Source organism: Hydractinia symbiolongicarpus, chromosome 3 (genome assembly GCF_029227915.1).
Source record: "Hydractinia symbiolongicarpus strain clone_291-10 chromosome 3, HSymV2.1, whole genome shotgun sequence".
Classification (NCBI taxonomy): Eukaryota; Metazoa; Cnidaria; class Hydrozoa; order Anthoathecata; family Hydractiniidae; genus Hydractinia; species Hydractinia symbiolongicarpus.
This window is the reverse complement of record NC_079877.1, coordinates 11,164,317-11,287,164: the sequence shown is the minus strand read 5'-3', so window position 1 is coordinate 11,287,164 and position 122,848 is coordinate 11,164,317. Positions and strand designations below refer to the sequence as shown.

Here is a 122,848-nt window from a genome sequence, read left to right as displayed (position 1 = left end):
GCTTAATTTTTGCCATTTTGCGACATTTTAACGACGTTTTACATGTAAATTCTGTTTAAGTAAGGTTGCTACTTTGAAGGTTTGACCGTGAAAAGTCCACTTTGTTCTCCATCGGATAGCAACGAAGGAGAACATTCTGACCGCAAGAATACATGATAGCAGCCTCACAAAGGTTCCTTTAGAAGTTATTTTACTCACCAAAAACGCCTATACTTTTTACGGTGTATGTGGCTTATCAGCACCCTCGTTGATAAAATTACACAGGGCAGGATAAAAGTTTTTTGTTGCTTCTGAAAAAAGGGACTCTAATGAAAGCACTATTTTGTGCAGTTCTAGCTTGATAGCTGTAGTACAAGTGAGAGTAGTTTTACGACTATTAACTTATAAAATGCAAGAATTTAAAAATAAGCTAAATTTGTTCTGCCCAGATTGCGAAAACGGCCTGTTTACAACCGGGACAGCCGGATTATGTACACATGATCCGATTATGTTTTTTTTGCACTGGTTATGTAGTGGTGACCGGATTATGAACGCTGATATAATGGCTGGCCAGGCAGGCTGTGATTGGCATTTTCTTCGAACTTTTGTGAATTAAACATTCTCTGGAAGATAGAACACCCCTAAAAACTAGAGATGGCGGAAGAAAAAGTCTCGACGTAATTCTTAGTTTAAAACTAATCTTGTAGTAAATACATTTCAGCATAATATACTTTGAAGTAACAAAATTTCACGGAACCTAAATTATTCTTTTTGAGGGAATTAAGTTTGGTGAAAAGTTATTAAACTTGCGAATCCCAAAATTTAGTATTTGCCGCGAAATTTCGTTTCATTTGAGAGCAACAACAACTTTGCCACCAGGGCTATTCGCTTGTCAGAAGTGATGACGAATGATATAAAAGCGGTCGGCCCCGATTATATTTGTTCTATAAGTCTGGAATAATATTTGACTGTCATACATAAGCCGGCCTTCCCCGATTATGTTCGTTCTATAAAAAATGAGAAATAATATTACACTGTCGTATATAAACTGGCCTGCCCTGATTATATGTCCCTTCTTTTATAAGTGCCAAATAATATTTTTTGAGTAATAAGCCGGCCTGTCCTGATTATGTTGCCCTGATTATGTATTTTCTGCCCTGTTCTTAATCGGTGCAAGCTGCCGTACTTAATCAGGCCAATGTTCATTATCCGGGCAGAACAAATTCACGTGGGCTGCAGCGACATTTAAGCACATTAAACGAGACAAACAAAGCTCCATATTACAAAGCTTCATATTAACATAACAAAAGAATCTCGATTAACATTTTTTATCGCATTCAAATCTTTAGAGACAACAAGGACACCAAGACAAAAAAAGTTTTGCTCGATGGGTGTTTTTTTTGTCTTGGTGGTACCAAACACACTGGTTGTGTTATATCAGATCCGGGTTGGATGACCGAGCAGAAGTCCCCCGCGAAGTAAAGAGTGGAAAATTTTTTTGCCATACACAACACAAACACTATATACCCGCGGTCCACTAAATGTGCGCCCCTTCGGTGGGGCGCAAAAAGCAAAAGGAAACCCTGGGAACAAAGTTAATGATGCTGATTGCAAATAAGGCGCAGTTTTACGAACAATACACGGACGGAAAATCGTGGAGATCTCACACAAAATAGATTTTGTCATGTACGCATTACTTTCTTATAAGAAACCTGGCGAAGGGCCTAGTTCTACAATAAGAACGCAAGCCTTGCCGGAAAAAACAACAAACTAAAAACAGCTTAAAACTAAAAAAAAACTCGATTCTAAATTTTGACATAATAAAACTATAGGAGGATAGACAGATCTTCTAATCCCCTGGAAGCCAAGGTGAGTATTGCTGTACACCGTGTAGTGTTATTGCTGAGATTAGAAACATGTGTTTCTACCATAAATATTTTAAATGATTATATTAACCTCTTGTTGTTAGACATTGAAATATAAACAACGTTTGATATGTGAACAAAACACAGACTGTGCATCAAGCATGTACCATACATTGTGTATTTTATCATTATTTTTTATATTTATGCAAAGATAAATTATGAATTGAATGGTCAAAACATTAACTCCAATTTAGCAAAGAATAAATTTAGTACAATCTGTCACCCTCGTTCTGACGAAAACAGGTGTTCAGTTATATAAAAGGACAACATAGGCCAGGACACAATACAGGAAATAGATGAAACACGCCTGTCTTTTCAGAAATTCATTTAAAGGGTGATTGCAAACTACCTTGGTTATGGTACTACAAAAAATCCAAGGATGTACATGGTGCTCTTTGTGGTGCCAATGTGAAAAAATGGTGACAAAATAGTTTATAACAAAGAGGCAAAATGGCAATGCTCGAAGTGTGTTCCGATGAAAGCAAAACAATATTTACCAACTGAAGGTATTTAAATTTTAGAATATTAAAATAGAGAATAATAAAGACTGTGTCCCCCTGGGGTTTATTATTTTGCGGAAAAGCAACATTGTAATGATCTGATTATCGCTCCCCTTGAATAAGGGCCCACCTAATAAAGGGGGGGGGGGGCGCTTATTCGAAAACTACCTTGAAAAACTGAGCGCTTATTTGAATATTTTACTTTCTTATGTTGAAAACCCTAGAAAGACTAAAGTTTGTTTTGTTACATCTTTGGTTCAATTTTATTTTTCAGGAGAAAAAATTACCGTTGTCTTTAATTTGCACAAAATTAGGAAAAATTTATAAGAGCTCAGCATTTTTTAAAATGTATAGGATCATGCACTTTTAACAAAAAAACATTTCTATTTATAGGTCCGGTCTTGTGTGTGAAAATGATATAATAACACCCTCACGAAGTACTATTATTATATTGAACATGTGTGTATAGAGTTAGCTGGCGACCTATACCAAGATATTTCGAAACTTAGTAGCTCGAATTTTATTTCTTAAAGTTTAGGTTTATCCCCTATAATAATATAGGCAACCTCCTTTTTTTTGTGTGTAACAGACAAGGTGGATATCTTCCTTTTCCTCCAAGGCCGCTGAAAAGGTTATGTCTTATTTTTAGATGTTGCAGCACGACGTCAATGCATTTAGACTGTCGTCAATAGCATTTTTAAAATTTAAGAAACCTGTGCATTTTAAGTTGTGGCCAAATAACTTGAAAACGGGTGAAATTAACTGACATCTTCTCCTACATGGGTAATTAAAGACCACCCGGAACTAAAATTGGATATATTTCTTAAAACTTGGTCAACTCACCCATCTCGGAATGGACGAGTGGATGACGTCATCAAGGAACATTTGAACACCAATAAAGGCGGAGTCACAGCGTTATCAAGTCCCTTATCGTTCATCATCAACTTGTCGCTAAAGACAGCCACCATACCAACTGAATGGAAGTTAGCGAAAGTCATCCCACTCCACAAGGGTGAGAAAATGGACGAAATGTCAAATTATCAACCGATCTCCATCCTACCAGTCATATCAAAATAATGGAAAGAGCTGTTTATGTTCAACTTGTGAACTATCTTGAAGAAAGTGATTTTTTATCACCTAACCAATACGGATACAGGGAAAAACGATCTACCGAATTAGCCACACTTTATCTGACAGAGGAAATCACGAAAGAGATGGACAAAGGGAATTTACAGGTGCGCTTTACGTTGACCTGTCGAAGGCTTTCGATACTTTAGGCCACTCCATTCTCCTGTCAAAACTTTGAAGTTATGGAGTAAAAGGTTTGTCGCTAAACTGGTTTGCAGACTATTTGTTTAACCGCGCCCACATTTGTAAAGTACATGGTCAATGGTCTAAGCCCAACCCCATTGTTTGTGGTGTACCACAGATTCTTGGACCTTGTCTCTTTTTAATTTACTTCAATGATTTCCAAAATTGTTTGAAGCATTCTAGAGTACTAAACTTTGCGGACGATACCATGTAATACATTGGATGAAAAGCAAGCCAGCAACTTGGGATCGCCTTCAACGCTGAATTTTAAAAACGTATACAAGTACTTCATTGAAAACGAACTTGTATTAAATCTGAAGGCTGGAAAAACCGAATCGATGATATTTGGCACTCGTAAAAATTTAAATAAAAAAAGATTAACATTGAACTTGGAAATCAACGGAAAACTAATTAACGCAACCACCAAATATCGATATCTTGGGACTGTTCTTGACCAGACTTTGTCCATGAACTATCCCTTTTTAAGTCTTCACAAGAAAATATCTGCCCAGCTTCGTTTACTACTCTCATTGAAATCCAACTTAACGAACAATGCCATTACTGAAATCTACGTCGGAATGCTGCTGCCAACGCTTTTTACTGCTGTACTACAAACCTGAATCTTACCAACGGCCAGCAAAATAAGCTTTAATCGCTTGATAGAAGAATTGCGAAAGTGACAGAGAAACGTCAAGTACCGATTATGAATGAGATAAAAAACATGCTGTCATGCTCGTCAGAAAATGCTTGGACAAAGCGGTGTGTAGCAATTTTGAAGATTTCTTTGAGATAGGATCGCATAGTAGAAACACCCGAAACAACAATTACTTACTGACAATACCTAGAGTGAGACTTGAAATAAATAGATTTGGTTTTAAATTTATGGGATCAAAGATTTATAATAACTTGCCAATCGAAATTCGAAAATCAGATACTTTACCAAGTTTCGTAAGAAACACTAAACGCTATTTTAACCTATAAGGTTTGGATAAATCTACCTTTTTCATAGGAATAATATTGTTTAACTTAGCGAGAAAGGTCTAATGACTTTCAACGAAATTATTCCTTGTCCTAGCTGGATTGCATAGTGATTTCTTAAAGACGTTTAATAGGCCCAGGGGACTTAATGTTTGACTTAGCGTAAACATTATAATGACGTAATTGGATTAAATGTTGACTTAACAAGGTGTGTATTACTTGAGTATGGAGAGGATGATAGCGGAAGTTGCAACAAACAAAAACGCGTATTAGACATTCTCTAAACGTAAATATATACAAAAATTTCTGTTGTCTTATATTTACGACCGAGAAATTATGCTTTCTCTACGTATTTTCATGGCTCTGCCAGCACTTGTGTGTATATACTGGGTAGTTTTTGTTTCACCTTCTTTATCAATCCTCTGAGAGAGAGAGAGAGTTCATTTTCGGATCGTTCGCAATACTGTTGTAAAATCGCCTTTGTATTTTACTTCTTCCGTAATACCGAAAATACAAAATGAGACAGAACTACAGGATGGAATGTGTTTGGTGTTGATGCTCTGATGTTGATCAGACATGGATACTACTTATATTATTCATATTTTTGCAAAGAAAACTGAAACAACAACTTTTGTCCAGAACTATCGTCTGTGAGTAATCTGCGATTCCAGGGAAATAGCGCAGGTTGTAAGAAAGAAAACGACGATCCGAATTTACTGTCACTCCAAAAAACCTCGTACAATCAAGACAAACAAACAAAAAAACAAACAAACAAACAAACAAACAAACAAACAAACAAACAAACAAACAAACAAACAAACAAACAAACAAACAAACAAGATTTTGTGGCATTACGTCGTCTTTTTCTCCCTTCCCTTTAGAGTCCCCAGAAAGCCCGATCCAAATAACTTAAAATAATTGTTTAAAAAATAAAAATTGACAGGTCTGTTGTAAGAATTATCGTTATCCTAGCTAATTAATTTGTCTATAATTACTATTTGTGATAACTTAATGCTTCGTATTCCATTTTTTCCGTGTGTGTAATTCCATTACAACAGGGAACTCGAAACAAACAGCAGTATGTAATGGTTCCTATACTTCCCCTCTTAATAAAATACTTTTTTTCTTATAGATGAGTTGCGGCGTGACGTAATGTTTTGATCTTGTATCGAGATGGGGTACAGGCAAGAAATATAAACGACAGACCGCGACGATGAAAACACTGCTCGGCCATAAAGTCAAAACTTTCCTGTATACAATTCTGCCAAGTTAAATAAATGTAAAAAGTACTTGTAATATTCTGTTCAAGTATTCCTTTAAAGTTTGCTTAGTGGACACTCGAGGACTCTGGTAGTTATTTGCCATTTATTGTGTCTATTGATAAGTAACTAAAATTAACTTCTCAGGTACGAAAATGCTTCGAGATATTATTTTATTCATGCACATGCTTGCCGGAAACTGCTACAATATAATGCGTTTGGTAAATCGAGACACGTAAAGTTAGCCAAGTATAATTCTCGCAAAAAATGAAAAAAATATATACAGGGCATACGTCAAACATTTCGGACTAGATTTTTTTTACTTTTAGTTGCAAAGAGAAAGTTTCGGGTCGCATGCAGAGAAATGTTTAGTGCAAAAGGAAGTCATTCTCGACCCCAATCTTTGAGATAAAACTGGAAAGTAACTCTGGACTTGTCTGATCACGTGATAAAAAAATCCTACTATATGGTGGCTACATCTTGATACCTTGAATGGCATTTTAACTTTTTTCGACATAATTCATTAACTTATTGACGCGCCAATTAGAAAAAGAACCCCAAAGTTCATAGCGTTAATTTAGTGAATTTTTAGTTTGGAAAGATACTGTTTTCTCTCTAATTAACGGAAACTACTAAAGGTGGACACCTCAATCTCGTCCCCAGGACTTCCTGGTGTCAAGTTTGGTGGAGACCTCTGACGGACGGATTTTATGTCGAACTCTCATAAAAAACTTTCTAAAAAGCGGACTAAGATTTGGCGCACACACCAATTAACGGACGTATTTTTATACACGAAAGGAGTATTTTTAGAACTTTTTTCTTTCCAATTAGCAGACACCCTATTATTGCTGTCTCTTTTTGCCTGGAAACAATTCTCCCAAACAGTTCCAAAAACCCATGAAAGAGGAAGAAAGTATAACTCTTTACCGTACAGATTTTTTGCACCAACGATATCTGCTAATTAGAAAGGTGTACGTTTTTTTACGGATTGGAACAAAATAAAAAATTTCACAGGGCCTCTTCAAACCACAAAAAAAATATCAAATGAAAAAAAATTGTAGGACGTTAACAGGTGTGGATTCGGAAACACATTGGGCGTTAAGGGGTGTGGCTTCGGAAACACATTGGGCGTTAAGGGGTGTGGATTCGGAAACACATTGGGCGTTAAGGGGTGTGGCTTCGGAAACACATTGGGCGTTAAGGGGTGTTTGTAGCACAGGGGTAAAATGTTTGAATTATGATCAATATACGAACCTCACTCCAATGAGGAAAATCACTAACATAATAAAAATACGAAAAATATGAGATAGAGCTTTTATAAAAAGAGGTGACAACCTTCTTTAAATTTTTCAGACAAGCACCAGTAATCAAGGACCAAGATATATGCATGTCCGTTTACCTTTTGTTGATGGACAGGATCCGACCTGAATATGTTAACCTGTTCTACAAACATACGATAATATACTTGTGGCTCGGGAGAGAATGCAAATTTATCTTCAATTTTGACTTGTATATCCTTTCTCAAATGTATTCGGTAGTTTGATAGTTTTAAAACATTATTAAAATCCTTAAAACCGTTTAAGGAGAGACGAAAAAACACTATTTTGTGGCAGTGATAAAGTAGATTTTAAGCGATAGAGCAAAAATTAAGGAACTTCTATATCCTGAAATCTAATAAAATAACTACTCTAACGACACACAAATAACAAATGTTTCATAAATAAATATCCATATTCCTACCTAACAACATTTTTAAAAAAGTTTTATGCCTGTGTGGGTAAAAAAGAAGCAAGTTTGAGATGTACTTACTAATAAACATTACAAATAAGATCTTTAACTCAAGATAACCAAAAATATTTTACATAAAATCGTAGTGGAACCTTAATTAATACTTCGTGGAACTATATAGACGCAGCCAATAATAATGTTTTCCTCGTATTCTGGTTCGCTCTTTCACAACATACATCCAACTTCGAACGATGAAGTTTGTTGTAATGAGATAGCGCAAAATTTGATAAATACACAGATCGGAAACTTTTAACAACAAATCGAACGAGTCTTTATTTTTATTATCTCTACTCATGAATTAGTTTAGAAAGTGCAGTGATAAAAATAAAAATATCTTCGTCTTTAACTTCTTTTTGCTTTTGATTATTTTTGATAAAACAGTGTAATCATCGAAGCGACATCACAATAAGATCATTAATATAATATTAAAGATATAAAAACAGTGTATATTTTTTACCTATCTTTATTATTTAAAGTCATTTTTCACTTGATCTGATGTTAATTACTGTATTTCCTCTAATTAGCGCCGCCCTCAAATTAAAGCCGCCCTCCAATAAACGCCACACCTGAAGTTTAAAGTTCGTAATAAGCGCCGCCCTCTAATTAGCGCTGCACTCGATTATTTAAACTCTACTCTCTTCTTATCAACAAAATCTTATACATTTAGTGTAAGATAAGAAAATTTCTTTTTCTTTTTCTACAGTTCTTCATGAAGGACTTTTGAAAGTCTTCTATTCATCGTGGAGCATTTAAAGTTTGTTTGAACTACAAGTCCAAGCTCTCTCTACCTCTTTCCTGTTACATTTGCTATCACTGAATTAGAATCGTCTGCTTGGAGATTTTGGCTTGTCAAAAATTAAGATTTTGAAAATCTTGTTGCAAATGCCAATGAAGTCCTTTTAAGCTTTAGTCGTCCTAATAAAAGAGCGGCTTTTCACCGTCGCTAAAAATGTACGAGTTGTTAAGGAATTTAGCCATAACAACAAACTATATGTTTTTTTCCTCTTTCTTACGAGGATAAGGAACTACATACCATAAAATATTTTTAAAAAACAGGAGTAATTTATGTAGAATAATTTAGGTTAATTAAAACCCATTTTCGGATTAATTTAATTACACTATATTCGTTTGGAATTATGCTAATCATATTTCTGCATTATATCAGACACAGATCTACAAGGTAAGGAGGCAACATTCTCTTCCAGACTTTTTTATGTTTTGTATTATTTTTCCTTTCCTTGATCAATTATTCCTCTGCACTCGTAAAGCATTGTATCTATTTTATTTCTTAGAAACATTCCCTTTAAAAAAATTGAAAAAAATTCCTGACACCAATTCCATAAAATCAGATTAGTCTCATAACATTTTTTTATACAATATAATGCATCAATGGAGCCAGTCCCACCCTTTCATATCAGCGCTTTTCAAGTGTACATAATAGTAAATAATTCTTAAATATGCGCCACATGCGGGTGACGGATTTTAAACAAATTTTGAATCTTCAACTAAACCAAAATCAATATCAATTTATATGTTATCCTGTGATGGCAATTATTCATATTTGTATCGCAAATCTTTCGCTTTATAGTTTAACGAACGCTCGAAAAGGCCTTAAATCGTAAAAATGTATTATTGATAATCGCTGTAAAAAAGTTTTGGTCGATCTAAATTTAATACTTATTGAATTTCCGCGCCGGAAGGCGTAGGAAATCCTTTAAAACCGTCGTTTTTTTTTATTTTGGAGCATTTTTTGAGAAAAAATCGACCCTGGATTTCACGTTCCTCTGAGAGGAGGTAGTAGTGGTATAACTGACTAATTAACTAACCCTGTCCCAAATGGTCAATTGCAACGTCATAGATTTAAACTTCGTACCCAAGCTCCCTAAGTACTGGGAAGTCATCTAAATGACGTTTCAGGCCAAAATTGGTATTTGTTTTCGACAAAATTTGGCACAGTTAACAAAAAAAGTATGCTGCACATGATGGTGACATCAAAGTTTTGGTTTTTTGCCACCTTAAATGTCATTTTAGGCCAAAATTGGTCCAAAAATTAAAAGTACTTTTTTTTCAACAAAATTTGGCACAGTAAACAAATAAAGTATGCTGAAAATGATGGTGAGATCAAAATTTTGATTTTTTGTCACCTAAATGTCATTTGAATCCAAAATTTGTCCAAAAATTTAAACTACTTTATTTTAGACAAAAATTGGCACAGTTAACAAATAAAGTATGCTGAAAATGATGATGATACAAAAGTTTTATTTTTTGTCACCTAAATGTCATTTGAGGCCAAAATTTGTCCAAAAATTAAAACTACTTTATTTTCGACAAATAAAGTAGTTTAATAAAACAACTATGCTGAAAATGATGGTCACATCAAAATTTTGATTTTTTGTCAACTAAATGCCGTTTAAGACCATAAACGTTTCAATCGCAAGACTTTCAACCATGAATGATAGGCTGTATTTTTTGTTAGCAATTTCTTTTAAAATGTGAGTTTATTATGACACGTTTCGTTTTGTTTGCGTTTGTTGTAAGATATAATGTCACTTGTGTGGTTTATCTTCAGAGCTTCATTCACCAAACCTCTTCGAATGTTTGGCACGATAACACAACGACTTAGCAAGTTGTCATCAAATATTTTGGTAGCGAGCGGAAATTCTTAGATTCGTTGTCCAACTTTTTACTTGGGATCTGAAATTAAAAAACAAAGAACATTAAAGAGTAAAGTAAAGTAGATAGATTTTTTAATCCCTTTCCTAAATTACTCAAGCTATACTGGAAAAATCTTACAATACGACAAAAAACATTTATCCTTATAACATAGAAAGTGAACTCTTTGATCCCTCTAGTTCGTCGTCTGTAGCTATTTCTAAAGAAAGAAGAGAATGAGAGCTTTTATTGCAAATATCAAGGTTTTAGAATATGTTGGGAAAATATTCTATGTGCACGCCTGATGTAAAAACTAATTTTTACAATAAGCATCCTTTGTATTCATTCCACTACCAATGTCCAAAATATAAAATTTGATAAACCAGGTTGTTGGAAGGAACCAAGCCTAAAATTTCGTTACCTGCACCAATTGCCAATTTCTCACTGTTAAAAGCAGATTCTTACATAGATTAGGTTAATATTATATAAATGTATTTTTGAGCTGGATTTCCTTATTTCATTTTCAAAAATCTTAATCTAAAAGGAGGTTTTTATATTTAATGCCAGATATCGTATCCTGTGAATCACTAAGGCTTGTTATCGCCTTTTACTTTAAGTTAACTCTTTTTTCCCCCTTATTTCAATTACCTGTGAGAGCTGTCTCCTAGAACAAGTCTACCATATGAATAAAAACATTATCCCTTTTAACCCTATTCGGTTCGGGGGGGGAAGGGTGGGGGGCGGTTGGGGTACTTACTGAGTTTTAATAATTATCTATTAAACACCTGCATGCTAATTTTTTAGATTCCATACCTGTCAGAGGCTTTGATATTGGCCATTACTCGAAACCACCCCTAAAAATCTCTATGAAATCCTTATAATTGGGAAAATATAATAACTCTTGTTAAGATTATCCTTGGAACTTGAAACTTACAACACAACTTTGTTTCATCAAGAAGAATCAATATGCATAATTCGAAAACGCGACTAATCCAATTTCCCGATTTTATTGGGTTTTACCCGAAAATCGCAAAAAACCGGATTTTCAGGCAATTTTTGTCAATTTTTTATGCGATCCATGTAAAAACCGGAGGATATGTTAAATAACTTTCATTTAGCTTTCAGAAACTTCAAACAGAATGTAAAAATTCGATCTAGAACAAAAGTAATTAAATTTTAAGCAGATAGTGGCATTTTTAAAAAAATTTTACGCTTCTGATGACGTCACAGAAATTGAGTTGACGCAAGCAAAAATTTATTGCTGCCATTTTGTTCCTTTTATGACGTACTATAAGTGTGGCACATTTGATTTCTTTTGAACAACCCTATGAAAAGTTATTGAGGGGGGGGGGGGGGGGGGCGGATTCCGCCCCCGTCTTCCCCCCCCCCGGTTACAGTATGTTCGAAAACCCTCGGACCGAATAGGGTTAAATTTCACAGGACACAGACCTAAATACTCAAGTAAAGGAATTATTTTCGCAGCTAGGTACAAGAATAATTTATTTGGAAATGAATTAAAAAAAAAGTTTTTTTTTCTTCTAAACACAAAAGTTCGTTTCTCTTTTTTACTGCAATAAAGTGTTTCAATATCATTATCTCTTCTATGGTATACATATTTACGTTTTTAGCATATTTTTGAGATTCAATGTATCATACTAAACTGCACGAATCCACATGATTGTTCATTCAAAACATCAGAGTGAACGAAAAAAAAGAGAGTAGTAAAAAGATGAAATAGTATCGCTAAACAAAGCAAGGCAAAGACGAATTTACACGTGTAAAAAAGGCAATTCTCTAACAAATTCTCTAATAATTCTCTAGCAAAAGGTACTGAAAAAGAACTAGCTAAAGTGCCAAAAAAGTAAACATAAAAAAATGATTTTAATTGAAGTTGGTTTTGAATTTTGTTTAGTGTGTACATGTACTAGATAAAATTTGATTTTCTATTTTTAAAAAATGACGTCATTCTTTTCTGTTATTTTGCCATGATGTTCATGCAATTTCGTCTGCAGAAGCCAGCCATGTATAAGCACGAGTTAAAGTTAAGCTTAGACATAACTGAACCAGATACGACTTTTGTGAAACAACTGCTAAAGAGTTTGTTTGTGTATACCAACAAAAACGTTATATTTTTATGATTTCTTGTCTATTTTTAGAAACAATTATGATTATTGACAACTATGACCACTCCCTGTCCGATTTATTTCCCTCTATAAAAGAGAGTATGAATAGTGATCATTATAGTGACGTCATCACAGATTTATTTGAACATGGAAATGAACTTTTTAATCACACGGAATGCATTTCGACAGATTTAACATGGACAAAAATTGACTTACCCGAGGGTATAGATTCTTGTAGTGAACATGATACTGGGGAATATAATAAATCAAAAAGCAACTCCATTCAACAGTCTACCAACAAGTCGTGTTGTCAAAATTTTGAAGTGAAACATTCTGAAACGGTAGACTGGAAGTTCTACAATCTTAAGAATTACAAAAAAAAGATGAAGTCGCGGAAGGTAGGCAGTAAATACAATGACTCATATCTTGAAAGTCATCGTCTACGTTTAAATGAACGCCAGAAGAAAAGAGTTGAAAGACTGAACACTACGTATAATGTGTTGAATGATATACTGCCGATCGCAGTGGACGATGAATATATAGTCAGACCGCATTCCAAGTTGGGTATATTAAAAAGAGCAATTGCATACATCAATCAACTATCGAGTTGTCTTGAAGAATAAGTTTAGATTTACTACGCCCTCATAAACAATATCTAAAGCACTAGAATGGTAAAATCATAGAAGACTGTTCAGAAATCCTTAGCACTGAGGCTTAGCGTATTTGTTTATTAATATTTATAATATTTTATATAACTAGTCGTTAGCCCGTGGAAAAATCCACGGGTTCGCCCGTCGCAGCTAAGCTACCATTTTGCGTGACAGACAGACGGACGGACAGACAGACGTATACGGGTATTATAATATAGATATTTTTTATTATTTAAAGTTCCACTATCGGCATTTGTATATATTTTATATAGGAGAAAAACAGACAAATTTTTGTCGTGTTTAAATTTGAATTTTGTGCATTTTATATTTGAAATTATTTTTGTAACAAAGAACACGATTTTTGCACTGTTCTTGTTTTTTCCAAAATTTTAAAGAATGAATCCCTTTTAACTAATGTTTCATCTCATGAGGCTTTGTCAATTGACCAAGGACATACCATCATCCACATTTTTCTACCTCTTCTTTTATCTTATACCGTATTTACTCTACTTTTCTGCTGTTGAATTAGCGTTTCAACTTTAGAACTAAAGACCGGATTACTAGGGAGGCGGGGATATTAGAAGCGTGGAATTAGTTTTTCAAAGCATGGAAATTGAAGCAAAATTCAAATTGAAACAAAAAAAACAAGTTTTTTTTAAGGAAAACCTTCAAAATAGAGGTTGTTTTATGAAACAAAAAAGCTTTATCGAGGTTTGAAAAAAAAGGCAAAAAATTATGATGCATAAAAAGCATAAAACACAAACAAATTTAGAAGAAATCTGTTTCGTGCAATAGAAAAAGTAAATATGGTAAAACACAGCCATATGTAGTGGCGTTATTATAGTTAAAGAATATGTCGTTTCTTATATTTCCTAGAGAATATGAACATATGGTTCTGGATCATGAAATATGTAATAGAGAATAATTCAATTTAAAAACAGATGACACATTTATTCAAGTTTGCACGAAAGGCATGTATACGCCAATTGCCGAACCGGCGAAGAAGAATTATCTCCAGGGACCGTGGCCCCTCACCCAAATTGTTCTACAATTTTTATTTGAGAGAAGTGCTTGTTTTAGAAACCTGCTCAGAAAATGTTACTCTATTGAATTCGTCAGAATTAGAAATGCTATTGTCATGGGTGGGTATAATTTTTTACGCCGAATGTAGTATATTAGATAAGCGACGAAACGGACCAACCCCGTTTTTCCGAAAAGCTGAAGTGATAATTAGGAATGCAGCAAATAAGTCATTTAAAAACATAAAGCCGTTTTAACGTCCCTTCCGTATGCATGTTAGCGAAATAAAAAATAAAAAAATGAATATATACAAAAAAAAAATATTGTCTGTCATTTCGAGTAAATATGGTGTACCACTGGCGACATGAATTATCAATTTCAGTCGATAGTAATTAACATAAACCTGTCACTTTTGTCTAACTTTAAGTCGCCAAATATCAAAGGGAAAAAATCAGCAAAATTATATTGTTGTGGCATTAACATATTAGACAACACAGCGTCATTTAATTCCATATTATTAAAAAGTATTTTCATAACAAATATTATAGTTCCGAACGTGCCCAGCTTTTAATTATGCTAACACAAAAAATGATGATTAAATCTAGACAAATTATATTTTTCTTTATGCACAAACAATCATCAAATAGAAATAATAATAGAACAAAGAGAGCAATGAGGATGTATACATCTTTCGTCTTTTAATGACAGTACCAAAAGTTCCTCGTCGTGTAAGGAAGCATGGCTATAAAATCTAAAATATAAAACACGTAAAAATATTCAAATTAAACGCCCAGGGCGTTAATAATTGTTTGAAACAAGTAAAAGGCTGTTTATTCGAGAATAACTTCTATTTTAAAAATTCTTTACAGTTATTAGCCTAGGTAACTAAGCTTTCCTCGAGGATATTAAACAATCGGCACAAAGTTGGCGTGGTCACGCCTTACCCTCTTAAATGATTTAGGAATTGACTATATTTGTGCAGTGGAGTAAGGCCATTCGCACTTTAAACAAAGGATTTACCGATATTGACCACATGAGCAAAGAACAATAATATTAACCAATCAAAATGCGCGGTCGGTATTATGACCGCAGAAAAATTGTTTGACACCTAGCGTAATCTTTCCCGCCTTATAGCGCTTTCGATTTTCTGGTGGTAGGAAAATTATGCTGGATCTCCTTGCTACACAGTTATAAAAGAAACTACTTTTTTGAAAAAACATCCACCCTGATAAGAATCGTAACACTTTCCTTTAAAAAGGACCCTGAAAGAGAAAGGCGCTTATGCACGTTTAAGGGCGGCATTAATGTGAGGAAAGGTCTTGACAAAGCGGAGCAAAATGGACATAAAGACCCTTATTATTTATGTTTATCAAAATTGCGTACTATTCCTGTTCGATTCGAAGTCTATTGAATTCACAAAAGGGAATTTTATAACAAAAATCGATTAAACAAGGAAAAAAAGGATTTTAACTGTCATAGCTTTACATAATTTTAAAATATTTACTTAAAACAAAAACAATTAGAAAGATGCATCAATAAAAAATACCGAGTATATATCCGACAACAGTATATACAAAAAATAGTCATAAAGTGTTAAAAAATATGGCAAGGGCAAACAGAAGACATATTTTGTCTTATCATCAAAGCCCCTTAAAGCGAGCAAAAATTTACTTTATTAACGAAAGGTGTAAAAAGAAAGATAAAGCAATTTTGAATTAGCAGAGGTATTTAATGTCTTGATTTAGAAAAAAATTTAACTGAGCTCATACATGTTCCACATTTTAATTCAACCACCTATCGGCATTGAAAATTATTCTTACAGCGTGTTTCTGTTTAAAATATATTTGTTTATGTTTATTTCTACTTGTCGATGTACATGCTATATTTCAATATGTGGTGTGATTATGTATGAAAGAGAAATACAATGATTTTAGACATTAAACATTTAAGTACGGTTTAGCTTTATACAATAATACGCTATTTTTAAATACTTTATGCTAAACTTTATTCGAAACAATTTTTGTCAAGTAATATACCAGGGAGTTTCACAGAGCTTTAATGGTTAATTTGACTATTATTAAAGAAAAGTTACTGTCATACATGGTTTATGGAAATGCGTGTGTTTTGTCTTACTTGGGTTTAATGAAAGTTTATTTGCCTTAAACCAGTCACTTACATGTTTTAGTTCATAGTTTACTGTTTCATAAAGAGTTTTTACGTCTTTGTGTGAGAAAAAAAGAATCGTATCGTCTGCAAACACAACAAGACGTATGTTATACGTAAACAACCTCGCGAATAAAGTTTACAAAAAGCTGTCAATCAGATTGTGATTTCTGTTACGAAGTTAGACACGACATATTATGCTATTCAGATAGGCTATAATATTTGTTACGCACTATACAGCTATTTTTTCAAAATTGATTTGTGATATCTTTTTGAACGGAAAACTCCTCGAATGTGAAGTCCAGAAGAGGAATGCAGAAAGTTGATGGTTGATAAGTCTTCGTTTCTCTCTTACGTAATGTTGTGGAAATTTTGCAGACTACTTTCCAGGCATTTGGGAGACCTTAAGTCTGCCTACATTCACTTTTGTAAACTTTGATGGAGACACTTTTACTTTACCAGTTAGTTAAAAAATGATTTTGAACACTTATCTTATATAACAGCAAAAAAAAAAAGTAAAAATAGTTACCAAGATGAGATTCGAGCACACGACTACTCCCATTTCGGTGCTCAGAGAGGCAAAAATTTCCATTCTTGTGGGACACATTTGCGTTTTAATACAAGCTCACGAGCTTGTATTAAAATTTAAAACGATTGTGGTGTTAAAAATGTCGTCACGTAGATCAAAGAGAGTAACGGCGTTAAAATTGGTCCCTGTGGCATTCCACAACTAATTAGTTTTTGAAAAAGGTTGTTTAAGAGGAATACATTGTTTTCGTTTTGATAAGTAATCACCATTTCAGTGTTATTCTGTCGAGACCGTAATGTTGTAATTTTGAAATAAGTATTTCGAGATTAACTGTATCAAAAGCTTTAGATAGATCCACAAATTCTCCATGCGTAAGAAGATACCTATCGAGTGTGGTGGAAATTTTCATTAGAAGTTGTAGTATTGTATCATTTTAAAACTAAATTTTTAATAAACAGAATTTTGTTGGAAAAAACGTATCCATAAAGTCTTCAAAAGTTCAGAGAAACACGGTAAAATGGAGATTGGTCTATAATTGGACTTAATTGTTTTCTCTCCTATTTTGAAGAGAAAGATTACTAGCACTGTTTTTAATTTGCCTGGAAATTTAACGAATTTTATTGAGAGACTGAAAATGTAAAATAGAGCCGATCCAATAGTATTGATCGAAAAAGGGGAATAAATGACAACATAAAATAAGGTTGTAATCAAACCAGCAATAAGGCAACACAACACCATCATAATGTTTTTTTATAGATTGAAAGTTATTAAAGCAATAATTAAAATGTTCATTCTTCTTTCTTCATATTTAGCACCAAAATAAAGTTTTCTGCAGTTATAAAGTTTTCTGCCATTAAAAAATAACCAAATCAAAATCTTCTTTCTTCATAAATATAATAAAAAATTCAAAGATATAATGAAATGGAACCATGGATAAAATGCCTTCATACAAATCATTGAAAAACCTCGTGTTAATAATACATTCCACACATCGTGTTACAAACATTAAAATTATGGGCACAGTTGGGATTATTAGTTAAGTAAGGAACATTCTTGCATAAAAATTTTAACCTACTTTTGGAAAATTTGTAAAAATATGTTACGTTTGATTCGATTCATCATGTTTCAGAAATAATGTACAAAGCATGAATTACAGACAATTAAATTTAAGCAATGAGAAGAACAAGGATATGTATAAAGCTAATCTGTTTTACTTTAAAATGTTAGCAAGACAACTATTAATTTTAACAGATACATTGCCAGCATCGCCATAACAATGACCTTATCAATTCTGTATATATATCAAGAGAAAGTTTAAAAGGTTTTTAAAATGACCTTTGAAAAAAACAAACCTGAGAGCCTTCACTACAATGAATAAACCTTTAGACGTCCTCTCGGAAGTTACAATGGGAAGAATAATTGTAATCAGAAGTGTAGAGCTTGTCGTAGTGAGTGCCTACATTATATTTCCCAATACCGTTAAAAAACATGAAGGGAATGAATTTACCAATGCTCTGCAGATAAAACTTGTTTAGGTTTAATAGGTTTCGATTTAGAAATCCATTTGACGAGAAAGATTAAAAGTTAAAGGTTTGCTTTTTACAAATATAAGATGTCTCGTCATTAGTGCTAGAAGTACCACATTGATTAACTAACGTTTGGGTTAATGCAAAAGGAACAACTTCAAGATGATACACACGTTTACTTTTCTTTCCTAGCTTAAAATATTGAGCAGAACCCTTTAACGTACCTTTATTCAAACTTAAAGAAACTGAAGGGATTAGGTTTAAATTGCCCAGAATGTTTGTCATTATCGCAAGGCAGATGAGGAAAAATCTTCTAATTTAAAACCGTCTTGAATCATAGCTGACCACAATCAGGATAAAAGGTTGAATATTTCTCTTCAACTGATATAAAGGCTTATAAGAATAGCTTTATTCTGTATAGTGTATGTGTATGGAGTGGCGCCGTAGATTAGTGGTTATAGCTCTCGTACTCTGTGTGGGAGACCGGGGTTCGATTCCTCTTGACGGCGATTCAACATGGCCGAGTGAATGTTACCATAGCCCCAGGTTAACCCAAGCCATGTGAGGGAAATTGGGAAGATGGCACACTGTGTGGGCCGTTGGATGTTGCCGGGAGTTGTCTAGTAGAGCGCGGTCTCTAATTGGGTGTGCGTAGCTCAAAATGAGCATTAAATACTCTAGGACTCTCCATCTACGCCATGGCCCCTCCTGGAAATAATAGACAGGGTATATCCCTCAATATTTGTGAGGCTAGCCATGTAAAATATGCACATCTATCTATCTATCTACAAGATCTGCTGTCTACAGAAGAGGATGAATAGCTAGCTAACTGAAAATTTGAAAGTGCTTTCTACACAGGAAAACAAATCTGAATATTTACATACAGATGCAAAAATTGGATGGTTCGAGTATAGAGAATTTTCATGAAGCTCTATACAAGTTATAAAGCTAAATACGGATCCACGTTTGACAGTAACATCATGCTTTCTTTCCCTTCACAACTTTGCTAGCCTTGTTTTTTTTGTGTTTTTTTTGACTTTTTGGGTATGTTCTATAGCCATATATGGAGCGAATTCTTAACCTCTCTGCGAAATTTACTAGCCAATAGGATGCGTCCAAAATGACCATAAATAGATGACACAAGACCGTACATAGGCATAATTTTCGCAGGTAATCCTGTGAAAAAGACCATCTGCGAAACAAAGTAGAGATTCAACACCTCAGCATGCAAAACAAAGTGGATACTGTTAAATCCTGTGAAAACGACGTGCGAAGCGCGAAACTTGTGTGCGCCGCCCGGGAAAAGATTTGTGCCGGATGCACAATTGGTGCGCCCATCCATGTGTTGGCGGTGGCGGTGGAAAAAACGACGTTTTAAAATGAAAAAAGTAGGTCAGTCGATCGCAGAGCCTGACTGACGCTGGCTACGCCCCTGTTTTCTTTATTTTATATTTTATATATATTATCTGATAGCTATTTTCAACCGGTTTATACAGGAAATCCGCAACGCTAATTGGCTAAAAAGCCTTAGCGACAAACTTTTTAGTGTACAGTATTAACTTTAAATCTCATAACAACCAAAATGACCACCAAAATTGAGTTGCAGTTAATCTAAAATCTCGAGTCACTCCGCTAGAAAAACGTCAAGAAATATTAATAATGTTAAATCCATGTTCAATGGTGCACACATGAATAACTGCGTTTTTAATATAATTATCAGCACAATGAGCAACAAACAAAACAAAACGAATTTGTGTGAAAGACTACAATTTCGTATAAAATTTTTTTATAAAAGTTCCATGCATGGTTATTCGAATGGTTTGTTTTGAAAAATTGAAACTATGAAATTCAAATCGAATTTTTTTTTTATAACAAAACCTGGTTTTACAATCTTGTCACAAGTAAATCTTTAAAAAATGATCCTGGTTTCTACAAACCAAAACAAAATAGCTGTCAGTAATAAATACAATATAAACTTAAATATTGCCCTCAGGACATCGTATCGGCCTTGCAAGCGTTTATTTATCAACATAGGGCTCAAATCCTTTAAAAAACTAAATTTAAAGTAACTTTTGGGCGCTAGTCTGTCTGAAGTGGTATATAAAAAATAAAATACTCCAGGACAGAACATTGTTTACAAAAACAACAATATTTCTCAAGACATTAAATATTATGTACGTTTTACATAACAAACGTGACTAAGTATATATATTTAGTTCCAATACTTTTCAGCTATACATCTAGCTATCCTGCTGACTTATTATAGCTATAAATCTAGCTGTAATAAATCAGCAGGATTCTTTGGCGTTAATAATTCACATTGTATTTTCAATTGCTTCATGAAACAATGCACACTGCACAGGAATAGTTTAACAATAAAGTCCATCGTATCGATTTCACCTTGCCAGCTTTATTGATTAAACAAAGGTTCCGGAACCACTCTCTGTACAGGAAAAGTTAGAAAAAGTGAACATTTACTAGATATATTATGGAAACAAAGTTTCTAGCTAGCCAAGCATTTAACAAATCACGATTTCCTTCTCTAAAACAATAAAGAATTCAAACTTGACGGTACGCTATAAAGCAAAATAAAATGTTCTTGCGAGACCTGTTAACTGAACGAACATTGCTAATTGGGCGAAAAGTTACAAAATTATGCAAGAGGTGACATCAGTAAACAACCATTTTTTAAGACATATAAATTTGGTGAAACAACTGATATCAACAGGGTAACCGGCGACGGCTGCGCATGTCCTGTGTTTGCAGATTTGCACTTACATTATAGCTACACAGCTAGCTAGAGGCTAGCCACATGAGAAAGTCATTAACATAGCAAGCTTAGTATAGTTAACTCTAAAAGATAATAATCATCACAAACATTATTAACTAGCTAGCTAGTGGTTCAGCAGTTGTTACAAGATTAATGTCAATATAATTACTTGCTCACTACAATCAGTAACAAAAATGTTGGCACATAACTGCAAATTTTGAAGTCCGTAGCAACAAGTAATAAGTTCGGCGGTTACTATATTAGATTTACGCAATGTGTACTTATCAAACTTCACTTGTCAAGGTTTACGGCGGACTTAGGACTTTTATCCGGCTATTTTGTTAAATCAAAACTCTTAAACTGTACTTACTTTTGCTAACCTCAGCATGACCATCTTTCCTATATTCCGGCACTTTGTGGGACCTGACTTCGGCATGTTAAAAAGTGTCACTAGCACATTTTAATCACTGATTAGCATGCCTACCAATATACAGAGGTCGCAATTTTGCAGCCTCCCAGCTTCGCAGTAATGGCAAGTTGATAGTTTGGGCCAACTTTAACAAACGGTCAAAAATAGATTGCAGCTTTGCAGTATAAGGAAATGCATAATAACTCATCTCGTCTTAAAAAACAGTTCAGGCTGATTTTGTTAGCTACCTTTCTTCCACAATTTTTTGCATAATTTCGAACCTGGTTTCGCAGCAAACGTTGTTTGAACAGCGAGCTCATTTTTCTCTGGAGATAAAGAGATCTTAAACCAAACGCAACATTTCTGCCAATATATCTATCTATATATATTGTAAAATATATTATATAATTTGTAAAGACATACAAAACAGAATAAAAACTAATTCTTTAGCAAGTGTGATATATTTTCAGTCATTATTAAGGAAAAATAGCATACTTCCATTTTGCCTGCCTGTCATCGACACGAAGGCGGTACTAGAAAGTGTCTCATTAATATTAAAGACTAGCTATATGGCTCGTGTAAAATTGAAGAACGGTATGATAGCAATAACTGATGTTTCAATGGGGTACTTCCTGCATAAGTTTCTTAACAATTTAAAAATCTTAAAATACAAACCATCGTCTAAACAAAGTCTTCATGTTGGCTTTTTACATGTGTTATTGTTACTTTGTTTTTGGTGGACAGAGGAATCTAACGTTCGCGGTTACATGTACTTTTTATACAGGAAAAAATTATAATAAAACTTGTCTGTCTTTGATATATAAGCCACAACAATCTAGACCACTACTTCACATTTATCATGTGTTTTAAAAGTAATTATTCATTGTATCATTTTGACGGCCACTTTATCACGTATTGTAGGCGGAGACTCATTGGTGTTGTAAAAACTGAAACATTTAACACACAACCATTTGCTTGTGTGGTTTATAAAAATGTCCTTACAATATCTTTAGATTTTATTATTAAAAATCTCAAGAACTTCTTAAAGAAGAACGTGTACCACAAAATTGTTTTGTATCACAATTAACATTGTACAGAAGAAAAATATTTCTTGAAAGCAAATATTTTGCTTACATTCTAAACTTTCTGCTATCATTTCTCACTGTGGGCACTGTTTTAACCCTATTCGGTCCGGGGTTTTTCGAACATACTATGACCGGGGGGGGGGGGGGGGGGGCGGATTCCGCCCCCCCTAAATACCTTTTCATAGGATTGTTCAAATTAAATCAAACTTGGCACACTTATAGTACGTCAAAAAAGGAACAAAATGGCGGCAATAAATATTTGCTTACGTCAGCACATTTTCTGTGACGTCATCAGAAGCTTGAAAATTGTTAAAAATGCCACTATCTGCCTAAAATATAATTACTTTTGTTCTAGAGGAAATTTTTACATTCTGTTTGAAGTTTCTGAAAGCTAAATAAAATTTTTTTAACATATCTTCCGGTTTTTACATGGATCGAATAAAAAATTGCCAAAAATTGCCCGAAAATCCGTTTTTTTCCGATTTTCGGGTAAAACCCGAAAAAATCGGGAAATCGGATTAATCACGTGTCAAAATTATTCAAAATGATTCTTCTTGATGAAACAAAGTTGTGTTGCAAGTTTCAAGTTCTAAGGATAATCCTAACAGGATTTATTATATTTTCCCCATTATAAGGATTTCATAGAGATTTTAGGGGTAGTTTCGAGTAATGGCCAATATCAAAGCCTCTGAAAGGTATGGGACCTAAAAATTCAGCATGCAGGTGTCTAATAGATAAATGTTGAAACTCAGTAAGTATCATAGCCATATAAGAAAGCAACCAGGAGTTATTAAAAAAAAACCGTCAGGGGGGGCGGAATCCGCCCCCCCCCCCGGACCGAATAGGGTTAAACGTTTTATCCAAAAATATAAAAACCTTCGGGTAAATATTTTTTTAGGATTTTTTTGTGTCTAGTAAAACACGGGACTACGCGAGATTGTTCGTTTTCGATGGTGCTTGCTACAATCTTTCTTTTGCGTCAACCTGCGGGTAATAAATAAATGAAAATAATTAAAAACGTTGACCCAAAATTTACTCAATTTAACTGTAATAACTGTGTTTGGATTTGTTATTCAAAATACAGAGAAAAACACTTAAGACGGTGGCTTTCAAAAGCGAGGTGTTATCTCACGTCTTTCGACAGCTCAATCATAAAGAAAACGGAATCGTTTCTTGTTTCAAATATTAAAACTATCATTTAAAAACAATTCCTTATCCCGTGCCAAGATGGTTGGAAAATAAAAAATTCCCACAAAATTACAAGAATTTTACTCTAAGAAAATTTTAGCATTTGAAAAGGCTTGATTTCGCCATGCAAGCATGTTCTATTAAAGTATTAGTATAGGTGAAAAATAAATAAGAAAAACCACTCCCTAAATAAAAAAGAATAAAAGTAAGCACATTTTTATTTTGCTTACGAAGAAGAAATAACCTCAAAAGTCTATAGCTAAAAGTGCTTACCAAGCGCTTAATTTTGCTGCACTCATATCTTTGTTATTCTTCGCTCTATTTTTTTCTTTAATGTTACACCAATCAAAGGACGATTGAGAATTAAAATGTTGATGACGTCAAAATCATCGCAGTTAAACATTCTCAACAGACATTATGTCAATATGTCATTTGTCATTCGAAACTGACGAAACGTCATCAGAAGCACACATTGAGTTAGTGTGTATAAAAGAGACTGATACACTCCAACATCACACACACATTTTTATCACTTCGCAACGAGAAAACTGAAAGGCTAAAAAGGTAGGTTGAGAGACTTATACTACTAATGTCTTCCAGAGCAAAAAAAGGCGTGTTCCATACACGTTTTTTACGTTTTCCAATTTTTTTATTTTTTTGACTAATCTGTCAGTTATTTTCTCATAATAGTCCCTTAAATCCGGTGCAAAATTCACTTTGGTGCAGAATGTAACTACCTTATTATCGGAAATTGTTATTTCACTTAATGGATGTACTCGTTTTACATTATTAACCAGTGATAGCGTTAATTTGATTGGTGTGAATTCTTAAAGTTTAAAAATTGCGTTACGTTATATGGCGTAGGAGTTTCTAGTTGTTTCAACACAGTCATTTTATTGAGCACTATTTAGAAAGAGATAATTTTTCAGAAGATTTTGTAATAAGATATATGTTCTTTTTCTAGATGTTGCAAGAAATTATCTTGCTGCTTGTACTAGCGCAGATTTTTGAGAAAGGTATTTAAAAAGTGATAAAAACTTGGTTCAATTATGTTACATGTTTGAAACCATTTCTCGTCCACTGTGCTAGAATGTAATTTACCATTGTACACACGAACTAACACTCGTGTCTATTCTTTTTAGGGTCGGTTTCAGCAGAAAATCCGAGAGCAGATTTATTCAACTTAGGTAAAGATTTATTTTTTGTCTCTATTATTATGGTGGTCGGAAAGCCCAATAATGAAGTTTGTGTAATATATGTTTATCTGTCCTCCTTTTTATAAGTAAACACAGCAGAATTTAAATTTGTAGTTTTATATAGAAAAAATTAATAAAATATGTATCAAATGTTTAAAAAAGTTACCAGCCGTTAGGCCTTAAAAAAGATTAACGGTTTCACCGGCCTCCATATTTGCACCCATGTGTTTGTTGCCCGTCTTTATTAACGCAGACAAATGTAAACACTTGACAATATTCTTTTATTAGCTGCATTCAAGAATGTACCTGCCAATGTGCGGTTATCAGTTAATCAAATCTTAAACAGTCCATTTGGTTCGTTACGATCTGGCAGTGTATCAGATGATCATGATTGTGAAAAAATCACTTCAGTACCAAGACATCTGACTTTTATCACGAGGTAGGTGTATATATCATTAATCATCTTTAAACTCATATGATAGTTACTGAGGACATGTCAAAGTCAAATCGACATAACCAGAAATCAATTTTTTATGGTGATATATACATACATTGTCTTTAACAAAATAAAATCTTTAATGGCAGCATCTTTCAGGGACCAAGCTCAGTGTTCTTTGCATTAATGCTTCAATGTGAAAATGCTCTGTGTTTATTTTTATCAAAAAGTTTGTCGGGAGAGGTGGGAGATGTTTTGCAATTGCTATAAACTCATCAGGTGGTCTAACATTTTTGGCTTCTTTACCACTTTTTACTTTTTTTTAAAAATATGAAATTAGGTTTTTTTATTTCTTAACATCTGGTCTTTTGTAGTTGTTTTTATGTTGTGTTTTTTCATTCGTGTTTTTTACAAGAGCTGTTGAATATGAAATAAAATTAATGACATCTTAACCTTATTTTTTTCCTTTAGACATAGATTTTACACAAAGTATACACATGCGTATAACATTCCAATTATTAGTTCTAATCAAGTGTCTAATAAAGCTTTGACAAGGGCGTGTCATATCGTCCGTTTCCTATTTGCCGACAGACGAGACGTGAGACAAAGTCTATACAGAAACTTTGGACGATTTGGAGTAATTGGCCTGAGAGAACGTGAGTTGTAATTTTTAGTTTTTCTTAATCTTGTTGTTTTTTTACCATTTATTTGTCAACAAATCCATCTCAAAATTAGTAAAATAAACTGTTCTCGTAATTTCAGACACAACAACCATTCCAGAGTTTAGCCATCTCCCAAGCTGGTACAATCAACGTGCACGTGGTTTGGGCGGAGTTCTTGGAAGACCTATATCAACTGGTGGAGAAGAGAATTTATTATGCTTGAGACAAGATCGATATTATGGAGACGACATTTTTTTTCACGAGGCTGCACACAATGTCGCTGTAAGTAATATAAGGAATTGCCCATCGTACAGAATGTCCGCGTCAGTTTTTCGTGTACCCTTACCCCTCTGTTGACATGAGGAAATGAAATTTAATTCGACTATGATTAAAGTGCCATTATAACGGCATTTTTGATTCCAAAACCCTCTGTTTTTGAATTGGCTTACAGACAGGCTGTTTGCAGTCATTTTAAGCAGACAAAGTTTTTATTTTTTTTAATTTATCTCCATCTAAAAACTTTATTTTAAGGTTAGATAACGTTCTCAGTAAATACCTTTAGTTGCATAACTGATAATAACGGTAATGAAGTAGTATCGTTTGATCAAAACAGAAGAAGAGTGAAGTAGAATTTCCATTTGTTTTTTTTTTACTTTAGGAAGTAGCCTTACGAGGTAACGGTATACCTGGTATGTACAGTCGTATCGTGAGAGCATACAACAATGCCAAGCGAAGAGGATTGTACAGAAATACCTACTCAATGACAGATTCTAGGGAATATTTTGCAGAAGGGATGCAAAGCTTTTTTAACAACCATCCAGATGCCAGGCCACCAAATGGTATTCACAATCACGTGAACACAAGAGCCGAGCTAAGAGAGTACGATCCTACATTATACAGAATCATCAAAGAGGCGTATCCATGCATGAATACCTATTACACATGTACAAGTAGGTGCACATTCAGTATTGTGAGGCCAGTAATATGTGGTTAGAGAAAACATGAGGGGTAGAGAATCAAAAATAGTCCGTGTAGAATTATCACTTCTTTCAATTAATTTTTATTAAGCCATACTAACTTTAAGCTCCATGCAGCATGAATTTTAAAAATTGGTACTGTTTATCTTTATTTTCATTCTCAGTAATCAACCTTTGTATTTGAACTCTCTTCTCCTTTGCAGTACTTCCTTGAGACTTATTTTTCATTCTTCCCATCCGTTGCAGATAACCAAAGAAACATGAGAAGCAATTGCGATGGAAGTACTAGAGGAAAAACAACGCCAACGAAAAAGGGTAATACATCTTATTATTGATGTTATTGATTGTTGTTATTGTTGTTGCTAAAAAATTGTATCCGTTATTTTTTAAGTAATCTCGCGTAATTTTATCAGGTACAACAAAAAAAACTCTTCCAACGGAGTGCGTTACAACATGGGAAACAGTCAGCAATGTGAATCAAAACTGCTACGATCGCAACATTTATTGCACGTCTTGGGCAAGGCAAGGTTATTGCAGATCAAGCTGGGCTTATATGAAATCCAATTGTTGCAAATCTTGCAATGGAGGCGCACAAGCAGCCGGTGAGAACACATCCACTATATGTCTTTTGCAAATTGAAATACTACATACTTGCCATATGTATTAATTTCTTGTTTTATTAGGAACTTGTCGAGATCAATCATCATATTGTCCCTTTTGGGCATCCCGTGGAGAATGCAACAGAAATCCAAGGTATATGAAAGTATCTTGTAAAAAAAGTTGTAAAGTATGCTCGGAAAAGAAAAAAGTTGTTAAATGTCGTACTGTTACTCCACCATCACCGTCGACAACTGTGATGACACCACCGTTGCCAACCACACAAGAACTTGTAACACCACCTCTTCCTGGAACAACAACAAACGCACCAAACACCCCGCCTCTGCCCGGTACAACAGAAGCACCAAATACACCGCCTCTACCCGGAACAACAAAAGCACCAAACACACCACCTCTTCCCGGAACAACAGAAAAGCCAAACACACCACCAGTTCCAACAGATATTGGTCCACCACCTGTTCCAAAAAGTGAGTTCTACACACACTTTCTTGGTTTCGTTGATGATTAAGTTAATGGTCAGCCTTTTAGGCATGAGCAAGTTAAATGAAAGCCTACCTTCCTTTAATAAACAGTCCTTAAATAAATTCCAATTGCGAAAAAAGAAATAGTAGATTTGCAAAAATACGCTAAATATTGACCGTTTTTGCGAAGATAAATATTGTTTTTAGACCACCAAAAAATATCACCAACATTTATCTTGACATTCAAGTGGCATTTTTAAGAATAATATTCACGTTTGTTCATTCTTAACTATTTAGAATGTGAAACTCCTGTTGCAGCTGGTATCGAAAATAAACGCGTTCCTGATGGAGCAATGACTGCTTCTTCCAGTGTGAACAAGTAAGTAATTGCGTTTGTTTATTATCAAAAGCTTAGAGTAAGGTGAATACATTGTTATGATGTTGTTATGCTCTTTTCATAGATGGCACGGTCCACACCAAGCACGCTTAAATTTAAAGTCAAGTCGTAAAGGTGTTGGCGCGTGGTGTGCAGGCATACAAGATAAAAATCAGTTTCTGCAGGTTGATTTGGGAATCATGAAGACTGTAAAAAAATTAGATGTACAAGGTAAACAAAAATCCATACGGTATATGTAAGCCACTGAAGGGATGCACAGTACTTCTTATTTAATCCATGTAAATGATACTAAAGCATAGAACGTGCACCAAAACAAAATTACACCAGTCTGGATATTGACGAACAAATGAAAGTACAGATTTTGGAGATAAAGTATAGTCCCGTTAAACCAGATCCTGGATAACTCCACCTTCTGTTAAGTAGAAACAGAACTAAATCAGCTTGTTTCTTGTAGTTCTTGTACTTTTAAAAGTCAAAAGTTTTAATTTCAGTGAGACTCAGATAAGAGCACCTGCTGGGCGCTGGTGTGATTATTGCTGCTAGGATAAGAATATTTGTTATTAGTGCAAATTTTCTTATAAAAAACTAAACTCCAGCGTTCCATCTATTTTATAAATTCTAAACTTACTGATTGAGACGCTTGTTCGAAATTGATATTGAAACATTCTTTATTTGGAATCGAATTCTATCACGAATGAGAAAAATCGAAATTGGCAGATTGAAATTCGCAAATATCAACTTCCTATGTTAATTCAAAGTTATCTGTGATATATAATCGCATTCCACATAACTCTGTTAGCTTAATAACCGACTCTTTGTGACTCCGGCTGAGTCATCCCAGAGACCATAAAAGTATAAATGGATCCGTCCTATTAACGTTCAACACGAAAATAGGATTAATATCTTAGGCGGTTGTCTTGCTGAGCGATTGTTGTGCTTGCACGCCTTTCATAGCTCAAACGGGAGCTTTAAATGCACTAGAACCCCCTTCGCAGGACCCTCTTTCATAACAGTACCATTAGGATCAGAAAAAAAATAGCCTAGGTAAAAAATGGTAATAATCTTCTTTAACGAGTGTTTTTCTTGACATGCTACCGCGCCAATATTCCCCCATAAAATTTAACGGTGTAGCAATCTGTGCAAGAACCATTTTAGTCTTCTTAATCAGTAGAAAAATTGTTTAATTTTACAAAGATTTAATTAATGTACAATTATAGGTCGCGACTCACCTTATGCTAAGTACGTTACGAAGTTTAACATTGAATACAGCGAGGATAATATTTCTTGGGTTCCTTACGTGGATGATCTAGACTTCAGTAAAGCGAAGGTAATATACAAATTTCTTTAAAAGCTTGGATGATAACATAAACAAGTAACACAACTGAAATTGTTGTAACCATAGGTTTTTGCTGGAAACACAGATACCAAATCAGTTAAAAGCATCGAATTCGACTACCCCTTTATTGCACGTTATATTCGCATCAAGCCTCAAGAGTGGAAAAATCTGATATGCATGAGAATCGAAGTATATTATTGCTCGTAAAATACGAAAGAGAGAGTCACATATTTGTAAATTTTATATAATCTTTATATTAAACAAACAGAAACAAAATACCAGCGGGTTACTGGAATATTTGGTCTGTGTTTTATCCTTCTATTTCTATACACCCTTGATAACTCTAAGGTTAACAAAATACATCACAGAAATACAAGTAACCAACTAGCATGTTCATCTAACAAATTGTAAATCCTTATAAAAAACAACTAGAATAAACGAGTCAATTAATTTGTTGCCTTGCTTAACCCTAACCATTTAGTAAGGGTTTATACAAGAGGTTTTGGTGATTACGAATTGTTAGCTGTATGGACTGTACATTTATATATCGAAATTTTCTTGCAGAAGTTAAAGTCACAATATTTGGTCAAAAGAACTTAAGTAGAGTGTACGTTAGTTCACGTGTTTTTATGCGAGCACTAAACTTCGAGAAAGCCTTAAATGTGTCTATTGTGTATACATATTAGAGGCTAAAATGTGTATTGTTAGGACGGACTAGAAAAGGGTAACCATTTGGAGTTTTATTGCTTTTTGTAGTAAATATGTTTCATATAAATCGTGGATATTAGGTTATGAAGTAAGTGTTTTTGAAAGTAAGCTAAAAAGGTATTGAAGCTGAAATCTTCGATCCATTTTTCTAATAATAAAAGAAGTTTTGCCTCTTTTAAAAATCATTTAGCGACAGTTAGCAATATTTTACTTGGTACACATTGCGTAGTTGAGTTTCATAATTCGTGTCTGCGTTATGGAGGAACTAGGTTTAACAATGAAAACATTTTGAAGGTTGTTAGCATAGCAAAGTTGACATTCCCTGTCCTATCAGAATTTTGTATCGACCTTTAAATGTGGGTCCTGTACATAAATTCATTGAAAACGTAAACAAGTACATAATCTTAAATGGATAAACTGTAGTGCAAAGAAAAATGTAATATGATAATAAAATAAAACTGACGTGACCATGAATTTAAAACAAAATAAAACAAAAACAGTTTATGGCAAGTTAATCAAAAACCGTTCTTTGTGACTTCTGCTAAGTATCACATGGTAAAAACTGTCAACGGTAAACCATTTCCGACCAACTTAACCTTTTCATCTAAGAATGTCGTTTCATTTATTACATCACGGAGGACCTTATTTATTAGACACACTCGCTTTAAACTTGTTAAAGTTCACTTAGCAATGCACAAAACGGATTAGGGTTTTAGGTTATGTATTTCATTGGATTTAAAACATAAATTTTAGTTCTGTTATTGGTCATTGCCATTTAAGCATGCTGCATGATAGAACATCAAATACTTTTACAACCTTCTTTTTTTCATTTTTATTTATAGATGTATGAAAATCTTTGGAAGTGATTTTGAAAAGGAGAATGAATTTCTCACAATTTTATCTTTAGTTGCATTTTAAACAAGATTTTTTAAACTTTAAACTTGAAATTCATTGCCAATTTGAAATACAGTGTTACAAACGTTGTAGAGAGAATGAAGAATATGATATCAAAGTAAATTATAACACTATCATGTATTTTTTTACGACATATGACGAGACACAATCTTTTTTACTGCCTGAAAACATTTTGGAATAGTCGATATGTTGATAGAATTATATATATATCTACAAATTATTTTCATGTCGCCACTTTTTACCATTCCCTCTCCCACCCCTTGTAACGAAATCTAGTGCTATCCACCTCCACCTCCCTGTTTACGTAATATTTCCAACCTTAAGACCTCACTCATTCATTTCGTATAGTACCAAAAACCTTCATGTAACAGATGATCAGGCAAATTAGTGCTCTAATACGAGAAAAAGATATAACAGGGCCATTTACTTAGCACACAAGATGATATTTTTGGTACTTTTGCGTAAGTCCAGAGGCAAGAAACAAATTCAAGATGTAGATCATACACTAAAATAACTAAAAATGTCTGTAATGCATAAAAATTCTCTATTGCATAATAAAGAATAATTATTGAATGGCCCATTATATTAATTCCTAATAAATTTTAAAAAAAAAATTTTTTTTTTCAAAAATATACAAAAGAAAAAGACCATTTTCTTCTTCCTTTTACAACCCATCATTTGCGTTGGGTTTTTTTTTATTACATTTTTTTTATTACCAATATTAAAGTAAGTGTCTTTAATGACAAATTATTTGGATATAATTTCCAATGGCAATATTTTTGTAGGAAGTAATAATGAAAGGAAAGAGAAATTTATAGCTGTTTTTTTCAGTAGGAACACTGTAAAAATCTTGGTATAAAAAATTACAAAGAAAAGATGACCTGAAAACAATTTAGTTGGATATCTAAGAGTTTTCTGGCAATTGAGAGGTTCTAATGTTCAAAATGTTCTCCTCGGGTAACACACTAAATTTCAGCCGCGCCCTGCTTCTTCCTATAAACAAAATTCCTTCCTACAGTACACTAACGAAATAGTAAGACAATAAAAAATAAGAATTATAGGCTTAAAATATATAAAAAAGGTAAATTATCTTCTAATACACGATGTTCAGCAGTGCTGCACAAACTGCAAGAATGATTGTGGCGAATATACCAGTCTCTACAGTGCTGTTTGATGGTGGAACATATTTATTGCAAAAGTCGGTGTTGCACCACTCAGTCTAAAACATTGATGTAGAAACTGTTAACAGTATAAGGTAGAAGAACAAGTATTAACTGGAGACGCAACTTCAAAAAAAAACAAAAAAAAAAAAAGATCGTGTTGTTAACCCTATTAATAGAACTTCTAACAAAACTGGTATCATCTAGTACCGTGCGATAATCGCCATTCGACATTTAAATTGTAAATGTTCATTGCAAAAGTGCTCTGATACATTTACAATCAGGAATATAGCCGCCAACGGCCTGTCGCTGATTAGCTGCTACGATCGATCTTGTTATATTATGGCTAAAGGTTCAGCTTGTACATCAATCTAACTTAACTTCTATTATAACTTTGCTTAGGCATTTTAAGTTTAGAACGTGCTCACACCGAAGATTACAAGTGTGTCGATTAAATATAGACTTGATTAAAATAAAAATGGAAACATTTCTGATCCAAGAGATGGTATTGTTTTTGTGTCGATCATTTTTATGTCACATTCTACACATAACCAAGTTTACTAACAAAAGCAATAAAAGTTATGGGATAAGAAGAGGGCTTTTGTGCTTATTGTTAAAATAAAAACCTTTGTCACGGAAACGATGTCATTTTTGACCACAATGGCGCCATTAAAATAATTTTTATGTGAAATCAATTTGTTGGTGGTCATTGCACAAGTCTACCAAAAATCAAGAACATGTCAGAGCATGCATTTGTGCTGAATCAGAAAATTAAAATTGTCTCTTCTCCCCCTCTAAAGAAGAGTAAAAATAGACAATTACTTGTCCACTATAGCCGTGGTGTAATCACAAACCTTAAACATAAAAGTATTGTTCCATTACTGACAATGTTCTTGGCAATATATTTTTTGCAATGCTGTTATACCTTTTTACTCAAGTTGCTTATTCTGATATGCTTGAAGGGAATTGTAAAAATTTAATCCACTGTTCTAGAACCGACCCTGATTGTGGAAGAAGGGATAAACAAAATTTTAATACAAGACAAGACAAGACAAGAAATACCTTTGGAAGACTAACAAGCCAACTCAATTTTACACAGAGAACTTTTATAAGAAAACTTCTGTTTGTTTAGAAAAGAAACAGAAGAGAATTATCAAACTTGTCAACAAGTCCACGTGTGTTTATAACTCTTACATAAGAACACTAAAGCTTTGTTCTTTTTGATTATTTGTTCTTTGGGTGGTTGATTTTAATAATAAAGACAATCTTTGACAAAATATGTATGGAATTTTCAATGTATATGTTTACAGTTTGTTACAAAAGCTGAATATGTTAGAGAGAAACTCTAATTTATTTAGCGTGTGTCCTTGTGGTTATAGAGTTTGGTTCGCAATCACAAGGTCCGTGGTTCGATACACAGCGCAGGCATGTTCAGTCTGTACAACAGCTACGGTTCAACCCATACCATGTAACGGAAACTTGGCAGGCAATGCCGGTGTACACCTAAATGTATACATTCAGAGCACAGGGTCCACATTGCTAACAGTGTTTCCAACACTGAAGTGGCTACATCTTGTATAAATAACCGTATAGTTTAGTTCATACTTCACTTTTACAAGTTTTGCAAATGTACGCGCGAATAAAAGAAATTTTACTCGTGAATATAACTACAACGACCTCCCTTCCAGAGCCTTATGCCTCCTTTTTTATTAATTTGATGGCGGGAAAAAATGCTTCCTCAGGCGCTAAAACGAGGCTGCTACTACAAATAATTCCCCATGCTTTCTGATTTTCATTTCAGGATAAACAAAGGGACGTTAAAATGAGAGACTTACTCTGCAATTGCTGATTGTTCCATTCTCATACCGCCTGTATTCTAAAACAGCACACATTAATTTACCAAGTTTTTCTTCAAGGCAATTAAGATGGATGTGTTCTGTTGTTAAGCTTCTACCATGGACTGTTTTTGTGAGTGATAAGAACATTGTCATACAGCCGTTTGAAACCGACCTGCAAGTTTTTGGAGTCGATACGTTTTCATATATTTCTCTATGGTAGCATTTTACACCATGTCCTAAATATACTTCAAAATGAAAACTTCAAACATATTGAGGCCCAAAATTGTTTTTAGTAGAACCGCGTTTCCTCGTCGCCGCCCCTGAGCCGTTATTACGGAGTGGCTAACTTCATTAATAAGGCAAAATACCCTGGGAAGAAGGTTGAATATGGAGTTGTTGTGTTGTATGTTTAGTCATGCGTTTCGTTAGTCTGTGTTTTGTACTCCTGTCATGTGTTACTATATAAAATCTCTATCTTTGTTTTCTTCGTGTATATTCAGAAAGATATAATATGTATTCTCCGGCTGAAGTTCTATGAGTTGCAGTAACTCATGCACGGAGCTTCACAAAGAGCTTGTGATATCACAGTTAGTACAGCTTTTTCTCATTTTTTAATTAATTCAATTAAGCATGGACTTAGGATAAATTGAAAAGTATGCACTAACTAGAAGACAGTGTCCACATTTTTTGAAATTTCAAGAGCAAACCAACGTGGAAGAAAACCATATTCAAGAAAGAAAAACACAACTATGAGAACCCTACGCGATTTTGGTAGGAGAAGGGTGTTTAGTCCGTAGTAGTGTGCTTGGTAATACTCACAGTTCCAAGGGCTGGGCGCTATTCAGAAAACGGTGCTTAATTCGAACAAGGTTTGTTATGCAGCCTGGTGCCTGGTAATTGTTAGGTTTTTATAAATTTTGAAGGAATATGGTATATTGTAAAGAAGATTATTAACTAACCTGATCGAACAAGAATCACAAAAAGGAATATACACAAAACTTGTTTCATTCTTTTTCTTCTTTTATTTCTTTTCTTCATGCACGACCTTTCGCAATGTTCTAAAATGATATGTGCCTACATGAAGAAGCCTTCACTCTGCAAAATTCTAAGTTATGAAATTCTATGTACAAAGACCGCAAGCCTGTTCACGTTTTTAAATAACGCATACCGTAAATGCTTTAATCTGACCACATTTCCTGCATACTCCCCGCCCCTCTAAACCCTCCGTTGAAATTTACCAAAATTTCTCAATACTGGATAGTTATTCAAATTTCCCGTGATGGGAAATTTATTTTGCACAAAAAAATATATAAAGTTTCAAAAACACTTGGTATCGGCTACAAAAGAGCTCGCGGGATGTTAATGGAGAAGTAAGAGAAATTTAATTTGAGTCATATAAATGTTTGACTGCGTTAAGTTTACGCTTTCGAGTAGATGCTGCAGCATCTTCCAAAGGGTCAAATTATTTACAAGCACGGAAGATGGATAAATACAGTTACATGCAAAAACCGACAGAAGGAAGATTTCAAAGTCTCTATACTTACTTTATATATCTCATTTCGTGTTTCTGTAACAGACAGACAAACAGACGGCGGTTATTATTATACAGATAAACCTTATTGATGATCCACTGGATATAAACTTAAACCTGTCACTCGTCAGACATTTCTCAGTCTCGGAATACTAACGCCGCGAAATCCGAAAGCAAGTCTAACATTCAGCGTGTTTTTGTTTTGCCTACATAAAGAAAATTCAAGAATAGCCATTATGAAATGATAAGTTTGCAATATTATAGCAGGAATATAGTTTGTTTACCTTTATCGCTTTCACAATTATTTTGGTATGCAGTTCAATTATTAACATTTGATAAGAATATGGGATATCAGTTAATATCCTAACAACTGGATTTGCAAACTGTTGATTCATTACTCCCTGTCTTATTAATAATACTGATAATGCTTTTAAAATAATGTTCGGCCTGTTTTAAGTGATGTTGCCCTGCCTACCTTTCCGAGGAAAACAAAAGAGGGTAGTTTTAAAGCACTTAAGCCCACATTTAAGCCATCAAATATCTTTTAGCTAAAAAATTAAAATTACCTTGTCTAGACATTGTTACTGTAGAACGTTATTGTCAGTGAATTAAAATAACATCTTGAACTTTTTTCCTTTTCTCTCCAAGTGGGACTTTGAATCTTTCAATAGTTGAAGTGCTAAAACGTAAAATCACCCCATAAAGAGATTAAAGGGGCTACGAAGCGTTGCTCGCAATTTCCGAAGAACGGCGAGTAATATACGGACCGCTCAAAGGTTCATGACCTTGACAACCTGTTTATGAATAATTACTTTTTTATGATGAATTTGTTACTTTTCAGTTTTTATTTTCTAAAAAAAGAAACATTTTCCTTCAGTTTTCTTTTTGTGAAGTAAGCTACGGCCTGTAAAATATATTAAATATTAGTAAATCGAAATTTTGTTTTGACGAGGGAAGAGAGACAACACGAGGAGCTGTAAAAATGCTATGTTACTAGCTTTAAGAAGGTAATTAATACCTTTAAAAATATTTCAAAGTCATTGTTGTTGCTTAGACTGGCTTTATGTACAATAAACTTCTATGTTTCTATGCAAAAGTTTGAAGAATATAGCTAGCTAGCTATTTCAAAAAGTTTATTTTATTGAAAAGTTTGAGTTAAAAGAAAGGTAAGTATATATATCAAATAAATCATGGATATCCAATATATGTTGGGAACTGTGTTTAGTAGAACAAATATGTAAAAACATGCCAAATACGAAGCAATTTGGATGTTAACAAATTATAACAAGATGTGATTTGGATAACAGGTAGCTAGATGTGGATATTTTACATGTCAAGGTTTTTTAAATCACGAGTCATGTACCCTGTCTATTATATCCAGGAGCCCTGGAGTATTTGAGCTCATACTGAGCTACGCAGATCCAATTAGGGCCCACGATCTGCAGTGTGCCATATCTTCCAAATTTCCCTCATATGGCTGGGGTTAACCCTTGCGCTATTCACTCGCCCATATCCGCCGCTAAGGGGAACAGGACAATTAATTATTTGCTTAAATTTATTTCTAAACGGATATAAGAGCATACTGGTAGCATGACGTTTGCAGCTAACGGATGTGTGATCTTTTAGTTTTTTCAAGGTGTGATGTAAGCATAAATAAAGGTGGGTTCACACTTCGTCGTAGTCGCACGAATAAGCAAACATGGTTCTGCACATGCACAATATTTCTTTTTTAGCATTCTACGTAATTCGACGCAGAAGTTGGAATGAGTTTAACTATCACGGCGAATGGGAATTTATCAACCAATCAGATTTTGGAATACTAATTCAGAACCAGGTTTTGCAATTTGAAATTGAAAACAAAGTTGATAAGGGAGAAAAGTTTCACATTTTGCATGTAATATTCAACGTAAACATTGACGTCGACGAATGACTGTGAACCAATCTAAATAGTAAAGGGGTTTTTAAAAGTGTGGTAGCTAACATCAACGCATTTACAAATCTATGTTGAAACATGAGATCACGTGACAACAAGCCTGCACACATCCAGGAAATGATTTTTGGATGTAGTGAAATAAACACTGTAGATTCCTTTGTTTTAAAGGATATTTTGGATTTCATTTTCGGAAATCTGATAGATAAAAACCAGTTAGATAAGAAAATGGTATCTTTAAACCTTTTTGGTATCAACTTTTTTACAGCATATACGGAGTCAAATCTCGTTCCTAGGGCATTTCGCCTTTTTGATGAATTTAATAGCGTGGACAAGGTTGCATAATCATCAGAAATCTTGACTATGCTTAAACATTTCTACTCTTATTTTTAACCTAACTTTCTTATTTAGATCGATTTAGAATGATTCATCCTTTTTTGACTGGTAAGTGTCTAAATTTCTACTAATATGAATAGAAATCATTTATATAGCGTATTCTTTTCATAAATATCTGGGCATTTATTAATTTTTTCTGAACAAAAAAATATATATCGTCAAAGGACTGTTTATTTTATAATCAGAAATGTTAAAAATCGTTTGCTTTTGGTGCTAGGTAACCTGAAGTAATCATATCAAAGCTCACTCTTCCCTTCCCTCTCATTACAAATTGATTGTGTTTATAATTTTCATCCCAAGGTTTCTTGGTTTTTTGTGCTAGAAAGTCTGAATGAAAAATATCAAAGAAGCTCTGGATAAGGGGTTGGGCGTTTATTGGATATGGCTATAACTAATAGTATAGCTCTGGTTGATTATGCAGAAAGACATTCTTCATGAACTACAAAATAAGGTTGTTGAAAAGGCGTGTTTAAAATATACTTAGTCATTTTTCTCACCATTCTTTGTTAATTTCTGCTTCTTAGTTTCTAAATGTCATCCACCTTTTGGATGCTAGTTTGTTCGCAACAACCACAGCATATTATTGCCCCCATCATTTCCTGTGTGTTTACCATGTGTTGCAACGCGTTACCGGATTGTCAGGAAATGCTTCCTGATGTTTTACGTCGTGTGTCAGTTGCAGTTGGTACGTCGACGTTAAATAGATACGACATTGTTGGGTCCACTTAGCTCAGTACTAAATAAAGTGATTTCCATGGCGGCCAGCAGCCACAGCAATTTTAGCAACAACAAAAGCTTTGTTGGTATATGGTGGAATAGATCAACAAAGAGAGGGTAAAATGACATTCTTAGAAATCAAGCCTAAAAATTCTCTATTTCTAGTCCCTCCGAGGGAGTTAAAATACGTCTATCCATGGATAAGAAAATTAATCTCTACAGGAAGTCTTTTCCAAGTTCAGAAATATTTCCTGGGGTCATGTAAAAGCTTAAAAACCGGTCCAAGTATCCCATCAATAGTATAGGGATGCAAAACCGAATTTTTAGAGAGACTAATTCAAGTAACCATTCCTTAATCCACATGAGCAAGGTACAAAAGGACAAAGTAGATATGGAAAAGTTTCCATGCAACATATTTCTAGTGGGAAGAAGGATGGGAAAAATCGACCTGTCATAGACCGAAAAAATCTTAATTGTTACGGAAATTCTAAAATTTTTACTGTCCTAGCTGGAGTGGTTCCCGGGACATGACCTTTAGAAATTTTTTAGAAATTTCTCAAAATTGACAAAACCATATGTTTTCAGCATGCCATAATTTTATGTACGGACACCACAAATGTCTGAAAGTCTCTAAATCATAGTATTCCATCCATATTTTTAAAGAAACCAAAACTGATATCAAAAATTCTCAGAATTCCGCCATTTTGGATTGGAAAATCTTTGAAAATGCTTTTGGATGTTTTTTTTAGTATTTTAATGCCCCAGTAACCCAAATATCAAGTTAAGATAAGGTCCATAATTATTGAATTTCCGCGCCCGAAGGCGTAGGATATTCTTTAAAACTGTCGTTTTTTTCTTTCGGAGCATTTTTTGAGAAAAAATCGACCCTGGGATTTCACGTTGGTCCGTCACAGATGTAAACTTCGTACCCAAGCTCCTTAACTACTGGGAAGTACGCTTCAGGCCAAAATTGGTATTTTTTTTCGACAAAATTTGGCACAGTTTACAAAAAAAGTGTGCTGAACATAATGGTGACATAATAATTTTGATTTTTGTCACCTAAATGTCACTTCAGGTCAAAATTTATCCAAAAATTAAAACTGCTTTATTTTCGACAAAAATTGACACAGTTAATAAAAAAAGTATGCTGAAAATGATGGTCACATCAAAATTTTGATTTTTTGTCAACTAATGCCGTTTAAGACCATAAACGTTTCAATCGCAAGACTTTCAGCCATGAATGATAGGCTGTATTTTTTGTTAGCAATTTCTTTTAAAATGTGAGTTTACTATGACACGTTTCGTTTTGTTTGCGTTTGTTGTAAGGTATAATGTCACTGGTGTGCTTTGTCTTCAGAGGTTCATGCACCAAACCCCTTCGAATGTTTGGCACAATAACACAACGAATTAGCAGGTTTTCATTAAACATTTTGGTGGCGCGCGGAAATTCTTAGAGCGTCCAGGGCTTCTTGTTTTTTCTTATAATACAAATACTTTTTCACATTTTAAGGTCAATACTTATTATCTGATAAAATTTTCTAAGCTGAAAATTATTTCCTGCAATATATTTTTTCCTCTCAAATTTTGTGAAAATTTTGGAAATTCTCTGCGAGCAATACCTTGGATATTTTGAAACCCAATCAAAATAAAATGATTAGGTTTGAATAAAATGATGGAAAATTATTAGTTTTTAAAGAAAAAGTGTATGAATCTTTTCACACCTTGATATCTTTAAAAAATTACTTGCATGAACTTTTTTTCAAAAATCACTTAACGCAAAATTATAAACCGCGCACGCTATTAGGAATTTCGCAGGTTTAAAAGGTGGGGAAAAAAGGTGTATTAGCGAAAGCTGTTTGCTTGTTGTCTCTATGGTGGATGATGCGGAAGGATCATGTCCACTAAACGCGTTGTGATTTGGTTAACAAAAACATCGCAATTTTTAGCGAAGGTAATGCGAAAGCCAAGAGTTAAAAATTTAAAAAGTGTTTCAATACAATAATAACAGAACTTCAACAAAATCAACCTCAAGCCTTTTTTTAAAGGAATATCAAAATTTCAACAAGCCTCGAGTAATTATTTTCATTTTTCTATTGTTCTACATATTTTGTTTTTAACCAGAAATCCCAGCCTGGTATTTTTATGATGCATATTGTTATAAAAAAAGCTTTCATTGGTTATGTTATTTCCAGAACATACTTGTTGAGCTGAAAAAACAAAACACCTCAAAGTTTCTTTCCGCGTGAAAGTATCAAAGATACTCGTAGGAATGAAAAACTGTTTTGTGAAAATCTGATGGGTAACTAATGGTTCCCAGAGTGCAATAGCCGTGGCCAAAAGCATGCTATTACTATTTCTCTAAAAATTAAAGATATTAAGAATGTAAGTTTATTATGATGGAGATAATTAATTCTTATTGTTCACTTTATGGAGATGTGTTTTTGTTGCCATAGAAGCTGCGCAGGATGACGAAACTCCCCTTATTTGAAGCCACGTGTTATCAAATATTATTTTCAAAGTTACGGACGAAGGCCTTAAACTTGCCTTGCACGCCGCCAACATGGAGACATCAAGTCACATTCCTCCAGCGAATACTGAAAGTTCCTTTGGTATCCAAAAAATTGTCGATTGCAAAATAGGACAGGTAAAATAAGTTTAACTTGGTGTATATTGGGGAAAAAGACTAAGCAGAAAACTAGTGTGTCATGACATTTTGAGATCTTTTAAAATTAGGCTAAGGGTCAACCCCGTTGCCAGGATTTATGTCATAGCTAGCTGACTAGCTAGTTAGTTGCAAAACTCTTCTTAACTTAATGGCTGACTTACATGTAAATTGGTGTGTATTTAGCTTTGTCCTGAGAAAGTTATGCCGGTTTTTAATCATGGTGAAACCGAAGGTAATTCCTACAAAATATAAATAATGGGAATTTGTCACATGGCCAAAGACTTTAAAGCATTCTTGCAACTTACACAATGGTTAATATTAGAAATGTTGGGAAACTTGTGAAAACTGAAAAATCATCATTATCACCTATAGAAGAGGGCAAAGTAATTTGACTTAGATTTGTTCATATTATTGTTGGATTAACAAATATGCACAGAAAAAAAAAAACGACAAAAAAAACACTGACCTTAAAATTCGTAAAGTCTGCTCCTAAACTTGGAAATATTAGTTGAGAAAAAAATTTCAATGCATTTTCAATCTGACATATATTCCTAAAAATCTATAAGTTAGTATTCAACTGGTTTATGCGAAAAACCTGTAGTGCTGATTGGCTAAAACACCTTCACGCAAAAAGTCGCGATTCAAACCTTCATTATACTGTTTCGCGTCAGCATTTAAATATGTCACGTCAGCAAAAATATGTTGACATGAATTTTCTTTTGTGATTCGCCTTGGCAATTTACAATTTCACGTCCAGAAAAACGGTGACTTGAACTTTTATTTCAGTGTCAAGGTAGCAAATTGCCCGTAAATTCAATCTTTTCTTTTTCAAGCCAGTGTGTTCATATTTATACTACTTTAATTCTATTTTGGGTGAATAAGCAAAATTCCCAGCAACCACTTGGGATCTTTATTTTTTCTTGCATGTAAGGAGTACTTTCTATCACTTTTCTATCTTTACTTTCTATATATATAACATAGATTCAAGGCAATTGAATGATTATATAAATTGTGAAGAAAAAATTCACCTCAGCAAAATTTTGCCGATGTGAACTTGTTTTTTTTTTCTTTGGGGAGAACAGTATGTGATGTCAGTTTTGCTGGAAAAATGCATTGTGGGAATATTAAAATTTCGTAAAATTTCACAAACTGACCTAAAATTTTTGAACCTTGCAAATAATATGGAGCTAAAAATGTTTGTTCTCTTAGTTTATTCTTGAGGAAACACGCAAATTGTTAATTCTGTCAAATCTTTTATATTCATGTCATAAAAGTTTATAATTCATAGAATATAAGTAAAAAATATAAATTTTTATTAACAACCTTTTTCTGTTCTTTTTAATAAATTTCGTGTGTTGATAAAGTTAAACAATTTTTGCTGCATACACCTCACTTTAGGCTAAAAGGTACAAGGATTTATGAATATGGAGGCAAAGTATTAAATTTTCTGGACATACTGAGCTCTTATTTTAAAATTGTGTTGTTAAGATTTTATAACAGTGACAGTTTAAATAGGCCATTTCTTGAATAAAACTATGCCAGAGCTGCAAAAAGCACCTGCTATAAAAATTACGAGTGCTATGGTGTGCAAAAAATCGCACTCGTAAGCAAAATTTATAAGTGCAATGTGAAGATTTGCAAGTGTGATCCACACTTAACTATTTTTTGTTTACCGCAACGTTATATGTTATTTAAGCTGTATAGAAATGAATTTTGTAAAACGCATTAACCACAAGTGCAAAGTTGAGACAGCGTTGAATGCGATGATATGTTGGCAGATTCACTATATGTTTTTGGCATTAAATATATTTCTAGACATTTTTGATTTCTCTTTCCCATTTAAAAAAGATTTTTTAAACTTTATTTAACATAATTTTTCTTTGATATTACATCACTAAAACATTTGCCCGAAAGCTATATTAAGGTACAGGACACCTAACCTCTCCCATGTTCTGGTTATATTGAAGTTGCATGGGTGCGCACCCTTCTCGTCTGCGACGATGATGGTTGGACTGACTTGTGGCATGGTTCCAAATGGTTTTCCATTTTTCGTTTGAGTCTCAGTGTAATGCACCAGCCGAGTATAAGAGTGTCAGCATGAAGAAAAGGGGCCAACTTTAATGTTCTCTATACTTTTTAAACAAATCAATCACAAAGAAATGAATATTATGTAAATCAGCGTAATAGCCTTTTTCATCGCTCTATAATAGTTTAGAAAAAGAAAAAATTCATGAGTGCAATAAAAAGCACTCGTAAATCTTTTTACAAGTGTGCGGGCGAGTGCGCGTGCAATCACAATTGTCTCAAGGAATGGCCTGTTTAAATTACACAATTCTTGAGTAATTTCTTTTTTTCTCATTAATTTTACCTACTTAATATAAATTGATTTTGTTCTAAAATCACCAAATCACGATTGTATGGAGCTTAACGTAAACAGTATATAGACAAATTTTTCTCAAATCAGTTTTATTATTTAATTTGAACTGTGTGTGAAGGTAGGAGCACAAAGCAACTTTTCAATATAATTTTGTAACTAACCCCTTAATTTTACCTACTTAATATAAATTGATTTTGTTCTAAAATCACCAAATCACGATTGTATGGAGCTTAACGTAAACAGTATATAGACAAATTTTTCTCAAATCAGTTTTATTATTTAATTTGAACTGTGTGTGAAGGTAGGAGCACAAAGCAACTTTTCAATATAATTTTGTAACTAACCCCTAAAAAGCAAAACGAAACACTGTTTTTAAGTACTCAAGTGCAGTAGATTTGAGTAAGTGTTTTTTATGCAATAAGCTTTAAATGCCTTTACCTTTCGGGTTTTTAAACCTAAAAGGTTGCTGCAAGGAGTCTGCAATTTGAAAAAATTCGACAAATTTTTAAATCTTCCTAGTTTATTATTTTATGACAAAAATAACACGATTCAATAGAAAATTTATCTGGCTTTCAAAAATTATCTACTTTTATTTACTTTATTTTGCAGACAATATGGACATTATAGTATTAGATTGGCATTAGAAATATAGTCTTCTTGGCATGGGTAATTGGTGTTTCATGTTTCCTTAAATTACTTTACAGGACGGAAAGCAGATGTATAAAGTCAAATGGGAGCCAACTTGGGAGCCTTTTGAAAATCTTGCAAGCTGTCAACATTTAATTGATGAATTTTGGTCATTTGTGAATAAAGCTAAGTCAACTGAACAAGCTTCTTATCAACATAGAAAGAGAGTAAGTATATTGAATCTTTTAAGCTTGGCTTGCACCAGAGGTATAAGTGATATTTAAGCTCAAACTAAAGCTAAACTAAAATGTGCAATCATGGTAAAAGTGCAATTGTGAATTCAAAGGATAGCTTGATGTTTTGAATGTAGCAAAACAGATTTTATGATGTTAACTGTTTACAGTATTTTGATGTCTTAGTAGGTAAATCATAGGTATTCTGTACCTAATGCAAAAATTGGCAAACATATTGTGCTATTGTGTACAAAGAGTTTACATTTGTTTAATGTAATACAGTTTTACGGAGATTTTAAATTTATTTCTAGGCACGGCTAGAACTTTCTGCTGGTAATGAGCAAAATGTTATCAACCTTGATGCAGACTTTGATCAACATCGACTATCTGAAGATAACAAGGCTGGTGTGCAACGCTTAATTGCACGAACGCAATCATCAGGAAGTGCACCCAACTTAATGTCACCTAGTGAGATGCTGAATTATCCACAACATGTATGTATTATAACTCTTCTTTAATCCTAAATTAACGCTTATAAAGTGATTCATGATAATTTCTGGATGTGCATGGTGTGTGTGGAAGGAAAATTCTTTGAAATATAGGTGTCTAGATTGGTGAAAAATACACTTGCAGCCAATTTATGTTGGTGTAGGATTTTTTGAAAAACACTATTTTTACAGTGTTATATATTCTTTGTTTGTTCGTTTTCTATGTTCAATAGTGAGTTCAAGCCGGCATTGAGATTACATGCTAACACTTTAAGCCCTGACGTTTTGTTGATTTACGATCGAATCAGCAGCCCCATTCGGAACTATGCCTCAAGGACCTGACACTCGGAAGAGCCAGAGTTTTATTCAACTCAGCTGTGGGAAAGTGCGCACCAACGCAAGCTATATATGATAGCCAGAACGAGGGAGAACCTCAATTGCCTTACCACGCAGTCGTAACTTTCAAGCGAACTCTCTTTCTTCTGAACAAACAAACAAAAAAACCAAAGTCATTTCTGAGAAATGATTTTTAAGTAATTGTTTAAAAATGAATCATCGTATAAATTTATTAATTTGTTGTTAAACATTATATAAAAATTATACACAAACGAGACAATTATCGTAATACATCACGTTTCACCTGTGAAATCACATGCAGCACATGGTTTTTTTTAGTTTGTGGCTGGTGTAACGAAACATCCAGCCTAAAAATACTGAATGAAAATTTGTTTGTCAGCGAAATGTCTGCCCTTGTAAACAAATATGGTAAGCTTACGTAGCGAGCGAGCGAGCGACACTTATTATAATACAGAAAAAATATTTTGAACCATTTCCAATACTTTTCTAAGCGCCTTCTAGAAGATGAAAAATGACCTGCTGCCCCAAGTGCTTCTTATGCAGGGTTTAACGTTGCATCAGCATTAAGTTAAACAACAATATTGATAATAATAATGGGTAATGACCAAATTTTAAGCTCTAAGATAAAAGCATGTAATGGTAAATTTGACATAACAATTAACGAAAACATGTATAATTGATTTGATTACACAAGTTGCATGAATTCTGTATTTTCTGAACAGCAAAAACATTGTCTTAAGGATTTTTTGACTGCTTAAATTGACACAAATTTTGCTGGAGTTAAGCAAAATTTATTTTGCGGCAAAAGCACATGCTGCTATGACTTGACCAATATAAGTCTGTATTTTTTTTTAGAATATGATGAATATTCCAAGAACTCCTACTCGTAATAATACGAACTTTATGGCACAATCTCCAAACCAAGGTATGCTTCATCAATCACCAGGTATGCCTCCACAAAGTCCAAATCATGTCAATAATAAAATGCCAAACTTCGGATCTCCACAGCAGTTTAACTCTCCTGGGCAATCAAACTTTGGGTCTCCAAGTCAACGCGGTAAATCTGCTGGATTTGGTAATAAAGGTGGGATGAAACCAGAAGTTGATGACAATGTAAGTTCGATTGTTTCCTTTTTGTTTGAAAGTTGTTTCTATTGGAATAAATGTCTACGTGTAAGTACTTCCTTGCTAAGAAAGTTAAGAGATTTTTTCTAAACTTGTAACTAGATTTTCATACAGAAAAGGAAATCTTTTCTATATAAAAATTAACTTGGCTAACACTAATATTTTTATAAAAATATCAATTGTGGCATAATGGTTTGATTTTCACAAGTGTGAATACCAATGAACCTTCAGATGATACGTAGATGTTTGTTTCAAAAGCAAAATCAAGTGTTGTGCTTGCAAATAATTTCACTTGGTTGTCTTCAATTTTTTTATATTTTATTGTCCTTTGTTTTTTTGCAGTCAACTCTCTCATAAGAGGTAAGGCTAGATCAGTGAATGTTTTCCTAAGTCTCCAGTCTTAAACATTTAACTTGGTTTTGCTTGTACTTTCTTGGAAGAGTTTAAATTCTGTCTTGGTGACAATCCTCGTAGTCATCCTGAATTAGTCAAGTTGGATGTGATATTGATCAATAATTGACAACTTGTCATTTGCAGAAAGCTCTGCTAAAGTCGAATGCAAAGTCCGTTATGGAGCAGTTTCAAAGTCCGTATGTTGATATAATATTTGTGTGTAAGATATGTCGAAAAGAACAGGCTCCCAAAGCAAACTGGCAAAGACATTTTAATACGCATTCTGATGAAAGACCGTACGTCTGTGAGGAGTGTGGAAAGAGTTATAAGCGCACGGATCAACTGACAGCACACGTTAAAAAACATGCTAAAAATGAAAATACATCCAATGATAACTTGTCCATTAAAAGTGAAGCGGATTTTTATTAAATTTTTGTTTTATAAATGGAGAAAGAACACATTTGTTTATTAAAAAAAGTAATTTTCGGTTTTATGTGTACTGTTTAGCGAGACATTGAGACAAGCAATAAAACGAGCTCAGTAAATACGACCATGGCTGAAATAACAGATAACGAATTCGTTAATTGTAAATTCCATTGTAAAATATGTGGTAAGGAAATTCCAAATAAAAAGAATTGGAGAAGACATTATTTGACTCATTCTGGTGACCACAAATTCACTTGTGCAACATGTGGAAAAGGCTTTCGTGAGTTGTATGTGCTGAAGCGACACGAGAAAGTTCATTCTAGATAGACATTAGGTTTATGTATCTTATTGTGTTTAAGTGCTGAAGTCAAATGTACTAATATCATTCTGCAGTGAATTGATTGGTAAGAGAATAACGGGTGCCCCTCTCTTTAAGAATGTTGCAAAGTTAGCTAAAAAATTGCTCATGGAAACAGTGAGAAACCCATACAGTTCTCCCGGAGTCTTGTTTTATATTTACTTCTATATATTTTTTGTTTTGCGAAACACGAATTTTTACGTTCCCATAAATTTACTTTTTTGGCAGTAATTTTTCACTTGCAAATAGCCAGAGTTTCTTTATTTTGCAAAAACATGTTTTCTCCGAAAGTGAGTTTTGGTAACTTGCAAAAACGTTTTAGAATAGATTGGAAATTCTATTTGTGAAGGTTTAGGTCTGAGGAGGATATTACCATACATTTGACTAAATTGTATTTTTTAAGAATATATTTCGTTTTATGGGAGAGTTGGCTTTAGTTACATGCTGTAAGATGTGTGTACCTTTTAGGGAACTCCTAAGAAAGAGGGCGGTGAAAATATTTTCAGCAATTGGAACAATCCTTATGTCACTGTACATTTTAAATGTCGTATTTGCCAGAAGGATCTACCAAAACCGAGTTATTGGAAAAGACATTATGCTTTTCACACAGACAATCCAAAATTTCCTTGCCCAACATGTGGAAAGGCTTTTAAGCAAGCGTGTGATTTAAAGAGACATCAGAAAGTTCATAGTAAAAGTTTAAAAGATGAAAGTTTTCCCTTTGAATCTGATATGAATATTAAATCAGAAAACCTAACTTTTTAGTTCGCTTTATTTTTGTATGTATATATGATATAATTATATTTAGTTTTTAAGGCTTGTTAGTTAGTTTCAAACTGTGGTTTGTTTTTGAATGAAAAAACTGCTTCAATTCCGCCCCAAGGGTGTTGTTAACATGCATTCAGGCATGTATGGTGCCATACCAGGCTATTAACAAAAAATATTCACTGATGACTTTTGGTTGAATGACGATGGTACAAAGTTAGTGAATAAATACACGAACTAGGTGATAAAACAATGCTTAAGTGGAGATTGTGAGAAGTGGTAGTTGTTCTTGTTGTTGTTGTTGTTGCAGCTATACCTTTCTCTTTTCTTTCTAAACCGCCATCTTATGAGGGAGTTGTTTGTTTTTCTGGGTTCACTATGTTGCTCTTGTTTACGCCACCTGCTTTTCTTTAGAAGGCTGCTATGAATAAAAGCAGCACATTGAATTCAACTGGCGTAAAGTATCTAGAAAATTTCGACAACCCCTATGTGAAGATAATTCTTGTTTGTAAAATCTGTAATAAGGAGCAATCTTTGAAGTACGCCAACACATGGAAAAGGCATTACCTCACTCATGCAGCAAAGGAAGATTTACCACATAAATGCACCTTGTGTGAAAAAGCATTTGTTACTTCGACCAATCTTAAGAATCATATGAAAATACATTCTAAAGCTAAATCTAGTGATGTAAAGACGGAGCCATGGATGATGGGTTCTGGTAGTTCGGAACCATGGGATGATTTGAGCAACGTAAAAGTTGAACCTTGGTGTTAAAGCAAGATTCCATATTTTTTATATTACTTTCAATGTTTTTTATAAACTGACTTTGCTTCTTATGAGGGATTTAATTGTAATCGCTATCACTTATAAGTTGACACTACCATTTTCATTTGTAGCCTGGACGTAAATGGACTACACCATCAACGAAAGTTTCGACAACATTCAGTCTAAAATACCTTGAAGCTTTTGATAGTCCTTATGTGAAAATTCTTCTCGTATGTAAAGTGTGTGGAAAAGAACAGTCTTCAAAACAATCAACGAACTGGAAAACACACTTTCTGACACATTCAGATGACAAGCCGCATAAATGTAAATTTTGCAACAAAACATTTGTTCAATCGAATAAGTTAAAGGATCACATAAGAAAATACCATAATGTTACAGAATTTAAAACTGAAAGAAAGTGAACCCTTTCCTGGATGGTGAATGTGGACAGTGAAAATCAAACATGAAGGAAAAACCTTTCACTATTTAGTCTTACCTTTTTAGACAGAGTTTTGCTACATATTTGTTTGCGGCTGTTATTTTTTCTCATACTTTATTTAGTAAATAGTATTTATCATTGTGTTGTAATTTTAAATTTAGCTGAAAGCCAGTTCAAAGCCAATCAACTCATCTAGCCTAAAATATTTAGAGAACTTTGATAATCCTTACGTGAAAGTTATTATCGTTTGCAAAATCTGTAATAAAGAAGCATCGAAGTTTGCCCGTAATTGGAAGCCTCACTACTTGACACATGTTTCGAATGAAGAGAAGCCTCACAAGTGCGCCTACTGCAATATGGGATTTGTTTCTTTGAATTCATTGCGGAACCACACGCAGAAAAAACATGGCGGCACAATCGACGTGTTTAAATCAGAAGATCCGCTTTACTGATTTTCTGCTAACATGAGGGAGAGTTGACTGCTCGAATTTAGTTGTAGATGTGTTTTTTAAACTGGGTTGTTATCAGAATTCCTTTTTTTCTTTTCATCTTATAGCTGACACTTCATGCTGCTGGTGGGAAGGCAGGCAAACCTAGCAACAATTCCACACTCAAATATATTGAAAAGTTTGACAACCCTTACGTGAAGATTATTTTAGTTTGTAAAGTATGCAATAAGGAGCAGAGTCTGAAATTTTCTCACAACTGGAAAACGCACTACCTTAGTCATGCATCAAATGAAGAAAAACCACATAAATGTTCTCAATGTACTAAAGCGTTTATCACTGCACCACAGTTAAAGAAGCATTTCTTGAAACAACACGAGAAAAAACAGCTGAAACAAGAAATGCAGTACCCTCCTCATAACGTAATCAAGCAGGAATATCCACAACCAAAGATGGAGCCTACCTATCCGATATACCAATGATCCTTAACAACTTTCCACCGTGTATAAATTGTAGATATTGTTTTAAGAATAAGAAAGTGGTCACGATCACTTGCGTTCTTATGAGAGGGAGAGTTGCTGCTTGTGCTTAGTTAATAGACATGTGACTTTTTCGTGTTTTTCTTGCAGATTGCATCCACAAAGTCAAGTAACCAAGCTATAAGTGCATCCAGCCTAAAATACTTGGAAAACTTTAGCAATCCGTATGTAAAAATCATAATAGTCTGTAAAATCTGCAATAAAGAGCAGTCGTTGAAGTTCTCCGGTAATTGGAGACAACATTACTTGACACATGCATCATCTGAGGGTAAACCGCATAAATGTCAGCATTGCAGTAAGTCGTACATAAGGGCGGACCAGCTGCGAAAGCACGTGTCAAAATATCATGAACAGCAGGAGCAGATTTATGGTCAGACAAAGCAAGAACAACATTTTGTCGTGAAAAACGAATTTTAAAATGAGAGAGTTGAACTGCTTGGTGCATATAATATGTTAGTGACTTATTATTGTTGTTTTCTCATTTCCAGACGAAGGGAAGGATAATGTCAAGCTCGGACGCCAAAACACCTTCGAGCAACGCGGGTCTGCATTACGTGGAAAACTTCACTAACCCTTACGTTAAGATTATTCTTGTGTGTAAAATTTGTAACAAGGAAATGTCTCTAAAATTTTCAAGCAATTGGAAGAAGCATTATTTGACTCATGCGTCCAACGATGAAAAACCACACAAGTGTACGTTGTGTTCCAAGGCTTTTATCACTATTACAGCGTTGAGAAAGCATGTGGCGACAAAACATTCAGACGTTAAACAAGATCGAAGTTCTGATGTTTGTACTAACATAAAACAAGAACAGCAGGAATTTGTGTACTTTTAACTTTTTGTTCCTACTCTAGTTTGTCAGTTATTTTTGTGTACCTGACGATATTTGTCAATACCTTTGCTTGCATGTATAAATTGAAGTTTGTTTGTTACGCATATAAATGATTGCGCTTATAGATAAGTAGATGGGTCACAGTAGTTGTCAGGAAGGAGTGAGTTGACTGCGAAACATGTATGTAGTACTAGAAATAATGTCTTGTTTTCACAGAGCCACACCAAACTGCACGCACTGGACGGCGTTTTGACAAAACCATGTGCTTTGTCAGATTTGAAATATATCGAGAACTTCAAAAATCCTTACGTAAAAGTCATGTTGGTGTGTACTGTGTGTAACAAAGAACAATCGTTGAAATATCAATCCACCTGGAAACGCCATTTTTTAACTCATGCTTCTGATGAAAATAAACCGTTCAAATGTGATGCTTGTGGTAAAGCGTTTGTGCAGAAGAATGCATTTAACTTACATTTGAAGAAACATGCCCAACAAGGAACAAAAATGGATTATGTGTTGTGAATAAAACACATTGATTCTATTGCTTCATCATTTTCGTTATTTTCATTGCTTTTCTACTAACCGAGTAAGGGGAGAGTTGACTGCTTTTTACCTTTTAACCTGTTTTCATTTCATTTGTTTACTTTTCAATACTTGCAGAGTGTGGCATTGGATTGCAAGCAGGTTAGCACGTCAGATTTGAAATATTTGGAGAATTTTAATAACCCCTATGTAAAGCTAATCGTAGCCTGCAGAATTTGCAATAAAGAACAATCTTTTAAGTACCAAGCCACGTGGAAAAGACACTTTCTTACTCATGGGGATGACAAACCGTACAAGTGTTCTGTTTGTCCCAAATCCTTTATTCAAGCTTTTCAACTAAGAAATCATTACAAAAATAAACATGGCATAGCAGTGGACGAAAACAACATCACAGTAAAACAAGAAATAGGCTGAATGGCTTTTAGACACTGAGAGTTTTAACTTCTTTTGAGAGATGGTTGACTGTTTTGTATTTTGTTAAGTGTTTGAAAAAGTCTAGATTCTTAATTGTGTGTAGGTTCGACGAAAAAAAATTAGCGCAGATAGCAAACAAACTCATGGCGATTTAAAGTTTTTAGAGGGCTTCAACAGTCCATACGTAAAGATTTGTTTACTCTGCAAAATATGTAACAAGGAGCAGTCTTCGAAGTACCAGTCGGCCTGGAAACGTCACTTCTTGACTCATTCATCAGAGGAGGAAAGGCCTCACAAGTGCAGTCTATGTCACAAATCGTTTGTCCAAGCTGGAAACCTAAAAAAACATATTCTAGCTGTGCATAGTTGTAAGGTGGAAACTGAAGGATATAAGTTTGATGTCATTGCGGAATAGGTGACTTGGCAGGCTTGTATCAGTAGAAATAGTGTCTTGTTCGCTGTTTGCTAGCTACTGTTGCTAAAACTAACTAACAAACTTTCTCAATTTTACTGGCTGTATATTTTCTTTTTTGTTCTTTATTATGTTTACCTTTTTAACAGACACTCCCTCATATAGGTTATAGTGATATTTTTACGTGGCTGTTTTTTTTTTCCTGTGAGATTTTATTTTTAAAATAGAGAAAAAACTTTGTAAATATTGTACTAACATTGTAGCATTTTTTTAACATTGTAAAGAGAAACAACCTGTAACGATTAGTTCTTAATAATTTATATTTTGTTCATGTAAACATTCCTTTTCTTTTAAATTTCGTTTCTTCCGTCAGGATGCGAGCGTTCTGACCGTTCATAGGGGTTCCACTGCATGCGGAGGGAATTCGTCGAGATTGGTAAATTGTGTTAAAGCATGCTAAATTTAAAATATTGACGCGATGTTTTCATCTTTACATGAATTAAACCTGAAAGTTTCAATTAAATGCGTTACCACTGCAACCAATTCTATAAAAATATTTCCCATTCGCCTAATTAAACCCACGATAAACTAAAAACAGATTGGATCAATTAGATTTTTGCGAAATGTTATCAAAATAATGTAATAGTGTATATTCTAGCTCTTATTTTTACTAAATTTAAATGATTTGTTATTTTATACCACTTTATTTTTTTATATATAAATTTAAAAGGACTAGTCGTTAGCCCGTAAAAAATCCACGGGTTCGCCCGTCCTTTTTATACCGCATTGCCTACGTCTTGCTACTTGCGCAGCTAAGCTACCATTTTGGGTGACAGACAGACAGACGTATACGGGTATTATAATAAATATAAAATTATAAATATGAAATGGAGAAGTCAATAATCAGAAAAGACTGAATTGATATTTACAGCGAGTGGTTGTGTTGCAAAAATTTTGTTTAATTTTCTCAATTATATCGACTTGTGACGAATAATGTCCTCCAACTAGTTAACCAATTTGCGATATTTCGTTCTGATCCGCGAAACTTTTTTCGCTACGTATAAAGTAAGCCATTCGCGAAAATTATTCTCAAAAAAACCTAGCGAAAATTACTTTGGTATGACGAAACGAAGATCAGGATTTTATTGCGATAGAACATTCGAATCAAAAGATGGGTATTTTTTAAAAATGAAAATAATCACAAATATTCATTTGTTCTGTATTTCCAGGAACAACGGCTCACCTTTTCTGTGCTAATTTTGCTCATTAACCGATTTAACTTTCATTATTGAAAAAGATAGAAATAAATTACACAAAGTAAAAAAAATAATTTTAACGGTTTATTCATATCTTAAGGAAATTAATTTTCGAAAGAAGTTTTTTGAAAATAAAATTTTCAAGGGTTTTTATGTAGGAGACATAAAATGAAGACTGCTGAATTTGTCATTTACATATGATATGTAGTTCGAAGTAAATCAGAAGAAATAAAATCAGTGTAATCCTTTTTCCAACTGGAGAAAAAATTTTTCGCGGAAAGTGAAAAAAAATAATTTCTTTAAGCTAGTAGTTTGCAAATACAATGGACTTTTTAAAGTATTTTTACCCAAACTAGTCGTTAGCCCGTGGAAAAATCCACGGGTTAGCCCGTCGCAGCTAAGCTACCATTTTGCGTGACAGACAGACGTATACGGGCATTATAATATAGATTATTAGTCCACTCATAATTTAGTCACCTGGGCTCTTTTTGTGCGCATTCCGCGACTAACCGTTATGGTCCGCTTAATTCTCGCGAAAGAGACACTAAAAAAAACTAGATTTGTAAAAGTTCAATATTGTTGGCGCATAACTTTAGATAGAAATGGAAAGCTATCGTATATAACTCGTATAGATGAATTCTCCTTCATAATCCTCTCACTTGCCATCCCTTTATTTACACTTATTTTCGCAGTTTTCTGACGTATTACCTGTTGCCTTCTTTCCATTACAAGGTGTTTTTCTTTAAGTTTCACAAAAAACTTGTTCATACCTGCTTCGCGAAGTGAAGAGAGAAGATCTAAAAATGAATTCGCGAAAATTACTTCCCATGAAAATTCTGTAATGTAAATTCTGTTTGCGAAAAAAAGAACTCAAAAGTGAACAATTTTATCTGCAGGTTAAAAGAATGAAATCGGATTCTAGTAACCCGTTTGAGAAATGGGATAATCCATACGTGATTGTAAAGTTTCACTGTCGAATATGCGATAAAGAACTTCCAAATAAAAGTTATTGGAAAACGCATCATGGTCTGCATTCAGCTCTTTTTCAATGTACTGCTTGTGGAAAATCATTTGGAACGTCGTCGAACTTGAAGAGACATGAAAAACAACATCAGAAGATCAAGACAGAAGTTAAAATTGAAGTTATAAGTTAGAGTTATCAATCCGATGGAATAATAGAATGGAGTGTTTCTTGAAGGCAAGATGATATTACTTCTACTGTTACACATCTTGCTTACCAGCGCGTTACGACATACAGTTCAAGTTGCAAGTTTTATTTTTTCTTTGGATACTATGTTTAATCAAGTTTCAACTCCGTTTAGCTGAAAAATTTATTTCCGCAAAAGCGTTTATTTTTCGGAATGCATTTACCACTTCGTGTTCAAATTTCTACACGTGTTCAACCTTAAGGGCGTAAAATATAAGGAAAGCTTGCATGTTGGCAAAAACGTATGCTCCCTAAATTTGTTTTCACGCAATTCAATACTAGCGGAATGTAATTCACGCAAGTTTGATATTTCACATTTTCATGTTTAGTTTATAGTACAGGCTAACTTGTCAAAAAAATAGTCCTGTGTGCACAGACTTGTTAGAACCAAACTTTCGAATAAAATGGAGTCATTAGGTGGTAATTGATGATGTCAGCAGTTTTACAGTCAGCAAAATAAAATGCCACCGTGGTTTGTTTTTACATATTCCCATTTATTATTTCTGTAAATTTCGCAAACTTGGGCCGTATTTACGGCAAAAAAAGGAATTTTTAAGACGTATAAAGCTATATAAACTTGTAAATGAAATTATAGTATAAAAACTGTGCAAAACATTTAATTGTTTTCTCGTTTTCTTGGCGGCGGTAGAAAAACTTGATTGAATTTCGGACCAAAATCGACAATTTCACCAAGTTTTCTTCGCGCCAAAGTTTGTAACGGATTTAAGGTATCTAGGAGTTAGGAAGATACTTTCGAAGTTTATTTCAAGGAGTTTGCGAAAATGTTGTTTTTTCTGCACAAGTCTGACCTCTTCTTGTTAGCGAAGAAATTTCACCAGAGAAACCTTAGAAAAGTGTCTCGCAAAAAATTTCAATATAGCAACAAATTTCTGAATTATTCTGAACTATATTTCTCAATTTTCTCCAACTTTTTTTCTGAAGAAACTCATTTGATATTATTATTATTGTTGTTGTTGTTGTTTTTGAAATTATTTACCCAGGATAGCCTCTTCAGTTCCTTTTTTAGTACTGCTATCAACGAGGGTCCTGCGAATGGGGTGCATTTGAAGCTCCTTTTTGAGCTACGAAAGTCGTGCAAGCATAGCAATTGCTAAGATATCAATCCTATTCTTATGCTGAGGGCTAAGCAGAAAGTATACATTAACACTTTTATCAGTCTCTGGCATGACTTGACCAAGGTTTAAACCCAAGACCTTCTACACTGGAAGCGAACTATCTACCACAAGGCTACCAGTCTGCTAATTCTGAGAATGAACACGAAACGAATCTTTTTGTGTTCATTACCTGCTAATGATCATGTTACATGTTTATGCATTATGCGTCATGTTACTATCGACTTTGCGGATGATGCAAGGGAAGAGATAAAAGAAGCCACACGCTTTCCGTAATTTCAATTTGATGAGATGCAACCGCCCGTTTCAACAAATCGTTCGCAGAGTTAAACCTCAAATTGGTGGTAAAAATTTGACTGTTGCAAATGTAGAAGTGCACCACCCATAAATCAGCCCTATACCTTTGACCATATTTATCTCTTCAACAATAGCCGTGTTTTGTTTGTGTGTCCGCGAAAGACGCGTCCTGTTACGGAAACACGAAATATTTAAAATACGCACGAATAGCAAATGCGATATCTTTTTATCTTCTTTGTTGCAACAAGTAAATTTAAAGGACAGGCGAACCCGTGGATTTTTCCTCCGTCTGTCTGTTTGTCCGCGAAAAAAGTTATCGTGTTACAGAAACACGAAATGTGATATATAAAGGACGGGCGACCCTGTGGATTTGTCCACTGGTTAACGACTAGTTATTGAATATTTATCGTTTACTTTCTCTTCAGTCACTTCAACTGTAGATTACAAGAAAACAAGTTTTTTATAAAAGTTTATTCCTTGAATTCTTTTCTATGCGTAATATTTTTGCTTTTAAAAGAAACGTCTTTAAAATACATATTTCGGACCAATGACACGGAATTTCAATGATAATAACGAAAGCTCTACTTCGTGTCCAGGGCCTGTATCTATTTTGAATATGAGCATACGCATCCCTATACAATCAAGGTCGCCAGTTATACCGAGATTAAAGAGAAATCCTCACTTAAAGTTGAATAAATTAATTCTTATATTTAGAATATTCTACATGAATTTCAAGTTTTCGACGCTTTCTTCCACCACGTGTTTTAGTTGTTTATAGTGACGGAAACATTTGAAGGATTGTCTTGGTCGGCACTTCTTACGTCCTTTGATACGTGTTCCGCCTTTCTGTGCTCTGACGCCACTGACTTGGCATATTTACGGGAACTTGCACGCGCTGCTTGCGTATTGTTTTTGTGTAAACATCTCACAGAAATTGGTGCACTGTTCACACGCCGCTTTCTTTCTTATTAGTAGCAAGCAGCTGTTCGTCTGTTTCTGAAGATTTCTTACAGTTGTCATGTTTTTCTCTTTCCATTGTGGGTGTATGCGGGAGAGAGTTCTCACTCGCAGTGTCTACTGGATTTTTATTAGTCAGTTCAGTTTGCTCATCCTCTTCTTTATCGTCAATGGAGGAGTCTTTAGACCTTGTCCGACGTGGACTGTGTTGGTGTCTCCTTCGTATATGATGCACGACACATGCGGCGGAGATCATAATGATAATAGTACCAACTACGATAGTGGCAGTCACCCATATTATTACTGCTTGGTCCATCCCTCCTTCGCGGGTGTGTATTTCTTTTATCTAGGTCAAAGTTAAGGTTATACCACATACAAATATATTTAATTGTTTTGACTATATGTTTCTAAAAACATCTTCTGCAGAATAAATTCTTCTCTATAAACTTAAAATTGATAATAACAGTCAGGGAGAAATGAGGCACCAAGAATTTGGAGTTTATGCTTATTTGAGAGACAAAGCGAAACCCATGTTCATATATGCTTTTCATTATAGAAAACAAGATGGTGTAGGTTTTGTTAAATCAAAAGTTATGAAAGGCTGTTTTGTCAGGCGTTTAGAATGTTTCTTATTGAAAAACAAAGGAAAAAAGTTTATTGTAAAAAAATAATTTATTAGAGCACAATTTTGACTTTAACTCAAGTTTTAAGACAAAATGTTGGCTGTTTTTAAAGATTTTGTCATCCGATATGTTCCATTATCTGGCATAATTTTGATAATTTTAATATTGCCTCCGAACTAACTTTTATCCTATTTTTGAGAGCTTTCCGCTGCTGTAATTTAATCTTTATATGTTTTACAAAGTTCCATCACTTAGCGAAAAAAATGGAAAACCTTAGAAATAGTACAATTGAGCGTTTCCACTATGGGAGACCAAATAGAAGTACTTGTTCTGTGGAAAGACAAATTCCAAAAGAATTTCTTTATTCCTTGTTATGACCAACTTCAAGGTGCCTCTTCTCCCCGAGTAAGAAAATTAGAAGTAGGTATAACTGGGAACAAGGTTGCTAATATTGGAATATCGAAGATGCTACCTACCACGTGGTTATTTTTTTCTTTTTCTGTTATTCTTTGTTTCGATGTAATAGATATCACTAAAAATAAAAGTAAAAACAGGCTAATTAAACTCTTAAGAATTTTATTACGATATAGCATTGACGGGGGTTCAAGTTGCTAACATTATTTTATTGTTTTTACTTAGCTAAAAATTTACGTAACTCTTTGCGCTGGAAACACGTATAAAAGAAATTGTGAAAAATTCATCATCGTCACATATATTGTAATTTGCTTGATCCACACACCCCGAAGAATATACAGAGTTTTTCTATCTCCCAAATTAAATTGTTGCGACAATTAACTGTCTGTTCTATCCCGGGAATTAATTTCCGCAAAAAAATTTTTTTACAGCCAACCGCGACATTAAAAGCAGTAGGTTGTTTATCATATTTATTTTTGTCAACATTTTGATCTAATGTAACTTTAACACGCCTAAATTATATTTAGATTTTATGTGGTCAATTCCGTCATTTTATGAGCTTAATGAAATTACAGTGGAATGTATGTAGTTTCGGCACTGTCTGCTTATGAGTTAATATTATTATTATTATTATTATTATTATTATTTATTATAATTATTATTATAAGTGGGAAGTATTTGTTTGATTACTCTTCCATTGCGCATTGTATCCACTTCTGTTTTTTTCTGAAGTCCTGACGCCTTTTTTTTTTCCATTTACTTTAACGATAAGGTAACAAATTTTTTGCTATTTTTTAAACTATTTTAGCGAAATAATCTAGTAAATATTCTTGATCGGTAAAAAAATTGATCTCTGACACAAAATTTAGTGACTTGGACAAAAATTTATATATCACTTCAGACGAAACGCTGAAATTTTCTGTTCAGAAAAAATTTCAAGTCTAAATTAAAACTATTCAACTTCCTCTCATTTTTTAGACATTTTTGCACTTTTCACTGTAAAATATTTTCGCTGTTCCCGGGTAAATATTTCATCAATTTATTTAGAAGTTAAACGTTAGTATAAAAACCAAAGAATTGGCAAAGAAACAACAGAAGGTTACACATTTTGCCTTTTTCCGTATGACACAATTGATTCTTTGTGAGGAAATGATAAAGAAACTTGACTGGGCTATCTAGTCAAACAAAAACAGGTTAAAAATTTGTCCCTACAAGCGCTTGACTCGTGCTAGACTACGCTTTATGAAAGTCGATAATTTCACGAAGTTTTATTGTAAACACTCATGCTCCGCAAGCATGCCAAGCACATATCTTTCTGATTTTCATGGAAGCCATATTAGTTATTGTGAAACTGAAAATAACACATGGAACCACCTTCGTGCTGTGATATACGGGCGGGACGGCGAGCACCGGTGTAAAATAGCCCTGTGAATGAATTTGATTTGAAGACTAACTGAAGCCTAGGCTGTTACATCACATACCTGGTTTGGTGGTCGGCAGTGGTATGTTAGTTTTATTAAACAGACACCCGTTTTTAACGTGGCCGAATTTCTCTATTCTTTTGTTGATAGTGTTCTTCACTTTGTAAATAACATCAATCTATAGAAAGAATCAAGATAAATTATCTCTCCATCGCAACTAATTTGTCAAAGTGAGTGGAGGTATGCATGGTTTAACTTCCCTTAGTAACTTATTGATGAGAATTTAATCTTGCGTATTTGTATAAGCTGAAGATACAGAGAAAAGTAAGATTCGTCGCCTACGAAGACTAATTAATTTACTTCGCACTTCTTAGGGCGGTGCTTGTGTTAATATTTTGGACAATTGCCAGACGGATTAGACGGGCAAGCGAAACAAAGATGGCGTACCTTATTATATTGTAATTGTTGCAAACAACCTTGATAGTTCTTCTTAGATTTCACCTCAAAAGTAAATTTGGGCAGTTTTAACCCCCCAAAGTATACTGGATCGTCTTTTTCGCCACTTTGATCTCCTCTATCGGAATCTACAGTCAAATTTTGTGAATTCTTGTTATCAACAGTAACCCTGATAATATTTGATTTTTGCGTCATAGTAATTGAGTGCCATTTTGCATCGAATAAGTTTCCTTGTAAAATGATGTCACGTGGAACTAAAAAGACAAAACAGCGAGTAAGACATCCACTTATGCTGTACACGTGTCGCGCCTGTGTTAATCACGTGTTGTTCACGTGTTTCAACTTGATGATGGGCAGCAAATACAAGATTTAAAACAATGCGGTTGATCCTACCCTGATCTATTTCTTTGTTAGATAGTTAGCTATAGTTTACAAAAGCCGTATTTTGTTTAAAATGGTTGTTAAATCACAACTTCGTGATAGATATGCACGAAATGGGACTGTGAGAAATATGTTCAACGATCAAAAATCTTATTTCTTATGAGAATATCGTCGTAAAATCAAGTATAACAGATATATTTAATCTTGTCGTGCCTTTTTTCAGACCTCTCGTGAAAGACGATTTGACATTATGTTTTTAACTAGGACAGTTTGACCGTTGAAATAACCAGATCCCGTAGTAACGACCGGTTCATGTTCATTCTCACCCCCCAGAGCTCTTTGAGAATAAAACCTCGAGAATGGTTCATGTTAACCAACTTGCGCGGACTAAAAGTACATTCACTGCGAGTTAGAAAAGAACTCCGCTTTATTTCACCTGCTATACTACAGTTTCGTTTAAACACAAAATAGAATTTCGTCGTTTAAATATTACCTTTTGTAGATGGTCCAGCCGCTACTCTCAATTGTCCCTTTACTACCTCAACCAACAACAAACGGCCCGAACGTTTCGTGTAGAATATGACGCCATCAGGTTGGGCCAACTTTAAACGGAGCCGTAATGACATCATGTTTAAACTTGAATATGAATCTGGTAAACTCCACTTTATGTAATCTTTCTCATCCATACTGATCGAGTCGGTTGCTAAACCAAAATTAAAAACTTTACTAAATTCAAGCTAATTTGGGTTAAAAAGAAATCCATCCTTGTCCCCAGATTACTTAGCCTCTAAAAATGCCATTCTAGATTTCAAAAGTGTAGAAGCCTGAGGGCGAAAAAAGGTGATTAAACTTACGGGTGGTACATCTATCTCCATCGTAACCTGTTCCAAAACAGTCACACCCAGCTCGGTTAAACAAATTAATGCATGAACCTGAATTCTGACACGGGTTAATACTGCACGTGTTAAGACATTTTGGCGCCAATTTTTCACCTTTGAGAAATCGATCAACCGGTGATAATACTAGTGAACCGGACGAATATTTCAATTCTTCAATACAACCCATAAATCTAAAAATAAGTTTATCTCATTGGTTAGAAGAAAATTACAATTATAATAATCACAAAAATTGTTTCAAAACACAAATTTAAAAACGACAGGAAATGTTTACATTATTGTTTATGATTCGTGCCAAAGACAACCGGCATTGCACCTTTATTGCCGATTTTAACCTCACGTTTTTTCGGTGTCCGTATATATTCCGTGTGGCATTAACATAATCAATATTATGGAAAGAAATAATTTTAAACTTCATGTTTTCATGTTGGCAGCACTTCACATGGAATCGACTTTCTTAGAATTAAGAGAATAAAGTTCTGTACATATATCTATCTTGTTTGTCAATATTTATATAACATTATATGATGTAATAAGAATATAAACAAGCTTAATTTGCTTTCGTCGTTTTGTTCTTATGATCATATTATAATATTTGTATATATCATATATTGACTTAATAATTTTTGTTTGCAGGACAGAAGTAGAAAAAGACACAGCCATCTTGGATGCGTTTGATGTCAGTGTAAGTGCAGGAGTGGCGGTAGTTGTTGTTATTGATAATTTAGTTGCTATAACAACGACATCTAAGCATTAGCATCAACACGTTAATTAGATATATATCAGACAAAAAGATATCGTGTGAAACCATGGCTAGCGTACACTTACTGGTAATAAAGTTAGATGTATTTGCTGTGTGTATACGAAGAAAAAGTCATGCCGCTGATAGCAAATGCGACATGTCCTTATCAACTTTGTGACGAGTGTGTAATTTAAAGGGTGAGTCAACCCGTTAATTTTTTCACGTCTGGTCTATATAATACACGTATTCTATCCGTGTCTTCGCGAAACCAAAGTCGTGTCACTATAGGCAACGAAAAACCTATGCACTGAAAGGCAAATGCGATTCATTTTATTGATTTTATCGCGACCACGCAAGGTAGACATGCACGAAATGGCGAAGCTTGAAATATAAACGACGAACGAATTCTCCAGGCAAAAAATTCCCCGCGGCGTTAATTTGGATTTGCAATTTACTTATTGATAGTGGTTGCGATAATAAATCATTTTCTTTATTAAGCAAACTGACTTGTTTAATGTCTCCGACAGTGGTTTCGGTATAGGCCGGTGTTTTTTTTTCAACAAGCCCGAGGCGGTATCCAACATTGCAAATATTTTAAACAAATAAGAAGAAGTGCTTGTTAAACTTTGTATCATGCATAAGCAAAGTAGACTTTCTATCGTTATGAATAAGACATCGCGACTTATCGTAAACTCCGCGCGGCTTAAAAAATAACTTCGCGCGTTCTCTGGTGTTTCCACACGTTTAGAATATTTTTATAATTAAAGGCAATATCGCTTTATATTCTTCCATGTCATGAGGATATCGGTCATGTGAAATACACTTAATATTCAATTTCCACAGAAAAGATATGGAAATTTAATCAGTCGACTAGGGCGTTTGACATGATTAACCTCTTCCAATGTAAGTAAATTGATTATATTTGAAAGCCAAAAGAACAATTAAAAGCTAATTGGAACTAAATAACTACCTGTTCGCTGCTAATATATTAATAGTGATGAAAAAAAAATATTTTAAGAGGAGTGTTCAATACAAGAACCAAAATTCTTTAAAATACAATCGTTTATTACATTGAAGGAAGTTTTGAGGTCTGTGTATATTATCTTGGCAATCATGTTGGAGACAGAAGAAATTAGCGATAGCCAGGATTTATTACTGAAGGCGGAATAAGAATAAACAAACAAACAAACAATTTTGTAAACAAACTAACCTTGGTTTAGCTTTTGCACTTCCGTAGCTGCGTTCCATTTTTGTTTTCGATAAACCGCCAATATAAAGTCTCGAGTTGATGTAAAAACTATCGGCTATACTTTTAGATAACGTAATAAGTTTTGTTTCATCATCTACATTAACCTGTAAGGTTCCAACAAACTTTGTAAGTCTTAACGTGTGCCAAGCTAGGTCATTTAAATGGTGGCCTAAACGTGTGCTTTGTTTATAATTTTTGTTTAATATTTGCAGCGTTACTTCGAGTTGGCCTTTTATTAACGTAACTTCTAAAAAGCTGCCATCTGTTTTTGTCTCAGTTGGCTCATCATACTGTTTAAAATGATGATCGTCAACATACAGTAACAAGCAGTATCGACTCTGCGTTTTAAATTTCAGTTCTAACTGACCAACTGTGGTGATATTCCACACATCGAATATTGCGTACGATTCTTTTTTGTCGAATAAAGTTATACCTGATACACGCCATAAGTAATAACAAAGCAAAATCAATGTGTAACTTCCTCGTCGCATGGTAAAATATAACTGTTACGTCATGAAAAACTTCTGTAAACGGTAAATTTCTTGCCACATAAACAAAGCCTTGTACATTAGCATCAACAGTCTAAACCGTTTCGCTTGTTCTGTGTTAATAAACTTTAGTATCCAACGTCAATTCAATTTCTTCAGATTATAATTAGCGCAATTAGCAGTGCATACCAAGCTGGATAAAGAGATTTAATTATAACAACTCGACCATGCAGTAAATAAATTCAAAAATATTACAAAATAACATCAATTTCCTTGAACGTCTCATCAAACATCCGATATGTGTTAAGAAGATATTCCACTGCTCTATTCAGCTGTAGACTTGCATTGTAACTAAATCAAAAACAGAATAAAAAGCAAGTTTCTCACGCGCTTCAATTCGTTCTATTCAGGAACAACATTTTAACAAAAGCATCTTTTTATACTTTTTATTTGATTTATATATAATAGCAAAGATTACACATATCTGTCCCACTGTTTCTCTATTTATGTCATGTCAATAAAATGCAATAGAAGAAATTCCAACAGTACAATTCTCCCGATTGGCTTTTTTTTTGAAAAACCTAACACGAATTGAATTTATTGAAAACAAATGGATCGTTTTTATATTATATTTATTTTTATCACCTTTTAAACCATAACATATTGTATACTTTCCACTATGCAACTTGTGAAAACTTTGATGCATAATTAATATTTTCTATTTTATCGCATCGCTAGAACTTCATGTTTCGAAAATTGTAACGTGAAATGTTATTGTCACCAGTACCTGGTTGGTACCCGGGTTTTAGATAACTGGAATGGAAACTCGCCCACGGTCACATGGCTAACACGAATGCAAATAATCTGTTCTGTCAATAAGAACAAGCAGGGTCACTGCGATATTGGCAGCTAATTAAAAACACGAAAGTGAAATTGTAAAGCAGATTACATATAGGTGAATAAGTCGTAATCTCAGCTTACGACTAGCCTAGTGGCCACAGTAGCGCCATTATTAATGTTAAGAAGATTCCAATAATCGTAACGGAAACAAAAACACCGAGAGTAAATTGGATGGGTGTAAATAAAGGTTCCCAGGAAAATATTTTATGATGATAAGATTTAATGGATTTAATTAAAGATTTGGATTTAAGAAGAAAAAGGTAGCCAGGGATTAATGATATATATTAAACATTCCAACCATATGAGATTGGAAGTTCTGATGGCTCTCATGTCTGGTATCAAATTACTTCGTCTCGTTGAAAGGTCACGTGGTGGTGAGAAGGAGGAGGTGCAAGAAATTAGTTTTAACAAAAAAATAGAAAGAAAAAGAAAGAATTATAAAAAGAAAAAGAAAATGAAATGTTTGTGGAAGCAAAATTTAAACTGAAATGAATGAATGAACAAACTAATGGATGAAGTCAAAATAATTGTATAATTAAAGGAAGGGACTTTCTTAATTTTTACGTAATTGTTTTAAAAGAATATCGCTTACTAGAAAGGGTTTTTGCGTTTTATCTTTTGTGATATGTCATACAAGGTTCATTGATTAAAGATAATCCGCTTAAACCACCCTGTGTTTATCAATTGGGTTGCTAGGCTTAAGTAAACATCAACCGTATGTTCATAAAAATACTCCCACGGTCCAACATGGGACATTTATGTAGGGGTATTGTAATAATAACAGTTCTACTTAATGACATTGACGCCCCAAACGTAACAGCCCACATTTTGAGCATTACTCGAAATTCAACAAACTTGTTGTATTGCCTACCTCGCTCAACGTAAGTGTTATTACCTGTTGACGACGATTTATCAAGCGGAAATGATAGCCCGCAGAGAGTATAAAATGGTTTGTTGTTTTGAATAAATGGAACGTCCTCTCTTAGGTTTGGAGAGAGTTCTCAAAAAACGTTTGCTTTTATGAAATTTATAAAAGCATCAAATGAATTCCGTTGTGAGGCTTAAGGAGGTTTTATAAGGCATGCCACGCGAATGAAATCTCGCAAAAAATAATTCCCCACTGTGTTTTAAATAATATATTCTAAAGATTACCAATCCATCTATTCCTCAGGATGTGACATTAAAACTCCTTTACGAAACTTTTTTATATTTACTACGTGTTTGCAGACAAAAATCTTATTTATTGTAGCCACATAAAATCATTCAATAATATTATCCATTTAAAACATAATTATAAATATAAAAGAGAAAAAACCGCTCTTCAGTTGTTTGATGGACTCATTTTAATTAACAAAAGCTTAAATACCATTTGTGCTAATTGGATGACAGCCAATCTCATACACAAAGTGCTTTTTGTCATCTCAATATTCATGTGAAAACACCATTCATTTTGAGCAAAAGGATATTCGAAATTAACATTCAATCAATGATTATTCCACGTAGGGTGTTTTCTCTTTAAGAAGAAAAAAAGCTGCGAGATATTTTTTAAACGTGTTTCGTTGTATTTTTTCTATTTTTTAATTGTTTTAATTAGATAGCATAGTTAAATATGATCTACAAACTGAAAAGTTTATGTTAATCGACAATTCAGGGTTAAAGAGGGAGGGGTTAATTCTTATGACTTTTGAGTATTTTATACTCTACACTTCGTTCACTGGAGAATAAAAAGTATTTTAGACTGTCCTGTCACCTACAAGCTCTATTTGACGATTCGGTTTGACGTTATAACAAAGTTTGGGAGGTGAAGAGTTTTTATATTTTAGGTGAAGAGAGTGCAGAGCTAGACACATTTTGGAGCTTTAAGAACAATGTTAGGAAGTTTGAGCACAGATAACTTTTTGGAGCAAAATCTAGATAGCTAATTATCATTTCCAGACAGATTTTTATTGTGGTTACCTTTCGTTAGCTAATTAATTATTCTTGCATTTCCTCATTTTTTAGCATTCTTCCCCGTACGAACTAGGTTTGTTTTCACCCAGCGAAATTTTAAAAATGGCGGTCTAAGATTGTTGATACTCAAATGTTATATTTGTTTTATTATGACGTTTATTAAGAGAGGGATCTAAACATCAGATTGACTTTTAGTGTACACTTTTTAATTTTTAAATTATCCCTAATTTTATCCTTAATTCGTTCTGTACGATTCTTTGTATAAGAACAATTATGTAAGAACAAGTAAGGCTTTAGAATAACTGAAACATAAGAGCGAAATAAGAACAATGGCAAATCTGAAATTTTGTGGGTTTTCTATTCCTTCTTTTTGTTGCAACGAACATAAAAACTCTTTCTAGGCAGATCGCACTCAGATTTTGTCGAAAATTTTTATAATAACGTTTGTGAATAAATAAATAAATTAATGCTCCCATTAAAGAACAAAATAAAATAATTTCAGCCCTAACATGTAAAAGAATAAAAACATCTAAAAAGTGTATCCTCGTGTACTATTCAGCTGTATATTGTTAAATTTCGGTTTAGTCAACGTTCTTAGGACATTTCTCGTTCCTATAGGACATTTTGCTTTCGGACGAAAGACCTTGGAAACAAGGATGAGGTTTACTTATTGACAATGTGGAATGTTAACACAACTATTCGTGCAAGAAATGGCGAGAGATGCACACTTTTTTATAAAAACAGTTTCATAAGAACACGAGCCTTTGTCAAGTTGCCAAAAAATAAAAAATAAAGAAGATCATCTTCTGTCTTGAATTATTGTTTTTAAAGCTAAAAACAACTTTAGTCTAACTTTGCCATAAAATAAGAACAATCTGGGATGCAATGCTGGGTTAAGTTAATGATTACTTGCCATCTCTTTTCTCTAGCTTGGTTAAAGGAAACACCTATTTTTCATATGCATTATAAATTTCAAAAGAAAGATGATAAAAGAACATAAATAAAAACAAAATAAGGCTCTATTCTTGAATTTGTGTTATTACTATTACCAGAACCGCCCCTGACCACCCCTCCCCCCATCCCCTCCCTGCTGAAGACTTTTTTCTATTGGTTGAATTTCATTCAGCAACAAAACACAGAAAAATCTTTCGTTAAACACATTTCAACACATCATAGGTCCTCATGTTCGTAGTTCACAAGTTTACACGCCTTTACCTTGTCTCCAACATTGAAAAAAAAAATTGAATAGCTCAGTAAATTAAGAAAATAGAAAAATGCAACCACAGAAGACGATAATATGAGGCTAGCTATGGCATTTAAACGATCACATGGCATCATTTTTACTCCTTGTAAGGTCTTCGTTGACTTAAGTTAAATCGCTAAAAAGAATTTAACTTTTGCGAGAGCTGCGGAGACTATTTTATTTTGCATGGCAATTTTTTGCTGAAAATTATTTTCTAAAATTGCTAGGGTGGACACATAGCGATAACATTCTATTGCTGTGTGTCCACCCTACGATTTAAACAAATTCTTGATTTTGATTGGCGCACTACCAACCTCGTCCCCAGGACCTCTTTTCGCTTTTCGGGGATGGCGTGTACGCGCCATCCCCGATATCAAAAAAGCGAAAAGAGGTCCTGGGGACGAGGTTGGCGCACTACAGATGCGTGAAAGCAAACACTTAAATGTTAAGCCTGTAGAAAGAAAAAAACTTAACCTAACCTGGGGACGAGGTTGGTTGTTCATAAGAGAGTGTGTAATTGGGAACTAAAAAAATATTTGACTCTCCAGTATGCACACCCAAAAATTAAACACTACTCATCGCTCGAGAACAAGTAAGGTGTTAATTTCTGCATCAATCATTTGTACCCCTTCCTCATCCCACTCTCCTCCACAGTGGGCAAAGTTGGGATATAGCAGGTAGTCATTTAATATTAGATATTTATTGTGTATATCTTGTTTTCTTTTTCCTAAGCCAACCTGGTCCCCAGGGCTCTTTTGACGGGACGGAGCCGTCCCAGGAGAATATAATAGCCATAGAAGAGTCCTGGGGACGAGGTTGTTTCCGAGCCTGCTATGAGAATATACCAACTATTAATGCAAAAACAGGCTTTTTATAATAATGTGATTATGTTTACACTAAATCAATGATGCCGAGTCCGATCATAAAGTAATCCTTTTTTGTATAATTTGTTTATAAAATATATACTATAAGAAATCGCAATAGGTCAACGGAAATAATTTTGGTGACGAAAGTGTCGAAACATGTATTACCGAAACGTGTATCAATTAAACCGCATCATCGAAACAGGCATCGACGAAAAATATAACGACAGATTGAGTATCGACGAAACGTGTATGAAAAGATTGTCTGTCGATGAAAAGTGTGTCGCCGGAACGTGTATCGACGAAACATAATAGTGGAAACACGGGATTGACGTAGAGTGATCGTTGCACAAGTTCAACGCAAATGTATCGAACAATGCAAACGTTTTTCTTTCAGAGAAGTTTGCATCTTGTGTGTTTTAATCTATAAAAAAACACAAAAAATTCTCTAATCACATTATCTACTAATAATATAATTATTGATAATTGTAAAGAAAAATTATTTCCGTTTATTCGGTCGCTATGGCAATCTCATGTTGAGGGTATTTCCGACCAAACGGGATGTGTTTTTCGCGATGAAGAAGCGAGATGTGACGTCATTTCAATGTTCCTCGTAGCTTGCAATGTTGACTGTGACGTAGATTCAGGAAGTTTTTCTAATTGAGTCGATGCGCAGTTTGGTGTGTTTTTGGAGAAACAAATACAAAGAAATTCAGATGGGATACGTTTTTCGGTTCTTTTAATAGATATGCAAGATTCTACTTTATCACACTTTTCTGGATTGCGCGACAAAACGACGTCTTTTTTCAGATATTTTCTTTTGTGTTCTTGATTGATCGCCACACCATTTGAAGAAGAAGGCATTTCATTGTTGAAACCTTCAATTTCCCTCTGCTGATCCTTCAGACGATTAACAGTAAACATTGTCTTAAGTTTCTGCCGTGATTTTTTTTCTTTATACTTTACTGTTGGTGTGACCACAGAAGATACCGATCTGATGCTCACTGACGATGATTTGCTGGAATCATCCATCTTAGAGCTGCTTTCCTTAGCATGATGTGAATGTAACAGTTTGGAAGCCCATGATATATTTCTGCAAATTGTAGCACTTAGCATCCTGTTGCAGCATGTTTCTAAAGCTTGTTAAAACTGATACTTATAAATTATGACGTCAAATGTTTTATAACCCTAACCTCTCCATACGGAGAGGGTGGTAGAGAAACTGAAAAGTCCAAGTGTTCGCTTGCTTCCTTGGTAGCACCAATTGAAATTACACTTTTCGTTAAATCCTTTGAACACGCACTCGTATATGAAAGAAATTCTCTTCCTGTCATGAAATAATTATCTTTCCAAGATTTCAGTTGCAATCGCCATAGACCTAGATGGGTAATACACGGTATCGTTGGATAGCCTAATTCATCATCTTTCTAAAACATGGGAAGCACTTTTTATAACAACCTAGTCATCAGAAATTATAGATTTTTGACCGTAGATCTACATCTTCCGCCGTCTAAGTGTTAACACAAATCTTGTTTATTTAGAACAAAATATGTGTCTCAAAATCTAACTCTCTTCATGTTGGACTTGGGTTACCAATTGCTTCACTTTTGTAATGATTTGAGCATCATGAAAAACAATATTTGTAAGAAAACTGTATTGATCGTAAATAAAACGGTTTTACTGAGAAAAGATAAATATTAACAGAATTTCGGAAGAACATGCGACAATTTATTTTATTTATGTTACATCTACCTGCATATTCTCGAACTCGTTGTAGTTTTTCGCCTATAAAGCGCAAGAGAGTTGGTAACTAGGGTTCCTGTATGTGGAAGAATGTCACTGTTGGCAAATAAAGAAACACAATTTACGTTATCCAATTAAAATTTGCTGTAATTAGACAGCTGAAAAAATATTCTCAAGGAATAATCTGATCTAGTTGATTTTGCAGGAACACAAAGTGATGTGACCAACCAATCTTATTTGTATAACGTTGTGATAAGTCCCTTGCTTGGTTTCCACTAACAAAAATATTGCTAAGCAACTGTTGCACAAAACTCACTGATGCAAGTTTATTAGAAACACATGTTGTAAAACAAAGCAACACAAAAGATGTTTAACAAAGGTTGCAGAGACAATGTTATTGATCACTGCAACTACAACAATTAAGAAGACTTTGCCAGGTTTTTATTAAACGTAGCCAGATAGCATGTTTAATTCCCTAGAGAAATCAGTCCGTTTTCCGTTGCACTTCAGACGCACAATCTCAAACTAAAGATGATAGCGTTTTCAGAGCTTTGATTGGTTGTTGAAAAAGAGGTCTTATACAAACATTTAAATTCCAAAGCTGTGAAAAAACTAACGCCTGAATGAAACTCCAATGCACGTGGATAGATACTGAACTCTATGAGATGCAACCAATATATATGCGACCGATATGTTTTGTACAGTTATGACGCATTATTACGTGCAGTACTTAGGCAACATTTGTCTCGTCATGAAACAAAACCTGATTTCACAATTTGCATCACTGCACTCTGTTTCAATACATACCACAAATTGCTGTGTTTGTTATCACGTTGCCAGAATCATCTCAACACAACAACCAATTAGTTCTTCCTGTCGCTTTATTGGACGTCTATCTTGGGCTGGTTAATTGTCTAGCTGTTAAAAACAAACATCGATTAGATAGCATACATTCCAACGGGAAAAACAACCAATTACATTACAGCACGTGTCGAAGCTATCTTCTAAATAGCGCACGCTTTTTGACAATGCCTAGATTGCCTAAACCCAAAGTCATTATTCGCGCCTTTAAGATTAAATGCCAAACATTATCTTCAAGCCCTGTATTAACTTAATCAAAATCGATGTCAATGGTGAACAAGTTTGTTAGCATCTGGCTGCAGGTGGCGTCGTTAGCAACATTATCATCCTTTATAAATATGTCTATTTTGCATCAGTGATAAACTAATCTCATTTGCTTTATTTTCCAAGTATTGGGACACACGCAAAGATGGTAAGACAATTTGAAGATAACAAAACTGGACTCTCCGCACGAGATATATTAGGCTGGGAATGATGAAGTCTCAACTTGTCGGAGATGACACGAAGGCGGGAAAAAGCATTAGTTTGGCACACGCGTCATATCTAATACGATAATTTATGCGACAAAAAATGACGAAACTTCAGCGGCCAAAAATTTTATGTTTCAGCAACAGAAGTAGTATTGTCGTGACTAAAATATGCAAGAAAATATTATCTTGGTAACTGCAATGAAAGTCTTCAAAATTTGGAAAATGTGTTGTGTTTTTTACTGGCTCAACAGCTTAATATAGCTAGTTAACTAGGTAGGTCCTAATGGTAAATTTCAAATCAGGTTTGTGGAAAAAATTCTTTATTTTTGTGGCGTTCTGGGGCACATGTCTTATTGGAAAAAATATAAAAGAGTAACAAGTAGGAGAGAATAATATATGGATATATGTAGCGACAGCTTTAGATTATATAAGCCTGCCTTAAAAATTTAGGATGGAACTGAAGAACTTTTCTGTTATCAGGAAAATGAAAAAATTGTCATTATGGACCATAGTTAATTAGAATGTAGTTTGGTATCATTGACGAAGTCTTGCTCCATTGAAATCAATAAGTTTTTAATTTATAATGACAGATGATCTAAAAATTTAAAAAAAAAATTGTTTACGAAAAGGTCCTGATTATTTACAAAAGTTACCAGATTTTTGTACATATAAACCCATTCTGTTATACAAAACAGTAGGACGATAAGGATTATCTTGAGAGAATTCATTTTTGCATTTCCAAAACACTTAAAATTTTTACGAGAACTAACTTTTGGTAAAGTTGGAAAGTCCTAATATTTCTCTAATAATAAATATTTATGTACATTATTTTCATCAATTTAGACCGTTTTTACAGGCTTTTATGTAGGAAGCTTCCAGATAGATAGCAAAGCAAATTTTAAACAATTTTAAAACATCCTTTTTAAAATTGTTTTGTCTATTATCTTTTTTGCGTTTGACCCTACACAATGGATAAAGCGGGTGTCGCAAAGTATGTGAAAATAAGACCAGCCCATCTGTTGTTTAAAATACCTGTTTTAAATTGATATATTACTAACAAGAAACATGTGATACATGCACAGAAAGGGATATAACTTAGGTAATTCACTGCTTTAAAAAACGTGCAAACCTCGAATTATACGCTTATTTCCCCTAAGTTGCCTAAAATAATGATCTACATAATCTTGCCCGTGTATTATCATCCGTGTCCCTAGTATCTCTGCTTAAGATGAAAACGTTTCAGGGTCGAGATTGATGCATTGCGTAACATCCGCGGAAGCTGTGCAAAAAAAACACCATACTAAAAATCTAGTACATATTTTTTAAGTATATTTTAAATTTGTTGTTAGAATCAGAGTGTGATGCAAAAATTTAACGGCTGTGGGTGTGTCGTGTTAATGTATTACCAATTACTCAGGCCAAAGCATTACGCTTGCAAGTATTTAACTAAATTTATTCTTAACTGAAGGAATTTGTTTTCTTTATTCAATAAATTGATTTTTTGGCGAATTGCCAGTTAGACAACTCTCAACGAGAAACAAAAAAATGTTTGATTCTCTAAGATCTTAGATCTTATACTCAATTAAGTTTCAGCCTAATTAAAAAAAAAAATGGATATCATGAATTTAGAAGGCATCATTTCGGACGATTTATAATACTCACTGAAAACAAGTATTAAAATTATATTTCGAAATGGATTTTAATTACTCTGGCTGCTTTAAATTCGCCACCAATTTTAACAGGGCTTGTTTCTCTGATATAAAAAAGATATAAAGTCCTGGTATCCAGTCCACCTCATAGCAAACCCGAATTACAATCATCCAAACAGCACAAAGAAGGCGTGCTCACATATTGCCCTTAATTATATTTGTTTAAGCGTTAAATAAAACGACATTGACCACGTAAGCAAGGAACAATGGAAATAACCAATCAACAATAAAAAAAATCGTTTAGGACTCATAGCGTATTTTTTCCGCCTTAACTATTCCGCTTTCCTGGTGGTAAGGTATTAGTTCTACTAAAAAACTCTAGCGACAAATTTCCATTTCATTAGCGTATTAAATCAAGTGGAGCTAATATCGCATTAATCAAGTCGCGTTTAAAAACAAAACAAAAAACGAGACAGGTCTTGAACAACTTTCTCTTTAGAATGATCAACTGTGATGTCTACCATCGAATAAAGAAAGACAGCATCGCTGGCGTTTTGTGACGGGCGATGACGTAGGGCGGGCGCAACAAGGAACAACAACTTACCGGTCAAGTTGTACCTCGTGCACAGTTCATTTGTAATTTTCATTTTAGATATAGTGCTATCGACAGTTTTGATATTAACACTAAGAATGCTCTTCGTCGCAGTTCTTTTTATTTATAGTGCTGTATATATTTAGATGGAATCATCTTCACGCAAACTGTGCCAATATGATGTTTGACCAGTACCAAAAAAAACAAAACACTAAAATTTCGATAGATTATACCATAGGAAGCTTATTCCAATTGGTCTATTTAAAGAAAACCACACAATGGAGTGACGAACGACAGATGAAATAAAGAGCGCTCGCGAATAAGCAAGATATTAAAAACAAATTTCATTTAGTGGAGATAAATTCTAACACTATACCATCTGTCACTTAATAAAAATTAGCTTGTAGCGAAAAAAAAGATCCAGAATTTGTTGATTTATTTATTTTATGAGTCACAAGACGTTCTCCAATTTATTTGCGCAGAATAAGTATTAGAAACATTTTTAAAAACGATTTAGTTCAACACCAGTACACACATAGTACCGTGGTCACACTTTCTAGTCTTCTGTGTATTCGAAAGGCTCAGGTGGCTCGGGTTCATCTTCTTCGTCTGCTGCAGCTGGTGTAGTCGAGGCTAAAAAATGAAATAAATCTGAGATTATCGAGTGTGCGAACTGGCGTAAACTGTGAAAAAAAAACCCCCGATAAACCGATATTAACGAATCTCTGGATCCAGTTGGTCGTTCACACTGTGAATTTCTCTCATGATTAAAAGTACAAAACATACCTGGTAAGGGTTCAATCAAATCTTCCGGTTGTTCGGATTGAGTGTCTTTCATAATGATAATACCACCTGCGTTTACCTGAAAAAACACAGATGAAAATAATTGTCATTGACGTACGCAAGTCAAGGCGGTGACAGAATGATGTATTTATACAACATGCATGCGCTAGTATGCTACGCAGGGAAACTGTACGTTGCGACTGGTTTTAGTTAATCAAGCAGGTTCGAACTTATTTTATTCACTTACAGATTTCAGCGGTTGGTATCGACAAGTAGGCGATAAAGATAATTTTTTTAACTGGGCTGGCATAACTCTTGCTGGATTGTCGATCATTTGAAAATCGGGTTCAACTTCTTTCTTCTTCTCCTCTTCTTTTGGCTTTTCACTTTCATCTTCGTCCTTCTCCTTTGTTTTATCGGATTCTTTTTCCTTTTCTGATTTCGTAGTCTCCATCGCTTCATCTTTTTTGTCAGCCTTGTCGTCCTACGATTAAAAGTTGAACTATATCATAATATATCAGGTGCGTGGAGACTGCATTCTGAAAAGATGCTTTGTTTTGTACACACTACTTTACGCGATCAAAAAATAATGCCGATCATCACGAGAATAGGGGATTCCAGGTGCAACAATTGTACCTGGATTTCCTCCTTTGTACCTCTGTTAATGAGAACTAAACGGATCCATCACTAGGATTAAGAAATTTCACACTGCTACACGACTGTCTACATTATTACAATCACAATAGAATCAGATGCTTTTTTGAAAACATTTAACAATACTTACCACTTCCATGGCTTCTTCTTGGTTGGCTTTCTTTTGTCGAGCTTTTGCTTTCGCTGTGATAGAAAGAATTGCAGTTGACACCTTCTCTTTCTCTTCTTTCTTAGGTGGCTGCAGTAATTCTGGGTATGCATACACCGATGGTTTGGCGTTAGAACAAAACTCGATTTTTGGCATCTGCGATAAAGAAAATGCTAGTAATGTGTACAGTTGAAATATGTAACAAGATTTATATAAAGAGAAACGATAAAAAACTTCTAAATCTTGGCATTCGCTCAACTCTTTCCTAATTACTACCCTGAGTTAATGCATTGAAAATGTCATCTCGGAAAAAGCATTAGGCAAAGAGAGAATCACAAAAATAATTCATAAATGGGATATGTGGGATTATTTTTTTATCTACGCCCTAATAAAACACTAACATATTTAAAAATTGGATATTTCACGATTCTTATAATTCGGGTCACCAATAAGTTAATTTTATCCCTACGAAAACCTCCTCTCCTTCATCAAAGCAAACACAACCGCTTTGCCAGGCGTTAGATTAGGGTTATAATGCACCTTCCTCAACGTACCTTTAGATTGGAGTTTAAACCAATGATAGCTGTTGGTGTGAACGAAAGAGATAAGAAATGAGATAGAGGAAACCAGTACCAAAATTGCGAGAAGACAAACAAGCCAACGATGGTTGGCATATGATTCTGACCAGCACGCGACTGAAGTGAAACAGTTGCATTGCGACCACCTGATACACAAGAAGAAATTTGTATTAGACGTTGAATTATTGGTGGCTGGTAAATACTAAACCGATGTCCGACAAAATACGACATATACGTCACAAAATGTACGTCACCTAATGCCACGTACGGCACTCACCTGCGTCAATGATTCCTTGTGCGAGGATAGCACCAAACTTTGCAATACTATCCTCATGTTTATCTGCTATGACTTTTGTATATGCTTCTCTCATCTGTTTTACCTGAAAAGTTTCGTAAATTATATAAATTTAACCCAGCCGACGCAGAATATTTACTGAAGGTTGTCGAGTATATATTTTACAAATACTATCTGCTTAAAGGTAAATTTAAAAAAAAATGTTTCATCCATGACATCTAAATGTTAAGAAGAGTACGAACACACCTTCGGACACGTAACTTCTGTCTGTTGGATGGTTATTAACGCAGAAGCAATCAATGCATACTAAAAAATAAAGTGACCAACATTGAATATACGACTAGCTGTCATGCCGTTAAAAGAATTCGCAAAACCCGTCGTACATATTTCACTAATCACAATATGTGATCTTTAAAGTAGCAAAACGGCTTTAACCAATAATGAAGGAACATAATTAAAAACTATGTTTTCTTCCACTGTAACCTAAAGTTTAGTGGGTATTGCCTAGGAAATTGACACTAAATATAACATAGTATTCTCACCTGTCTGACATAATTGACAGGATCATTCATTAGTGGCTCCACCAAGTTGATAGCTTCCTAGAAAAATAATACAGCTGTAGTGCTGAACATGACACAGCAGGGAATAATGTAATAAGCTACAATCTAGCAAAAACATCGGTTAGTAGGCGTTACCTTTAATCCTGTCCCTGCGCAAGCAATACCAAGTGCCATAGCTGCCCCACATCTGACGTGCGGGTTGTAGCTTTCAGAGAGAAGTGATACAACACTAGGAACTTGTTCTGGCGTTCTACGACAACAGACGAACTAACGATTACTTTTAGCATGTCAACAGTATCGACACAAAAATGCAAGAGAAAGTTTACCTGAATAACAAAAAGCCCAAAGACTGAACAGCTGCTCTTCTTACGTCATCATTGACATCACTCACCTAAAAAAGAGTAACGTATGTTGTATCTCTGATGCTTGCTGTAGGTGTGTGAACCAAACATGGTAGCTGGTAGAAGCAACAAATGAATTCCAGTGTGTTTTCCACGGGCTAACTACTAGTTTTAGTTACTATACATTACTGCCATTCCGATGCCACCTCAAAAAATATATCTCTGGAAGACATAGAAGAAATGCAGAACTATTATTTCTGACACCTCCTTGGCGGATAAACATTGCTGTTCCGGTCAAAAGTAAACTTTAAAAAAGGGTAATATAAGTAAGGATCAGCACAACGACCGATTAAAATTCATTTTTATTATTTTTGTTAGTTTTTGTTTTCTTTTACAGCGGAAATCTCACTTTATTTGTCAACCTTCACTTCAATCTGCACTCTCTACAATAGAAACTTAGTAGAACAAAAATCACAGACGGTGGAGGTCTACTACTCACAGCAACATGAAGCAACTTTCGGATAGCTTTATTATTTCCAGTACCAGCATACGCCATGGCGATAGTATACATTGCGCTTCTTCTCAGAATTGCATCCTGTGAAAACAACAATATTTGTTAAATATAAAGGGGAAAAACTGACTGTTTCAGAAAATTTAAAATGGTATAGTTACTTCAGTGTTGCAAACACCGTTATCAGTATGGGTCCTGGCTATATACATATTCACATTGCCTACTTAATTTCCTTCGGAAGGCATGAGTTGATCCATAGCATTGGTAGTTGCTATGGGTGCTGGTGCTAAAACCCATCCTCACGATGGCTGCCTTCCTTATAATAAAGTCACACAGCACAACTTAAACACAAAATACTCCACACAAACCTTGTCTTGGAGTAAACTTTCTATTAGTGCGTCGGCTTCTTCCATTCGTCCATACATAACCTACAGCAAGTATTATAAGACAAACTTTAAAGGTTCAGAGTTACAATGAATAATGGCGTCAAGATTTATTATCTGTTCAATTAAAATTTTTTTACTAATTTTCAAATTCCAGAAGAAGGGCAACGGATACAAGATAATAGTTAAAAATTCTATAAGCTTACCAAGGCAATTCCAATTGCTAGCCCTCGCAATATTTTTTCATGTTGCGTCTCTTGAGCATACTTAAAAATGAAAATAAAACCAATAGTTAACGCACACTCCAACATGCAGGAAATACTGATTTAAGAGTAACAGTTAGGACTTTCCATTCTTTTGTGGCTATTCTACAATACTTTATTTTCCCCAGCCATTTTAACCATTTTAACCTGTAGTTAACTTGAATAGGCTGTTATTTTTATCAAGGCAAAATGGGTCAAAATTCGATTAAAAGAGAATTAACAAAAAAATTTACTAGCTTTTTAATCGTAGAAACGTAAACAGCATGAAATGAAAATAAAATAAAAAAAAACACGAAACAAATAATGCAAAGTTTGGATATTGTTTCATTTTCTGAAAATATCCATTCTTATAAATTATACAAGTGGAAAATTTAAGAAATATTCCTTCCTTATCCATAGACCTTTTTACAAGAGACAAAGAAATATAGTAGCCTGATGTGACATCAATTAATATTTTTTAACGTACCATAACCATGTCTTCGATTGCTTGACTTGATTTTGATGCTAACATAACAAGTCCCATGCCAATACCTGCTGCTTCTCCTAAATTTGAGTAGCAAAATTTCGTATTAATTTCAAATTTTCTTTCAAGACATTGATGCAGATACGCACAGTCTTACAAACTTTCAAAAATTTAAGGGAAGAAGTCTCGGGGAAGCCTTAAATAATAATTATCGGTCAAGATTATCAAAAAACGATCATCAACGCACCTGTGACAGCATCATCTTGGTACAAATTAAATTTCAGCTGCTCATAAATATCTAAACACAAAAAAATATGTTAATGCTAATTACAGAAGTAGAATATTAGTAGAGTTGCATGAGAGCATACGAACCATTCTGTTGAGTACCCATCGCTGCTAGTCCTAAACCAAGACATCCACCATGGCGCACCATCTAAACATGAAATCCCATCAGTTGACACGAAAATAACAACAAGACACATATTTTATATGTCATATATAATATATATTTCAAACTTGGTGTAAGAATAACTAAACTATATAGATGTTTGCGAGGTTATTAAATTCAAACATTGATTAACGTAAAACATTCTCCTTCATCTATTGCCTCCATTGTTTTATTTTTTATGTATTCAAAACAATCTGTTGGAACTAGCAGGCGTATCTTGTAAGCATCTTATAAAAACAGTGTGAGTAACTTACATCAGTTGTCGCATTTTTAAGTTGCTGTAGTAAATATTCTTTTATGCTTTCACCATGATTGCAATGAATTAATCCTGAAACGAAGGAAAGAAAGTAATAAATAGATGAGTAGAATATGAAACATAAAATTCCTGATCATTTCAGACAGGATAGTCACTCCTGAAACGAAGAAAAAAAGCATTAAATTAAAATTACTGAGAAATCTTGTCATTTTTTTTAGGAAAATTTTGTTGCAACTAAATTAAATTAAGGACAGTTAATGAGGATTTTTTTTAAAATAATTGTTAATTTCAGTTGTGACGTAACAATCAATAAGGCTCCTGTGACAGGGGTAAATAAATAAAGGACTCAAATTCAACAAGGAAGTATTATAGGACTTTACAGTCAATCTGTAATTCATAAACTTCTTAACACAAAAATAAATGAGAGAGAAGAAAAACGAGAATTTGTTAAGGAATGTCTCATTAAAAACATTTAATGAGATGCATATTAAAGTGTTTATCACCCTGCCAAGTAGGAAAAGAAAATCATCATGAAAAATCAATTTGCAACACATCACAGTTTTTGTCCTGTTTTGCTGAAAATCTTGTTTGACAGTCTTTACAGGATGTAAAATAGATATTTTTTACCAGCAGATAGTAATAACCATACCTAGAGCATATAAACCGCCGCCTTCTTGATACGCACTGCCAGCACCGCCATCTTTTGGCAGATATGAACCCATTAGTTTTAACGATTCTTTTTCATGACCCTACCATGAAAAATGTGAAAATTGTACAACTTGCCATTTGATTAAAAATACTTTTATTTTCACAAATTGCAGTGGACAATAGTGCTATGAATAAGAAGTATTCTGAGCCTAACATTTTTATTCAATTTTTTCAAGAATTGAAAAATGCTGTCTCGATCCAATATTGACACATAGAGTAACAGTGTAATGGTGAATACGACACGACACTTTTATCTTTACCTACTAAAAATACTTTTAATTCTTTTTTTTATTCCTCTAAGAGTCCCCAATTTTTGGTGTGAAAGGGCTTTTCGTTAGTATGAAAATGTTTTTTTAAATAAGTAACAAGATAATAAAAATATACCTTATGTATAACACCTAAACTTGCGGTAGCAGTGAACTTTGCCCAATTAGTGGCCCGTGCTAACCATTCTAGATTATTTCTAAGAAACGTATCACTGGTTGTTCCACAATGCATGAAAGCATTCGATATGACTGTTGCAGAGTGACATATTGAATTTCGAACAATATCCTACAAATAAAATGCAGACAACAACTTTAGCAATTGTTATCACTAACGTCTTTGCAAATACAACCTGTTGAAGACAGACCTACAAATCCAGTCTTAAGGTAGCAAAATGAAAACACTACCAAGTTGGGTTCAGCTGTACATACCTTTGTATTTTTTAATATTAATAAATCTGCATGGTTGTTGCGGATTAAAAATTCTAAGTGCAACTTTATCATGGTATCTCCGCTTAAGATTTCTGTCAGTTTGATGATGCGGTCTTGTAATGTTTTCTCATTTTCATTCTAAACAAAGACACCACAAACAATAAATTAAAGGCAGAGGTGTACACGTACACTGCAATATTAACAAAAATATTTAATTTTTCAAAAATTGTTTTGTGTATTATAGTTGAAAATATTTTAAAATTATACTTATGATGTTAATAAAATATTTTTCAGGATGAAGAAAGAAAAATGTTTCCCATTCATTTGATTTTTGAATTAAATTATATTTTTTTCAATTTAATTGAAAATCACAAAATAAGCACTCAGATCTTCGATTTTTTTAAAAATAATCTTATTATATACAATAACAGGTTACACAAGCAAGATTCTTTTATGTTATAATATATTTGTAATAAAGTGTTACTCCGTCCTGAGAAAAAAATTTTTTTTTAAAGTAAGTGTTGAGCAATCCACATAAAATTATTGTGGAGTTACTTACAAGATGTTTTTCCTGTTTAACTGGTTTTTCAGCAGGTTCTTCTTTGGATTCTGTTTTATTTGTTTCATCAGTTTCCATTGGTTTTGCACTGAAGTGAAATGATAAATGAAACACAAATGACCATCTTTTTTTTCAATCGCGATATCGCAATGGTTTGGTTTCGGCTCGGCTCATCGTCAATTCAACATTTTTTAAGGTAGTTTAAAACAATTACTTTTATACAAACTATATTCACAAAGTGTGGAGAAATGTGCAAATTGATCTTTCATTTTAACCATCAGGAAAAAGAACTTACTCATCTTTTTGTGTATCAGTACCCTCCTTTGGGGTAGTTCCTTGTCGAACAGGCTCAGCCAGTGCGGCAGGAGCTAATGATTTAAGAACACTTCTTATGCTAGTTAAAAATTGTTGTGAAGCATTTTCATATAAATCAAAACCAATTTGATATGCCATCAAAGTTTGTTCTTCACTACTTTTGACTAATTTTTCCATTATATCTGCAACAGAGTCTGGATCGTCAAGAAATATTAAACACTAAAATAAAATAAAAATGTCTCCTTTTATAAATATGAAACATTTTTGATTGCCAGAAAGTTGAAAAAACTGCCTTCAGTGTATATGATGTGAAACATGTCAAACTATCACAATAGTGTTCCAATAGTATGCACTTCTTGACAACAGATCTGAGATGATCACTAAAATACATCTGAGAGGAAGCATAAATCAGGCATAAAAATATCATCACTTGAACAATACATAAAAAAAAACTATTTTTGCCTGTGCAAGTCGAAGTACTTTGTCAAGTATTTTGTAAAGTGTCAGATCTTATTTAGTATAAATGACTTGTACTGCTTTTATTAATTAATTATTATTAACTATTACGCACTTCCTTGAGTGCTTGTAACACTCAAGTTGTCACCTTTTAGGTAAATGCTTACCTGACTAACACTAATATGATCTGGAGTTGTTAGATTTAAGTATAGTTTAACCAGAACTCTAAGAACCTGAAGGAAAAATGAATGTCATTTTTTATCAAAAAACAAAAACAAAACAGAAAAACAAAGAGATAATGTAGTATTTATTACCTCGTTACGAAATGATCTGCTCTCAATGAGAGTCATGCATATACTAAGACTATATCCCAACATGCCTTGCACGTCTTCCTAGACAAAAAATTAACACAGCTTTTTAATTATATCTTTGAATAAATCTATAATACGAATAAAAACCAAGTATATACAGATTTTAAAACAGCTTGTTCAAAAATATCCAATCGTCTTGTTTCCAATGCAATTCCAATTGCCTAAAAACAAGACAAACAATGTAATATAGTTTTTTTTTAAAATAGATTTTAAAAATTGCAGGTATTTCAAGCAATATGATACAATACAATACCTGTTTAAACTTTTTATCTGCAAAACACCGTTGAAACATTTTATTTACAATTTCAATAAGACGTTGGTCAATTTTGACTTCTTCATCAGGATGTGTTGCTGCCCTTACGCGAAGTTGTGTGTAGTGGTCAATGCATTTCGCTGAAGTATAAAAAGATGAAAACAGCTGTACTTTTTGAAAATTCTATGATTTTTTAAAATTAAACAACTTCAAATATTAGGTAAAATTAGTACTGGTGAAAATCAGTATGTTTAAGGTTTATCTTAAAGTGACCTGAATTATTCTAAAAATGTCCACAAACAATTGAACAACCTATGCAAACTAAATAAAACACTTCAAATGATGACAATGTTTACCACCATATAAAGCTGAATTCTCAGCAAAAACTTAAAATTCCTATGACTTTTTGCATAAAATCATTTGTTATTGAATACAAATTGGGCGAGCCTTTGTGTGAGAAAGAGCAATTGCTCTCCCCTTATTGATAGGCCTGTTATAAGCTATTATCTTCATCTTGTAACGGATAAAAGTACAAATTCATGTTGGTTTATTTATATATTCATTTTAATATTTTAGACACATTAAAATGCAGGTTTAAGTATCAGCTTCATGCCAACTCCGCATTTTCTAATTGTAAATGGTTGTATCCAACCCATGCTAGCATGGAAAACGGACGTTAAGCCGAGAATGATGATGATGATGATGATGATTGCAGTTTACAATCAAAAACACACACAAATTAAGTTTAATATGAAATATTGTCAAAGAGCTTAGAATTAAATAAGTCTTGACAATATCAACAATATCAGTACAAATGAATAAAAATGCATGTGTAAGTGTCTAGAAGAAAAGTTTAATACCTATTGTGGTTTCAATATATTCTGTATGTCCGTTGACATCGAATAAATCTCCAGCTCCCAAAGCATACAAAACTGAGTCTTCAAAAGCTCCAAGGTGATAGTACACCTAAACATAAAATTTAATACAATTAGAAAAGTAAACGAGTTATAATAGTTAACATAATTATCGATTACATGACTGTAAGATGTGAAAGCACATCAGTACCTTGGATGCAACAAGACATGATAAATCTCTGTGTCTAAATCCATCATTTTCACAAAGTTCCTCGCTGAAAATATAATAAAAACATGCATAAATCAAGCTCCCCCGCCCACAAGCCTCCATAAAATTCGAATCACTTAATTTTCCTCTTGTCATACTACAGTACTGTGAAAAGGTTTGTTAACATCGTGTTTCGTGTTTATTTCATGTTACGCACGAACCACGATAGCCCACAATGCATATTTTTTTAACAATCGTGGACCTCACGATCATTTTTCGTGGACTACACGAACAAAAATTAAACATTACACCGTGGCGTCCATGATAGATAACTTCTATTGTAAAACAACAAAGACCATATTAGTTTATCAATTAAATCAAAAAACGACGGCAAAAAAATTAATTAACACTTGTTGTTTAAATTTATTGTCATAAAGCTAGCTATATAATAGATTTTAATCGTTCGTGAATCAAAATGCGATGTAAAGAAACATTTCTATCGCCGCTTTTAGTTTATAAACTTTTAAAATGCGGTCTTAAAAAAGATTTCTATCGCCGCTTTTCGTTTTTAAACTTTTAAAATGCGATCAAAAAAACAATTCTATCGCCGCTTTTCGTTTTTAAACTTTTAAAATACAATCTAAAAAAGCATATCTATCGCCGCAGACAAATTTAACTTTTCTAGACTAATGACATTTCGTAAAAATACAATCGCGTCCATGACGAAAAAGTATACACGAAGCAAAAATACGAATATGCTTTTTTAACTTGATAAAACCTGAAACAAACAAATTAACTTTAATGGAAGACTTTTTTGAAAAGAAAAATCGTGGAGCTCGCGAAAATAATCGCTGGACACACGATCCTTCGTGGAGATAATATTAGCGTGGTGGCCACGATAGAATGTTTGAATGTTTGTTATACATAAAGACCACGATTTTAACGTGGTTCGTGTGCACCACGCTCGTTACACGAACACGATGTTAATAAACCTTTTCACAGTATTGTACTTTTTGTGTCAATTAATATGAGCAAAAAGATAAGTTTCAAAATTTTTGAATAGTTAGCTTTTGTTATCATAGATTTAATACAAAAGCCGCATATTGGTGATTTCCTGCTTAAATTTTCGAGATATTTTTAAACACATAGCCCAAATGTACCTGGCTTTCTTACTATTCACGCATTGAATTTGGACTACAAATTAATTACTAAAACAAGTGCAATATTAATTTTTTCATTGAAACATGCAAAAAAAAAAAAAAAATTAAAACAACAGCATTTTCAACCACAGCATTTCCCTTTGTAAATTGCCAAAAGTGCTCTACGTATAGCTTTAACGTTTACCCTGGCCCATTTGAATAGACATTCTCAGCTAAAAAAGTATCACACAATGGGAGTGTAATCAGTGTTGTGATGGAATCTAAATAGAGCTTTTTTACACTGGAAAATATATTGCCTGCTTTTGAGCAGAACTCGGCCTATAGGGTTACCAGAGCTGTAGCTTTATACATTAAGCGTTAGTTACAGTTTAAATTATGCTCAATCAATTTTTGCTATCAAAATAACATGCACAAAACACATTAAATACTAAAGGAGATAATTGCAAAGGATGTATAATGTTGCAATATCTTTTTATATCACGTGGGAATTGTTATAGGTTGTAACAAATACAAATTCCACTTTTGTTGTTTTACATAGATAATGAAAAACAGTTGTAAAAATATCATTGTTGCTTCAATTTCAATGTCACACAAAATAATTTGGATACATACATTTTAGTAATAACATCTGATATCTCAGCCCAGAATTCTCCAACAATGTTGTCCAACTTTTTCAGTGCATAGAACTAAAAATAAGAGAATATGTCATATAAGGCCTTTAAAGAAGCAGTATGTCTATATAATTCAACTTGACAGAAAATATAGTAAATGCGTTAACCACATTGAAGAGTCGCGAAGTCTTAGGTGTTTAAATTAATGAGCATTTTTCTTAGCCAATTTTTATATCTTGTTTTATACAAAAAGGATAGAGCTAACAGATAATATCACTATAACAAATGTAAAATCTCTGTAACTATAATAGTGAAACAATCACACAATTATCAGTGTACCAGAAAAAAAGAGGAGTTAAAGAGGAGATTTAGGTCACATTTTAAACTTTTTAGAGGTTTTTCAAAAATGGGGACTTTAAAGGAGGTTTGGCCACCCTGGAATAATTTATGTACTAAACTTTGCGCAATGACAAACTTTTTTGCGAGAATGCTCCTATTCTACACTGTAGATACCAACATTCCAGTAAAAAAATTGATATATAATGTCAAAAAATTTGACGTCATCAAATCGCAAAAAGGCCCTGGAGGAGCTGTCTGGTCATTTCAGAGTTTCAGTAAAACATGCACATCCTACCCAATTAGACCTGATTCAATTGTTGTTACATTGTTCACTTCATTTCCAATTTTAATTGTCACTAGTGACCTGACTAAACCCTTAAAACTGATATCAAGTTTGGGGTAGTCTATGGTTAATGACAAATTAGCCCTTAATTAATGCCCACATTTCCTTGCTCCATGTTAACAGCATGTTAGTTTTTTACTTTGTGTACTTTGCTAAAATAAATAGGGCAGGTACTTATGGAAAGTCCATGTTATTACATATACCCTTAAGAATTTCTCCTAACGAATATTATATTTATTACACGCAATAAACACTGTGTTGTTATGCGCACAGGTCAGAAAAATGTTTTATCTATTATATTTATTGGTATTTTCATGTTAATTTTATAATTGTCTCTCTTCTCTCTGTCGAATAATGTCTAATTGTCTCTCTTCTTTACAAATAAAATATATATAATGAAGTTAGTTTTCCTCCCCATTTTTTTATTTTATCAGCAAGCAGATTCCTCTTCCCCCTAACAAGTAATTCCCTGGGAAGAATGTTAGTGACACAACTTTCGATTTAGGGACTAACAGAAAAAGCTTTGATTAAAGAAGAACTACAAGTATCTAAATTAAACCAAAGCTTAACTAGCAAAAACTCTTCTAGAGAACTACACACAGGTTTGAAATGTAAAAAATAAAGATTCTACAAAAAATTCAGCCCCTGTTTTTGAAGAGGTGACTGCGTGAACAGCGTGTTTTCCCTCAAATCATAATGGCTACCCTGAAAAGTATCATGTGACATTTGCAGAGCGGAAGAATTTGGTGTTAAAACGTAGAAGAAACATATATAATTGACGACAGCCTCTTACTAGCCCCTAAGATCCCTTAGATCACTATCAAAGATAAATGTGTTATGTTCTTTTCCTAATGTACTTGAAAAAACGAGTTGGTTAGCCAGATTTTTCCTGTATATTTTTAACAGCAAAAGAAAATTTGTATTCAGGCACCAAAAACAAAGAAATATATTCTTCCTCTAGTGGTAGTTTCCTGCTTGGCGTGGCGTGGTTGATATTTCCGTATTTATATTAACTACTATGCAAATAACAACTCTAAGAAGTGCTCCAAATATTTATATACTAACCTTTAATTCTGGTTCTGTTTCTTCAAGAAGGGCAATAACTCCCGCTAAAAAAAGAAGTATATATATTATTATGAAACTTAAAACTATGTAAAACGCAGCAAGATATTTTAATTTTATATAGATTTATAGTGAAAGCTAACCTGCAGATGTAAGAGTCATTTTTCTAAAGTTAACGAAATGGAAATGTTGATTATGCAGTTCGGAAAATATGCCCTGTCATTTTGGGAAAACTCTAATAACAAGTGCCGGGTCGGAGGTTCATAAAAAACAATATTTTGGACGAGTTTTCGCGAGTTGTTCCGAATATCTAAACAAACTATGCCCGTACGGCTTGAATACCCACGCGGAATGGAATAAAACACTTTCGTTCGTTTTTGTTTTTTTTTCTTATGAGATAAGATAAATTTACAACAAACACTTTTACACATTTTGCAATACCAATTCTTGTTGGTTGGACTTCTTAAAAACGCTGTTTGGTATGTTTTCACACATTCCGTGAAACCATTTTTTGCACTTGTCACACTGCGCCATCCTTTCATTTCCAAAAATACCACAACACACGGTTAGCATATGGTTGTTGATAATTTTGTCCATTTCACGCAACGTCAACAATTCTTTTTCACTCAGTAACTGGCCCGGGACAACGTCAGTTTTTCCTGTTTTCTGGGGTGAGGTCAAATTAATGACAGGTGGAGATTGAGGCGGAGTTACAGTATTACAATCTATCACATTGTCGATGAACTCCTCTACAATGCGCGCTATTATAGCTACTGTAGAAGAATTTTAATAATGTATAAACACAAAAATAAAAAATATATTTCTTTACATCGCATCAGATTTAAAGAACGAATCATCTTCTTCGTCACTTGAAAATAGTCATTCTCCATCATATTCTACAACACGAGTATATCAAAAATGACTATTTTTCACGATAAACAGAGATAAAAATAAAATAAAAAAAACAGTGAATTCACCTATTTTTAAAATCGGTTGAATCAATCTTTGCTTGGTCTTTTTCCATGATAATAGATCATAGATTAAAAATTATAACGCAAACCAAGAGAAACCGAATCTCGTGTGCGCAGTTTTCGCGCGTCTCATGAATCATCGAGACAAGAATGACCTCCATATGTCAGCTACTCGAATTTCTTAAGTTAGTCGCCGAGCAAAATAGGCCCTCCAACCTGGCACTTGTTATTAGAGTTTTCCGTCATTTTGTGCCGTCGCTGCTTTGTACAGCCTTTTGAATTTGCTCTGCCGCGGTCAACGAATTAAAATACAGACCGCCAACCAACGCCACCGTTTAAAGTCGCCTACAAATATATAAGCAATAAACAGACCCCCGTCTTCACCCTCGGGCAATTAAAAAAATCAAAAAAATACAATTGTTTAGTAATTCCATTTTCCAGCTGCTGCTGCTTCACCTGCTTCGATTCAAGAATTTCGACTAGCACTACATATATTTCGCTATGGTTTGACATCGTCTCCAGAGCATCCTGAAATGGCAACTGCAACTTGCGGTGTTCCAGAGAACGGTGATAATAACAGAAGGTGAGAAAGAAGCGCAAAGAATGGCGTCAGCCATCACATTTCTATGCAAATTTAAAAGCAAACTCGCATATTTTATTGATTCCCTGACGTTAAAGATCACTAATATTTTCAGATTCTAAAAACAGACAAGATATTTGGCCGTCGTCAAAGTTTTTAGAAATTACATTTAAAATGTAAACCCTCTAAAATGTGTTAGCAGGAGCAAGAAAGACTGCAAATCAAAAACATCTGAAAACTAAGCAAAACTTCTGCGAGGAACAAAAAAGCTTACTCTTTTTCTACCCATTCTCGTCCCTAGAGCTCTTAATCTCCCAATCTTGGAACGAGAATGATTTCTACCAGCTATTTTAGGGCTGGAGAGTTCCCTTCACTACATTTAAAAATTTATAATTACAAACCGTATATATAATGTAATGTTGCATCATCTATTAAATCACATAAATCTCTGGTTACACCAGACAACCTTGATTCCGCACACACGTTTCATTCTCATATCAAAACATGCTACAGGCCCTGGTATGAAGGTTGTATAGCTGATTAAATGAGTGTAAAATAATTTTGATCAGTCAGAGTTTAGTCCTGCTGCAATAATAAAAAAAATTATTAAAAATTTTCCAATGAATCCGTGTAGATCAAATTTCTTTTAAAGAAGAATTAAAATCATAATCGCAGCAAAATTTTATGAAAATTTACAAAAATAGAAACCAAAAGAATGTCCCGTGTTATTATTGTTCAAAAAACATTCCCATTGGGCGAAATTCCTTCTTCGGTCCCAGTAGAAACAGGGATAAATGAGATCGGACTAGTTAAGATTAAATGATCTGGTAGGACACAGACACGCGCCTGTCTGTGCCTTACAACATCATCTTCGTTTCCAGAATTTGTTGCCTATGCAACCTCGTCCCCAGGGTTTGTTGCCTAAGGGCCGCTAGTGCTTAAATTATCTATGCCAGATGTAAGCCAATCGCATTACAGAACTCACGAGCCTGGGGTAATTTCGCCGCGCGCGCCTCGATGTCAAAAAAACAAAAATCCCTGGTGTGGGGACGAGGTTGTTGCCTATGTCAAAGCCGCCCAGCGTAAAAATTTCATTAAAATGAAATATTATGGCAGTTAAATTTGACATGAAAAGAAAACTCTAATCCTGTCCCCCAAAGTGCTCCCGGGAAGGAAGTGTTTCTTTCGCGCTATAAAATGAACTCAGAAAGCGAAAAAACAGGCCTTGAACGTTCCAAAGCCTGTTTTTTTCGATTAGGACAAACTCTTCATCAACCGAAAAACGATGATTTTTCAACATTTTTAAAGGGTAATAATGCTTGAATTAAATATAGAAAATAAACTTACATTTATTCTCGTGACGCGTTCGAGATTTAGGCAACCTCGTTTCAACTTTTTTGTCTCTCACTGGTTTAGTGCGTACTGACGACGTCAGCTATACAAAACAGGCCCTGAGAAGGAGGATGGAGATCCATGGTATGTAAACTATATGACTATGTTCGTTTTTTCCCACTTCCATGACGTATGCGTCATTCTCGTTCTCAAAGCTCTTTGGGATAACTGCAAAACATTATATCTCAAAGAGCTCAAGCGACGCAAATGCAAATGATATCTGAACAACCGTCTCTCACCACATATCACAAAAGCGAAAAATTGCCCTAAACGCTTCCTCGTCCCAGAGTTTGTTGCCTATGTCAAAGTCGCTAGCGCTTACTTTTAACGGGGTTTTCGCCCCGGTCTCGATATAAAGGAGGATTTTCACGAAGCGAATTGAACGGCGAGTTCGACAGTGAATTGTATCTGAGCATGCGCAGTTTTGTTTATTTTGATTTTGCATCGAAATATTCGCTTCGCTGAAAAGTAGAAACAGTTCCTACTTATTCGCGGCTAAAGGTTTTGCTGCTAGTTTTTGACCAATCAGAACGCGGTTAACTGATGTAAACAGTGACTTTGGCGCCTAATTTATTTTGTCGTGAAAATTAAAAAGCGAATTCGCCATCGAATTCGCCGTCCAATTCGCCGTTCAAATCGCTTCGTGAAAAGTCCCTGGGGACGGGCTTTCGGGGGATCGATATTTTGGTTGAATACTATGCAGTCAAATTCTTATAAATTTAAAAACTTCGAAATACAATCATATGTATGATGTCCCCTATGGCTCTCATATCTCTTAATAAAAACACTTCTATACTTTCCTTCGAATTCTTCTCTTATTGAAACACGTCTCTTCCAAATTGTAAAAGCACTGCTCTTCTATAAACTTAAAAAATTCTGGTCCGTAATATTGATTGAGTTGGATTTCGTTAACTCACATTTTTTTAATAAATACATATCGGTTCTCGGGCAAGAAAAATCAGTTATTGTTCTTAGTAACTAATAACTCTCCAAAATTTTTATGTGTGTATTATTGTACCGTATATAGCTATACTCTTATTTTCTCAATATATACACACTTTTTTATAAGAATACCTAAATTCTAACCTGTAAACACAAAAATACAGACCCGGAGTGCAAAATTACTGGGCATATTTTTCAATTTATTTGTAAAGAGAAAGTTACAGGCCACATGCAGAGAAGTGTTAAGTGCAGAAGAGAAGTGTCAAATCCTGAAAAGAAGTAACCCATAGGGGTCATTGTACATATAGATAGATGGAATTTTTGCAGAATTTTTACAATGCAAGATGTTTGACATCAGAACCTTGCCAGGAAAAGCTTTCTTTCCAACTTATTTACATTGGAAGATAATATCTAGCCTCAATTCTATCTTATTTGGTCAGTGACAAGAGCACGTCATTACCAGAAAATTTGCTGTATGAATCTGGCACCTTGTTTACAAGTTATTAGCTTTATGAAACAAGGACTCGTCTGGGACGGAGAAAATACTATTATTTTTTCAATGCATTTGAGCATATTCGAGTATACCCCAAATAACAAAGGTTGTGATAGAACATAAAATATTTTAACAAAGTAAAAATTGTCATAGAAATTTTCAGCTAAGCGAATGTATATTAGTTTTTTGTCAGTTTCTTTGCAGGGTTGCCACACCTCCTTAAAACTCCTCATATCTCCTTAAATTCAAAAGGTCTCCTCAATTCTCCTCAAATGTCCTCAATTTTTTTTGGAAATTTAGGTTTTCTTCTAAAATCTCCTCAAACTCTTTTTGATATTTATTATTTTTTATATATATGTCCATTTTTTATATTATTTATTTTAAATCACCACAACTTGTGGTTGCTGTGGCTTGCAAACATTACGTTTTTTTGAATTTCTTTGTACTTGAAGCAAAGTTTCTTAGTTATCTTTTGTAAGAAAATATTGGGATGCCAGTCCTCATTTTTACAAGTGCAAGTTTTTCTCCTTATCCCCTAAATTTTGTTAACAAATGGTCCTCAAAAATCACAAAAATCTTCTCCAATCATTTTTTGAAAAAAGAGTTGGAACCCTGCTTTGTCAGTTTCGCATTTTTTGCAATCTTTACAGTGGCTATATAGTTGTTTTGGCTTTATTTCACTTTGTTGCTTTCGTTAAATTTCCTTATCAATTTTTGGCACGTTTTTCATGTGCCAGGTTTTCATTTAAAGTTATTGACAACATCCTTATAAATAGTCCCCATTCTTGTTTCCTAAAGTCTCTCTTTACATTTCAAAATTATCGCTGTATAAACCATTCAGTGCATATCTCATGGGATGGTTTCCATCTGCAAAACTAGTGCACGGGACAAGGAGGCCACTTAGTTATTTGGTCTGTAGAATAAAACTACCACCCCAAACCCTACCCCTACTGGGGTACGCCATGTTTTTAATTAACTCTGAGTAATTTTGAAAGTTTTTTCATCTGAAAACAATACATTACTCTAATTGCTAGCATGACTCGACTTATATAAAGTATAAAATAATGTTAAAAAAAAATATGTTTTTTATTAAGCTTTAGGCATTAAAATTCAAGCAAAGGTTCTTTTTCCGATGTGACGCCGACTGGAAGAAAGTAGTAGGGTGTGGTCTTTCAATTACATAGTCATAGAGGTTCGCCAAAATATCATTATGGTAGATGTGACGCACATGTTGGAAAATGTTTTGGATTAATGAATAGGTCCAAACTTTTTATTTGTTAACAAGAAAATATATTATTTTTAGGAACTACTATCTAGAAACGTTTATCAGAAATATATATACTTAATTTAATATAGAACTGTGGCGTTTTTATGGCCTAAGGTTTTTGATGGATGTCTTTGATATAGCATGTGTGGGTGTGCCCGTGCGATTGCATGCCATTTCTGGTGAGGCCTGGTCCATGCTTCATGTGTTATGTTTTGCGTCTGCTTCACTTGCTTCAGTCTGCATTTGTTTCATTATAGGTGTGATACAGTGATTTTCAATATGAAATACTTGTTGTTTTCCTTATGTTTGATCCATGGCATTTTTAGTTGTCAGCAGAAACCTTTAACAAGCTTGTTTCTAGAGCGAAACCATTTTGAGATCTGTAACAATACAGTTAACATTTAGCTCTGATAAGTCTTAATGACTTTACCTTTCCCTAATTTTCTTCGTAACATTCTCACACAACTTTAATTTTGATTTATTATATATGTAACTTTTATAATGGCAAAATAAGCAAAAGAGAGAAAATGTTCTCTAGTTACGTATTTGACATTTAATAATGGCATGTCAGGATTGTTTTCAAATTATCTATAAGCAGCATGAATTAACTTTTAAAAATAAAACACATTTATAATTAGGAAACAATGAACTTTCTGATGGTGAAATTACTGGTATATTTTTTGAAAGGGGAAAGTTCACTATCGATCTTTAAATAGTAGTGATTTTTTTAACATATACTCTCCTCATGAGTGTAATTTGTCTCTAGATAAATGAATAAATTCATTTCCTCAAATGTGCAAGTATCACCATCATGTGTATACCTAAAAGGTGTGATATTTTAAAAATTAATTTAATTTGTTGTTTTCATTTGTTCCTGTATATATCACATCTATTCTCTTTTACAAAACTACAAAATATCTGCATAGGAGAGTCTGAAGCTAACCTTTTTATCTAAAATGACTTTTTTTTAATCTTTAAAAAATGACATCCCAAAGACAAAAGTTTGATTTAAAAATTAGAATTTTTGGATTAATTAAAATAAATTAAAAACAAGGACTTTTTTCAAAAAAATTATTAAAATTTTTATATATATATATATATATATATATATATATATATATATATATATATATATATATATATATATATATATATATATATATATATATATATATATATATATATATATATATATATATATATATATATATATATATATATATATATATATATATATATATATATATATATATATATATATATATATATATATATATATATATATATATATATATATATATATATATATATATATATATATATATATATATAAATATATATATATATATATATATATATGAACACAAATTGTAGCTATAGGAATAACCAACAAGATAAATGACTACATCAAGAATTAAGTAAAAAGATTTTATTATTTAAAATTTTCGTCAGTTCATCGACTGACTTCTTCAGTATCGCTTACAATACAGTATTAACAATTAAAATATCTTATATAGTGATAAAAATAAATTATATACAATTAAATACACAAGGGTTTAAAACTGGTTTCCATCACCATCATCCTACTATCAACTTAACACATGGTTTCTACAACTTGCATTTTTCTGTTCTTTTAGTTCTATTCCAGTCATGAGAACCATTAAGTCCCTGATGTTGTGTGACGAGTGTCCCTATCCAGAATTTTTCTTTATCTAATAGCAAACTATCAATTTGCCTGTTTGTTAAATTCTCTCCATTGTTCACAACATCAACTATAATAAACCCAATATTTTGCACGGAGGCATTAGGGCATTCATCAATAAAATGTTTCACAACTTTGCAAGATGGTATCTTCTTTTTAATGTGGGATTTGTAATTCGAAAGTCGAGGCTTCCAAGCAACGGTGGATCCAACACCCTGCTTACCACATAATTTACAAAAAGCAACGTATATAACGTTTTTTGAACTGCAACTGCTTTCGCGACGAATTTTAAATTTCCTGCCAGTTGCTTTTGATACTACAAAAGTGGTTTCAATTACATAATTCTTGCAGGAGTCGCATTTTTTATTTTTACATTTCACATAACCTGCTGCATTGTCGTTTGATAAATCAGACTTGATGTTGTAAGGATCAGCACGTAATATTAAATCCCTTAAGTTATTCTCTCTTTTATATGCAACCAATATACTGTTTTCTGGAAACAGCCGCGACAAGTCTGGATGATTACTAATAATGGGCATGTGGGTCTGGACAATGGTTTTGATGTCGGGTCCTCTAGGGTTGAACTTTGTGGAGAAGATAAGGATCAGAGAATGTATTTAAACACATGGAGAAAACAACAACTTTATAATAAAGATGGTGATTTAATAATTAGGACACAGGACAAAGGAAACCGTTTCGTAATTGTAGACAAAGTAACTGACAAGGAAAAGGCAAAACAACAGATACAAAGGAGTTCCTTCGTAACATTAGAACATGATCCAACTTTACAACACATCCAAAAGGTGAAAGATTGGGCTGAAAAATGGTTTAAAAATGGTGAAATATCAAAGCAATGGAAAGAATATATAGTGAATGAGAATGCCTGTCCAGGCAAAAACTCCACTCTTTACAAAACTCACAAGGCTGGTACTCCAGTACGATTACTTACTTCTGGTTGTAACACTGCTATCGAGAATTTAGCTAGATTTCTTGAAGTTATATGTGCACCGTTTACTGAAAATATGCGTAGTAGAATTAAGAACACGTCTCACTTACTGGACATTATTGATTCAATTAACGAAAAAGGCATACCTGATCACACTCAATTGGTATCTTTTGATATTGTTAACATGTTTCCTAGCATTGACAATAGAAATGGTTTAGATTCCGTGCGAAAAATCATGGATAAAAGAATATTTAAGAAACCATCGACAGAATGTATTATGGATGCGTTAGACTTATGTCTTTATAATAACAATTCTGTTTTCGCAAATGAGCACTTATTACAAACGAATGGCACAGCAACAGGTGCACCTAATTCTTGTTCGTATGCAGATATAGCTGTATCTTCCATAGACGACGCTGTTTTTGAAAAAATGCATTCTTCTTATCCTGAAATATTGTATTTTGGTCGTTATAGAGATGACTGCCTATCTTTATGGTGTGGTAGCAATGACAAGTTACAAGAATTCTTTGTTTTTATGAATTCTATTAACCAAGATTTGAAATTCACAATGGAAATTGGAGGTGATAAACTCTGTTTCCTTGACCTGCAAATGTCATTGAAAGATAACAAAATCAGTACAACTGTTTACAGTAAACCCACAGATACTCATTTATATCTTCACGCAACATCCTGCCACAATAAAAGTTCTATTAGAGGTATACCAAAAGGTATTGCATTACGTCTTCGTCGGATCTGCAGTAACAATACTGATTATAATGAGAAATCAAACAAGTACTGTGGTTATTTAACAAAAAGAGGTTATAATAAAAGTGTCATTAAGAAAACATTTCAACATATAGGAACAATATCACGCTGTGATGCTAGGAAAAAGATTACCCGCAATAATTCTAAAACAAGAGTTATCTTCTCCACAAAGTTCAACCCTAGAGGACCCGACATCAAAACCATTGTCCAGACCCACATGCCCATTATTAGTAATCATCCAGACTTGTCGCGGCTGTTTCCAGAAAACAGTATATTGGTTGCATATAAAAGAGAGAATAACTTAAGGGATTTAATATTACGTGCTGATCCTTACAACATCAAGTCTGATTTATCAAACGACAATGCAGCAGGTTATGTGAAATGTAAAAATAAAAAATGCGACTCCTGCAAGAATTATGTAATTGAAACCACTTTTGTAGTATCAAAAGCAACTGGCAGGAAATTTAAAATTCGTCGCGAAAGCAGTTGCAGTTCAAAAAACGTTATATACGTTGCTTTTTGTAAATTATGTGGTAAGCAGGGTGTTGGATCCACCGTTGCTTGGAAGCCTCGACTTTCGAATTACAAATCCCACATTAAAAAGAAGATACCATCTTGCAAAGTTGTGAAACATTTTATTGATGAATGCCCTAATGCCTCCGTGCAAAATATTGGGTTTATTATAGTTGATGTTGTGAACAATGGAGAGAATTTAACAAACAGGCAAATTGATAGTTTGCTATTAGATAAAGAAAAATTCTGGATAGGGACACTCGTCACACAACATCAGGGACTTAATGGTTCTCATGACTGGAATAGAACTAAAAGAACAGAAAAATGCAAGTTGTAGAAACCATGTGTTAAGTTGATAGTAGGATGATGGTGATGGAAACCAGTTTTAAACCCTTGTGTATTTAATTGTATATAATTTATTTTTATCACTATATAAGATATTTTAATTGTTAATACTGTATTGTAAGCGATACTGAAGAAGTCAGTCGATGAACTGACGAAAATTTTAAATAATAAAATCTTTTTACTTAATTCTTGATGTAGTCATTTATCTTGTTGGTTATTCCTATAGCTACAATTTGTGTTCATATATATATATATATATATATATATATTTATATATATATATATATATATATATATATATATATATATATATATATATATATATATATATATATATATATATATATATATATATATATATATATATATATATATATATATATATATATATATATATATATATATATATATATATATATATATATATATATATATATATATATATATATATATATATATATATATATATATATATATATATATATATATATATTTGCAAAATAATTTTTTTATATACCATTTAATAAATATTTAAAAAGGCTTTTTAGCAATGGATGAATAAATAAACTTTTACATTTATGGCTGAAAAATTGTGATTTAAAAAAAAAATGATGCCTATATAAACATAAATACTTACAAGTCTAAAAGTTATATTTACAAATATCAAAGAAAAAATTTTTTAATCACAGAAATAAAACATTAGATATCATTATAATATATTAAAATTACGGATAGAAGAAAAGAGATTGACACAAGGGAATAAACAGGTGACAAGAAAAAATAAAAATTAGCATTATATTAAAATGATATCTAATGTTTAATTTATTATATGTTATTGTAATTAACAATATTTTTTCTTTGATATTTTTAGTATTTATGTATTTTGCTTTTAAAAACTGAAGATGACAAATAGAATTGTTAAAAAATTTCGTTATAATTTTTAAAAAATTGTCTTCTTAAAAGCCAGAATTGGCTATTAAATAGTGGCATAAACTTCATTGTTGAGCGGGTTTAAAATTATTACACTTTCTTAAATTCAATATTAGAAGACATAAACAGCATTTCATGTACGTCATTTCATGTGTACTATTAAATCACCACATGCGTATTGCGTTCATGCGTTGTCGCCGTGTACACAATTCACGAAGGTTAATTTCAAATTTGTGCTCCTCCTGAAAAGCCTTAGCCCCAAGTTCAATATTTTTTATGTTTAAATATGTTTTATTAAGTCTGATATAGAGAACTTCCCCTTTTTTCGATGAGGTCTCATAATAAACTTTTTCATAAGGGTCATTGGGTTGAATTTCCTTTTTTTTGCCTGGTCTCAGCATTGTTTTATTCTTTAGAAGTTTCCTGATAAGATAAAAATAATAGTGCATTCTGACGTTTCAACACATTGCAGTGTTTGAAATGATGTTTTTGTTATTTTAGAGATTGATAGACATTTCAGTTTCATAGATGCAAAGTATGCAACAGAAAGAGAGGAACAGTGACAAAGTAGGTATTTTTGATAAGTTATATTCGTAACACTTTATAAAAACACCTTGGCATATTGGTGGTAATTTTAGAAACTGAAGTTATGTTGTTAATAAAGATCATAGGTAGAGTTGCAGTCAGATTTCAAAAAGAATTGTTGTGGATGTGGTATTATAAAATCAATAATTACAGAAGAGAAATTCTTGGATTCGAATTTTAAACATGTGCAGAACACACTTTCTAATTCACTTCCATCTCCCCTTATCTGCAACTGTATACTTTTAGGGGTAAACCTATGCCACTCATCTTGTGTATATAATCTTGTCATTTACTATCCCCGTCATCCATCGTCGAAAATATTGCCAAATCTTAATTTGTTGTTTTGCATTAATATTCACAAATGTATTTGTTTTTAATTTAGTATGGATTACGAGCCGCACTTACTAAAGAAAACAGTAGAAGTTATACTAAACAAAAGTCAAAAAGAGGGCGACCAGTTTCTTTATTTAAAATATTAGGCTACCAATGCACTATTTGTGACAAAGTATTTAATATAAAATGTAACTTACATTTGCACCAAGTAGTACATACTACTGAAAGACCTTACGTTTGTGAAGAATGTGGTCATACATTTAAATTAGAATGTCATCTTAAAACTCACAATCTGATGAAGCATGATCCGATATATAGATACCAGTGCGAGTTTTGTGGGAAAAAGTTCAAACTGAAAGGAAACTTGACTGTGCATGTGAACAGTACTCATTTACAACTTCGAAACTTTGAATGTAACAAGTGTGAAAAGTCGTTCAAGTTAAAACAGCATCTGGATAATCATCTGCGTTTTATTCATAGCATTGGAGGTTAAATGGTTTATGTTTTTGCGCTATATGACATTTGGTTTTATTTAAAGGGTTCGTTACATTAATTTGTGTGTCTTTATTGTCCACTACGCCCTGTTTACACTTAGTGATTAGAGATGTGATGTACAAGGTTGGCGTTAATGGCGTTAATGCATCAAACCCTCAATGCGTCTGATGAGCGCCATTACTGTGTTCAGCCTTTCATGGTATTTATAATAACGACATTTCTTTTGTATTTTGAGTGGTAAGAAAAGACAAGGTACCAGTGATGAAAATATATATCAAGAGTTTATTATCTTCTCTCACTTTAGACGCGTCCTTAAAGTATTCCATTTAAGGGAGCTACGAACGAGATTATCGTGGCTTACATGATAGATTTGTTTTTTATTGACTTGCTATTTTGCTTTTGGGTTTATTGTGCGAAAATGTAAAGATGTTTGTCAAAGCATAGATATATTCAAAGCCACGGTCAACAAACCTGAAAAATATGAACAACCATATATATGTGACTGGATGTAAGTTTTTTAGCTCCGATGACTGCGTTTGGAATCATCTCGTGGCTCCTTAAGAATTTTGAAAATGGACATAAACAGTATATTGCGGCAAATAAATTTTAAAAGACATGTTGGAACTTAAAGTACCGCTTTAATGTAACTTTACATGCACCTTACTTCTTTTACCGTAATAAAAATAGTTTCGATTGCCATATATTGTAATAAAAAATTAGGCTTCACCAGGTTGTTTTCTTGTCATTTTAGAATAAAATACTTTAAGGGCAGAAACTTGCCTAGCTATGCCTAGCGGGGTACAGTCTCTAATAATCGATGACGTCATCTGTAGAATAAAAGACAAAAAAAACAAGACAAATTTTTCTAGCGCAATTTCCCATAATATTCTACGCGCATGGGAAATTCCATATCATCCAAAATGGGGAATAACCGCGTTAGTTTTGAACAGAATGAAATCTTCGAACAATGTTAAAATTCTATATAATAAAGAGAGAAATGGATTCATCCACTGTCAAACAATTACGAGATAATGAAAAAACACGTGGACTTACGGGGTAGTACAAGCTGCGTAAGCCGAATTGGTTGCCCTATTGAAGGACGTACCACAGAGACCACCCAGAAGGGCTGGACAACAAAAGCCGGTCGGGCCCGTGACTATACTACCAACGCCGGAGGCCATGGCTATTTTTGAGAAACAGGAGCTGTCGAAAAATCGCTCAATCCTGAAAACCAGGATGCGGGGATGTTACAACTGGTTAGTTGATGCCGTCCCCAAAACTATAAAGGAGGGGGTCAAGAGGACCTATGCAGTCTTCAAACGTACGGTCATGGGTTTATATAACAGGGTGGCTGGCACGAAACCTACACTGCACGACGGAGTCGAGCAGAAGGCTGAGGAAGACTAGCTAGAAGATATCCAAAATCTATATGATCAGCCAGGGCAAGATTATACCCCTCAAGAACATAAGCATGCGCTCCACAAGACCTTTCGAAGTTTTTGCATTCCCGGTATAGGAGGTGCCGATGTAGAAGGGTGTATGGGAATGGTGCGGCCCAACGTGAAAACCTTAGTTGAAGATATGGGCTCGGCGAAGGTACGGATATTCCTATGGATTATCTGGAAGAAGAAGAAGACGAACCTGGAGGAGGCCAAGGCTGAGGATTATATTGAGGTGAATAAGGTATTCACCAGCAACATGACGTCGGTCTTCAAGAGTAACGACGTATATGACGTGCTGGAAAGGATGTTTGCCCACGTTAAAACACGTGTAAAATCCAGCACTGCCTCAGAGTGGCTTTACAATATCCCAAATCCTACACCTCGACATAGACTTCCACAAATTGAGGCTAACGAGGGGCTCATCGTATATACAAGCACCTAAGTGGATAGCCTCCAAGAGGGCCATTATTAGCCAGAAAAATGATGATGAGGAGTGTTTTACATGGGGCATCATCGCCAGCCTACATCATTAGGAGATTGAAAGAGATCCACAAAGAATCACCAAGCTGAGACCCAACATAGGCCACTACAATTGGGAGGGTATAGAGTTCCCTACAAGAACCAAGGATATATCCAAATTCGAGGACAACAACAAGGAGATTGCGGTAAACGTTCTATATATAACGGGGAAGAAGATCAATATCCTACGTGACAATCCGTGCACAACGGACGTAAGAAGCAGGTGAATCTACTTCTCCTTACGGATGACAAAAAGACTCACTATGCAGCCGTCAAAAGTCTGTCACGGCTCCTGGGTAGTGATACCTCAAAAAATACGGCAAAAATGCACTTCTGCCTAAATTGTTTGCAAGCCTTCCTTACGGTTGAATCGAGGGATAAGCATTATAGGTACTGCAGGGACCACGAGGCAGTCAAGATCACAATGTCAAATTAGGCTGAAAAATGGCTATAGTATAGGGATGGCCAGCAGCAGTTCAAAGTACCCTTTGACATCTATGCAGATTTCGACAGCCTGCTAGTCCCGGTAGAAGATGCGAGAGGCAAAAAGCCCAAGAACCTGAGCAACCATGTGCCGTCCGGCTGGTGTACCTATAGCACCTTTGCCTATGGGGACGTTTCAGATCCCCTAACACTATACAGGGGTGGGGACTGCGTCACCCGCTTCGTGATCCACCTAGAGGATGAGGTGAAACGTCTCTATAATACCTACCCGCAGCAACCATGACCAAACTAACAGAGGTCCTTAAAAGGGAACATGACGAGGCCACGCACTGCCATATCTGCCTAAAAACCTTTGATAACTATGAAAATAACCGTAAGACCACTGCCACTATACAGGTCTTTATAGAGGCGCAGCGCACGCAATATGCAACATCAAATACAAGATACCCGGCCACATCCCTGTGATCTTCCATAGCCATTTGGGGCATGATGCCCACCTGTTTATCCGGGAACTGGGTGAATGATACTCAGGACATTGGGTGCATCGCCGAAAATACCGAAAAATATATCCGTTTTGATGTGAAAATTAAGGTACCCCTTGAAGGCATGGGATATGGTGATGGCGAGAAGTACAAGACCATAGAGATACGGTTTATCGATAGTTGTCGATTCATGGCTTCAAGCCTGGGAAAATTGGCAAGCAGTCTCATTGGTGAGAACACCGCGGGTATGAAGTGTCATCAATGTGCGGATACCTGTCTTGAATTCCAGAGCATAGACGCTGAGTACATGGCAAAATTCTACTGCAAAAATTACGACTCAGATACCACGAAGCAACTCAGTCGGACCGGGTAAAGGCAAATGTACCATCCATGGCAAAGATCATCGACAAAGACGATGTCTTCAGGCTGATGCGGAGAAAAGGCGTGTACCCCTATGAATACATGGATGGATGGCAGCGATTTGAAGAGGTGAAACTGCCATCAAAGAAGGCCTTCTACAGCAAGCTGAATATGAAAGGTATAAGCGACAGGGACGATGAATATGCTTAAAAGGTATGGAGTGTCATTACCCCAGAGGGTGATAAGGTTACAATGGGGGACTATCACGACATCTACCTGACCATAGACGTCCTGCTATTAGCTGACGTATTCGAGACATTTCGAGGCGTCTTCTTGGACAAGTACAGCCTTGATCCCGCCCATTTTTACAGTGCACCCGGCTTGACATGGAAGGCTGCACTCAAATTAACAGTTATAAGGTTAGAGCTCCTTGCAAATTCCGACATGCTCCTCATGTTCGAGAAGGGTATCAGGGGAGGTATAGCCCAGGCCGTACACCGGTATGCCAAAGCTGACAATAAGTACATGAAAGACCAGTACGATTCAGAGGTTAAACCCTCCTACCTACAGTACCTCGATGCGAACAACCTGTATGGATGGGCGATGCGCCAAGACCTGCCCACAGACGGCTTTAAATGGATATCGAACGTAGAGGCATTCACCGAAAGGCGGATCGAGAAGCTCGTTGAAGGGAACAAGCATGGGTGCATCTTTGAGGTTGATATCGACTACCCCAAAAAGCTACATGATAAACACAACGAGCTACCGTTCCTACCTGAACGCACGATGGTCTACAGGGTTGAAAAATTGATACCGAATTAGGGCATTAAATGAGGCTAAAAATCATGCGCTGAAATTGAAGAAAGTACGAAAGGTTATCCGGTTTAACAAGAAGGCCTGGCTGGCGGGCTATATCGATCACAACACTGATTTGAAAACAAACAAGAAAAACGAGTTCGAGAAGGATTTCTATAAACTCATGAACCTCTCGGTGTTTGGCAAGACCATGGAGAATATCAGAAATCACCGCAATATCCAGCTGGTTTACAAACGAGGATAAGTATAGGAAACTCGTAATGGAACCGAATTTCAAGGGTGGAAGCAGATTCAGCGAGCATCTGATAGGCGTCGAAATGGGCAAGATCGAGGTCAAGATGAACAAGCCGGTGTATATAGGCCAGGCTATATTGGATATGTCAAAGATGGTCATGTGCGAATTCCATTATGAATACATGCAGCCTAAGTACGGTAGCAAGTTGTAGATCTGTTACATGGACACGGACTCGTTCGTATACCATATTCAAAACCCACGACTTTTACAAGGATATAGCCAACGATGTTGAGGCACACTTCGACAAAAGTGCCTATAATACCGATCATGGAAGGGCTCTCCAAAGAAAAAAGAAGGTGGTAGGTTTGATGAATGACCATGTTCGTCACCCTAAGGGCCAAGCTATATGCTTACAAGAGCCTTACAGAAAAGGGCGGTGACAAGAAAGCGAAGGGTGTGAAGCGATGTGTCACGAAAAAATCAATAACCTTCGATGACTACAAGCAGTGTCTGGAGGAGGGCATTGACATCTACAAAAGCCAAGTGCTTATTCCAAACAAGGGCCATAAGGTATATACCCAAGAGGTGAAAAAGTTGGCACTTAACATGGCAGACGACAAACGTATCATACAACCCGATCAAATTACGACGCTTGCCAGAGACCATTGCTGGCTAGCGTCTACCGGGGAATAAATGGAAGTGTGCACACTAGTCGCTATAATCCTACCGTATGCTCTGATTGCCTAGTACTTTTTCGATATCGAGGTGTTATAAAGATGTAGTCCGATATTGCACAAGTATTTGACACAGCCACCTCTGCAGAACATGAAAATATTGAAAAGCCTATTGATAAACGCCAAATTTTAAAGTAGGCCCTTCGCAAAGGTAAAGGATATCTACTACCGAAAAAAAGTACGGAAGGGTTTGTTTCCAAGTCCCCAGAGGAGGCCATCGACAAGGTACATACCGAGTATGTACAACGTGAATTGCATGAAAAGGGGGGAGAAGACGACCAGGGCACTGTCTACCCATGTTATAAGCTAATACGCTAGCATAATCAATGGCTTTGTGGACATCAACAGCGTTGATGGGCTACGCATGGATATCGAGGAAGACCTCATAATTCGAGACAGCATAACGGATCAAGGTATCCTCGTGTACTGCACCATAGGGAGGTGTTTAACCCCACTACTTGTAGCAGGCCATACGGTCCGGCATATGAGCAAGAAGAAAGAGAATGCGGAGGAGGCGGAGGATACCGTGCTATAAGAATAGATGAGTGAAGAAGTTCAGAAGCAACAAGATGAGAGGGTTATAACAAATCCTCAAAGAATGAGGGTCATGTTGCTGCAGGCAAGAGACTTGCGGAATGGAATCGGAAGAACAAGGCTAACCTACAGAAGAACGTGGGCAAAGGTTCTTCACAAGGTGATCAAGAACCTGTCGCAACCCCTAGCAAGTCAACGGATGTATACCTTTATGGGGTAGGAACGATAGCCGTGCTTGCCATAGGCGTCGGCGTCTGGTATATGTTTAGCAGAGGTAAAAAATCTCAAAACACCACACCGGCGGCCATCCAGAGCCCCAACAGGGCAAACAAGGCGAAACTCAGCCAAATATTGACATCTTCAAGATGCAATGAATTTTGCTAAAAATAATACTTAATTAAATGGCTTAATTAAACTTAATTAAACATGATAAAAATATGGGTCCTAAGGAAACCATGATTATTGATGCTTTGTGGGAGTCTGCCAGGCTCGTTTCATACACAATTCTGATTGCCATGGGCGGAAAAAAAGCCTTAGGGGTTTCTAGGCCGGGTGTTAAGATGGATATGGAAGGACAGTTTAAAGCTCGCCGGATACATGACGGCAGCGATTTTGTTCGACGAATACACGATAAAACAAGGGTTGTACAAAAATCGTTAATAGCTCCGAAGTAGACCGCCTGATATTATTTCTACTTGCCCCTGGGGCAAATAGAAATATGGAAGAGAGAAAATGTCTCGTGTGTTCAAAATCTCTCCCCTTAAATCAGTTCAAGATCAGGGGCAAAGGTCAATTAACTAGTACATGCATCCCATGCCTTGATCTTAAGAGACTGTCAAAGGGTCACCCTAGACGTCGTATCTACATGCAACCCTTGTATGAGTTAAAAAACTTCCTACAAGATCATATTCTAGTCCAGTTTAATGAGGAGTACACGTGGGAAAATTTTGAACTACATGTACATAATAAGATACGATGAAACGTTTAGTTCTCCAACGCTTGCCGATGAGGCGAAAGCATTACAGCGGGCTCAATATATAATACTAAATAGACATCAGATGTTGCAGGACATGTAAAAATATATTATCCCTAGATCGGTTTAAATTCAGGGGGAATAATCGAACGAAAAGTTGCATAGACTGCCTGGCCAAAGCTAAGGCGAGGCCTTGTATCAAATACAAGGACGAAATCGTTGAACACAAAGTAGACGCACTTGCTATCGATAAAGAATTTAGAGGGGTTCAACAGGATAAGAATTATCTGATTCTCTATAACCTACTCACATACAACATTATACCCCAGTACGCCGAACTTTATTCACGAAAATTCACGATCGAGAGTGGTCAAACTATTGAATTAAATGGATGTCGTAAGAAATTCGCATACGGCAATTTTCACAGGCCCGACGTCTTGTGGCAAGACACAGCGCGTCCTTTACCTGCTTGAAGCCGAATACAGGCACCACTGTCATAATATTATCATTTTATGTTCAACAATACGGTGGAACAGTACCTACCTATGAAGGTCCTCACTTTGGAAGGATAGCTATGTACTCCTGGAAATGAGCTGTTTGCATGGATCCAGAAATTGTCCTCATTATTGACAGGCAAAGAAAGCCTCTTCATAATCGACGACTGTATTGCTAACGAGGACCTTGACAAGCGTCGGTAATCCCTACTTGAGCTTGCCATCAGTGGCAGGCATTGCAAACACAACCTGTGGCTATTACGCGGTCGTATACGGCTTTGCCCAAGAATCTGATGAGGCAGAAGAAAGCCCTGTTTTTATGGCTTCCTCATGAGCGATCGGATATGAAAATGATAGACGAGGAAACAAACCTAATTCAGGATTGGAATGATATCAAGGCCGAGCTGAAACAAACATGCTTGCCTGCATGTGAGGTTGGAGCATCTTAGGACTTGTAAGATTCTCGAATGACCACAGTGAAAACCTCTGGGCAGGCATCGGTATATAGAAAAATGTCGTCGCAAGTTATGTTCAAACGTGCCAATATTGGACGTTTTTTGGGTATTGTTGATATAAAGAGCAATTTTCAATATGTTGAGGGAGCTATAACAAGGCAAGAAATTATAGGAAGAAAGTGAGGGGGTGCCACCCTCCTCCGATCAGGTATGCGAGGAGGAGAGAAAAATGGGCATGGCGTCTTTGTCACACTTGAGGCGCCTTGGAACTAGTTTGCTGTTTCCGAAAACCAAAAGCTATTGGGGTCATTAAATGACTAGCCCGGGCAGGTGTGAAAAAACTACAGGATGAGCCTAAGGAGCATCACCAGGCCCTGGAGGACAGTGATTGGGCCTTGGCCTTACTCGGTGATGAAATCCAGGATAGGGACAACCAACTCATGGTGTTGGGGAATGAGCTCGAGGATAAGGATGAACAGCTTTGTGCTCTTAAACAAGACAACTCGGAACTACGACATAGGCATGTTTCACACCGATATCAATATGATACAGTGCTATGCGTGGTTGATAAAAATGATCCTCACGAACATGGAAAAAAGGCATACATAAACACTACATGATCCGATGACAACGTAAGCAGCTAGGCACAAGAATAAGCACTCTAAAGGCAATGTATCCCGAGATGGCTGTAAGGAAACCAGAATGTGATGATCCGAATGCTGTACATGCTTGGTGCCGATTCAGAGACGATACCCTAGGTACCGATAATTGTTACCTAAATCACTTCACGCTACCTGATGGTGATACACAGGATCTATTCGAGGGAATGTTCGAATGTCGTAGGCAGACGCTAATTTTCACTACCTACAATAGTAGTGAAAATTGTATTCAAAAGTGGGTGGGGTGCCACCCAACCCCTTGGTAAAGCCCGGGAATTATTACCAATCCTTCACATATTCTGGAGGTACTTTAACATTTATTAATACTCCACGCCGTGAAACCCACAATCTAAGATACTTAATTGAGCGTCTTGAAGCAAGTACACGTAGTATCTAAAATCTCCTGTTCCGTCAGCTTTCTTTGTGATATGCAACGTGATACCATCACTAAGTCTCTGCGGGGGCCTTCCGCTACCATGCAAGGTATCGTCGGGAGATGCTCGAAAATCGATGAATAACGCGTATCGTTCATTGAAAAATTGGCCTATGGTGACATTGCTATCGTGGGCACCGAAAATATTGAAAATCTGTTCGAGATGGTCCTTGGGAAGCATGGCATGGCTATACAGTTCATTAGGCTCCCCTTCCACCGTCACGCTTATCCTCTCAATCTTGGGGTTGTAGGAGACTTCATTGACCCGGCATAGGGCTTCACTTTTCCAGGGTCTATAAACACTAGCAAGACACCTTTGAGACTCTTGGCTGGGTTATTTAGCTACAATTTAGATATGGTGTCAGCCTTTTTTTATGGTGACTATCTTGCTACGTAGTATGATCATCCGCCTTGGATGCCGTAGACCCTGAGGCTGCTGTCCCGGCATCTTTTATGACGTCACCATAAGCCGCAAAATGTATTACAAATTGCAGCCTGTCATGGAGGCCCGCCGGATAAAGAAGGAGATCTCTTGTCAACTCGAACATTTTACCCAAAGGTATACGGAAGGTGTTGCCATAGGCTGCCACTATTGCCTTTTCTTCTTCCGTCGCAACATAATCCCTGACCTTGACCTGTAGGGGCCTAATGGTTCCATCGTTGGGGTATACACGAATCTTAGGAACGGGCTGGGAATGGCACCAGATAAAAAAGGTTGTGACGGGGAAAGGATCCTTACCAGAAGTAGTACGCACGTTGCAAGATGGTAATTTTCCAACCATTGGAAAGCTTCAGAGGTTGTTGCGTAGTACGCATATGAAGGCCATAGGGTTTGATAATTATCAAACACCCAACAAGGGCAGCAAGACTACTTTAGACAGGTAAAAAGTCCAAAATTCTGGCCTTACTTCCCACCAACGAGCTAAACGTCCGGGGAGATATGTTGACTTGGAATTTTGACACTCCTGTTTACTTTCTACTGAAAGGCTCTACGGTCCATCTAGAGTTCATGTTAACAGACGTATATCACCATGAGAAGAATTTCACGTTCATTGGCCTTGCTGTTATCAGACTTTATTCTCATAGAATAAAGTCTGATAACAGCAAACTTTATGCGAGTTTGCCAAGCGCGCCTGCGCAAGGCTCTGATCAGGATGACGGACAAGTCTTCAGACTCAAGAAGATCGAGGAGATAGAGCAATATCTGCGGGATGGAATAAAGGAGCGGAGCAGGCTTGCGAAGAAATTCAAGATGCACAATACATGGGTACGTTTCTCTGACCACGGATTGCTTGGCGTGGGTGTAATTACGCCCGGACTAGGGATTGGAGCTATGGCCTCTGGTTTGGGGGTCCCCTTGACTTGTGCCATGGGAGAACTCGCAATTGCCGCCGGAATAGGGCAAGCTGGTCTCCGGAACGCCTCTAAACGGTTACGTGTTAAATCCAAAAAACATGAAGGTACAAGGCTGCTTGCAGAAGAGAAATTAAACTCTATCGTCGATCTTATTTCAAAGGCAATGGAGAATGGTAAAATCAGCGACTACGAGTATAGCCTGATTAGCCTGAAAAAGGAGAGGTATGAAGGAACAGATGCGCTAGTGCTTTAATAGGATAGTAAAAGCTATTAACGAACAAGAGCGTGCTCAGCTAGTTGCCAGATGTAGAGAGGAAGGGAGACAGGACGTCCCATAGGTCTTGAATCCTCTGTTTATTATACTTTTCTCTCTCTGATTCTTGTACGCATGTTAAGGCTATAAGTGGCAGAGAGAGACCGATGCCGGTCAGGAAGGTCATGAATACCATACTTTTAAAGCTATATTCAAAGCTAATGCACATTTATTAGTAGTGTTATCTTACAACCTTGGTGTAAGATAACCTTGGCCCAAGCCAACCTTAAAAAATCTTTTTGCGTCGAGTCACCCCCAAATCTTTTGAAGCGTCTCAAGTTCGGGGCAGGCCTTCCTTTAAAACGCCTTTTCAACAGCCACAGCGATATTTCATACGCGCTGTCATAAAACTTTCGCACTTCCACATAAGCCAAGCAGCATGCATTACTACAAAAGTAACCCTCGTAAATGTACTCACCATCATCGCTCATATGGGCAGCCAGGTTTGGAGGGTTGTATCTTATTGGCCACCTGACTTTGTCGAGTAGTTTTACGGAGCACCAGCAACAGAGTACCATTTTATATATATTTCAACAAGGTCCGAAGATTGCCGAGATTTACTGCGATGTCTTGTATTATAGCAGTATTATTTTGCAACAATAGCTGCAAGATAACCTTGGCTTAGACCAACCGCCACACCTTTTTAAGATCTGCCTTTTCATCCTTCGAATAGCACCAACTGATGACCCTATCTGGATGCCATGTTATTGGAGCTAACGCCACCTTAATTCTATTCTTTTCGGCTTTCCTCTGGCGATACTCTTTTGCCATTTAAGTTTGCTTTTCCTATTTGATAGCATGCCCCGGGTAACAAACCAATCCATTACATGTTCGAATAGGTAGGCAGACCTTTCAATAACCCCATTACTTATTTCTTGGGTCCTGAACTTATCAGGCACGTACATGAATACCCAGGGATCCTTTTCAATAGCCTTCATACACATCACATGTCTTGCGTCTTGAAATGGTCGGGGACATAGCCGAGCATCATAAGCTCTCCTTCTACAGCCATGCTGCACATATGCTCCGTCTTGAAATGGTCGTATATATACTTGAACATTGAGGGATTGTGTTCAACGACCTTGTTGCACATGCATTGCGTCTCGAATTGATCTAGCACGTGCCTGAACATGTTGAGATCCCCTTCAACGGCTTTCATGCACATGTCTTGCGTTTTGAACTTGTTTGGGACATATTCGAACATATCGGAATCCTCCTCAACGGCTTTGTTACACATGTCTTGCGTTTTATAACGGTCCGGGATAAACGCGATCGCATAGAACTTCTCCTCAACAGCCTTTATCCATTTTTCCTGGTTTGCGATATCATTCTTGAGATGTTGAAGCAGATCCTTTTTGCGTATCCCGCCAACACCCCTACATAGTCCACGTGTTTTTGCGATATCTCGTAGCTGTTTTACGGTGTATGAATCCATTCTATTAAATACATAGTTTTTTGAAAAATGGGTGCTCTGGCATTTGCTCAATTTTTTGCTGAGCATGTTGGGAATTGCCCATGCGCGTAGAATATTATAGGAAATTGCGCTAGAAAAATTTGGAGTCTTTTATTCTACAGATGACGTCATCGATTATTACGGACCTTACCCCGCTAGGCATGGCTAGGCATGGCTAGACATGGCTAGGCATGGCTAGACATGGCTAGGCATGGCTATGCAGTGATTATTAGGGATTTGTTGCGGATGACCGTGGGCGTGCTACCTTGCTGATCGGGGTTTTTTTGGATGGTATGACATGGTAAGGACTTGCCCTGAATGATTGGGGGTTTGTTGCGCTAGACCGTGGGCGTGCGCGTGCGCGTTTTAGGGACTGGGCTAGAACATACATTTTATATTCTCTGTGTCTACATATACTAGCCATAGTTCATTACTAAACGGGTGACTGCAGGTATCCCACGCGTTGGTGGGAAGTGATAATTAAAACCACTGAGTTGTCATTAATTAATGAGAGTTTTTTGCTGGATTTATTTTTGCCAATTATTGAAAAACTATACTGGTTTATTAGGTTGCAAATAGGGTCCTCAGAAACATATTATGGGATTCATTTTTGCCAATTTACTGTCACAAAAACATTTAGTAACAATATGTTTCTGTACGTAGGCAGTTTTCAGGAGAAAACCTCTGAAAGCAATAGAGAAATGACATTTTTTATTCTTATTTGCACGATTTAATTTTACAGTTAGGGAAGAAGAACAGTGTCTACTTTTGGTACATAGTTGAACATGTCAAACTAAAGCTTTTCTGTTCTGACGTCAGATGCCACTAATTCTTAATGGCGCTGCGATTTCTGATAGATCTAGAAATGGTGCTGGGGTCGAGCTTGAAGATTCACCTGTTAAAAATAGTGTTTACTGCTTAGGTCAAAACGCATTTTTAATATAAAACGTACAGTTATGTTTTTTTTATTCATTTTTTTAACCCGAAAGAATTTTTTTGAAAATCTAAAATATTATATAAACTAAAAATTATTTTGCCAAATTAGAACCTATGATCTCATAGTTTATGTTTCTTACAAAAGAACGTATGGTTTGAATTCATCCTCCATTAAATTTAATGTGTCGCTTCCCTTGAACAATGCAGTCAGGATTTGACATTGGCGAAGATTACATCGACCTATACTGGTAAGGGTAACATATTCCACAAGAATAAAAAAAAATTAAAAAAAAAGAGAAACATATCGAATTACAATTTTGTGAGTTTTCCTAAATGAATATATTTTTTCTGAAGTGACGGGTTAGAACATAAATTGTTTCAACATACACGAATTTTAATGTTACCATTTTGACGGATTTCGTGTCAATTTAGATGATACATGTTCTAAATATAAACGAAATGCAAACTATATTTTAAATTTAAGAACAAAAGATGCCTCTACTTGAAAATAATTTTTCGATCTGTCGATTTGAATAAATAGTGTCACTATGAAATTCTTCTAAACACAAAATCTATTGTTTGAGCTTTTAACAAGTTCCGTTCATTGAAAACCTCACAAGTTTTGCTGAAAGTGAAGGATCCCCTGATTTTCCCTTTTTGGGGCTATTAAAATTTGATTGATCGAGTCCAGGTTCAAATTAAAACAGCTAGGAAAGAAGATTACTAATGGTAACCGTGCTATTAAAAGCACCTCGGGCAGAGGACTTGATAGCCGTTAGCGATAGTGGCTTTGGCATTAGGCAATAAAATCTGGGGACAAGGTTGTTAACTATATAGCTGTACGGATCCTCCACTTTATAGCTACTTTAGTCTTTTATAGTGAAATAAAACTCATAAAGAGAATTATTTATCAAAAGAATGCGCTGACCTCATTTTGTGAGGGATCGTAGTAAGCTCTCTTGTTTTTATAAAAAAAACAGGTATGTCTAAGTCCTAGGTTATTTACTAAGCGATAAACTTCAAAGAGAAGAAATAAAGATAAATAATTATAAAATAAAATGGTTATTCAATGTTTTGCAAATAATAATTAATTTTACTAAATTAATTTAATTCAAGTATTATATTTTTAATTCGAAATCTGTGTCCGTCTATTACCGGCAAACTGAAATTTTTTTTTTTCTTTGATGTAGCCAAAAATGTTATGTTATTAGCTAATAACTTTTCTGACGTTACGACACGACGGCAAAGCATAAGACTGAGGTAAATTATAGCTTTTTTTAAAATTAGTAAAGCCATTGCTTTGCATTTTCATGTTTAAGGCCAAATATCTTGGAAATAGCTAGAAGTAAGTGACGTCATCTTTTGCATTGCTAACTAGAGACAAATTTCTTTAATCTGGGCCAACCTACTTACGTAAAAAACACATGATCCTATACATTTTTCTGATCAGCATTTTAACTCTACACAACAGAGGTAACGCGTACACGAATTTTAGAAAATTTTTAAACGCTTATTATATCTCTTTAACCCCTAAACAAAATCGTGCGATCCTGTAAGCAATGAAAGTAACTGTCAAACTAATTTAAAACAAATTCTTTTGGTACATTGCAGAATTTTAGGACCTCTACATCTCCTTTACTGTTTGTTGACAGCCTATGATTATTTTTGATCAGAGTTTTAAGCTCTACACAATAGAAACGAAAATGATTTCTATGAAAAAAATGGCGATTTCTTGCGGGTCATTGGTGACTTTGTTCTGCCCAATCTTAGGACGCTGCCCAATCTTTGGACATAAAATTGTCCAGTCTTAAGACTGGCCGGCCAGTCTTAAGACTGGGCAGGGCGTCACAAGATTGGGCAAAAGACCATGTTAGGCCCATCTTTGGCGCTCTTTAAATTTTAAGGAAAGGATGCACCACACGAGCTGTATTTTTTGCGACTCCCAACAAACATTCTCAGGCACATTAAAACATCTTATTTTGGGTACTGTTAAATTGACCCCACCTGTTTTTGGACACAGTAGAGTGAAAATCGTAGCTAGGTAGCTGGTAGAGCATGTGTTATACATTTAGCATTTATATACAGCTTGTAATATTGGCTAAATTTTAAAAATAAAATGTTTATATTTATGAAGTATCAGAAAAGTCGTATTCAACCATATTATTAGTTAGCTAGACGTTAATTTCATTGGATGAGATGTTTAGCCAGCTAGCGAGCTGTAGCCAGGTAGCTAATATCATAGTCTATAGAAGAAAAACTTTATAGACTATGCTAAAATGGTTGAGTAGTTTCAATTTTATATACATAAAATACATGGTATATATAAATTTTTGGCTTTTGATTTTCCAAGAAAAGTTTCAATTTAAAGTTCCTATTAAGAGGTAAATTCTAAAAATTTTATTTTTCTGTTTGTCTTCCACAATTGTTCTAAGATTGGGCATGTACGTCCATAGATTGGGCAGTCCAGTCTTAAGACTGGCCACCCATTTGTCACTGTCGGAAGATTGGCCTGGCCAGTCTTAAGACGGGGCGCGTTCCAAGATTGGGCAGAACAACTTCATCAAAATTTAAACGTCAGACTTCCCATTGTGACCGACAATGATTTAACGTCAATAGCCTTACTTAAATCACTTTAAGGCCAAATAACTTTAAAACGAGGTGGTGAAGTCAGTTATTTCTCACGGCATAGGTAACTAGGGACAACTAGGGACCAGAATCAGGTAAGTTTTTCAAACTGGGCCTCTGAATCCATTTCGGAATGGACGGGTTGATCTCTGTTACCGTTTGCCAAAAGCATATGATCCTATACATTTTTTTATCAACGCTTTAAGCTCTTCACAATAGCACAAGGGGTGAGGTATTTCTAAATAATTAGTTTGTTGATTGTCGGGTTTTTTTTGATTGAAAACCTGTTAGTTAATTTTATTATCTCATCACGTGTTTGGTTGTGATCGTATAAAATTAACCTTTGCAAATAAGCAATAAATTTATCACTGGCCGTTGTTTTACTGTTGGGTGTAATAGTGAGGCTATTTAGTCAGTCTAAACAAGGATTGATCGAACCACGTATTATTTTTACTTTGGTAAGATATTCCTCACTTTGGTTAAGCAATTTGATTTTAATGATAGCGTTCGGGGTTTCTTATGAAAGAAAAGGAAGGTCGGAGGGTAGGTGGATCTATTATTATATGCTGTACACGTGCCTCTTTTGGTGATTTTACCTAAATAAATAATTTGCTAAATTTAACTAAACAGCATAACATTAAAAAGTTTATCACTGAGAAGTTATGTGAAAAATTTGTTTTTGTGAAAAAAGATAAAGGCTTTCTGCTTATATAAGGAATTTGAATCTGCTCTATTTGGACTATATTGATTCATATTTTGTTTTAACAAAAATTTAAACGACGGCTAAAAACAGCGGGACGCTTCTGTTTTTTATAGAGCATAAATGTATCAACCTGTGGGGCATACAATAATCTGGTACCACTTTTATTTAAAATTGTAGCTAGCTTCATCGCTGGCTGTACATAGCTAGCTAGCAATCGTAGCTACATCATAAAAAAGCACCCTCGCTGTATTTATGCCATCATTAATGCCGGGTTTTTTTAATCAGTTTGCTATCATTGCTTCTTTTCCTAACGAATGTTATTGTTTCTTTTTTGAGTTATTTCACCAATCTAGTTTTACTAAGATGCAACTAGGGTTGTGGCTAGCTATAGCTACCTGTACCTAAAAAGTAAAAAGTATATATTTTTGTATAGAATCAACAATCGATTGGTGCCTGATACTTTTACAAATTGTATTTCTTGCTTACAAATAATTTTGCAACCTCCTGCTGTACGTTGTATTTTTGTTTCAACTAACAACTAATTTTGGTTTTGTTACAAAAACTTAGTCTGCAACATAAAATTGCTGGGTTACTGTTTTAGCTGGATTGGGTAATGACGGCGAGTTGTCTGTGTTTTTATTTGCTCTGAAGTTACGAGAAAAAGTGTATTTCTTTAACCACTTTAGCACTCTGCATTAATTTGTAATGATGATGTTTTTGAGATTTCACGAAAAAAAATTCTTGTTGAATGTTTCTGCTACTACGCCGACTAAACTCCTGTTGTGAACAGGTATTTTCTTTAAGTTACTTTAACAACGTATCGTATTTGCTTAAAAGTAAGCCGCCACCTATTTTCTTTTATGGATTGGCTTATTGAAAAGACAATGCGAATAACAAGACCCTTTTTAAATCTTTACAAAAATTATCACTTTTGGAGAACATCTGGAAGTAAAAAGATATTTTTTTCGATAAGCTTTCGGCTTTTTTAAGGCACAATCACATCAGTTTATACAAACTACGTTAACAATTCACACTTATATACAACCGATACATTCCCTAATGATTAAGTAATTGAGCTGCGAATTGCTCAAGAAAAATGGACTCAAATGTCTAACTATCTACTTTTGTAGAGCAATATCAATGTAATGGCAATTTAAATATTTTTTTCAAGGTCTATACATAGTTGCGAAAAAAAGAAATCTTTCGGCCTTTACTTTTGTATGTTTGGCCAGTTTTTAAAACAATATGCCGGTCAACACCAAGTCACCTAGCTAGTCTATGTCATGTCTATGGTATGCAAAGATGGGTTGTTTTTTCTTTACAAATAGTTGCAGTAGAATGTTAAATTTGCAAAATAATTGTTTTCATTCTCCATTAAAAGTATTGATTAATTTATAAATCGAACGTCTCTTTAATGTGAGGCGAGTGTATCATTATCAGTGGTGGAACAATATAATAATTAAATTGTGAATATTTATGTTCGCTTCATCAAAATTATATTTCGGTACAGTAAAAAAAAATTGGAATAAATTAGTTCTCGACAAATTCTACTTTTTAAAGAAAACAATATCTCTGTTTACCAAATCAGGGAAAATATGTTTTTGTAATGTAGAATTGAAAGAATTGTAACTCGGCGGAAAATTAAAATATAGCTTATCTTTAGCCAATCAAAGTGCAAGAAAAACTCAACCACATGATAACCTCTCGCAGTCACACATATTATATAATAATTTTATTTATCACCTTTTTTTGCAGCATTAAAGCACAAAGGAAGTTATGTTTCGTCAAGCACAGCAAAATCGAGTTAAATTGCAGACAGTGTTTAAGAGATTTGCATCTTTTGTGCCAGTAGAGTTTAACACAAGTCTTAAGCAACATGGTTCACGCATCAAAGGACGGAAGTTTCTGCCAGGCTCTTCTCATAAAGATATGCCAGAATTCTTAAGCTACACACACAACCCCAACCTAAAATCTGTTCGCTTCGAAGGTGACAAAAGTAAAGTTGCTACTGCAGTACGAGAATACATAGACGCTAATCTGCAAAGCAGCAGCGCGATATTATTTAAAGGTCTTCCAATCGAGAGCGAACACGATTTCAACCGCATAGTTACAGCCACAGATTATAAAATGATGCCATATGTAGGGGGCATCGCAAGTCGAGATAGCTTAGTTGAAAAAGTATACGAAGCAAGCAACGAACCCAACGAGATTAGTATTGACTTACATAATGAGATGTCGTACCTAAAATGGTTTCCGCAGAAGGTATGGGATTTTTAAATTCCTGTTAATTATTGTGTAGCTATAAATTCGTTCCCAGAGGTGCGAACAACATCTCGTCATCCTGATTTTTTTTTAAAAAAGGAACGAGGTTGGCTGTCATTGTTTTTGTTAATTGGGTACTTTTGTTGTTTATTTTTATTGTTGTTTATTTATGTTGTTTACTTTTACTTCTTTAAATTTCCACTGGTTCAATATATTGTATAAAATAATGTACAAATAATTGTAGGAACTGGTTATCCACACTGTGCAATAATATTCAAAAAAGGATATACATATTTCACGCATTTGCATTGATAATGTCTTAAAAAGCAAAAAAAGGATTCGATTCTTTTAAATTTGATTCTTTATAAACCCGCTATTAAGTTTTTCAAATCAAGTAATTTGATTTAAAAGCAATTTGAAAGCATTTTTTGTTTCCTCTAGTCTTATTGTGGCGCATCAGCTACCTATTATGAATTCCTTAGATAATGTTCTGCTGCATCACCCCTCCAACGATCGATGGAGAAACTCCAATTTGTTTCAACAGGGAATTATTGCCAGAGCTTGATCCAAGATTTGTCAAAAAGATGGATGAAAAAAAAATCCGATATATCAGAAATTATGCTCATGAGCACTCGAATTACATGTCATGGCAGTCTATTTTCGAGACTAACTCAAAAGAGGTAACTTATTTTATGGGCTTATAAACATTTTGATCGAACATTTTGTCGGCTTCAAGTTGTGTGACCTTACAATTTCACCACATCTTTGTCAGCTCAAATAATTTATCGGTTTCGTCGTCGCCATTAATTTATCTAACTACTTAATCTTCTTAAGATTAACTCCCTAAATGCCGAAAAAGTTTGGGCTAATTAGTCTGTTTACTTTGATCTGTTTACTTTGATATATATATATAAATATATATATATATATATATATATATATATATATATATATATATATATATATATATATATATATATATATATATATATATATATATATATATATATATATATATATATATATATATATATATATATATATATATATATATATATATATATATATATATATATATATATATATATATATATATATTTAGAATGCTTATAACTTTCTTTCTTTTCACTTTTCAAGACGAATAATGATCTCTGTTTCCTTTTTATGTCATTTTTTAGCGTGCAGAAGAAGTATTGAAGTCTTTAAATAGCGAATGGAAATGGCGTTCAGATGGTACCTTGACGAGTTCGCATATCGGTGAAGCTTTTATAACACATCCAGAAACGAAAGAAAAAATCTGGTTCAATCAAGTACCAGCAATGCATAATTCGTTCTATTGTAACCATCCAGATTTTTATGATCAACCCGAATTAAAAACAGAAGAATTCCCTTTTCATGTGAGTTATGGTGATGGTGAAGAAATGGAGTTGGAGTTCATACAGCAGCATCGAATTGCACAATGGAAATTAGCTGTCGGAATTAAGTGGGAAAAGGGAGATTTGTTAGTTTTGGATAACTTATTAGCACAGCATGGGCGAATGAGTTATGAAGGGGCAAGAAAGATCGTTGTTGGTTTAATTGTTGATTAATTTTTCGTACGATAAACTTGAATAATTTGTAATGCTTTGAAACTGAAAAAAGACTGAAAAAATTTTTGTAGCGGTATCTTAATATGGCAAAATATAATCGTATTTTTTATAACTTATTGTTTGCTTTTTATTTGCCTTTTCCAAAAAAAATTTTAAAAGTAATTCTGATGCTTTCTAAAAGTAATTCTGATGTTTTATAAAGGTGATCTGATGTCTTCTAAAAGTAATTCTGATGTTTTCTAAAGGTGATTTGATGTTTTCTAAAAGTAATTCTGATGTTTTCTAAAAGTAATTCTGATGTTTTCTAAAAGTAATTCTGATGTTTTCTAAAAGTAATTCTGATGTTCTTTAAAGGTGATCTGATGTTTTCTAAAAGTAATTCTGATGTTTTCTAAAAGTAATTCTGATGTTTTCTAAAAGTAATTCTGATGTTTTTTAAGGTGATTTGATGTTTTCTAAAAGTAATTCTGATGTTTTCTAAAAGTAATTCTGATGTTTTCTAAAAGTAATTCTGATGTTTTCTAAAAGTAATTCTGATGTTCTTTAAAGGTGATCTGATGTTTTCTAAAAGTAATTCTGATGTTTTCTAAAAGTAATTCTGATGCTTTCTAAAAGTAATTCTATTTTTGTCTAAAAGTGATTCTGATGTTTTCTCAAGGTGATCTGATGTTTTCTAAAAGTAATTCTGATGTTTTCTAAAGGTGATCTGATGCTTTCTAAGAGTAATTCTGATGCTTTCTGAAAGTTCACAGTTGCATCTTAGTAAAAATAAGATGGAATAACTAAAAAAGAAACACCAATATTCGTTAGCAAAAATAGCACTGATACCAAAGTGTCGCTACATTAACCCAAAACCTGGGTTAACTGGTAGTATAGCACATTCCAATGGTATTTTCAGAGCTTATCATGGCAATTTGGGCAGGCAGTCTGGCAGACTTAGGTCAACTTTGCAGTACATTGTGTTACTACATCTCTATGCATCTCTGTCAAGCATATGAAAGGATACCTGCCATTTATCAACAGTATCTTTTAATTCCATATCATATGTGTCGTATACTTGGAAAGAATGAAAGCACACATGCCATCAATGATGGATCTAACTGGTACAACAATCCTTCCTCAACACGAGAATTGCACAAGTGCGTGGTAAGTATGGAACGGATCGTAACAGTGTGTCAAGTTAATAGATATACGTACCTTGTCAACCAACAGGGAGTGGTGGTCCAAATTGATGGTGATTTAGCAAAGTTTCTCATGCCGACAAGCCATGGTCTTATTTCCGGAGTTTGACAAAGCTTAGTAAAAGTTGAAGAGTGGATGCAGTCCTTATCCTTGGAAGTCAAGCACGGGCAAGAAACCTTACTAGGCTTTGGAGCAGATAACTATAAAGCGCCACAAATCTTGCAACAAAATTTAAATTGATGATATAAACAAGGTGCTGTAGTATGCCAGTGAGTTTCGTGGTAATGACAAGCGTGTACAAAAAATCATAGACAAGAACGACAACATTCTCATTAGCTAGCTGAGTCTGCTGGAAAAGGTGAAAAGAAGACAACTCCCACAGACATGCACCAGTACGCACCGAAAACGGCACTATCACCAAAGCTACATTGCTACGCAGTTACTGCTAGAGTGATGCATGGGATGACTAAAGTTAAACTTCTAACGCACGAAATAGTGATCTGTGTTGATTACTGAAGGAGTCGGTATAATACTCGCCTATATGTGGTTCAAGTGTGATGTGCGAGGTTTCACGAGGCATTACCACCATTAAAAGGAATTTCTTCACGTGTCGGCAATTTGACGTCAGTTTATACCTTTGGTTTAACAAGTTGTGAGAAGTATTCGTAAATATAATTAATTCTCCATTAAAAATAAACTGCATTTTTTAGTGATGTTGGTATATGATGATATGTTTTAAAGATTGACCAATGCCTCTTTAGTGTCAAATATACATTTTTCAGTTCCCACAAGTACAGGGAAAGTGCCTTTTCCTTCTCGTATTTTTCGTGTTTGAACAATTTAC

The 122,848-nt window shown here is 34.6% G+C and overlaps 9 protein-coding genes across 19 annotated transcripts; 7 read left to right on the top strand and 2 right to left on the bottom strand.

Annotated features, from left to right (window-relative positions):
* The first annotated feature begins 24,349 nt into the window (after positions 1-24,349).
* Positions 24,350-30,235, top strand: LOC130635707 (uncharacterized). Its single transcript, XM_057445146.1, has 14 exons — positions 24,350-24,419; positions 24,820-24,871; positions 24,998-25,042; positions 25,340-25,490; positions 25,959-26,143; positions 26,250-26,431; positions 26,808-27,099; positions 27,373-27,441; positions 27,540-27,728; positions 27,810-28,211; positions 28,503-28,584; positions 28,667-28,812; positions 29,820-29,929; positions 30,005-30,235. Exons 2-14 carry the CDS (start codon positions 24,820-24,822, stop codon positions 30,143-30,145), a joined length of 2,046 nt encoding a protein of 681 aa, XP_057301129.1. The 5' UTR covers positions 24,350-24,419; the 3' UTR covers positions 30,146-30,235.
* Positions 30,236-41,621: 11,386 nt separating this feature from the next.
* On the top strand, positions 41,622-51,553 carry LOC130635704 (uncharacterized). Of its 7 annotated transcripts, XM_057445136.1 has the most exons (6): positions 41,622-41,777; positions 44,880-45,029; positions 45,347-45,529; positions 46,736-46,993; positions 49,362-49,722; positions 49,844-49,980. In XM_057445136.1, the coding sequence occupies exons 1-5, from the start codon at positions 41,694-41,696 to the stop codon at positions 49,719-49,721; spliced, it is 1,035 nt and encodes a 344-aa protein (XP_057301119.1). In that variant the 5' UTR covers positions 41,622-41,693; the 3' UTR covers position 49,722; positions 49,844-49,980. The 7 variants fall into 7 exon arrangements, with proteins under 7 accessions (XP_057301119.1, XP_057301120.1, XP_057301116.1 ...); XM_057445137.1 differs by lacking the exons at positions 49,362-49,722; positions 49,844-49,980 and adding an exon at positions 51,227-51,553; XM_057445133.1 differs by lacking the exons at positions 49,362-49,722; positions 49,844-49,980 and adding an exon at positions 50,708-51,370.
* Positions 51,554-51,639: 86 nt separating this feature from the next.
* LOC130635706 (zinc finger protein GFI1 homolog pag-3-like) lies at positions 51,640-52,286 on the top strand. The gene has a single exon (XM_057445144.1). The coding sequence runs from the start codon at positions 51,640-51,642 to the stop codon at positions 51,970-51,972; it is 333 nt and encodes a 110-aa protein (XP_057301127.1). The 3' UTR covers positions 51,973-52,286.
* On the top strand, positions 52,103-53,341 carry LOC130636830 (zinc finger protein 799-like). The gene is made up of 4 exons (XM_057446679.1): positions 52,103-52,129; positions 52,186-52,482; positions 52,630-52,905; positions 53,030-53,341. The coding sequence occupies exons 1-4, from the start codon at positions 52,103-52,105 to the stop codon at positions 53,339-53,341; spliced, it is 912 nt and encodes a 303-aa protein (XP_057302662.1).
* A 4,578-nt stretch (positions 53,342-57,919) lies between these two features.
* Positions 57,920-65,263, bottom strand: LOC130635703 (contactin-associated protein-like 3B). Its single transcript, XM_057445132.1, has 7 exons — positions 64,332-65,263; positions 62,338-62,552; positions 61,977-62,186; positions 61,094-61,356; positions 60,707-60,824; positions 59,288-59,343; positions 57,920-58,534 (listed from the first exon to the last, which is right to left on the bottom strand). Exons 1-7 carry the CDS (start codon positions 64,859-64,861, stop codon positions 58,178-58,180), a joined length of 1,749 nt encoding a protein of 582 aa, XP_057301115.1. The 5' UTR covers positions 64,862-65,263; the 3' UTR covers positions 57,920-58,177.
* A 10,292-nt stretch (positions 65,264-75,555) lies between these two features.
* On the bottom strand, positions 75,556-90,000 carry LOC130635702 (26S proteasome non-ATPase regulatory subunit 1-like). Its single transcript, XM_057445131.1, has 32 exons — positions 89,968-90,000; positions 88,890-88,973; positions 88,750-88,793; positions 87,004-87,077; positions 85,235-85,298; positions 85,030-85,135; positions 84,170-84,309; positions 84,015-84,077; positions 83,860-83,937; positions 83,713-83,778; positions 83,070-83,308; positions 82,775-82,862; positions 82,216-82,353; positions 81,905-82,072; positions 81,462-81,561; positions 80,811-80,884; positions 80,481-80,541; positions 80,356-80,406; positions 80,112-80,188; positions 79,589-79,648; positions 79,368-79,427; positions 78,988-79,083; positions 78,474-78,538; positions 78,283-78,397; positions 78,130-78,186; positions 77,834-77,893; positions 77,570-77,672; positions 77,269-77,438; positions 76,697-76,870; positions 76,160-76,396; positions 75,916-75,991; positions 75,556-75,762 (listed from the first exon to the last, which is right to left on the bottom strand). The coding sequence occupies exons 2-32, from the start codon at positions 88,906-88,908 to the stop codon at positions 75,686-75,688; spliced, it is 3,000 nt and encodes a 999-aa protein (XP_057301114.1). The 5' UTR covers positions 88,909-88,973; positions 89,968-90,000; the 3' UTR covers positions 75,556-75,685.
* Positions 90,001-90,281: 281 nt separating this feature from the next.
* Positions 90,282-101,702, top strand: LOC130635705 (oocyte zinc finger protein XlCOF15-like). 3 transcript variants are annotated; one of them, XM_057445143.1, is made up of 3 exons: positions 90,282-90,300; positions 100,094-100,159; positions 100,560-101,702. In XM_057445143.1, exons 2-3 carry the CDS (start codon positions 100,121-100,123, stop codon positions 101,001-101,003), a joined length of 483 nt encoding a protein of 160 aa, XP_057301126.1. In that variant the 5' UTR covers positions 90,282-90,300; positions 100,094-100,120; the 3' UTR covers positions 101,004-101,702. The 3 variants fall into 3 exon arrangements, with proteins under 3 accessions (XP_057301126.1, XP_057301125.1, XP_057301124.1); XM_057445142.1 differs by lacking the exon at positions 90,282-90,300 and adding an exon at positions 92,646-94,383; XM_057445141.1 differs by lacking the exon at positions 90,282-90,300 and adding an exon at positions 94,418-95,219.
* LOC130636829 (uncharacterized) lies at positions 96,705-98,654 on the top strand. The gene has a single exon (XM_057446677.1). It carries the CDS (start codon positions 96,705-96,707, stop codon positions 98,652-98,654), a length of 1,950 nt encoding a protein of 649 aa, XP_057302660.1.
* A 13,045-nt stretch (positions 101,703-114,747) lies between the features above and the next one.
* On the top strand, positions 114,748-120,934 carry LOC130635701 (uncharacterized). Of its 3 annotated transcripts, none has more exons than XM_057445129.1 (4): positions 114,748-114,903; positions 118,727-119,233; positions 119,716-119,913; positions 120,412-120,934. In XM_057445129.1, exons 2-4 carry the CDS (start codon positions 118,748-118,750, stop codon positions 120,820-120,822), a joined length of 1,095 nt encoding a protein of 364 aa, XP_057301112.1. In that variant the 5' UTR covers positions 114,748-114,903; positions 118,727-118,747; the 3' UTR covers positions 120,823-120,934. The 3 variants fall into 3 exon arrangements, with proteins under 3 accessions (XP_057301112.1, XP_057301111.1, XP_057301113.1); XM_057445128.1 differs by lacking the exon at positions 114,748-114,903 and adding an exon at positions 116,569-116,726; XM_057445130.1 differs by lacking the exon at positions 114,748-114,903 and adding an exon at positions 116,658-116,811.
* The last annotated feature ends 1,914 nt before the right edge of the window (positions 120,935-122,848 follow it).

Excerpts from the sequence above, each read along its gene's own strand:
- LOC130635707 (XM_057445146.1), top strand. The coding sequence starts at position 24,820 with ATGTTGCAAGAAATTATCTTGCTGCTTGTACTAGCGCAGATTTTTGAG. Across the intron at positions 25,491-25,958 it reads CATCTGACTTTTATCACGAG|ACATAGATTTTACACAAAGT; the intron begins GTAGGTGTATAT and ends TTTTTCCTTTAG. Across the intron at positions 27,442-27,539 it reads AACAACGCCAACGAAAAAGG|GTACAACAAAAAAAACTCTT; the intron begins GTAATACATCTT and ends TAATTTTATCAG.
- LOC130635704 (XM_057445133.1), top strand. The coding sequence starts at position 41,694 with ATGGAGACATCAAGTCACATTCCTCCAGCGAATACTGAAAGTTCCTTT. Across the intron at positions 45,530-46,735 it reads TGCTGAATTATCCACAACAT|AATATGATGAATATTCCAAG; the intron begins GTATGTATTATA and ends ATTTTTTTTTAG. Across the intron at positions 46,994-50,707 it reads AACCAGAAGTTGATGACAAT|CTGACACTTCATGCTGCTGG; the intron begins GTAAGTTCGATT and ends TTCATCTTATAG.
- LOC130635706 (XM_057445144.1), top strand. The coding sequence starts at position 51,640 with ATGTCAAGCTCGGACGCCAAAACACCTTCGAGCAACGCGGGTCTGCAT.
- LOC130636830 (XM_057446679.1), top strand. The coding sequence starts at position 52,103 with ATGGGTCACAGTAGTTGTCAGGAAGGA. Across the intron at positions 52,483-52,629 it reads AAGGAACAAAAATGGATTAT|AGTGTGGCATTGGATTGCAA; the intron begins GTGTTGTGAATA and ends CAATACTTGCAG. Across the intron at positions 52,906-53,029 it reads TGGACGAAAACAACATCACA|GTTCGACGAAAAAAAATTAG; the intron begins GTAAAACAAGAA and ends AATTGTGTGTAG.
- LOC130635703 (XM_057445132.1), bottom strand. The coding sequence starts at position 64,861 with ATGCGACGAGGAAGTTACACATTGATTTTGCTTTGTTATTACTTATGG. Across the intron at positions 62,553-64,331 it reads AGTGCAAAAGCTAAACCAAG|ATTTATGGGTTGTATTGAAG; the intron begins GTTAGTTTGTTT and ends ACTTATTTTTAG. Across the intron at positions 60,825-61,093 it reads AACAATTACAATATAATAAG|ATTGATGTTATTTACAAAGT; the intron begins GTACGCCATCTT and ends TTCTTTCTATAG.
- LOC130635702 (XM_057445131.1), bottom strand. Across the intron at positions 84,078-84,169 it reads CAGATAAAAAGTTTAAACAG|GCAATTGGAATTGCATTGGA; the intron begins GTATTGTATTGT and ends TCTTGTTTTTAG. Across the intron at positions 82,863-83,069 it reads ACTGATACACAAAAAGATGA|TGCAAAACCAATGGAAACTG; the intron begins GTAAGTTCTTTT and ends ATTTCACTTCAG.
- LOC130636829 (XM_057446677.1), top strand. The coding sequence starts at position 96,705 with ATGTATTTAAACACATGGAGAAAACAACAACTTTATAATAAAGATGGT.
- LOC130635705 (XM_057445143.1), top strand. The coding sequence starts at position 100,121 with ATGCAAAGTATGCAACAGAAAGAGAGGAACAGTGACAAA. Across the intron at positions 100,160-100,559 it reads AAGAGAGGAACAGTGACAAA|TATGGATTACGAGCCGCACT; the intron begins GTAGGTATTTTT and ends TTTTTAATTTAG.
- LOC130635701 (XM_057445129.1), top strand. The coding sequence starts at position 118,748 with ATGTTTCGTCAAGCACAGCAAAATCGAGTTAAATTGCAGACAGTGTTT. Across the intron at positions 119,234-119,715 it reads TAAAATGGTTTCCGCAGAAG|ATAATGTTCTGCTGCATCAC; the intron begins GTATGGGATTTT and ends TGAATTCCTTAG. Across the intron at positions 119,914-120,411 it reads TCGAGACTAACTCAAAAGAG|CGTGCAGAAGAAGTATTGAA; the intron begins GTAACTTATTTT and ends GTCATTTTTTAG.